The sequence below is a fragment of the Ruditapes philippinarum genome, unplaced genomic scaffold (assembly GCF_026571515.1).
Source record: "Ruditapes philippinarum isolate M1 unplaced genomic scaffold, ASM2657151v2 ctg2435_1_1_1_1, whole genome shotgun sequence".
Classification (NCBI taxonomy): domain Eukaryota; kingdom Metazoa; phylum Mollusca; class Bivalvia; order Venerida; family Veneridae; genus Ruditapes; species Ruditapes philippinarum.
The window spans coordinates 1-118,272 of record NW_026865603.1 but is presented as its reverse complement, the minus strand read 5'-3'; the positions used below and the strand labels follow the sequence as shown (position 1 = coordinate 118,272).

The 118,272-nt window shown below is 31.0% G+C and overlaps 3 protein-coding genes across 5 annotated transcripts; 1 reads left to right on the top strand and 2 right to left on the bottom strand.

The window, feature by feature from the left end:
• Positions 1 to 15,221: 15,221 nt before the first annotated feature.
• Positions 15,222 to 41,475, bottom strand: LOC132729706 (nicotinamidase-like). Of its 3 annotated transcripts, none has more exons than XM_060715529.1 (6): positions 41,310 to 41,475; positions 25,277 to 25,566; positions 22,212 to 22,369; positions 18,694 to 18,847; positions 16,743 to 16,829; positions 15,222 to 15,800 (listed from the first exon to the last, which is right to left on the bottom strand). In XM_060715529.1, the coding sequence occupies exons 2-6, from the start codon at positions 25,383 to 25,385 to the stop codon at positions 15,673 to 15,675; spliced, it is 636 nt and encodes a 211-aa protein (XP_060571512.1). In that variant the 5' UTR covers positions 25,386 to 25,566; positions 41,310 to 41,475; the 3' UTR covers positions 15,222 to 15,672. The 3 variants fall into 3 exon arrangements, with proteins under 3 accessions (XP_060571512.1, XP_060571511.1, XP_060571510.1); XM_060715528.1 differs by lacking the exon at positions 41,310 to 41,475 and adding an exon at positions 29,169 to 29,325 and having other exon boundaries at positions 15,223 to 15,800; XM_060715527.1 differs by lacking the exon at positions 41,310 to 41,475 and adding an exon at positions 30,164 to 30,332 and having other exon boundaries at positions 15,225 to 15,800.
• A 5,616-nt stretch (positions 41,476 to 47,091) lies between these two features.
• LOC132729705 (fibrinogen-like protein 1) lies at positions 47,092 to 51,311 on the top strand. The gene is made up of 4 exons (XM_060715526.1): positions 47,092 to 47,309; positions 48,986 to 49,222; positions 49,605 to 49,717; positions 50,196 to 51,311. The coding sequence occupies exons 2-4, from the start codon at positions 48,987 to 48,989 to the stop codon at positions 51,083 to 51,085; spliced, it is 1,239 nt and encodes a 412-aa protein (XP_060571509.1). The 5' UTR covers positions 47,092 to 47,309; position 48,986; the 3' UTR covers positions 51,086 to 51,311.
• Positions 51,312 to 53,328: 2,017 nt separating this feature from the next.
• On the bottom strand, positions 53,329 to 99,308 carry LOC132729708 (soluble guanylate cyclase gcy-33-like). The gene is made up of 13 exons (XM_060715530.1): positions 99,304 to 99,308; positions 97,852 to 98,173; positions 72,069 to 72,224; positions 71,542 to 71,732; positions 68,840 to 68,969; positions 67,910 to 68,056; positions 67,035 to 67,181; positions 66,213 to 66,375; positions 65,179 to 65,288; positions 64,386 to 64,475; positions 62,335 to 62,447; positions 61,394 to 61,444; positions 53,329 to 58,448 (listed from the first exon to the last, which is right to left on the bottom strand). Exons 1-13 carry the CDS (start codon positions 99,306 to 99,308, stop codon positions 56,681 to 56,683), a joined length of 3,393 nt encoding a protein of 1,130 aa, XP_060571513.1. The 3' UTR covers positions 53,329 to 56,680.
• Between the last annotated feature and the right edge of the window lie 18,964 nt (positions 99,309 to 118,272).

The following is a 118,272-nucleotide window of genomic DNA, read 5'->3' as shown; positions in this document are numbered from 1 at the left end:
GGTTATAAATGAAAAAGGGAGACAAAAGAAAAATACTTATCTAGTGTGACTTGAATTTCAATTGTATCTTTCTAGAATACGCTTTCTAGCGTCAATATTACATCATATAGCAGCTCAAATCCTCGATATTTAGGTTCATAAAAGAAAACAATTAAAACAAAGATACTTTTTGTTAAATGGCAATTACAGTAAAAATAACTATGAGAGCGTTGTAAATTAAAATACTACTACTTTTAATCATGATCTTAACATGAATTTATATCTTGCGACATTTAACGGTAGTGTTGCGACATTTAACGGTAGCGGAAATTCGTGCGACATTTAACGTTAACATTGCGACATTTAACGGCAAATGATTTTGCGACATTTAGCGGCAGTTGCGACATTAAGCGGTATTGGTGCGACATTTAGCGGTAAGTGCGACATTTAGCGGCGTTGCGACCACAACATTTGTGGTAATCGTCGTCTTCGTTATATTCCGTCGATTTCCGTCGCGCAGGTTACCAAAACGGTACAAGATTTGTATGTGTAACTTAACAATATTTCACATTTAATTGTTCATGATGATAAGCATGAATCTGGAGGCATGCTGCTTTAACGCATATTGACAAAATTTATAAACAGGATGCTTTCCATTTAGTTTGGTGTGTTTAACTGTATAATACAATTTGATTGCATCACTGTATTTCTTATTTTAATGTCTAGATGAAAAGTCAGATCAGTTCAATTAATTGGTTCTTAATTTGTGGAAAATTAATTGGTTCTTGATTTGTTGAAAAAATATTGTTTTGTTTGATTGTTTTTTGGTTGTTGTTTTTTTTTTTTTTTTTTTTTTTTTTGGGGGGGGGGGATCTGAGCATTACCGCATGCCATTCCACAGTTCTTCCTACAAATTATCCTTCCAAGATTAGACCGAATGGCTGAGATGACCTTTAAATGTACACTATTTTCTATAATACATAACGAATAAACCTTTGTACAGAGTGCATGTAATTAATTGATGTTCTTCTGAATGGCACTATATAGGTTAAAATAACATTTGTGTCACCATTTTATAGATATTTTAATTTATTTTTGACCTACATATTATCGCTTAGTGCATATATCATCTGCATAAGTTAAGTGATTCTGTGACATCATCTATAATGTAACAATCATTCGGTTAGTTGACACAGCTTTAGGCTAGACCACGCTACTTTCGTTCTATCGGGGAAAGGGGGGTCAAGAATATCTTCAATTCTATATGTCAATACTATTGTTTTCTTTACTACGACAACTAGACTACGATTACGAGTCGGATATTTTCGTTTGCTTTATTCGTTGCTCCATTTCGACAGCTACCTAAAAATAATATTATCTCGTTTAAACCTTTCCCACCTTAGTAATTAAAATGTCGTAATTATTGTCACAAAAGTTCAAAACTGGTTCCGACGATGGTTAACAGAATATCCAACCTTGGCGTAGAAGTTTAACAGAACAGAACGGAACAAAATCTTTATTTGTAGAAACAAAAATAAATATTCAACGAATATCAATACAGTTAGCAATTAATGTCTTAAACTTGAAAACTTTTTAAAAGCAAGAATGAAATCTAAAATTATTTTTACACAACCGCAAACAATATGGAACAAGTACCTGGCTTGCTGGTATTAATAGTTTTTTTTTTTTAAATCACGAAACAACAACAACAACAACAACAAACGAGAAGAAAACGTGCATTTGAAATTTGTTTTTTTTAAAAGATATTATATACTGTTTAAACGTATTTTATGTTTTTATTTTCTCCCCTTCCCAGCAGACAAATACAAATTTTCTCAAAACGTGTATATGCGCTGAATCTTGTGGTTACAGTATGAAAGCGTCGATGAAAATCGATTCTTTTTAAATTCTAATTTTGAATATGTGCTAAACATTATAAATAGAATATTATTTTCGTATAGCTTTATTACTTTTTTTTTGGACTCGTTGAATAAAACACTTCCATAACAAACGGAGTTTCGCATAATATAATTTCATTCAGCTTCAATCAATGAATGCATAATGGAATTCTACACTCATTAAATATGGGTAATATACCCAATCAATCATTTTGTTCTCGGGTTTTATGATCCCTTACAACATTTACCCGAACAAAATGATGCAATAAAGCATTTATTAAAGTAATTTTGTAAAATAAATATTACTTTCACGTTTACACGTTTCAAACTAAAAATATTTGAAAAGAAATTTGAATTTTTTGCATGTTTGTAAATTGCAGTAGAATTTAATTAACTTTATTTACGAGCTATTAAAACATCATCGTAAGATCGTGCATCGTTAACTTTCCTATCATCAAATTATTTTTTCACTACCTCACAAAACGTTGTTAGTAATAACTTATCAATTTTAATTAAACTACAACATAACTGAATAAAGCAAACTTTTGATTTATTTTACTTGAATGCAACATGTTGTTATTCAAGCACTAAACAGATATTACCATTTGTATAAAACGCAAAAGACTTTATGGAGCATTACCAAAATAACATATTTTTTTCATATCATAAATACCCTGAGACCTTAAAATTGCAAATCAGAATGCCCTCGTTTATTGTAAAGTATACTAATTAATAAATGTACTTGAAAAGAAACACCCACCCCTCATTTCATTGCAAATTCTCAAAAAAAGCAGATATTCAAAAGCTATATTTATAGTGAATATCCCTATATACTTTGTATTGGCGCCAAATGAACAAAAGTTAATGATGCTCTTTATTTTGATAATTTAAGAGTCGTCTGCAATTTGATAATCTAAGGCCACTAACATTTTCCCGGGCAATAGCATTATATTCTTCAAAATGATAACAAATTTAAATTTAGAACTTATTTACGATAAACAAAACAAATGGAACTATATTTATACTGTTATACGCAAATTTTTGAAGATACAATGTTGAAAACTTAAGTTCCCCACTCATGTCTACTACTGCAGCTTAATAAATGCAATTGCAAAATAAGCACATGTTGTAGTAATTATTACAGATGTAAATATAAAATTACAAGACGTATAAATTGCAGACAGGAGCAGATTATCAACACATTTTAACATTATAATATAATTTTATTACAATGCATTTTTATTACAATAGGGTGGCTTTAAAAATCCATTGTTATTTTTTTTAAATTTCATAAACTCTTTTTTATAAACCCGGGTGGCATTAGGGATCTGCATGGAAAGGGGGGAAAAAAACTGATACAGGTAAAAGGGGAACCCTAAATTTTTGAAATTACCTGCAAAGTAATAAACTTTAAACCATTACCCAGTTTAATTGATCCCCGGTGGCCGCGATAAAACTTTTTTTTGGGAAAAGACCCAAATAATTGCTGACCTATAAAAAGGAACTAGGGGTTAAATCCTGAAACCGTACCGGCCCAAAAACCGGGAAATTTAAGGGGGGGCCCTGGTTTTCGAAAAGGCCCAATTTAAAACCAATAAAAGAAATGGGGCTATTCGTTCCCCAAAAAACCCACCTTTAAAAATTTTGACAATGCATACTTCGGTTCTACTAAACAGATTAGTAAAAATCTAATTGTCGATCCGAGAGTTACATACTGCACTGGTATTATGCGTTTTGATTATCTCGATTTGATAAAATGGAAGCTGTTTACATGCAACTTAGCTAAGTTGCAAACTGTATTTAGAAATGTATTACTTCAAATTTGTGACATGTAGAAATGTTAACAATAGAACGTACACAACACGTTTATTGCTGTGCATCATGACGTTTCACCAGTTAACACTCTCAGGTTGACAACACCACACTTTCCTTTTACATTCTAACGCGATTAACATTTGTAAACGATTTTGCAACTTCCATATATGGAATTATCACGGAAATAGACGAAAATTAATAGTCAGAGCCAATTTTCACGAACGCAGAATATAAAGAGAGGTAACTCTTGCTGGTACAAAATATTACAAATGATATAAAACTGTTATAAATTTCACATACATCAACTGTATAACAATTGACTTTGATTGTTAAAACGTATTCTAGCACAGGATATTAAAGTTATGCGAAATTGGTTAATAATTATTGTAACAATGTAACAACGTTTATACTGATAATGAGCATAATAATATGCAAAAACTAAAGTTGGTGAATTAACATAAGGGAATGTTTCCCATATATAACGACACAAACCACATTCCCTTTTATCGACAGAATTTTGTGCCTTCAAACGTTATAACGGTAGTATTTGATAGCATGACTTTTACATTCAGTAAACATTACTAGAATGCGATACATGGAAGTCACTTTTGGCAACACGAATAAAGAGAAATGAACAGTAAACCTGTGCCATCTTTCTTTAAAGGACTATATTGGGTTGTAGAAAACGCCAAATGTTTTACCATGTGTATAGCTATGGAACTATTCAAAGGTTACTATCAATAATTCCGTTGTATAACCAAAAACTTTTGAAGTGTATCCTAGAATCTCGTTTTACCTCCATTGGGAGATATTTTGAGTCATATGATGTGAATTAGCCTTTTATTATTAAATATATGTAAGCTGATTGACGTAGGTTAAGGTCTTCTTTTATGCATTGTACTGAATCAATGACAGCTCTAAGATCTATGTATACATGCTGTCAATAGCTGTTACCTATAGACTTGCTGTCTCTCTGATCAAAAGCAAAGAACTATTCTTATGTACATGAAGTACTACACATAATATTTATTAAGTTTTGTAATTGATGGCTTTCTTAGAGATAAAATAAACAAGGTATACATAAATTGATAATCAACATACATACCTTTGAACTAATATTATTATTGAGAAAAAAATGGTAAAAATGGGAAAATATATCTATACAGTATGGTAAAAATAAAAAGTTATGTACGAAAGGGTATATACCAATTTGGTTTTAATTTTACTATTGTAAAAAGTTTTTTCTTGCGCAGCTATACGCTAGAATTAAGGTTACTAGTAAATGCTACTACTAAAAAAGACAACAGCCAGAATTTGGTCTGTATTAGTATTTATTTGTATCGAAATCTCTCTTGAAAATTTGAAAGTGGTAAGGTAGCAGCATAACTGTCAATGTTACTTATTCCTATTAAAATTGGAATCCCCTCAGTAAAATTTATTTCTCGTTGAATATAGTCTTATCAGGTATATATATTAACATAATACGTACCTGGTCTTATCAATAGTTATTACTTCCTTGAAAATATTTAACCTCAGACAGTAAGTAACCTGGTGAGGAGGTTTTTTTTTCTTCTTCTTTTTTCTAGGAAATGTGATATCTACAACGTTTCAAAACTTACATGCCTATAATCATTTAAAGTCCGCTGATGTTGATTGAATAAAGGCATGAAATGGCAATCATGCAAGTGAATTATGTTTGGTGAATAGCTAAACACCTAAAAGGTGTGTTAAACGGAAACTCCGCCGGTGCGTGTTTTTGTTTCCTTCTTGTCACTGACGGTAAATACCGAAAATGAGCGGATAAATACGTTTATTAACGATGATGTAGTGGGCGGGAAAATTGGCAGAGCTTCTTTGAACTCCTATTGAAAAACGTGTAAAGCTGGTTTATGCTGATCTGAACCATGATGGTTTGACAAAGTAAAGCTGAGAAAGTAACTTCTGTTTTGTCGGCGTTTACACAAACAATGAGTATTCCGCATGTTATGATGAACACTAGGTATTGCTACTTTAAAAAAAAAACAGTTAATGTTTTGTCGTTTAACAAAATGTATTTTGTTGAAATACATGTTTACAATGTTAAATCGTAGTTTACATGCAAAGAAATACAATTGTATTTTGTCCGTTAACAAACTGATCAACTCAGATCAACAAGGCTGGATTTTTGGCAACGAATAGCCTCCATAATCATGTACGGTTTCCAGATCACATGCTCCTCCATGTACCGAAAACAGGTCACGTGCTCCTCCTACCTCAAAAGTTAAACGCGTACCAATACCCTGCGGTCTCCAGACCGCAGGGAATGAATTAGATACATGATAAAGAAAACTAACAAGTAAAATGGTTTCCTGCGATAATGATTTAAATATATTTCATTTAACTATTTTCAACATTGTTTGGGGAAAAAAATTAACGTTTGTATCAGAAATATAGTTGACAATAATCGATCAAAAGAAGGTCTTGGTCGAAAATAAAACAATATTTCTGTTTAAGAAAATGATTAAATACCATTGAATGAATAATTCCGTGCAAAAAATAATAAAATAAAATAAAGTAAACACACAAGTTTACGCAGAAAATATCTCTATCTATTATGGCAGATGCCACAAACGAATGTTTTAATTCTGTGGATTTTCACTTGTTTGTAAAATTTCAGATAGATATGAAAGAAACATTGATAATTTTCAAACACATCATTCAAGTTTTTCTACCTTAAACGGTAAAATAATAATAGAAAATTAGAAATATCACGTAATAGTGTTATGTTCTTAATTAGGTGTAATTCGGACTAATTCCCTAGCATTGTGTACAGCGGTCATTTGAGAGACCGGTGTGTATACAATGATTCACTAGAGGTAAATCCGTAACGTACCGGGAAACGGTATTTAGCTAGGTCAATTAACCAATCGTGTACGGTTTACAGATCACATGCTCCTCCATGTACCGAAAACAGGTCACGTGCTCCTCCATGCCTCAAAAATTAAACGCGTACCAATACCCTGCGGGCTCCGGCCCGCAGGGAATAAAATATCTTTTTGTTAATATTTTATCGAACTGAAATGCAATTAAACGTTTACTATATCGTATGTAACGACTGGAATATTGATTTCATACGGTGTCCTTATCGTGCCAATGCGACAACGCGAAGTGACATCGCGACAACGCGAAGTGACATCGCGACAACGCGAAGCGACGCTCGACAATGCGAAGCGACACTCGACAACGCGAAGCGACATCTCTTAAATGTCGCCCTTTTTTACCGCGACATTTCTAGGCGACAGTGCGACATATCGTTTGACACTGTCGAGCGTCGCTTCGCATTGTCGCATATCGCTTCGCGTTGTCGAGCGTCGCTTCGCATTGTCGCGATGTCACTTCGCATTGTCGTGTGTCTACCCTTAGACGCGACGGACGACATTCTAAATGGCACGATAAGGACACCGTAATTTCAACTTAATAATTTATTTTTTCGATAGCGCAAAAAAAAAAAAAAAAAAAATAAAAAAAAAAAAAATATGCAGATACCACTTTTACGGTAAAATTGCATTGTTTCATGCAATAACTAAAAAACATATATATTTTCAAATATTCGATGACCGCTGATTATTTGGCGGTAATTATCGGATTCTGAACTATACAAAACGGATTTCGATGTCTGGTATAACGGTATATGTAAAAGATAGAATTACAAGTAGAATTACAAGAATATCACTCGCCTTACAAAATTAATCAAAATTATGAAATAAAAAAAATGCTAGAAATGAAACACGATTTATCAACTTATGTTTCATATAGTTAACAGATATAATAAAAAAGATAGTTTTATGAAAACTGCAAAAGGGATTTTCAAAGATTCGAACTTGGCCTACTAGGTCACAACTTCGTCCTACTTACCGCCTGTAGGCCATCGAGCAATATTAATTGATTTAATATCGAGATCTATACTATCAATAAAATCTTTAGCATAAATCATAATAAGTTACGTAAACTAACGAAACACCTCCCGAAAATTAATGAGTCTCAGGTCAATATTGCCAGACAATACTTGCTTATTTAACAATCATAGCAGTTCCTTGACAATATTGTTAAGCAAGTTTGCTTTATATATGATGTTTTATTGTGAATAAACAATTACTCAACATATTGTTCCTCTTTTCTTTATACTTGAACCATTAATTAAACTGATATTTTCTAATACAGTCATTTTCTATCCGGCGACTTGATGCTTTAGCATCAAAATCTCTACTTGTATTTATTTAAGCTATAAAATTGAGCTGGGTATATATATGTAAGTGAAAAGAATAAATATTACAAAATTCAATCATCAAAGACACACAAAAAGAAAAAAGGTCATAACTTATCTTTCGCATATAGTAATTTAAGACATGATTTAAAATTGTCTAGTAAAACACATCAAGTTCTAATAAAATGTTGCATTATTTTCATACAAAAAATACTAAGATTCTTTAGTTTATTTGTATTTTCCGATGTGACCAGGCTTACAAATTTAAACATACTTGGCCTATTTATGTAAAAATTATCTATGTATATTTTTCTATCATTTTCAAATTCTGGACATACAAAAAGATAATGAAATTCATCGCCAATATCGTTACATATACTAGTATTACATTTACGGTCCTGAATAGGTATATTCTGCCATCGTCCTATTTCAATTGGAAGGCGATGATTTCTTGTCAAAAATAGTAATAATTTCTTAGCTAAATTGCTTGGTAGTTTATCTATGTAACAGCTTCTCGAAAAATCCTTTTTGATATATTTGTAAACGTTTGTATCAGAAGTGTTATTTAGTTCAGAACGCCAATTTTGCGAGTAAATATCTTTTAACTTTTGAAATGTTGTTTTTATCAACCACTTACTATTGCTAAAACTTTCTATGTACCAAATCCCAGAAAAACCAGTTTCACATAAATATTGTTTTACATTTTCTATCCACAGTGATTTAACTTTATTATCTATATGTAATTTACGTAAGAAAATATATACCTTCGAAGATAATTTTGTTGGTTCATCACTATTGATATTTTCAATAAGTCTTGCCCAAAATGTAATTACTCTGTGTTTGATATGCACACTGAGTGGTAGGACACCTGTTTCACCATATATCATATAAGACGGGGTTGACTTTTTAAATTTAAATATATATTTGAGAAATTTCAGCTGAATTCTCTGTAAAACATATCCTCCTTATCAATTACAATAAGGAACCTATTTAGTTTTATTATCTTAACAGTTTTATTAAGTGTTACCATCTAAACAGTTTTATTACCTATGCAGTCTTATCAAATTTTAATTATCTCAACAGTTTTATTATCTAAAGAGTTTTCTTAAGTTTTATTATAACTAATCTTATTATCTAAACAGTTTAAGAAGTTTTGTACGACAATGTGCAATGCAGTTTCAGGGGTTTTAAAAACTTGCAATTTTCGCGAAAAAACAAAATCGTTATTTTATAATGTTTAAATGATAGATTAAGAACATTAACATGTTTAAAGGGATTCCACTGAGATTTTTTACATGACGGGACTGGAAATAATTTTTTGAGATTTTTACATCATTTGATGTCAATCTATACCAATAACTTATGTGCAAAATTTCAGAGCTCGATCCTTTTTTCCAGAATAATTATTATAATAGTGAAAAATAACCCAAATTGAAAAGCGTTTAAACGCTTTTCACACAAATCGGACTGAGAATATCACAAACAGATGATTTTCAATGTATTTCTTGTATAAATTTTCATTCATTTAATTTTATTTATATTTCTGCTCATGTTTATCTATGTGAAAAATTTGAATTTTATGTTTTTAGGCTTATAAACCTTTAATTCCTAAATAAGTAGCAGTATTGTGTAGCAAAATATAAAACAAAACAGTATTTTGACTTCCATACAAAGTACTTAGTCACTATGATTGTCAAGGAGCAAAAGGAAAAAAAAACAAAAAAAAAAAACAAAAAAAAAACAAAAAAAAAAAAACAAAAAAAACAACAACACAACAACAACATATTTCATCTCTATAACCCGAATGAGTAACTGTTGTAGAAACTGTAACAAGACACCCTTTGTTTTTTTTTTTGAAAAAAAAAATGATAGCATTACGGAAGCTTAATGGGCCTTTAACTAATTAACAAAATAAGTAAAACATTGGCATACTGGAACGGCGGAAGGGACATCAATCCCAACCACGGGCAAATTATGTAAAGGAAAGAAATCAACTGTTTTTCTTTTTCAGAATAAGAATGTTCTCTTGGCTTAGGGGATGCCTTAAACAGTTAGGGCCACCGTTTATCCATACTTGATCGTAAGAGGCGACTAAATGGGTTCGAACTACTGAAGTCTATGCATCTCTTAGCTCCAGTAGGTGGTGTGGTTTTGACCCCTAGTGTAAGCTTTAAGTTTGTAACACAACACCCGAGATAAGCCAAAATCATCTTTTCCTGTTTCGGCGCCATATGACCTAAATTGTGTCGGTGCGCCGTAAAAACAACCAACCAACCAACCACCAAACCAACCAACCAACAAACAAACAAACCAACCATCCAACCAAACAAACAAACAAACAAACAAACAAACAAAACAGAATTTTCCCGATATAACAAATGGGCGGGTACCCTCCAAACTGCAACACATGCCAGATCTTATCAATCCCATTCGTTACTGTATGATATGAGATAAATAATTATGATTATATTATAAAGATACCATATCTCACTGAGGGCGAAGTATATGTAAATTACACATAGGTTTGTAATAGGAAAAATATTATCCCAAGGAAAATACTGTTACTCGAGACAGTATTGTACGAATGTTGATATTTTTGCTGATACAAACCTATTTTTATCAGATATTAACTTTGAAATAGCAACAGTTCAAAATAGTTAGTCACATGGTACAATTGGATAATCAGTAAGAATAACTTTCATCCGCGAGAGGTAATGTGAACCGATGTGATGCCTTGACAAGGGTTAAATTGTGATTGTTTTTGTTGTTGTTTTTTTTAGCCTATACTCAGCGCTGGAATGAACCACGTGACCAAGACCTACGGCGTCCTTGCCGGTCCACTGTAGTCGTCGGGAACGTCTTTTAATGCTGCCTTGTTCGTTCGTTGATGGTTATGAATATAAATCGGCATAATTCCACTTGAATTGTTGCATTGTCTCAAACACCTTTTCAAAGGCTCGAACACATTAAAAAAATGTTAGTATTTTATTTTCAAGCAATCTATGTGAACATTTTTTGTTGAGGGTAAAGGGATAGTTGGGGCAATGTAACATGAATGGTTAAATAGGTCAACATTAACTTCAGGGTAGAAAAATTGCTCAACATATGCCTCCTCATTAAAGAAAAAACAAAAAGTGAATATTTGGTCTGAATATTTGGTAACTGAATCCAAAATGATGAGGAAAGTGTTCTTCGTGGTGTAGCATTCTTTGATTAAAAAACCAAACAAAACAACACCCCCAAAATAAATGAAGTAAAATTAAATAAATAAATAAATAAATAAATAAATAAATAAATAAATAAATAAATAAATAAATAAATAAATAAATAAATAAGTAGAATAATAAATAAATAAATAAATAAATAAGTAGAATAATAAATAAATAAATAAATAAAAAATAAATAAATAAATAAAATAATAAATAAATAAATAAATAAATAAAAAATGAATCAGATAATTTTTTTAAACGTTCTCTGACTTTTCTCAGCCTTTGTTTTGCAACAGACGTGTCGAACGCTCTTAATTAAATAGAAAACCTTAACTTGAAAGAGACAGGGTTTAGAAGCAGTAAGGGGTGAGATTAGATTGCATGAGGTCTGGTAAGGCTATATTGTAAATAAATCTAGTGACATAATATTATAATATGCGAAGATACATACCGGTATATCTTAGTAACTTTAAATTTCTATACCCACGGGAGAGGAACTGTTACACGAGGGATGGAGTTCTTATGATAACTTGTCAAGAGTTCTTGTGATAACTGTCATGGAGCTCGTCGGAAAATTTTTGTATATATACTACAAAAACACTCGTAAAAATGCTAAGTTTCATCTTTAAAAAGAGAGTTTTTGGTGCTAAATTAAACTTTAATGATTAAGCTGGCCTTGCATATTGTTTTATGTGTCAAAAACTATTTCATATGCCATTTTACATCGCCATTTGCTTAAAATCTGATAGTTTTGAGTAAAATTTCGGAATTATTTGCTAATTTGCACGTCTTGACCTGTTTATTTCTGGTCTTCATCTTTGTCATATATAATTGGCGTCCGCGCCAAAGCGCGGCGCCCTTATGGAATGAAATCAGATTTTGTAAAAGGGCGACAGCAACTTCTCGAGCCTTTTAGTCGGTCATAATAAAAGCCGATCATTCCGATCGGTATGAGGGGGCTTGATTAAAAAAATGTCTCGATATATACAATGAATTGCGAACTGGAGAATTTCGCAATGCATGAAATAACCTTTTCCGTCTCTTCGGGTTTTTTTATTTTATCATTTCGTAATACACAGTGGGTTATTATGGTATGTTAAAGTAGAATGATGAGTTGATGACCTAAACGTTCCGAAAATCTAATTCCCGGTCTCTCCCGGTCTATTTTGACCGGGATTTACTAGTGACAGGCGAATAGCGTTTATTGTCCGGTCTCTCCCGGTTTTGGAGTAGATGTTTGATATTTTTACAGATAAATAAGCTTTTTTTCCAAAATGAATGTTTGTCACTTAGCTTAGTTACAATAATTAATAAACATAGATCAACTCTCAAAGTTATTGATTATTATTATACATAAACATACACCTCGTAAAAAACCCCAACAACAACAATAACAACAATAGCATGTTTCATTTTATCTATAGGAGATAAAAACAATAGATATGTACAATAATTGAGGAAAAAGGTACATTTTTATGGTATTAATATGACACTAATAACTTTGAAACATTTTATTCAATTTGTTATTCGTGTTTAGTAAAGATGCCGAGGAATTATTCAAAGTTACAAATTAGATTTTATGAATTATTCAATTGATTGATAATTTAAAAAATAATAAAGAAAAATACAAATGTACATGTGCATGGTTTAAGAATAAACAATATTATATATTGAAAGATTTACCATAATTTACTGATTTTTTTCCAGTTAGGTTTTGACTTATAATCGTCGGTCAATATGACAATTGAATTCTTAAAATTTATTTTACAATTTTAATAAAAAAGAGTAGTAAACGTAGAAACTCAGTATTAAAATAGCACATAAAACACAAAAAAGATAGGAAAACAATATTCATAAAATCTGTACTTTTTATATTAAAATAGATATTACAATTATTGTATAATAAACAATTATGCTCAACATGATCAACATGGTAATATAACCAGTGTCATATTTTTACTAAGTGTGAACAGAAACCTTAAGAGGGGGTCTTCGCTAATAGCGATAACATAATAAGGGACAATTCCACAAGTGTGGTGTTGATCATACGTTACACATATGGATTATAAATGATTGTATACATGTATATCCGTTGCTATTAATAATCACGATCATAAAGAAATAACAAGTAATATTCTAATCTCTAGCATGCCAATCAAAGTTCATAATGAACAATGTCTTTCGTCCGTTCATTCTGGTAAAAACCAATTAACCATTGAAAAGTTTATAAGAATATCTTGTCATCATATGTCTACTAGTTCATCTTTACTTTCTGCATTTCTTGTTTGGACGTCCTTTGATGCTTTGCATCAATGCTTTTCTTGTTACCTAATTATAATGCAAAATTGCAAATATCTCCGATTTTAACAAGCTATCAGTAACTTCCGGTGATGTATGTATGTATGTATGTATGTATGTATGTATGTATGTATGTATGTATGTATGTATGTATGTATGTATGTATGCATGTATCTAGCTTTATTTGATCATGCTTCCATTTATACGATATATAAAAAAATTCCAGAAGGACTAACAACAGTAAATAAACTACTTATATATTTTCTCGTTTAACATTCCAATAATGTTAGTTCTACTGAAAAGGGAAGTAATCCTGTTTTAAAGACATTTTGAGAAAGACTGAGTTGTCATTCTTACAAACTTGGGTTGCCTGTTTTGTAATTTTTAACAAAGTGTAGACATAAGCTCGTGCTCGGTTCACCTTGCCAAATAGTTAACCGGTAATTACTAATTTCTTAAGTGATGCAAGTGACTCACATGATTTCTGGGATCATTTGTCACAAAGATATTTTCTCCGGACCCGAGGATCGAAACAGCGACCCCTGGAGTACAAATCTGGTGCTCTCCCTATTAACAGTATGTGACATTTGTTTACGGTAACATTGGGTCATCGCTAATGGCCGCACCCATTACTTAAAAAAAAAAAGAATTGTTATTTTTCGTTATATCTTCAATATTTATATAATTAACAGTTCAGGGCAAATATTTTCCGATTCCATTGGTCTATATTTTCCCATTGTAGCCATTGCAATATTCCTGATATGCTTGCAGACATTGTGACAAAGGAAAGCATATTTTCATGAAAATATTGCCTGCAAGCTCAACGGGGGAAGTAATAAGAGCTAAAATGGAACGTTTGATACATTCCTTTTTTTTTGTTTTTTTTTTGTTTTTTTGTTTTTTGTTTTTTGTTTTTTTTTTGTTTTTTGACGTATAGTGCTTTTTAAATAGTTCTCGCATTTAGTTAACATAAATTTTCTACAACCAATCGGTAAACGCTTACACAGGTGTTATGATTACATAATAACAGCACAGTTTTGTTTAAAATACCTTCTCCAAATCCCTCCAGAGGCGTGCACGTCGCGGAGAAGGCACACGGCAGGTCAAGGTCAAGTCATCTTAAGTACCAGAGGTGACTGGTTGACCTGTCGTGACTAACTCTGGAGGGTGGCGCTAACAAGAGCCGTTTTATGTCAACCGCCTGTTTGCAGCCGTCACGGAACTTGATGCTTTTCCGGTATTGTCTTTCCTCCACCGAACGAAGAACAGGACTTAGGAAGATCGGCATGAAAAAGACGTCCCCGATGAGACTACTAGAGTGGACCGGCATGGACGCTGAGATCTCGGACATATGGAATTTCCGGCGCCGAGCTAAAATAAACTTAAAAACACACACAAGTTTAAAAATATGTATAAGAGTATTGTTTGGTATGTATCATTCTTACAAGATGTTAAAAGATGTTTAAGAGTATCTGACACAGATATCGTACAGTTTTGAATTTCAGATTGCACTTAGACAGCCTTAAGCTGCTTTTTATGAAAATTTGAAACGTCTGCTGTATATATTTACTTTGCGACCTAATTTTAACGAGGCCAATGTTTAACTTATATATTCTACAATGTATGTGTTTACTTTACAACTACTCACGGATTTAATTCATACAATATAGACGCTAATAAGAAAAAGAAAGTAAACGTCTTAAAAAGACTAAATTCAGTTTATAAGAATATAAAAATAAGCGTATAAATTTTGAACAATATACTTTAATAGTCTTTTAAGTATATACACAAGTCCATTAGCACATTCTCGAGCTATTCTCTACTAGACTTAAAAAAAGATGTTTTTCATGGAATGGCACTACTGTATCACATTGACTGTCCCGTGATAACCGCCGTATGAACACATCTGTGGATGTTTCTAAATTCAAAATTCCTCCTTTTTTGTGTAAAAATGTTGAATTTTGCTTAAGCTGGTGCACGGTAACTTGCTCCACGAACAGGCTCAATGAAACCGAGCTTGCAAAATTTTTTAATTTTGTCGTGTTGGGCTTTCCTAAGGAATTCTGTTTTTTTCTCTATTTTAATACATGGCATTCAAAACTTACATAAACAACACTTTAAATTTAAGATATAGTGTGGAAAAGGATTTCAATATTTTCTTGTTTAACTTATAAAGTATATAATTATATATTCTACAATGCATTGTTTTCTGTATAAAATATTTTCCAATTCAATATATAAAATATAAAACAAACAAGGAACACAATAATAAAGTTTGATGAATCACTGGATCGAACACACAGGCTGTTGATGATGCTATCACTTTGTCCAGATCAATAGAATTTATCACGTGTACACCTGAAATGTAACATATATCTATTAATATTATTTGGACATTTTATACCGATTGCTGATTGGTGACCTTTTTGCTGTTTCCACGACAAAATGAAAGTGGCAGAACAGACCAGCAAAATAAACAATTAATCACGTGGACACCTGAAATGTAACATATATCTATTAATATTATTTGGACATTTTATACCGATTACTGATTGGTGACCTTTTTGCTGTTTCCACGACAACATGAAAGAGGCAGAACACATCAGAAAAATGAGCAAGTAAACGTTTTTATTTTTTTTGCAGACTACGTTCAAGATTAAATCTGCAAAAACAATTCTTACTTTTTGACTAATCACAAGGCAAAAATTGGAAAATGTCCTAAAACTGCCTTCAAATTTTTATCTTCCCATATATCATTTTAGTTATTGAAATTTTATATCGTTCTATTAAAATATATAAAAAAATCGGTTGTACATTAGAGTATTCAATTACATTAGCAAAAAATATCCGGTAAAATGAGCTATTTGTAGATATTTAAAACATATCTATTTCGGCAAAAAACACAGAGATGTATTACACTAAAGTTTGTTAAGTCAGCTTTAATTTCTCTTCATCTGTCACCCGGCTGCCCCATGCCAGGCAGATTTAATTTCAAGATATACTTTGCTCAATTTTGGTCTTTGAAAATATTGGTAATTGCTAAACAGTATCTTTGTAAATATGAAATAAACATGTTTTGACGTCAATCAAAGTACATATGTTATGTTTTGCACTATACACACTACAGGTCCATACTATGAATATATCGTGCCATTGAAAAATGGAAGTTTTTTTAAGACAGGACCTACTTTACTTGATTTGTAATAGGGAATGTAGCTTCCCAGGTAGCTGATCTTGTAAATTCAATGTGGCTTACTGTCGTGATCTGGAGTAAAAAACTACTAACACCATTATACTTACCGCGAGATTTAAGATCATTCAGAATACTGGGTACATTATTTGAATTAACAGGTCTACTGGCATCTAACACTGTATAAACTTCATATCCTGGAAATTTAAATACAGAATATATTCTACTATTAATTTTCTTTTTATTTTGAGTTTTGTTTTTCTAAAAATAGCATGTCTATATAATTATTTAAATTATATTACTATAATGTATTATGTTGGAAACGTTGTATAATGTTTAAAGCAAAAAGACTTGTATTGCATTGTAGCATTGTATTGTATAGTTTTGTATTGTATTGCATTGCATTGCATTGCATTGTCTATGGAATTGTATAAATTTCTTATCATAAATATTGGCTGTGATATTGTTTACTGATTTTAATGCTTCCTTAAAGGCCCATTAAGTCTAATAATTGTTACTATTTCTATTTTTCAAAACCTTTATGTTGTTGTGATTTTGCAGTTTCCAAAACGTTTCTTATTGGCCATATAGGCAGTAATCTTTGTGCTGTTTTACATTTTGGCATTCAATACAGTTATAATTAAGTAGTATTTTGTATATGGAAGTCAAGGTACTTATTTATTCACATATTGCTACATTTTATCACAGAATGATCCAGATTTATTGCCGTTTTCTTCTGATAATAAGCATCTTACATGTCCCAAATCCATCACTATAACATTTTAAAACATATGTTTTGCCCTTCCCACAGAAAAAAATATTTACTCATTTCTAAGGTTTAAATTGCTCACAATTTAATGTTGTATGCATTACTTATTGATATTATTAATTAATTAAATGTCAAAACTAGAAATGTGTCCATAGGATTCGGGTCCCCCCCCACTCCACCAATTTGTCAATCTTATGTCTCTAGGTCGAATATTTTTTTGGCTACATGTGCCCAAGTTGAAAACTAAAAATCTTTTATTGTGTAATCGGCAAATACTACAAATACTGAATAAATCCACAGGAAAATCCCAAGGTGCATAAGTACACATGCTGACCAACATTCTTGTAAACTTTCAGGCCTACAGGTCATAAACTTTTTGAGTTACGTGCAACACAAGTTAAATATTGTAAATTTTTACTAAGTCAAGGGCAATAACTCTAAAAATACTAAATATATCCACACGAAAATACCCAGGTGCACAACTACACATGCTGACCAACATTCTTGTAAACTTTCAGGCCTACAGGTCATAAACTTTTTGAGTTACGTGCGACACAAATTGAAAATTGCCATGTTTTACTAAGTCAAGGGCAATAACTCTAAAAATTCTAAATATATCCACACGAAAATACCCAGGTGCACAACTACACATGCTGAGCAACATTTTTGTAAGGTTTCATGACTCTATGTCAAATATTTTTTTAGTTACGTGCGGCACAAATTGAAAATTGTAATTTTTTACTAAGTCGAGGGCAATAACTCTAAAAATTCTAGATATATCCACACGAAAATACCCATACCCAGGTGCACAACTACACATGCTGATCAACATTCCAGTAAGGTTTTATGACTCTAGGACAAATATTTTTTGAGTTACGTGCGACACAAATTGAAAATTGCCATTTTTTACTAAGTCAAGGGAATAACTCTAAAGATACTAAATATATCCACACAAAAATACCCAGGTGCACAACTACACATGCTGATCAACATTCCAGTAAGGTTTCATGACTCTAGGACAAATATTTTTTTAGGTTACGTGCGACACAAGTTGAAAATTACAAATTTTTACTAAGTCAAGGGCAATAACTCTAAAAATACTAAATATATCCACTTGAAAATACCCAGGTTCACAACTTCACGTGCTGATCAACATTCCTTTAAGGTTTCATGACTCTTGGTCAATAACTTTTTTAGCTACGTGCGACACAAAAAGGGAACGGACGGACGGACTGAAGGGTAAATCTAAATGCCCCCACCCCCCGCTGTAGTGGGGGCACAATAATCGTTACCTATTTTCTTGGCATCTTTAGAGGTGTAGTAAACACAGAAGTCTAGGGCAAGTCCGGTAACAATCACCGTAGAAATATCATGTCTGCCCAATATGTTCTCAAGCTCGGTCTTGGAAAATCCACCATTGTCATAAAATGCAGAGTAGGAGTCCACCTTGAAAAAACAACAAAAAAAACTGAATTCATGTAAATGCGCATATAGAATAGTTTTTGATAGACATTAATGTACTCGACTTTTTTTGTTATTGTGTAAAATTTTAATTCTAACTTTATTTGTTTCGAGAGTAATAAAAACAAGTGGATCGTCAGAACTCCAATTCAAATTCTAGGATCATTAATAACTGGACCATTTCACATTTTATAATGACAGGACAAATCGATGTGGCTTATATAACACACCGTACAGTCAAATAGGTATACAACCGTTCAACGCGTCGACAGAAGTACAAGTAGTCGGTCTAGACGGTAAGAATTTATCTATTTTTAACGTATCCCAACTGTGTTTGAATAAATCAATGTTATGGATTATAATAAGTAGTCAACATCTAAAGGAATTATTTTATAGCATATCAACTGATTTAAAGTATGATTATAAGTTTGTTAATTAGTAAGTTAGTTTGCATGCGCTTCAGAGTAGGTAAAGGTAAAATTTAACATCTAATACTAATATTCAGTCTTATAAATAAAAGCATCGATTCAGTGTAATTATAATTTATGGCACATAATGTCGATGTGATCATTAAATAGAGGCAAATGATTGATGACGTTACTCAATTTTTTAAAGTATTCAAACTCAAATACACTTTATACCTTTAATAGAAAAGCATTTTTACTTTGTCTTTTTTGTATGAACATTTGAATATATTTTGTTCTTCTTAATTTCTATTTCTTTTTTTATTTCATTTTTTTTGTTCCTCTCTTTATTAAGAAACCAACGACATGTCGAGTGATCTTTTAAAAATTTTATTTCACATTTCAACAATCAAACTATTTTAAATACACTACGATCGCGAAATATTAAAAATTGAATATATGGATCAATATACATAACACACCCCATTTCATTGTATTTTTTTACATTTCTGATATTGCTGATGTTTGGCGTTTTTCCCAAACTTAACACAACTCCATATCAACCCGTGTACAAAATATTCTGTCTCGCATTTGTAACTATTTGAAACAAAACTGGTCAAATAAGAAAAAGATACAGAAAACACACTCAAATATAATGGTACCTACCCTAACCTTAGAACGAGCATTTTTATGCATGCAACAACACTGACACGGACACTCTGCCTACTGTGCTTTCAAGGCACATGAAAATATGACATTTTATAAGTTTGTGTTTTATTTATTAGCCTTCAATCTGCCTTACCTATTTTATCCCATTGTATATGCGAACAAAGGCTCAAGTTATCGTCCTGGGATAGTACTTTGGTAAAAATGCCCCCAGGTTAATATTTGAATACAAAGTGTGAAATATATCTCCAATATTTAACGTATATATCAGGGGAGGTCACTCTTACCGACTCTTTTTTGAGCACAAAAGTAACCTCCCTTTGAAATTTTACGCCATTTGCAATGTTATTAGGGGAGGTCACTTTTACCGACTTGATTTTTAGCGGAGCAGTAACCTACCTTTTGAGCCCTTACCCCATTTGCAATGCTATCAGGGGAGATCACTATAACTGACTCTATTTTCAACCCAACAGTAACCTCCCTTTGAACTCTTTCGCCATTTGCAATGTTATAAGGGGAGGTCACCCTTACCGATTCTATTTTGTGCGCAACAGTAACCTACCTTTGAACCTTTTCACCATTTGCAGTGTTATCAGGGGAGGTCAGTCTTGCCGACTCGATTTTCAGCGCAACAGTAACCTACCTTTTAAGCCTTTAGGTAGCGCACCACAGTAATGTAAGCCACAGCTTCGAATGGCCAGGGAGGATTTCTTGGATATAGTGAATATTCTGGATTTAAATGACTGGTTGTCTTTAAAATGCATTTTCAGCATAAAATTTGTTTTTGTGACATCTAATATGATCACTGGCAAATTCGAAAACATGGCCAGAAATCACATGCTGTTGATTATGAATGTCAAGGCCGCCATTTTTTGTAAACATTGCTTTTATACGGCATGCACGGTAAAAAGAAGTCATTTTACAGGGGGGGGGGGGGGGGGGTACAAACTTTTAGCAGTAGCAAAAAATCTACAAGGTTGAGGACTAGTTTCTTTGTGATATTTTGCATGTATAGGGAGTTGCTAAAGCAGAGACGGTGTTCCTTTAGCCTGTATATTTGCAGATATTTTTGCCAGAGGGTCGAAATGTGTTGTTTTGGGTCTCGGGCCACTGTAGATTTTGGGCTTCAACGGAATGAATTGCAAATTTTTTGACTGCCTGCCTATTGCAGATGGGATAATTTCTTTGTAGATTTGCAATCTTATGTCATATATGTTCTCAACAAAATGTGTTTTCTTTTTCCAGGTTGTGTAGTTTGGTATCAGAATTATTAGACGTATTGCTTGTAGGACATTGACGGCAGGAACTTGAAATTAACTGTGGAGTGCTACCTTATCACATTTGCAATATCATCAGGGGAAGAAACTCTCAATGACTTTTTTTGAGCACAATAGTAACCTCCCTATGAGCCCTGTTACAATTTGTTAAACTAGCACATTACATCAATATTTCATTAATGTACTAAAAGGCATTGTCGGTTACACAATAAAAAGTCTTATCTCATATGTGTGCATCATATATCAAAAGCTGGAAACGATTTTAATAGTGTTTGAATTAATTATTTAATTATTAATCTTCTTCAAACACAAAATAAATACTCACAAAAAGTTGTGTATTTTACAAATGACTAAATCTTATAATGAATCTATATAATAGAAGTCTTTCTCTTTTCTTTTTTTCATAAAAAATTTATTGGTGGTTTCAAAGTACTAAATTTCCTTATTCATTATGTACTTAAAAAGGCCCCAAGATGTCTGCAAACCTATATAATCCTGAAGACAAGAGGTTATAGTAGATTTATCTAGAGATTATTAATCAATTATCATATTTTGTCGAGTATAAAATTCGGACGGTGGGTAGATGTCATCAAAGACTTCAAATTCCTTACAGTGATAATCTCCCTTGGCAGATTGCAAAGATCACTTTACTGATCAGAGGAGATCACTGCGTAGAAGTGCAGATACTTTTAATACCGAATATGAATATATACATTTAGCTCTGTCATACACTATTTGATTGTACGATGTGTAGAATATTTTATTCAAGTTTTTATTCAAGGCCTAACTGTACATGTGAATATTTTATTCAAGTTTTTATTCAAGGCGAGAAAATAACAATATAACAAAACATCACAACTCTAAGTAAAGTTACAATAGTAAACTGAAACCACCATGGCAATACTATGTGAACACATGTGCACAAGAAAAAATAAAAATGATAGAAATAATACAATCGCAGTTTTAGAATGGGAGAATGAGATGATTATGTAAATGTTCTACCTGACAGTTATATCCTTTCCGCACAACAATATCTTCATCTTCTATTTTCAACTGAGAGCTGAACTTGGCGTCTGTACTATTTATTATACAATGATCCGGCCATAAGGTCTGGTTCACAGTTATGGGGCATTGATTGTCGTTACTCGTACATAATTTACCTTTAATAAATAATAAATGACATATGTTGTAACTACAGATATTTACTATGATCCAGGATACTTTCCTACTGATAACAGGAATTTATTTATCATTTTCTCTTTAACCTTTCTAAAACCGCTGCGCCGTTCTTGGCCAAATTATGTTTGTAAATGCTTTTTTATGAACACAATTAAAACAAGTCGAGAGAATTGTTCAACAAATCACACCGTATTACCGGCGCCAGTGATGGCAGAAAGCTGAAATTTACCGCTTGGTACAGGTAGGTTATAAATTTAGTTGGTATTATTATATTACACAAATACGGCCCATTTCATTACTATGAAACTATTGTCCATTGACTGGAGATACTATTAGGTAATTTTTTACTCGTTTTCCTGTTTATAGACTATTATGAGCAGGTTAAAAGTGACAGCTTCGGAAAAATCCGTGAAAATGTCTGTTTTTTGTTCAAAATATCTCAAGTTTTAACTAAATGGCAGGATTTCGTGTTAATAATATAGACATTCATCCATTGGGGTCACGCAAGCCAAATATATACCCCGTGAATCTTTTCTTGAAAGTTTTACAAACGTTCAATCTGGTCCGGTCGAAGAAAAAATTCTGTCGTTGTAGGCAGATACTTATTTTAAATGCTGCCGTCGATGGCAGAAATACCATGAAAGTGGCTAACATTCTTACAGAAAATCAAGGTCAATATTATATCAATTTCTCTATTCTTTGCGTCCTTTTAGTCGGAATTGAGACGTTAAACTATCATTTCTAATATTTTCTCAAGATAGAAAAAGTTATTAATGCGGTATGTGCATCGAAAAAGCTTTTAGCAACACGCAGTTACAATACAAAATGTGATGATTCAGTACGACCAAATTGCACTATAAATACATGTAGAGCAATTAACATGAAGAAATTCATTTTTCTATAATTATGCATGTGTGCTTGAACTGTTGTGTCTGTCAAGTACATGCATACAATACCATATGTATCTGAAGTTTAGCGGCGCAAAATTCACTCCCTTTTCAAGACATAACGCCATTTGCATATTACAGCTGTAACTTCAGAAAGTGGATATTCATTTGCTAACATATAACATTATTTTTTCGAGGTAATAATGTTCATCGCTTTATGACATAAAGGCTGAAATTTACTTAGTCGACGCTAATGCTGATGATTATAAGTTACTAAATCGATGTAATAAAGGGGAGACTATTAACCTTGCAACTGACAAGATCTGTGGACAACAGTGTATCATAAAACAATGTATGTTAATGTAATATGGAAATTAAGAGAATATTATCGACAGTTCAAATATTTTCCTATATTTCCACCTTACTGTTAGTACTGTTGTTAATATTTTAGCATAGTAAATGTAATTCAAAGACAAACTACAACGCGATTTCAAACATGAAAGTTTAAAGAAATGAATCCACGTTGTCGTGTTTTTTCAAAAACTTGATAATATAGGAAAATATTTGAACTGTCGATAATATTCTCTTAATTTCCATTTACTACATTTCCCTTTTGAAAAAATCACCACTCTAGTTTTGGCTGTATTTACTTGAAGTTTCCATAACTCGCAATAAGTAGACATAGCATCTAGTGCAAATGAATATCCACTTTCTGAAGTTACAGCTGTAATATGCAAATGGCGTTATGTCTTGAAAAGGGAGTGAATTTTGCGCCGCTAAACTTCAGATACATATAGTATTGTATGCATGTACTTGACAGACACAACAGTTCAAGCACACATGCATAATTATAGAAAAATGAATTTCTTCATGTTAATTGCTCTACATGTATTATTAGTGCAATTTGGTCGTACTGAATCATCACATTTTGTATTGTAACTGCGTGTTGCTAAAAAGCTTTTTCGATGCACATACCGCATTAATAACTTTTTCTATCTTCAGAAAATATTAGAAATGATAGTTTAACGTCTCAATTCCGACTAAAAAGACGCAAAGAATATATATATATAGAGGAATTGATAAAATATTGACCTTGATTTTCTGTCAGAATGTTAGCCACTTTCATGGTATTTCTGCCATCGACGGCAGCATTTAAAATAAGTATCTGCCTACAACGGCAGCTATTTTTCTTCGACCGGACCAGATTGAACGTCTGTAAAACTTTCAAGAAAAGGCTCACGGGGTAGATATTTGGCTTGCGTGACCCCAATGGATGAATGTCTATATTATTAACACGAAATCCTGACATTTATTTAAAACTTGAGATATTTTGAACAAAAAACAGACATTTTCACGGATTTTTCCGAAGCTGTCACTTTTAACCTGCTCAAAATAGTCTAAAAGCAGGAAAAACGAGTAAAAAATTACCTAATAGTATCTCCAGTCAATGGACAATAGTTTCATAGCAATGAAATGGGCCGTATTTGTGTAATATAATAATATCAACCAAATTTATAACCTACCTGTACCAAGCGGTAAATTTCAGCTATCTGCCATCACTGCAGTGATCTGCCATCACTGGCGCCGGTAATACGGTGTAAATGATCAAATTTATTTCTTATCAATCCTTCTTATACTATAGCTAGACAAGTACGAATTGTTGTTGCTGAAAAATGGAATGTGGAAAGCCACGTGGTCTGTGTGTTACTTTAGAAAACAAATCTAGGAATCATAGCCGTAATATGAATAACGATATAACTATCAATAACCTAACAGTGTAAAAAAGAGTCTACTTCCTGTTTCCCAAGAAAGGTACAGGTGTTAAGATATCTAGGCTCCAAAAAATGACAGTGATCGGAAGTAAGAGGTGCTTACATGACCTATAGATTAAATTGTATAGGCTTGCAAGACATCGTTTATCCACTTAGAACCTGAGTATATGATTCAACCTCTAAGTTCGTCTGCTTTAAATTTACCTCATTGCAAAAAAAAACAATTTACCGGTAGAAGTATAACTGAGTGGTATAACGTCATAGTTGTTATGGCCATCATGTTCTGACGCAAACGACACGTGATTATCACAGTGCCAATCCTGCGAGAAAACTGTCATATCAATTTGTTGCGCATACTTCCGGCGGATGTTGTTAATTATAGGAATTACGTCATCGCCATCTGTTACAGGAAGTGTCCCTCCCGGTAGGAAACAATTTTGGACATCAATGACGAGTAATGCTGTTTTTGACTGCGCAGGAATATATGTACTGTACAGAATGGCTATTGTAGTGAATAACCTGAAACATTTTTTTAAAAAATCAGCAAATGATGAATTCCCACATACAGATGAGTGTTCACGTGATATTTAATTACGGTATCATTGGGCCAATGCTAATGAGATCGCTAAGGACCTGAACTGTTTCTTGCTATTTTTTCGTTATATATATCAATATGTGATTAAACAACATATAACATCTTCTAGGCAGAAATATTATATTATATATATTATTATTAAATTTCCATTGTTGCTCATTTACTTGTCTTGTGTCTTGTTATGCTTGCACAATGTTTCTAAGAGTTAGCTTTTGATTGAAGTATGTGGTCACATTGAGTCACAAATTTCTGCAAGTATATCGATATTGGTAAAGTATATACCATTAGAATTGGCAAAGATTTACCTGGAAGATGGTACATTTCATTATTAAGCCATGGGCGCTGCCACTAGCGTTGACCCAATGTTACCGTAAACATAAAGCAATGTCTCCTGATCACCCACCTTGACGTATAGATATAATATTGAACTCAAGTTCTCTGTCGTATAGATATAATATTGAACTTTACGTTAATAACGCTTTACATTACATAATACTAGTAATTTGAGCATATCTTTGTATAACTTTTATGTAAGACCATTGATTCCTATTGAAACTTCCATTATTTCTTAATATTAAGAATTAGCTACACGTCATAATATTTCATACATTCGTACATACTTACTGTATTCCGCCAAACTTGATTTGTGAACCAACCATTCCAAATGTTTCAACTTAACATAGGTTAGATTTATACATCAAAGACCCACAACGGAGCCAAATAGAGGGTCATGACCATAGCTTCACTTATCACTTAGCTAAAAAAAGTATTTAATTTCAGTAGCCATTTAGTATTCTTTAGACAGATTAATTTAACTTTAGCTTTTGTTAAAGGACATTCTTAACAAATACAGACATATACACATACATATAAATTGCACAAAATTTCCATTTTTTCTCACAAAAACATGTTGTTCTTTCAGTTTTTAAACTTCATGGAATACAAAAAAAACAAAAAAACAAACAAAAACAAAACAAACTAAACAAAACAAACTAAACAAACTAAACAAACAAACAAACAAACAACAAATACCCCCTCTCCCAAGAAAAAAAAAGCAAAAAGCACCCAAAATAACAACGTGTAATTAAGTTTAAAGTTTTGAAACATATATACCCTGCGTTAACATGATTCTTCGTAGTTGACAAGGCTTTGTACAAATAGAGAAAAACGTATTCCCTAAACAGAACAAAATGTTGCTTCACGGCCTCCACACGGTACAAATAATGCCGCCGTGGCAACTGCGATGTTCAACTAATAAGAGGTATAAATATTCCGTTCTCTTCATTTTATTTCAATATGTTTTGATGAGGTGACTGATTTATCAGGCATGCACTTTTATCAACAGAAATCACTGTAATGACATGATGAAATAGAGAAAAACAAACTCACGTTACATCCTTATACGATACATTTGTTGAAAATGACATGTATGTGATGTTTTTGTATATGTTCAAAGTAACTGATAATATAAACAAATTAACTTGCGCTCATTTATTATTTGCAGCTTATCTTAACCTCAAACTTATTAACGCCATCTTTATCTAGATTTGAATACAGTGAATATATAGAATATATTAAAAGTCACACTATGACTCAGAAACTTTTATTCTTTCCTTCTTTAGAAAGGGCATACATTATTAGTTATAAAGATTGTTGACAGGTTATATGGCCCTATATAAACGGCTATTTGTAAATATGACCCGAGCCGCTAGGCGAGGGTTATATTGCAAACAGCCGATTATATACGGTCATATAACATGCCAATAATCTTTATAACGAGTTTATAATACAGCAAGTATCATTTTTTAGAGAAAAATGTAAGATTTCTTCATGAATGGACAGCAGCCGTGTATATAGAATTATATAAACGTCACAGTTGTCCAATGAAAAGCGACGTTACAAACGTGCAGTATTATAAGAGTTTAACAACGTGTAAATAATGCTTTTAAGAGAATGTTTGAAGAAAATAACATGTAATGTGAAATAATTTGTCATAAAAGTAGCAAAAATGTAAACAAAGAAGTATAATTTACACTTCCATACAAAGAACTAAATCACTATATCTGTACTAAGTGCCAGAATGCCACAGAAGCAAAAAGTGGTTCAGATAAATCACTAATTAGTTTTTTTTAACTTTAACAGGACACCAAAAACTTCCTAGATAGGAAAAAAATTGTGGGCATTGTAGCCATAATGGGCCTTTAAACAAGTTATGTTTATAGGTTATTTCGACCAAGGCCCATAAATGAATAAAATGTAATTATGTTGCTACTTTAATATCAACATCATTTCAAAGAGAATTCATTAACTTGGGCTTTTATCATTATTTAGTGACAAAGGTCAATGAAAGTTTTACAATAACAACAACACTTGACTCTATAATTGACTATAAACTAAAAGTGACATTATGCCCATCCATGGGTAGATATAGAGTGAAGAGACGAAAGTCAAAATAGGTTAACATTTTCTCATAATTCCTTTCAATTTTATAATTTACTTTACATGAGCGAGATAAATAACTCACTAGGCCCTGTGAAATGTGTGTAATTATCCGTCGCAATGTACCAATTTATAAAAAAAGTGGGGCAGTCTTTTTATATATTTAGGTAAATTTATTTTTTACTCTAAACATTTTCAAATATCATGTGTTGGTCAATCACTATTATAACGGCCAGTATATTGAAAAATATAGTCAATTAAAGACAATTTGACAATGAAAAAATGAGCATAGTGTCACTAATATAGAGTAATATAGAGTAACTGATATAATAATATAGAGTGGTAGATCAATATAAGAACATCAAACTCAAAACTTTGACTGTTTTAAATCAGTTAAAAATAAAAATGCCCGACATGTTTTTTTTCTACTGATACAAGTAATTAATATGAGAAATGCCGATGATAAAAGGCTACGAAACATCATCATCATCAACAACAACAACAACAACAACAACAACGACGACGACAACAACAACAACAACAACAAAAATAACATCAGTACCTCCATCATTACCACCAACACCTTACTAACAACAACAACAACAATTCTAGAGAAGTATTAATATACGATGACCTACATCACAATGTACCCATTATGTATTTCATCTCCTAAATGCTGATAACTGCCTATGCAGTTGTATAAGTTATAAAAAGAGCATCGAAACACGAGGCTATCTAAGGAAGGGACATAGCCCCCGAGTATTATCAGATTGCCGAGTGTTTTGTTGTTCTTTCTCTTTTGTATCATACACGTTCCCTGTTCTCATAATATGAAACCCCAGAGAAAAGGAACCAATGAACGAGCATCTGAATATTATATTTCTATCGCTTTATCCTTTCTCTACCGTCACAATAAGTAAACCCCAACAAAAATGAGCCAATCAATGGGCATGCTCTGAAGTGCGGGTCACTAATTAATACCTGCACTCCAGTTAACGTACTGTGCATGTATATGTATACGATTTAACTCTGACACATTTTCAACAGAAATGTCCCCAAACTATATGATACAAAGATATATACCTACATGTACAGCAAAGCAGTTTCGCCGGACGTCAGTATTATCATTGTCAAAAATCTTAGAGAAAAACGAGATCAAACGATATCCATCAATATTCATGTACACTATTTATTTCCCGTTGGCGCATATTTTGCACTATCAAGACATCAAAAAAAGTCACGTGCCAAATTGTTTATCTCCTTGTCACTGATTATTATACCATAAATTATACTGTTTGAACTGGATGAGTCACCATTGCTTTTGATTTTTTTCTTTTATGTAAATATGTAATTGTCTTAAAGGCTCCTAAAGCCTTAAAATTTTACTATTGCTATTTTTTTTAAAGCTAATTATTATTGTTGTTCTTGTTTTGTTTTGTTTTGTTTAGGTTTCCGAATCGTTACCAATTCACAATATATCTTTAATTGTCCATATTTTGCTTCTTTTGTGTATTGGCTATAAGTACAGTTATAGTGATTAAGATATTTTTTGTACGAATGTCAAAATAACATTTTGTTTACAATTTCCTACCTTATTGCAAATTACGTCGTATTCAGGTAATGGGCATCGCATATGGCATGAATCCAATAAATAACATTATGAAATACATTCTTGCCCGTTTTACATAAGGTAAATTTCAGTCCTATTTTAGCCTTCATGTGCCTTTAAAATCAAACCCATAACCAATTGAATTCCTTAAATGGACTTGTCCATCTTCCATTGTTTTGAACTGTCCATTATCAATTATAGGGATAACTATATAATTTTTAATGGTCAGCAAATAGTATAGACCCTGGTTAGTACAGGCTGGCCCTGCACTATACTGGTCACACACCTGTTCCTATCAGGCTAGTGTATAACAGATGAAGAGGCCAACACGTGGAGTTTATTTTCATTCTTATTTAAATACTTTTCTCAATCTTTAAAAAAGTTCTTTTAAAAATACAATACTTTCAAAATATTATTTGCACATAAAAAGATGTAGCCACCATTTAATTTTTTTAAATTAATTTAAATCTTACCATTTTTGTTGTACAAATCCACACTGATTAAACCTATTAATGTCCATACTTTTGTTCTACTTGTAGTGAAATAAAAGTTACATTGTTCTGTTGACATTTAAATGCTTGGGGTGCGTAGATTTATCTCGTACTTTAAAGCGAATTGCCCTTACATTTCAGTATCTCGTCACTGTTCAAACATTTAACGCTATATTAACAACGTGCCTTGACATAAAATAAATATCACCAAATTCTATATAAATATCACCAGTGTTTGCTTAAAATAGGTGCATCGTTGCAGTATGCATTTGAAATGTAAAGATGAATTACTCGTTCACTAGTTTTGCTCTCTGTCCGTTTTTCCGTCTGTCCGCAAGTCCTCAATGTGACATGAGTTGAATGTATTTATTGTTATTATGATGTTTCAAAACGTGTTTATTGCGCAGCATGGATTTTTCACCTTTTATCATACACAATAATTCAGAATACGGCAACAATACTTATCTACGGAACATTTCTCCATTCCGGTGGCATGTCCCATACAGGCTTCCGTACCTATCGTTGTGCACAATGCCAGTTAAATTATAAATATGCTTTATGGCTTGCCAGCAGACGGAACACTGATATAATGAATACTGTGAGTTTAAAGGCCAATTTTTCCACATAGTAATACTTTTATTTTTATTCCTCAAAAGCTTTCCTTTTTTTTGCTGTTCTATTATAGTTCCAAGAAAATTAGAAAAAATAACTCACTTTGGCTATTACTTGAACTTTCTTTTGCTTCTGCAGCAATTATAATAGTGACTTAGTATTTTGTATGGAAGTCAAAATACTACTTTGTTTACATTTTGCCACTTTTATGATAAAAGTTTTCACATTTAGTGCTACTTTCTTCAAGTGTTGAGCATCTAATATGATCTATAATCATTATTTAAACCATATAAAACTCAAGTCTGCCCTTCTAAAGATAAAGAAAGAAAAGTACGTTTATAAGGCATAATGTGGCTTTATTATTTGTCAATTGAAAAACTCGTTTTGATCAATGTGTAATGTAAATACTTAAAGCATGCATTCCTGTTTTGTAATTTCTAACTAAATAAATGATTGTAGACGAAAATGTAATTAGTTTATGCACTTTAAAGGCCCATTATGATTCAGAAATGCATTCATTTTTATTTCTCTAAAACTGTTTATTTTTTGGTATCTTGTTACAGTTTCCAAAAACATACTCATTTGCTTTATACATGAACTTCTTTTTGCATCTGTACATTAAATGGATTAATTATAGTGAATAAGTATTTTGTATGGAAGTCCAAATACTACTTTGTTTAAATTTTGCTAACTTTAAGACACATAACTGCATATTCAGCGCTACTTTTTTAGTTGTAAAACGTCAAACATGCACTTAATCCATTATCTTAACATTATTAAACACATGGTTGACCCTTCAAAAGAATTAGATAATATAGATTTCTGAGGCATAATGTGCCTTTAACATAATTTTGTAACAAAAGACATACTACAATATTGAATCCATTTTTACATAGACATTTTGTTCGTATCAGAATTTCACTGTAAGCAATTGTAAACACTTAAAATTATCAGATAACCCAAATCTGACTAAAGTGCAGGCCTACTTAAGTTATTTCTTGCATAATGCGTAGTATTAATTAGGAGCTGATTTTAAACAGATTGCTGATACCTTTTTATGAAATTAACAACATCCACTCTAGAAGGGCATTGTTGATGTTTTTTTTTCAAGTGGGTTCCTGACATATTTTATATACACAATTATAACAACATTTATAGATGCTGGTTTACACGGAACTACTTTCATGTTGTAAACTCGGCATGACTTTAAAGGTACATGCCTCCAGATCAGCCAAAATATTTCAAGAAAATTAAACTTGAGGAAATTGTAAAAAGATTTTAAGAAATGTAAAACGATTCAAGATTCAAGTAATTATTTAAGTGTTATTATTTACGTGCGATAATTGAGTGATTTGGATTTTTTTTCCTGCGTTACTAACGCAGTAAGGGCTCTTTTTTTACATATTTTGATCTCCTTTTGATAATAAACGTGGATTGTAAGTGTTGTTTGCAATGTGTTATTTACATTCTTTGTTCATTTCACAAAAGTTTACTGTTAAATACATTTTCAAAATATTTATGAAAATTAGCATGAATTAGCCATGCTACTTTAAAAGTATTTGAAATGAGAATTGTCAAGTTTATTTGTACATGTGCAATAGACAAAATAAAAGTAAAATTGTTTCATGTGATATGATATCATATAACTGGTATACACATAGCCTTGTTAAATAATTTCGTTTTATTTTTTATTATATTCTTTATAAGTATACTGTTTTGTTACTGCGTTGACCATTGTCATGTCCGCGTTGACATAATCTGGATACACGCTCAAACGCGCAAATGACAGAGTTATTTGCTTTTTTTGTGTGTGACATGTAATAGAAAGAGCATCGAAACACGAGGCTATCTGATTTGTACGAGGGTTGTAGCCCCCGAGTATTAATCAGATTGCCGAGAGTTTTGATGTTCTTTCGCTTTTGTATCATAGTCAAATCCCTGTTGTCACAATATGAAACCCGGGAAAAAGTAACCAATGAACGAACATCTGAATATGATATTTCTGTCGCTTTCCCTTTCTCTTCCGTCACAATAAGTAAACCCCAATCAATGGGCATGCTCTTGAGTGCGGGTAACTAATACCTGCACTCCAGTTAACGCACTGTGCATGTATATGTTTACGATTTAACAATGACACATTTTAAACAGAAAGGTCCCCAAACTATGATACAACAATGTCAAACCCTTTTTTTTGTCATCTGACAAATGTCAAGTCTTTTTTGTCTTTTTCATCATGACTATGTCTAGTCATACCCCTATGTTAAACCTTTTTTCATTCAATATAAATCTTTTTATTATATTTTTCGTATGTCAATGTCAACCTTTTTTGCATTATGACAATGACAAGAACCTTATGCATACTGACAATGTCAAACCTTTTTTCTTTATTCAGTATGACAATGTAAAGCTTTTATGTTGCTTTTTTAACGGCAATGTCAACCTTCATATATTTCATGATGACAATATGCCAAGCTTTTTTTCTTTACCTTAATGTCAATTTCAACCTTTTTTCTTTTTCATACTGACAATGTAAATCTATTATAACAATGCAAAGCCTTTTTTCTTTTTTTATAACGACAATGTTGACCTTTCTTCTTTTTCATAATGACAATGCCAAGATTTTCATTTCTTTTTCTTAATGTCAATGTCAACCTTTTATCTTTTTTTAATGCCAATTTCAACTTTTTCACTTTTCTTAATGACATTTTCAACCCTTTTCATAATGGCTGTGTCATACCTTTTTTCGTAGTCATATGACAAGGTCAAGTCTGTTTCATATGACAATGTCAAACCTTTTCATAATGACAGTGTCAACCATGACATAGAAGAAACCAACTGTTATATATCAGCTACTCGTCAAAGTTTTACATGAATATACTTGCCACAATTGCAAATCGAGGAGTTATTGGAATGCAATTGATTTTTGACGCATGAACGGGCACGTGACAACATGGATGGACACGTGATAAGTAAACGTACATGATAAGTATATGAATCTTGTATCATTCATTATGCTGTGTTCTCACCGCCGATCAGATCAACATGTCAAAAAATTCGAGTAGCGATCGAGTAGATAAGCGGTCGAGAAGCGATCGTACAGTGATCGAGTGGAAGATCTAATTGATCGAGAATAAATCGTGAAACGATCTAGTCTGGTCGGGTATACATCTCTTACCCGACCTGTACACGATCATCTCGACTTCTACCGGAGCATTATTCACGACTCGATTACGATCATTACGATCTGGTCGGGTGAAAATATGGCAACGATCGAGCAGAGGTCCAGTTAGTCTAGTTGAGATCGTGTATGACTCGCGTATAGGTCTGGGTGATCGAGAAAAAGACTGGATGTTGGTCGGGTTGTCGTCGAGAAGAAGTCGTTAAACATCGTGTAGTGTCGACTTGAGGTCGTGTAGGAGTCGTGAATGTGCATTTAATCCAGCTTGGTCTGGCTTCATCGGGGAATTAATATGATCGGGACGATCGAGTTGATCTGATCGGCGGTGAGAACATAGCATAAAAAATATTAACAACTTTAAGCAAGGAATGTGAACACATTTATCTTAAAAATATAAATAAATAAATAAATAAAAAAATAACAAGATGTAAAACTATGAAACATAAAAAAAGCATGCACGCGATTAAAAATATAACAAAATGTATTTAAGTGATATTTTGGTGCAAAGGAGAAACTGTAACAAATTACAAAATTTTAATATCCATTATAATCAAACTGTTGTATCATAAAGTCTAGATGTAATTATTATTTTTGTACAACTTTATATCTTTTATTGGCACTGTTTTAAGTGTGTCTTAGGTGTGCTTTTCTTGATTCTTTGAAAAGGGGAGCATATTTTATACGCATGTGTTAATAATAAATGTCATATTGACAGGGGGTATAATTTTAAGATAAATAAATAAGAGAAAAGGTGAAAAGCTGATTCCTACAAATATCCTCTAAGTTTTAAAAATTTCGCTTAACTTGCTATGAATACATAACAATTTATGCAGAAGTATGAAGACATACGCTTAGTTTGTATAATATTCAAACGTCTCCTAAAATTTTACGTAACATACAAAAACACAAATTAAGGCACATTTTTGATGAATATAATGTTTCAATTTAATTACTCTTCACGAAAATGTATAATGAAATGCGGATATATGGCGTATTTGAACTAATGCACAATGTAACTCGGTTATAGCGAACTCAGCGGAATTTTGACATTTTTTGTACGCCATATCCGAGGTTTTTTTTAAACAAACATAAGGAATGGGTGTATTACAACCATCAAAAGTGTATAGCGATCACAACTACATGTATATATGAAACCTGCACTGTTATTTGAAAAAAAAAGCAATTTGTTATCTATTTTTAAACTACAGACATGTGTATTATTATACTACTATTATATGATACATGTATGTGATATTATATGATAGTCCTACACGAAGAATTATTTCAAGTGCAATACCAACCCGTGTCTTTATATAAGCTTGCTTTACACGAAGTTTGATGACAATATCTCATTCCCAACTCTAGTAATTGTCCGGAAACAATTTTTCTATTTTTAGTAACGATGACTTTGACCTTATTCCCAGGGGGGTCTAAATGCAATGTCAACCGGGGTCTTCATATAAACTTGCTATACACGGAGTTTGATTACAATATCTCATTCCTAACTCTTGTTATTATCCGGAAACCATTTTTTCTATTTTTAAAAACAGAGACCTTGACCTTGTCCCCAGGTGGTCAAAATGCATACCAACCAGGGTCTTTATATAAATTTTGATTAAAAAATTGATTGAAAATTTGATTACAATATCTCATTCCTAACTCTAGTTTCGGTGTATTTGTTCACCATATCGATGTATATGTTCATCATATCGGTGTACGTGTTCATCATATCGACGTATATGTTCATCATATCGGTGAACGTGTTCATCATATCGATGTATATGTTCATCATATCGGTATACATGTTCATCATATCGGTGTATATATATATTCATCATATCGGTGTACATGTTCACCATATCGGTATATATGGTCATCATATCGATATACATGTTCATCATATCGATGTTTACGTTCATCATCATCGCCTAACCTAACACTTGTCCTTGTAATTTTACAGTTAATGGTTGTACATATATACGAGGGGTGTTCAAGTATGAATGCAACTAGGGAAATATTTCGCTTTTAACCACGTTTTGCACGAACTATGTACATGTAGCGCATTGTTGATTGGGTAGCTCTCAATTGATACAATACATGTGTATATCATTTCAGTCTAGCTTAGACAATAGCTCGACTAACGCTATCTATGTATACTTAAGGTAAATTGGTTGAGAAAAAGTCTCATTTCAATGACCAAATACGGCCAAGAACTGTGATATTCTTGGTAAACAGGCGAAATACATATTTAATGGAATATGTCGTGTTTATTGGATCAATGAACTTTCTTTTTCATCTGTCACACAGTTGTGTGAAAAATTTAAAAGTGGTGTGGATTCAGTAAAAGATGCACCTCATGCACGCCGTCCGGAAACTGCAATGGTCGAAAAAGTAAAGGATTTGATTTCTAATGATGCAAGCTTTACAACTAGGTTTATAGATAATTGCGTTGGTATCTCTGTAGGAGCAGCTCATACAATTCTCAGACGGGATTCAAAAATGTGAAAGATAAGTACCAGATGGATACCCCGAGCAAAAACTTGCTCGGGAAAGAATCTCCAAACAATTGTTGAAACAGTTCCCTAAATACAACACAACAATCGATCTTTCCCAAATAACATCACTGGCCATGAGACGTGGGTTCACTTTTATGAGCCCAAGCGAAAGATACATTACAAAATATTGGCAACCAAAGGAAGTCAAAGACCTTGTATACCAAAACGCACCATGAGCGTCAAAATGTCATGTCTGTAATTTTCTTTACATATCAAGGTCTTGCTATTCAAATTGCCATACCCAAAGGTAAATCTGTAAATTCCAAGTTTTACAAAGGCAATGTCCTTCATAAATAAATATTTCGAAACCCGTCGGCAAGCAACTGATCTCCGTGGTGTCAGGTTGGTGCATGACAATGTTTCATCACACAAAGCGGTCATTGTAAGAGAAAATCATCTTGAACAGGAAAAGGTTGTCGAGCTTCCTTACTCTCCTTATTCGACAGATCTTGCCCCTTGGTGGCTTTTTTCCTATTAACGAGGATGAAAAAACACCACCTTGCTTGAAGAAAATATCAAACGCGAAAAAATCTCGGTTCGGCTATTTTCGTGTGTCTGGACAGTATACCTCTAAAATATTATGAAAACGTATTTAAAAATTGGATTAAAAGACTAAACTTTGTATATCACATGGTGGTGAGCATATTGAAGGATTGAGATAATTATTTTTGCACTGTTTGTTAAGCACTACTGACCCAGTTGTATTCATATAATGAACACCTCTCGTATATGCATCAGCTAAAGAATACATTTTATTGTAATTAATCAGCTTGCATACACAATTACTTCGACGTGACCTTGACCCATGTAAACTGATTCCGCTGAACTACATTCGTCACGAATAAATATGTAACTAGGACGCATTTGTTACCGAGGAGTAACATGATATTCACTTGTACTTTAAGTTAATTTCTGCATGTCATGAAAGTATAAAAGCGTACTTGTATCATAGTTTGGGGACCTTTCTGTCTGTTGAAAATGTGTCAGCGTTAAATCGTATACATATAAATGCACAGTGCGTTAACTGAAGTGCAGGTATTAGTTACCTGCACTCCAGAGCAAGCCCATTGATTAGCTCATTTTTGCTGGGGTTTACTTATTGTGACGGAAGAGAAGGGGAAGCGACAGAAATATCATATTCAGATACTTGCTCATTGATTACTTTTTCCCGGGGTTTCATACTGTGACAACAGGGAACGTTTTTTTATGTTTGACTATGATACAAAAGAGAAAGAACATCAAAAAACTCGGCAATCTGATTAATATTCGGGGGCTACGCCCCCTCGTACAAATCAGATAGCCTCGTGTTTCGATGCTCTTTCTATTACTTTACGCTGTACTTAATGTTTTGCAAAATTGACATACTTTAAAAAAAATATTGATATAAATTGTAATTTAAATGTCCTTTGTCTAGTAATGTCATAAACCATCTATAGTCCTAGGAAAACAACAACAACAAAATAAAAAAAAGAACAATTTGAACAACAACAACAACAACAACAACAACAACAAACGATAACATCAACAAATGACCACAAATGACAACAACAACAAACGATAACAACAAGAACAAAAACAACAACAACAACAACAACAAATGTCAAACAAACAGAGATCAAACAGATGTAAATCATTTACTAGTTATGTACAAGAGTAAAGTTTGTGTTCATATCATTATTGTTAATGCTTATGTCAACCCTCCCAAAATGTTCTGGTTTTTCATACCAGACAGCTATATAAAAAATATTTGGAAAACATCTTTAACCAAATATTTGCTTAAAACATAACTCGAGCTCTTTCCCCATACAATTGGGTGGAAATCGATTATAGGAAAGTCTATTTATGGATATGTAGATTCAGATTACAAGAACAAACAAATGTGCGATGAACATTTTAAAGAATTTGTGCAAAGTACACTATGCGTACACAATGCGTTTGTTCCCGGTTATTGTGCCGTGGCGTAAATTGCATATTCTAACACTATCGGAAATTTTTCTATATAAACAAAGAAGGTCCGAAGCGTGCATTATTCTACAACAATGCACTCGCCGCTCTTATTACCTCCCTGTGTATTTTCACATTGAGGACGCCATTTTGTTTGAAAAATGTGATAAATAAAAACAATTTTTTGCCGAATTTTGTTGTGAAAACTATCTAGAATGAAAGGAAATGGTCTAACTAAGAAAATGAATCCGAACACTTATATCTTTAATTCAGTCGTTAACGCTGTACAGACGTTTAAAGTGCTGTTTACGTGACGTCACAATGTAGCGCCAAACATCACGTGCAAAACAATCAAATCAAGTACGCTATTTTAATGTCGCAAACGAGTTAAGTTTTACATTTATTTCACTTTAATAATTTGTATTTCGCTTGAAAAGTTATAGGGTAAAATAAAATAAAGAAACAAGGTTTTATCAACGTTTTCAAAATTCGTTATTCTGAAAATGTTTCTACACACGGTAGATTTAACGACAGTTTTGTTTCAACCCACTTGAACAGCCTTTAAAGAACGTTTCTATTGGAAACTCTGAGGTTAAAACAAATTCAACCACCAAACATAAAGTCCAACTTTATAATAATAATTATATTTGTTCTTGACGTGTTAGAATGGAAATAGATATTAATTCTTCGTGCATTATTGTATAATAATGCACGTTTTTCGTTCCAATGCTTTGTAATTAATCACTCAGGCCTATCGGCCTTCGTGATTACATTACTACGCATTTGAACTCAAACCGTGCATTATTCTACAACAATGCACTCAGAATTGATATCTATTTCCTAAATATACTTGGCGATGAATTCAACGTTTTATGTAATTTAAAACCCAAATGTTAAACTTATTGAATTACTGAGGTCTCAAAGAGCGCAAATCGTCTAGACACCGAAAATTAATATAAATATATTACACAAAAAAGTTGAATTCAAATATCATTTTTATGAGAATTTTATTTCGTTTCGCTTAGAATCTTAAACTAAATACATAATTCATATTTGAAGACACTTATTTATTCATTCGCAATAACCGTTTTTTTTAACATGTGCGTGTATTATTTTGTTTGTTATACCATTATTAACTTATTTGAATATTCGAAATAAGCATTTTTTCACATGTGCATGAGTTATTTTGCTTGTTAAACCGTTATTTACTTATCTAAAACTTCGAAATTAGTATTTTTTCATTTTGTTTGTTAAACCATTACTTACTTAATTAGCATTTCGAAATAAGCATTTTATTTCACATGTGCGTATGTTATTTTGTTTGCTTAACCTTTTTGTACTTATTTCAACATTCGAAATGAACATTTTTTTTCACATGTGCGTATGTTGTTTTGTTTATTAAACAATTTTGTATTTATTTAAACATTCAAAATAAGCATATTTTTTCACATGTGCACTTGTTATTTTGTTTATTAAATCACTATTTACATAATTAAAATTTCGAAATTAGCATTTTTTTCACATGTGCACTTGTTATTTTGTTTATTAAACCATTACTTACTTAATTAAAACTTCGAAATTAGCATTTTTTTCACATGTGCGTATATTATTTTAGGGACTCCAATGAGATTTTTTATTGACATGATGGGACTGAAAATATTTTTTCCTGATAAATGGGCCATTTGATGTAGGTTTAGACCACTAATCTTTGTGCAAAAGTTTAGATTATTCGCGCACTTCGTTTCTCCAGAATAATTAAAAAATGACTTAATGTTTAAACGCTTCTCACTCAAACGGGCTAAGAAAAGAAAAAAAATACGATTTTCAATTTATTTCAAAGTATTTCTTAACTATCTTTGCATTTATTTCTGTTTAACGTGCCCCAGCTCATTTATGTAAGAAATTCAAATGTAATGTTTTTAGGCTTTTAAACCTCAGTGAAGTCCCTTTAAGCCATAATTTACTGATTTAAAACTTCGAAATTATCTTTTTTTTCCACATGTGCGTATATTATTTTTATTTGTTCAACTGTTATTCCATAACCTACACATTATATTAATCTTTTTGTCATGCCTTAAAATCAATTTTCGTTTAAAGTGTTAAAAGCTATATCTCTGTTGCGTGCAGTTTACATTTTTTGTTTGAAATTTGAAAAAAGATTTATTCCCAAATTCCTGTTTGACAGAACCGTGTTGTATATTTCCTTTTGAGCGAATGGCATCTGCACGAAATCATTGCTAATCGGTTAGACACCTACTTAAAATAGCAACATAATATTTTGTTCCATAACATTATATTCTAGATGAACAAAGTTTTCACGAGTCTTATGTAACAGACAATTCATGGTTGCAACTCTTTCGAGAATCGAACAGATTATGAAAACAACATTATTCTACTGTATTTTAAATCTTACAGAAATAATATCTTCGTAGATATAGTTTTGCATTGTGCATGCATTTGTATAAATTTCATCAAAATCTTCAATAGCAAAGCCCCTCTACAAAAATCGGATTCCTAATTATCTAAGTGGGTTTAAACCGCACCAGGGCAAACCGTTTCCATGACTAACAGACTAATCACTTATTGCTCAGTCAGTACTGATAGGTTCCAGGAACGGATTCGAACTTGTGTCTGTAAGTATTTAGCCTATTACACAAATCCTTTATAAACTAAACATTGTGCGTGCTTAATTATACTTCTTAATGTACCAAAAAAAAAAAAAAAAAAAAAAAAAAAAAAAATGCATAGAAAATTTAATTCACATTTTCTTTCAAACATTCAACTCTCTCAAAGTTTTATCTATATATTATTATTTTTTAATTTTTTTTTTAAATCTTACCATTTTTGTCGTGCGAATCCACTCTCATAAAACCACTTAATATCCAAACTTTTGTTCTAATGAAATATAGTTAAATTGCTCTGTTGACATTTAAATGCTAAGTGTTCGTAGATTTATTTCGTACTTTAAAGCAAATAGACCTTATATTTCAGTACTTCGCCACTGGTAAAACATTAAAAGCTGTCTTGATAAATAAATATCACAAAATTTAATATCCATATCATCATTTTTTGTACAAGCAATTTATGCAGACAACTGTTTATTTTACGTGTCATACCCTTTATTTTAATATCTTTTATTTATTTAAATATACTTGCATATCAAGGATTAATCATTATAATGTGATTGTTTTGGCAAAACTAACTTTTTCGGGATTCCGTTGCCGAGTAGTTAAGGTCGTTGACTACAAACCACTTGTCCCTAACCGCTGCTGGTTCGAATCACCTCAGGGACTAAGAATTCCTTCATGTGAAGAAGCTATTCAGCTAGCTTACATAACAGCGGTGATTATACTTAGGGGACTGTTCATGCACCTCAGGGGCACCTGAGGTGTGGGAAGTCGTCATATCACCATTAGAGTGTTAAAACGCAACCAAAAAAAATAATGTATCATTTTAAAGGGACATTATGCACATCCAAGAGTATATAGTGAGTGAACGGGTGGAGATCAAAATAAGTTTTTCATTTTGCCAAAATTCCATTTAATTTTATAATTAAGTTCACATATACAATAGATAACTCACAGATCCAAACAAACTTTCTGTAAATACCCATTGGAATTTACCTATAACGCTTAGTTTATAAAAAGAGTGGGGCAGTCTTTTTTAATTTTAGGCATATTTATAATTTTATCCTAAACATTTTCCAATATCAGCTGTTGGTCAGTCAGTCTTTTGAAATATAAAGTCAATTCAGCTCAACTTGACTATGAAAATATGAGCATAACAAAACTGATTTTAAGCCTTTACCAGGTATATATTAAATACTCGTATTGTGTTATGAAATTTAAGCTTCGACTGAAAAGTAAGACATAAACCAATCAAAAAGTTCGTAACAAAAATTGGTAATGGCTCTATTGAAATTCTTATATGCTTTAAACAACAAAAGAACCCAACAACAATCAAAACAAAACAAAATAAAGTTCGTTAACGTTTATCTAAAAATTTATTCACATAAAGATACCTCAGTTGTTACAATATATGAACTATTTAATGCTATATATTGCAGTGTTAACGATTATATCATTTTTATCATCAAATTGAATTCAATGACAAGTTTCTCATGGAACGTAAAACGTTTCATTATAAAAAATAGCCCATTTATTTGCTTTAAATGTCTGAAAACGGAAAAAAATAGTACGTGTGCTTGCGATACCATAGCAGCTCTTGGAAATTTAGGAATTTAGTCAAATTCTACAAGAGGATTATCATACCATCTGGTATACCTAAAATATCCGGGTACCATTTTCTAAATTTCCATGGTATCTTAAAGTAAAAGCAAAGTTACAAACATACAGATACAGACTAAACTGACGTAAATTAAAATCAAAACACCTAACCGAAAAGAAGAAGACAGACAGCAAAAGACATACAAAAAGGACGTCAACCGGCAGATAACAACAAATACTTAACGAAGCAATCTACAATGCACTAAATGAACCATACAACAAGACACGAAACGGCACAAACTTAATGGAACAAGACACAGGAACATCACCGGCACAGAGAATAGAACGGAGACTTAAACGGAAACGAGGATTGATGACAGAATGTAAACAATGTTAACAACAATGTTTACAGACAGCAAAAAACTTACTGGAAAACACAAAAACAGTACATAACAAGACACTTTACGGAACATACAACAACAAATCACTGTAAACGGACAAAAAAACTAACAAAAACAAACGGAACAGCCAATAATAGGGTGGAAAAGACAGTGCGGCAGTTCGATACCCTACCACAAGATTGACCAAGACGGAGAAATACAGATGTAACTGAACATACGTGGCAGACAGCAAAGAGTTAACGAATGTTCAACTGAATGGAACATACGGCAAGACACGGAACGGAAAATCAGCAGACAAAATCAGAAATAGACAAAAAGATGCTAGATACATCAGTAACACGTCACGACAAAAAAGACTTAAACGATACAGAAAAGAGTTAACAGAACAGACAAGATCAGGCGATTCGAGAACAATTCCCAAACGGTTCAGGTCACTTTCGTTGCGATTTAACTACGACTATTTGCACTGTACCTCTGCTCTGGCATGTACGGAAGTTTCAATTCTTTGCTAAAGTGAAGGCATGTAGCTTGACAGCTTACACAGGTGGGGTGGCTGAGCTGTGCTCTGGAAAATTCAATGTGGATTACTGCCGGAGTAAAAACTACCAATGCCACCACAAAAACTTAAGACAACAAGACACATACAACAGAAAAATAGAAAAGAATGACTAATGGAACATTTCAGGATAGGCAACAACGGAAAAGACAACACGAAATTAACAGAACATTTTGTTCACAGAACGCAGCCCCGACACAATCCAGTCACACTAGTAGGGCATCCAGATAGCATCGAACAAAATAGTGGTCGGGAGCGGATGGCTCAAGTGTGATGAAAGGACGGGAGGGATATGTAGTAATTGTTTGTTTCAAAACGCCTTTTCTCAACAGTATTTCGGTCATATCGGCGGGTAGTTTCATAACCATCGTTCCTGAAGAGTTACACCAGTACTACACTACCTTCCTCCGTGCTTTATGTAGTTATTAAAATGGAAATAACTGAAAGAGGTCGATATGGGAATTAAAGGGACAAGGGATGTCAGAATGGGGGGGGGGGGGGGGTTGGAGAAGGGGACAAACGTGTGAATGGAAGGAAAATACTTACCGTTTGACAATTAAACAAGATCGGACACCACAAAACGTGCTACAAGCGGTGGAACTAAAAAAAATGAATTATAGAATTGCGTTCCGCTTTAGTCGAACTTCTTTCGCTCCAACCCGTAGGCCACGTGCAAATTTGTTGAGGAGATCTTTAGTGAGAGCCACACGCGGTTGATTTTGTTTTCTTGTATAAAAAGAACATACATTTCGGGCGAATAGATGTGAAGGTTATTCTGGTGATATATTTGTGTATTATGGTATAAATGATAAAAATACATAGCAGCTACTTGAGGGAAGCCCAACTATATATTATCTGCTTAAGAAAGGCGATTGCTTAAAACATATGTAACTGAAAAAAAGTTTAAGCTTTTATTTCATTTACACAACAACCTACCGCATATTTAATTAACACTGTCTTCATAGTAAAAATGTTCATGTCTTTTAAGAGAAGAAATAATGCCTTTATATTCCTGTCTTCACAAGAACAATGTAGTTGCGGTACATTCAGAAGGAAACTTAAAACATAAAACTATAGTTAACGAAGAGTATACACAGAAACGACATTTAACATTAAGTACATTCGTTCGGTTTTATAATGGCAATATGAATTCGCATAAATTTAATTAGAAAAAATATATCTTTTGAACTTTAATACGCTCAAAACAAACATTATATTTCCAATTTTTGTGCTAAGGATGAGCGTATTACGTTTAATAATGATTTACACGCGTATTGAATAATAAAATACGCTAAAACGTGCCGTAACCTAGCACAAGAAGCACCTCGGCAATAACAAGTTATTATTAGAACTCTAGGACATCTTCAGGGTTATCTCAAGAACTCTGTGACATTTGAAAAATAAGGTATAAATTTGTTAGCCGGGGCTTTATGTTTGCAACTTTCAATTATAATTAGATGATTAAGTATAGCAATGAAGAAGATCACAAATGGATCTTTCAATGTGTACGAACGAGCAAATAATTTGGAATTTTTACTCAAAACTACCAGATTTTAATCGATGTACGTGACATCGCCTGCAACGCGCATGACTCGTCCATGAGCTTAACAATTATTGATGCATCATTCAATCTTCTTTTTTTAAATCTTATGTCATAAATATTTCTGCTGTTGCACTCACCATGACGTTAAACATGCCTCACATACAAACTATTCAATGTTCAGACAGAACAGATGACCCTCACAAAACAACGGTAGACGTTTTAGAAAGTAAAGGCGAGCAAATTCTCAAGAATCAAAAGCAAGCTCAAGGATATAGAACATTCAGTTATTGTAGGAGGTAAAACAGTAACTGGGTTGTTTGTTGTTGAATATATCAAAAGCATGTTGACAATCAAAAGACTTGAAAATAATCCACGGATCATAAGAATAAATAATATCTGAAAAGCCAAGCCAATCTGGTATAATATCAAAGGTGTAAAAATAAAATGTGTAAAAAGGAATCAGCGTACAGATGATTTAAAAAGTGGCTGTGAAAACAAACTGAATCTGAGTCAGAAAATTGCATTGTATGAAATCTAAACAAAGTCTTTTCTATACAGAGTTAAGAGAGAATGTTGAAATCACGTTGAAATCGTGATGTTGAAATCGTAAACAAGTTGAAAACGTAAATTTATGATGTTATTTAAACGATCAATAAAATAATATTTTGTTCTATAACAATTTATTATCTGCTGAATATAGATATTTAATATGTGATCATGTATCTCACACTTGCATCCAACATAATTCATTTGCATGTATAATTCATTCATGTCTTATTACGTTTGATGAAAGTAATCTTTTATGGTAATACCTTCAGTTATGAACCAATTCACAATTCAGATTATTTTATTAACGCTATCGACGTAATCGGGTCAACGTTCAGAGAAAAGACTTTTTATTTTATTTTAATTTCTCAAATTTTTATTATTTTGCACCAATGCTAAGAATTAACACATTTCGTGCTGTGCACTTGAAGAATTATAGCGTAATATACGATTGCAAAAGTAATAAATACTTCTGCAAGAAGCTATTTTGACATAGAAAAATGTGGGAAAATTGCATGATATAAATGAGGGTCGGTAAAAATTGCTCGATTTAACAAAAATGTAACGAGAAAATCAGTATACTATACATTTAATTTATCACTCTATAGAATACTAGAATACTATACATGTGCATTCTTATAAAGTGAATTAGTCCTTAAAGAAAGGTATGTAATACCATGAATAATTATGTTGATACCATTTAGTATCATATGAAATAATTAAATTTGGCTGTTTGAAATACATGATCTGATAAAACACATCTATATATAGCAGATATAAGAAAATAACCTGGACTCATCATCTAAATGTTCATACTAATATCACTCACTTCCTTATCATCCTTTTTTCGAGAGATATTTTTAAAGATATATCCAAAAGATACAATACTACTGTTTCTTTCTCAATATTTGAAATGATTAGCAAATGTAGCTTTTTTAAAGCAATCCCTAAACAGAATCCCTAAAGAAAGCACAAGGCAAAACTTGGCTAGCATACCTTTGGCGCCTCGTCAAATAGGATCCAGTATGATTACCTTATATCATAATATTATTTAAAGGCATTATTTATATCAATTCATTGTATATTAAAATTACATTATCATAATTATTTAAATTTCAATTGTAATGAGCTTTCTAACTTTCGAGACAATGGTATTCTGTTTTAGAGGTTAGAAGTGTTTTCTTTTTAGATACACTCTTTACAGTTTTTTTCTTGAACAACCTGTGTAGGCATGCGTTTCTTTTATCATTTATTATAATCTAATTTTAACTTGCATAATTTGCTTTTTTATATAAATAGGTCATACATGTCTAGGGGAAAGTACATACATTTTTTTTTGTAGCTCAAGGCTTCTATTCCAGCTGCGTTTAATTTTCTAACAAATGCTGCGGTTATCTTAGAAAACAGGCATGTGGCAAATTAATTCACTTTATTTGAATACAGTTCACATGAAACTGATATTATAATCATAAAAAATGAATGTGCAGCTAAAATGATGGAGTTAAAAATGGTGACTTAGGAAAATATCTTATGAATAGTTACTAGGCGTTCTAACACATATACCAAGGTAAGTGTTTTGAAACTTATTATTTTCAAAGCGTTAATGCTATTTCAAAAACTCAAAAGCTAAATCTTTTATGCTGTTCCACAATCTTAAGGTCGATTTGCCAAAGAGTAAGTATAATTGAATTTCCCTGCTAGTTAACATACACTAATAGTGTACATAAACAAAATGAAATAGTCTGAAAATTAAAAATTATTATTATATAATTTTTTATACTTCAAGAAATGTCATACCGTTCAGCAATTATGTAGTGCTCGTGTTATTCGCACATTAGATATTAAACAAATTTCTGCAACATAAATTCCCAGGTTACTGCAGGATTTTAAAGATTTTATTTAAATAGTAATAAGTTTAATAGTCATATGTTTTAAGAAAAAAAAATATCACAATAAAACATTGGTTTATATTCATTTAACACAAAAATGCTGAAAGATAAAACACACACATAGTGCATGATCTAAAATGAAAATGTTCCTATTTTAAAATTAGATACTTAACACGCCAGGTTGAGATTGTTTCTCTAAAATAAGATAAAACGCTGATAAACGCCGGCGAAAGTAAGCTCATTCAGGAAATAGAAATACGTCCTGTAAAATATTTAATTCGTATTAATAATTTTTCAAATTGTATTCTGTACAGAGGAAATGATTAGCTTATTTATATATAAGAGTTACGTAAATTTGCAAAATGAAGAGAAATTGGTCCGAATATAATAACAACTGTTGTGTTTATATCAAATCTTTAATTTAGACTGTCGCACTTATTTCAAGATATATCATGCGCAACTTTGATATTTGAAAAATATTGGGAATTGCTGCACTGTCTTTTTGTAAAAATAAAATCAACGTGTTTCGACTACACACACAGTAGATTTGTTATGTTTTGAATTCTACACACTATAGGTGGTCAAATTATGAGTATGTAGTGTCATTAAAAACTAGCAGTTTTTCAAGGAAATAAAACTTTACTGGGTCTGTAATAGGGCATGCAGCTTCCCATACATAGTGTTTACATATACAGTAAGAATAAAATAGATTTCAATAGATTTCAATAAATTTCTGTGAAAAAATTATTTTAATCAAAGATGAGCATAGATCTTTCAGTTTGAAAATCTCTTTGCGCTTATAAAAACGTTTCAAAAATACGTACAGAAAAGTGACCATAAATCATTTGAATAATTTGCAATGACCATCTGAAGTACATAAAACCAACTAACAAAAAAGAAGTTTGTTATAATGTTATTATTGTTATATTCCAGTTGGGTGAACACCCATCGCGTTGAAAAGAATTTGACATTTTAATTCAACTTAACTCTTTTTACTTGCTGGAGCCGGACCTGATAAGCATTCACACCAGCACAAGGCTCTGTACTGGTGTCTAACCCACCTCAAAAACATATTTCGAAAATTGTTAAGGGAAACTTTTTTTTATTACAATAATGCATCTTTAGATAATATAATAATTGATAACAGCGTGTAACGTCTTTTACACATTCTTCAGTACGAAATTGTTTTAACGGTCATTCAGTGATTTGAATTTTATACAATGTGTCAAAGCTATATAAATATGGTTCGATAAATATATAGTTTGAAACTTTACAAATATATCATTAAAAATAGCAGATAATATTTCAAAAATAGTTATTTCTGTTTTCCTATGTTCTCTCTGTCTCTGGATAGGATGCAGGCGTCACGGTGTAGATGTAGAAGTGTTGCTCTTCTGATGATCATCGTATATTGTTCAATAATTACACAAGGCCAATTACAAGATACAGCAAGTATATGCCAAACCTTGCAGTACAGAGCATTGAGCTTGCGACATCAGAATGAACATCAATGTTTGATGTTGGAAAAACTGAATATTGATCTTGACAAAGAAAAAAGCATGATCAGAGTTCAATATCAGGATTTATACACGTATGGCGGTTTCTTCCTCACTTAAATTCAATTTGCCACATTTTAAACGTCCGGTGAAGAAAGATAATTCCTGATTCTGTTTACGGTGTATTCATTACGTATTAACTCCCCTTAATTTCATTTAGAATTAAATTTTGCTCTGTTAAATATATCAATTACTGATAACTCGATTTAGTATAAATTGATCTTATATTTTATATTTATAGGATTTAGGTGAAACATTATGTACTTTAACTAATAATTTACATGTACAAACAACAAATTTATATAGTATTTAAAAATTGAACAATTAGGTCGTTTTGTTAAGACATAAAACAAAATTGTGTCGTCAAATCAAAGACATCAAACAAATATGATGCTTGTATCTTTAATCAATTTACAGAATGATCAGCAAATTCCGTACGGATATGTTCAGAAATGTAGCTTCACTTTCTACACCAAGGAGGGACAGTCCTAAGTCCATACCAAATTTTAGAGATATTCCTTTAGTCAGAGGTATGATATTTCTTATTTGCCTTTTAAACGGTAAAACGTGGAGCATATCTTTGTTATAAACCTTTATTTAGACAGGTGCTTCAGTGTATAGAATTTGTTTCTGTTGCTCATAGTTTAACAGTTATATTTTTATATGTTTTTATTAGGAACGCTTATATTGCTATTATGGTACCCATCAAATTAAGCCTAACAGTTTTCCTTTGTAAGATGATTATACATTTTATTTTTCTTTCCGGTTCCGGTTCGAAAAAATGTTTTGAAATTATCGGAAAGAAATACCAGTTTGTTCTGTTACATGGATTGTTAATTGCTGGTACAATTTGTGAAATTGATAATAAAAGTATAACGGATATATTTGTTAGTATCAGGACATTTCTGTAAGATGATTTTACATTGAAGTTAAATATTGTTTCGAATTCCCTGATTATGATCATCAGCATTTGATAACTTAAGAAAGTGAACATTTCTTTCTTTTCAGACTGCAGTGAACTTCAAATGAATGGAATATCACTAAGTGGTGTATATCCAATCCGCCTTCCGAACAGAAAGATAGTAAATATATGGTGTGATATGGAGGACAAGGAAGATAGTGGTTGGACAATCATCCAGAAACGCATTGATGGCAAAATCAACTTTACAAGACGTTGGGACGATTATTCCTTTGGTTTTGGAAACGTCAATTCGGAGTATTGGTTTGGAAATGACAATTTATACTGGATGACACACTACAAGAACTATAGTATAAGGTTTGATATGTGGGATTGGGAAGATAATTATGCTTATGCGTTATACGATTATTTTCGTGTTGAAAATGAGCAGATGGATTTTCAGCTAACAATTCAGGGATACTCAGGTACAGCGGGCGATGCAATGTTTCCTTATCATAATGGAATGAGGTTTAGTACTATCGATAAGGACAATGATGAATGGCATTTAAGTTGTGCTAAAAAAGATCAGTCTGGTTGGTGGTTTAAAGCATGTGGATACGCCTCCTTGAATGGTATCTTCATTGAAAATGGAATAAGTGAACCATCACCGGATGGTGTTATAAAAGGAATTATTTGGTCTAAATGGAGAAAGGAATACGGTTATTCTTTGAAAAGGACAGAAATAAAGATAAAACCTCGAACAAAACAAAAATTAGATGACGCCATAAGTCGACAAGAAACCACTAAGGCTGGGACAGAAGTGACAGAAGCTGTTCCTGTTGACAATGAAAAAACCGAGACTCTGCCGAAAGAGAATATTAAAAGCAATGGAAATGGGGTTACTGTGCCTGTTATCGATAAAGATAAAATAGCGGCACCTGAAACACCTACAGATTCAACTCCGGATTATTACACCGACGAACCCGATTATTATTACTAGACAATTATTGATATATGAGGTTTCTATATTGACAAGCCAAACTTACTTGATTGAATAAAAGATGATTGTGTGTGTGATATAAAACTGTATGCACTTCGACTTTGTTTGTGTCTGAGTATTAAGCGTTACATTCTGAGTTTGTGAAAGAAAATGCATGTGTGACGTTTTGACAATATTACAATTTCATATATTTTATTTTTTTACATAAAGGCTTATTTTTAATTCACATAGATCATTGTGTATTATCTCCCTTAGGCTGGGTTATGCCAGGGGCTGCGTTCTTTAAAGTTGTCATACCGTATAGATCTTTGCTCTGATATTTTAGCGTTCATTTGAGGTAATGTATATGTGTTACATGTGGTCTCACATAAAGCTAATGCTTATATTTTGGGGTTAATTTATGCCACTCTTAAATGTGCTATTCTTTACTTTACGCGCATCATATATTTATTTCAGCTAAAACAAAAGATACCTGGCTAAAATACTTTGTATTCTGTTTTCGTTAGTTTTGCGTTATTTCATATGCTTGAACTTTTATTTTGTTTTTAATTTTATCTATGTGAATATATAATTAAACCTACCTTTTGAAAAATGAAGAAAATAAAATGTTCATGTGGTTATTTCTTTCTTAAAGTAGAAGGTAGAACACCCCTAATGGGCACTATAAGGAACTGTAAAATTGACAACATAGGACAGTAATATGCCTTAAATGTCACCTGTATGCAAAATTTAAACACAATTGATCGTGTGGTTTATGAGTAATGGACATTTTATGAACTAAAACTTTGTCATTAGAAGGGCTTTTATCAGAAATGAGGAAACTAAATAATCTTGGGTTTGAACCCTCGCCTCTCAGTTTCAATACACTTTACAGTGATTCTAGCCTATTTGAATACTCTTCAAAATGGAGATAGTGCATTAGGGGTGTACTACCTTAATCCAGGAATTAATAGTATTTATATTGCTTCTTTATTAATTTGCTTATTAGTTCAAGAAGAAATGATATTATTGACGCTAAAAGACATTGGTCATCATCACAATCTTTGTCACTTTCAAATGAAAACACCATAACATTATAAACCTCAATCAAAACTTAAAGATTTTGAAATATCCTTTGGAATACCGCTAATAATACTGTAACGCTAAAAGAATATACTGGTCAGAAAATTGCCTTTAATTTGGTATGAACATATCAAGTAATGAAAACCGATTTGTACAGATGCGCTTGTATCGGGCATGTAAACCGCAGGAAACAGGGAATCCTATGTAATCGAGTGAACTTACTACAATGTGTCTTCAATTATTATTTGTAACAGTTGACAATTGAAATCCGGACGGATACAATCTCTCTGTATGTAAGAGCTTAATGAATTTTGACCTGCGAGTCATGACCATTTGCAGGAAGAAAAGTGTATAAACAAACAGTAATCGACTAACGATTGGTTCTCTTTAAAAGACCTGTTTTTCTTAGAGTATTAAGCTCAGTTTGTCCCTGAAAATACTTTCGCCAAACGTGCTAACATCGTCGTTTTCTCCGAATTTTCTTTTTTTCCTAGGAACTGTACGTTCTGTGTGTGACTTATTAGATTTGACCTTATTTAACTTCTTCAAATTAGCGCTTGACAAGATTTTTACACCCGTCCGTATGTTTTCCATTGGTTCTATGCCCAAGTCCTTGTCATTTTTTTTAAACCGTTTCTGTCATGCCCTTAACTCATTTAATTGTTCAAAATCTTATAGTCATTACTTCTTTATTTCTTCTCGATTGCCTTTTAGATTTCATTCTGCAAGTATTCGTTTTGTTTGCAACCTTTTGTACTACTGTTTATTTACATATAATCTATCGTAAAGTTCTTTTCTCCTCGTCGAAATAATTCATCGCTTCCAATAAATTTTTGACGATCACTGTTAAAATCGCCGAAAAATGTTCTGTTAAATAGGGGACAACTTTGGAAACTCGTCTAGAATGGTTTCTAGGCTTATGTACTCGTTAAGATAAACTAACTGTTGGACAAATATTACACACGTTATATGTAGATATTGCTTGTGAATGGGAGCCATTACTTGTCATATTTCGGTATTTTTGCAATGGAATATCATATGATAAAAACATTTGTCGTCATTTCATAAATACTACGAGTAGTGTGTATAAGTTGATTGTCTAACACCCTTTTTAAAAGCGAAAAAAACAGGGAAAATGAGCGCTGAATGTCAATTGTCTATATACAATAAAAAAATCTGAAATTAGTTATTGATTTTATTTCTAGATATAATAACGTTAACAGTCAAAATATTTCTCAATATAATTGCACAACAATGAAGACACTGTTTTATCATGCCATGTTTATACATAATTGTTTTATTACTAAACATATTGTACAATGATAAACCAAATTATCTACACCTCATGTAAGTTATGGAATAGTTTTGCAAGAAACATCTTTACAAACGTGTCTAGAAAATGTATCTTCAACTATATAAAGATTCCAACCATTATGCTGTCATTGTCATATAAAGTGACTTATGTTTGAATCTTTTTATAAAGCAACATATTATTAATGTTAACAAAAATAAAAGACCATCAAAACTTATAAAAGTACAAAGTTTAAAGCATATAACATAAAATGTTAAACGAAAAATGATTGTCGCTGATGTATGAGACAAAATCAATACCATTATAATGTGTGAAAATATATGTAAGAAATAAAATCTACATTTTATAGTACAAACTCTTCTTTATGGAAATACTTCGCATATACCTAATGTCAAACCTTAAGAATTAATAACCATTGACCACGAAAATACAATGTATATGATGACATTCTAAGAAAGTAAATTGCGAGCCTTCCCCTCTTATCATGGTGGTTATACCACGTGGTATATCACGTTCACATTCAGCATAATTGCCAAGTTTTTAGAACATTGCTGTTGGGGAATAGCACACAACTTGTAACCGTTTTCCCGAATGTTAGAAAATACTTCACATGTCAAACAAGAATAATAAAAATTAATAAGTAGGGAATAGTTCTCCGCTTTACAGAGGCTATTTTTCTATGGTGACTGATTTGTGCCAATTTGTATTTTTGATATCCTGGCGCCTGACAAAATACGAAAATGTCACTACTTCCTCGTTTTCTCGTGTCTTCGCGGAGCGAAAATACGACATGACACAAATCAGTCGCCATTATTTTCCATTGATAAGGTATTGCCGGCAGTTTTCTTCCCTAAACTAAGTCATTAATGCCGCATGTGATATTTTAAATATGAGTAATATACCACGTGGTACAGGCACTCTACATTCCAAACACAGAAAAATACCAAATGCTTAGACCTATCGTATTACGAGTGTATTACTATAATTATAACCTGTTTATATATGCACCAAACGTACAGGGTTTAATCATACGCAATTTTCTAAATGTCCACACTGGCTGCAAGTTTTGGTATCGAAAAAAGCATTTATATTTAATCTCATGTATTGCATATATAAATATAAAACAACAACACGCAGGGACATTGTTAGGAAGGAGGCTACGCAATATACAGTCTTTGAAATATTGATACAGGATCATGTTCACGAAAACAAAATATAAATGTCTATGATTTTATAAAATATTACACAAACTGTCATGTTCTTATTTTGCATATCACGTGGACATGGACCGGTCCTTTAAGAGTAATATAATAATATTCTCTCAGAATGATCATCTCTGTTATCGCTTTTATCAGCATACATTACTTAAGACTAATAAAATAACCTATAAGTAACTTTTAAATTTTATCAACAAACATATCAATCTTAAACTGCTTTTTATTCGAGGTTAACGTACACTAGGCTTTTTCAAGGTGACATTTTTAATTTTGCAATACTGATGAAATGACCTTTTTTTGCCATACCCGTTTTTGTTCTATCAAAAATAACAATATGATTGTCGTATAAACGATTTTGATATTAAACTATGCATTCAAAAATGTTGATGTTAGCTTGACGCATTGGTATATATGTATGTAGACATTAGATTTGCATGGATCACAGCTAATCTCAAAGGTTATCATAATAAAAGGCACACAAAGTCTTAGAAATTAATATCACTAATTTTGCCTAGGAGGGAAAAACCTGTGTTTGAAAAATGTTAAAAGTATTAGACGTGCAGCATGTTAGATGCTTATCATGTGAAACTCGAGACAAACTTAGAATTGAATGTTAAATTATTTGTCATAAATGTAGCAATACTTTAATACTTTAACAAAAGTAATTTGTTATCCATACAAACTAACAAGTGAAAAGATGGTTTAAATTGAACAACGAAAAACCTTTTAGAAAAAAAATGAAAGCATAGATGGGGCCTTATAAGCCTTTACATAGTAATGATTTATTTAATGTTATTAACAACAATAAAACATAGGGAAAATATGAACCTTGTAACAACAATGTAAAGAAGTAACAATAATGGATTCAATTAGTACAGGTATCAATAAGATCAGGTAACAAAAATGGATTTAATTTAATCTAAGTACCGGTGGATAAGAATGTTTTGTATCATTCCATGGGACCTTTCCGGGTTTTCGTAGCGGAACATTTAGCCACACCTTTTCCATTCATTGCTAGGTCAACTGCTCACAAACAGTATCACAAACAAAACCATGTGTTCTTTTGTGCAAACCAGGTCAACCAGTGACTATGTATTATCTCAGTGTAGCTATTGGACAACAAGTTAGCCAATTTACATAAATCTTTAAACACTGGAAAGGTCCAACCTTAACTTGGTAATAATCTTAACATTTATCGGTGCCATTACATTTATTGCCAAATTGCGACGGTACGTATCAAGAAAATCTTTTATTAGCTGCCACTGCACTTTTTACGTCAATATCATGTAAAGGTAAAAAATTTTATACATTAACATTTGAATATCAAAAGTTTTTCCCAACAACGTATGCATCGTTATTTGCCAATATATAATACGTGGCCTCAATGAACAAAGAACAATACAAAATGCCATATATTTATATTCATAACTTGAAAGATAATTCAACCCTGAAACACGCGCTTATAGATACATGCCATTAAGTAATTGTAAAAAATGCCAAAAAAATGCATTTTTTATTATCCAAACAATTCTGAAAAAAATAAAATTCTGGCAGTTTCAAAGTTTCAATACTTATGATAATAATCTAATGCTGACATTCTTTACAAAACATACTATATCGTTCTTTCAAGATAACACTGATTAAAAAATCAAATCAAAGGTCACACAGTGGTTCTGTACAACTTTCATTCTTGGAAAATTTATAATTTTGTCTTTATTTTGGTCCCAAATATAGTTACAAGAAACAACAAAAAAATAATAATAATAATAAACCAAATATAATAATTAAATTGTTTGGACGGCAATTTGAAAGTAACGGCATAATTGTAAACAAAAATAAAGTAGCAGCAACCACGATTGTGGATTTCAACAATAAACGTCAAAAATAACGCAAATATAACAGCAGTTAGTTTGACGGCGTGTAAGGGAAATAACAAAATGTCGCAGCTGGTCATGTTCTCTATGACTTGTCACTCATGCAATATATTGCAACTGTTTGTCATTCTTATGAACTAGTTTCGTCATCTGAAAGATGAAAAACGACTCTATTGTCTGGTTCGTTTTCACTTTTCTTTGCTTTACATAACAACACCGACTGATTATGTATCATATTATTTTTCTTAAAATTAGCATCTATCTGTCCATTAATGCTACATGTACCATTATTATTTTCCCAACATTCACCACTCTTTCCCTGATTAACTACATGTTGTACATTGTCATTTTCCAACCCCCATGCATATTTCACACCTTTTTCCAATAGTTTTAATTTGTCCTCTGGACAATCAATCACTAAACTATCGCATACATTTTTATGTTCCTGTATAGATTCTTTTTGACTTTCATACATATCAGTGCTTTGAAAATGACTATCTCCTTTACTTTGATCTTTGTTGCACCGTGAACTACGATTACTGTTTTGATCTTTGAAGGATGTTTCTCGATTGTCGTTTATACAACCCTGATCACTTTTGCATTTTCGAATATTTTCAGAATTCAATTCTCTCCTTGCAGCGGCATCACTATTTGCTATGCATGAGAAAAATGGACAACTTAATATTTCGAGCTTTACATTTTCGTCACTCTCAGGTGTATTTTCAGAATTATTAACAGACAATAAACGAGTAAATGACTCTGGTTTAGTTAGAAAGCCATTTCTAATTGTTTCTCCTGAAACTGAAGCATAAGAACTCCTTAAATTGTTCAAACTCCTATCAGATTTCTCTGAAACTGTTTCCTTCTGTGTTTTTTTCTGCAATTCATTAGAATCATAATATCGAGAATGCGGAACAAGTTCGTTTTCTGCATAGTGAAAGGATTCAGAACTAATATTGTTTTTGTGAGTATTGTCATCGTATTGCATTGATTTGCATTTGAAAGACGATATAATATTTGAAAACTGCGGGCATTCAGCAGATTTGTCAAACAATAAAGTATCACCCTCTAGAGAATTTTCATTAAAACTTCGGTTCTCGGATGCAGAATCATTATTATTGTTATTCAAAGAACCAATGCGTTTTTTAATATCTTTCTCATGTGTTTGTTCAACAGTATCACTATCATATTTATCAAGACTTGCATCACTTCCAATTACTACATTTATTTTAAACGTCTCTTCTAAAGGACCTTTTGTGACATCTACCTCTTCGTTGTCCTCTTTCTTTACATCTTTATAACAGCTTTTATCGTGCATTTCTTTATCTTTCGTCCGGTCTTTAGGTGTAATATATTGGAAAAGGTCCGACATTTTAGGTAAACTTAATTTAAACTTGCCTAACGTCAGGCGATTCTCCTTCTCATGATGTGAGTTATCCTTATCACCTGAATTTTCTTTTGAAGATTGTTTATCGAGCTCAGTTATTTCAGGAATGTCGTACTTTGTTTGTAGACCTGGCTCAGACTTTTCCCCTTTCAGTTCCGCATTAACGCCAGTTGGTGCCGTAATGTTATCAGTATCTCCTTCGTCTAATTCAAAATGTATGTCTAATTTGTCTGACCCGTTGTATTCTTGTTCAGTAGGAGAAAGTTGCTCTGAAATCTCTTGAGTCGCTTTCCTGTACTCATTTAATCTGCTAAAGCTTGAGCGTGGACTGCCCTTCACAATCAGTCTATCACCTGTCTTAACTTCACCTGTACTCTCGTCATCTGTTTGTTGTAACAACGAAACGCTGCTTGCTGATCTGTTCGATTTCATACCTCCGAAATATGCAGGCATTTGTGCATAGCTTGTAGAGGCGTGCATAGCGTGTAAATCCATGGCGTTATCATAAGAACTGAAAAGAGCAACACAAAAATATGAGTTATCTTATAACATAATGATATTTATAAAAACCGATATACTAATATAAATGTTACAAAAAGCACTGTATTTGTTTAGCAAAATTAAAACTGATTTGATGAAAAATCACCAACTAATTCCTTATAATGACAGACACACTGGCTAAAATAATTATGAAATCAACTTTAAAATGTAACAAAAAGCAAAATGTAAAAATGGCGCGAAAATGTATTTCATGAATATTTGTTTTAATTCAAATATCTGCAATAGCCAAAGTATAAAATATAAACAAATGCATGCAAGCTTATAATTGGCTTTCTGGAATAACTTCATGTCTTTTTTTAAACAAAAGATAGAAAAGATAGAAAAGCGTTGTGTCCGGTTTTATATTCATATCTAGTTTGTTTTAGGATATATAGATGGAAGGAAAGAAACAGTAGTAACTTTGGTTACCATGTCTTTGTACAGATTTATCTTAATTATAATGTACTAAATATGTAATGATAGTCAACTGTTGATCAAAATTTACTATATCATTTGTACAAGTCTGTTAGTAGCAACCTCCTTATATAAATCAAACAGAAATGCTTTTTGCTGCTTTTCCTTTTAACATGTACTGTTTAATGTAATTTGTAATCTCCTTTTCGAATATGGGGGTAAGTAATATACAGTCATTCAAACTTGCCTATAAATCAGTAATTTGTCTGCTTTTCTTACCATTGAATGATTTTATTCAAGATTTCCATAATATTTTAATCGGCTGAATTTATGTAATGGATTTGCCCTGCTTTTAATTTTAGTAAAAGTCTATCCAAATTGTAAGAACTTTCAATTACAATTAGAATTACAAAAACCGTTTCAAACATTATAGAACCTTGTATAACAAAACGAATATGCAGACTGGCCTGGCTCTATACTTGTGGCAAAGTCTAGCCAATTGTGGTTCAAGGAGGTCATATGTTATTAACAATCTTTATAAAAGTAATGTGGCTTAAAATGATCATCTCATATAAACTATCAAATTATTTGCTAAATGCCGTTATGTCACAATTTTACTGACTGTCTCAATGAAAGTTAGTTATTTTTTTAAATAAAAATACTATAAACTATACTGCAAACGAATGCAAACTTACGAAATAAAGTAAAAATAAAAAATGTTACTTTTAAGATGTCGTCTAAATACAAAACTTCGCATGTGCAAGTTTAAAAAAACGTTTCTATATTAATGGTGCTAGTTTTAATGAACATTCTTGTACTTTGTTCCTGAAAATGTGGTAAAAGGACGATTTGCTAAGGACCGTTTCAACATTTCTCGATTTATTTACAACAAAAAATAATGATATATTATATTATTTTGGCTCCATGGAAAATGTATTTCCCTTTTTTTTATTTTGATACACTTGTATAAATAAAATATTTGATATACGTAATCAAAGCACTGAAAGCACTGGAAGAGTCTGTGACTTACCAGGTCTTGTTATGCAGACTATTCTTGTTAATGTCAAATACCTTACACATATCTGCACATAAGTAACATGACGAGGACACAATGACTACAAATTGATTAAATTAAATTGTATCTTTAAACATCGGTGAATATGTTTTTAATAACTTTTTACTTTTAGAATATGCATATTTTAAAATCCTCACAATTTGCATATATGTGTACCATTTCCAATGTCCATTTAATAAATGCAAGAATTGCAGAAAAGTACCCTAAAATTATAGCTGTGTTGTAGAAACTTTACTTATATATTCGCCAATAATGATCAATTGACTTGTCATATGTGCTTTAACGTGTATTAATATCAACAAACATTGTATTGGTAAAAATTAGATTTAAATATGATAGTACTCAAACAAATGAATGGGTATGAGTAGCGGGGTTGGCGTGGGAGAAGAGGGTTGGTCAAAATGGTTAATATACTTAAATTTCTTGCAGTAAGAAATCTCTTATCTCTCACATTGTTACTACTAAAAGAGCTTTTGTTGAATATGAAATGCTTAAAATGGAAATAGAATCATTTACTATGTATCAGCAATAGCCTAAACCTCCTGAATGACAACCCTTATATTTTATTATTTTTGCTTTACAATGAGGTCAATAAAAGACTTATTTCTAAACAGTATAAGCAATGACTGCTATAAAAACATGTCACCTTTGGATTTATGAAGTGATATATATGAATATGTGTGAACATGCCTCCTAAGTGAAGACTGTATAGCCTTAACTGATTGAAATTTAACATCCGTGCAATGTACATCATTTGTTTTCTTCCCATTTAAATTATTAAAAGATCATACTTAGCACTGCTTCCATTCGATCAAGAAATAAATCTATCGCAAAGATTATAGTTCCAATGAAAGTATCACATGCAAATGTATGAAAATTGAAAGTCTCAAATCTTAAGAAATCATAATGTTCATGATCGAATCAATAATAGAAAGGTACTGGTAAAGAAATTATTTTTACAATAAAAGATATATTTGTCCCAGAGTAATTATATTTGACCGGGTAACTAAAAGGTTTTTGTTTTTCAGTTTGAACCAACTAAATTTTGCGAAATGTATTACTTATAAACATTGAAACGAATGTAGAGAAAGTTGTATAAAATAGAGAAAAACAGAATCCATAAAGAAAGCCCAACATGGCAATATTGAAAGTGTTGCAGGGTCGGTTTGGTTGAGCCTATTCATGAACGGTAGTGGTAATTGCTATCTACGTCCACGCCCCCTTTCACCGTTTATCCCCCCTTTTTATGGATAAGTGGCTAAGAAAACTCCGCTCATTCGTTGGTACAAAAATCAAGTAACAATTATTGATTTGTGAACATTATGAAATCTTTGAGTGCAAACATGTATCTTGATTAAATGACAGTGTTGTAGGAGAAATGTAATATGCACAACACAATTTTCTGAATATTATACAAGGAATTGTACCCCCGCGTAGTAGGTCTGGATCGGAAATATAGTTTCATCTCCTTTGTCAAGCTGAAAGTGTTTTCAAATAAAAAACAATTATTGTACAGTTGAGGTTCACATGTCATTCTACCTAAACAGATATTCAAATGTGATTAAAATGAACATGAAATATCATTTATGTTTAATTGGTATATATGTTTATAACACATATGTTTAGTGATTTATTTTCACCAATTGCATATGGTCATAAGTTACATTATTGTTGTAGATACAAAATCTATACACATAGAGAAGTGAATAAAAAATGATATCATTTCAAAGTAAAACCAAAAATAGGTTTAAGCCGATGCTAAACATAAGAAGAATTTTGATGCGGATGACATATAAAAGAATTTATATATGTTCGATGACATTGGTGATTATTTAGAATGCAAATGTATAAATCAACCAATCATAGTTAATAAGAGAAAATCATTTAGTGAACAACTGACACGAGAAGAGTCAAGGAAACTCCTAAATGAATCTTGTGTTAAAATACAATAATGATTAACATATAGATAATTTAAATAAACATAACTGTATCTTATACTTGCATTCTAAATATATTTGTCTTTTGAGTCCAATTTCAATTCAATGAAACAAAAAATAAGGAAGTTCAAACCAGGCGCTACATACTGTTAGCATTTTCAAATCACTTTAAATGACAAATGGGCAGGCCTAAATTAAAACCGGTGTCAGTTCATTTTTCATATAATGAGCACCAAGTTTACTTCATACTATAAATTTACCTTGAACAATATGTAATATTTCATTCTATAAATTCAAACATGATTTTTTCATAGCCTTATAAATCAACAACAATGATTCACGCTTGAATGAATTACAGTTGGTTACTCCTGAAAACAAAGGTGATAATTTCAATGTATAGTAATAATTAAATGCTATCTTAATTAATATACCTGTATTTTCGGACGGACTGGCTTCGTTCTTGTTTAATTTCTTCGCAGAACTGTTTTGTGCTTTCTTCTCCTTCCTTGCCAGCTAACCAAAATGTTCGCATTTCACCTTTCCCCTGTAATTAGTATAAGAGGAAGTTAATCTAAGCTATATACTAACTTGATTTTGGTATGAGGATATTTTTAAAAAACATTAGTTACATCTTTTTGAACTAATTTGGCAAAAATAAGAAAAGCATAAGTCCAATAGATCTAGTCCACTTTTTATCATGTATCTAAAATTCGTTTTAATCTAAACTATAAAATGAATTGATCTTTAGATTAAGCTTTTTAACTAATTTAAAATAAGAACAACAAAGAAAGAAGAAAAAACAAAACAACAGAGATACTTTAGTCAACTGCTAAACATGTATCTATGAAAATAGACCCTTATGATGTTTTACCAGATCTGATCACGAAAAATGTAATTTATATGCTCTAGCTTCATACAACTTATACATTAATAATAAAATATGATTCAAAACCATTATGTTGGCAACATGTTTCAATTTTCTATTTTTTACATTGGACTCTTGTATCATTCACGATAAAAACATTCTAACTACTTTTCAAAAAGCAAGGAAATGCCTTTGATGTGTATTTTTCTTGCATTTTTGACCTATTTGATTTCCGTTTTCAGAAAAGCAAACGGTAATTGAACTCTCATATATCTGGTCAGATACCAATACTTGCAGACGACATCTTGCATGTATTCTCGTAATTGCTGTACTGCATGCAACTGCTAAATTAGTAGCCTGATAGGAACATGACAAATGTACATTTATTTTGCTGACGAAATTGTGATTTTCTTTAATCAGCAAATGTCTAAGTACAGAATTTGATACACGAACTCAATTAAACTTAACATAAACAAGAAGTATCTCAGCTATAAACAAATTCTTTAGAAGCCGTGCCATAACTAGACTTTAGTTTTAAAATTTGACATGAATTTTGTTTTGCCACTTTTGCTAAAACGAAATCGTTTTTGATCTATATATACATTTAGCTTAAACAAGATCTTTTCGAGGCCGTGCCATAACTAAACTAAGTTTAAATATTTCGCATTATTTTTGTTTAAAAACTTTTGCTAAAACGATACTTTCTTGATCTTCAATGCAAAAAAATCCAAGAAATACGTTCAAAAAACATAAAGGTGTTTCAAAACAAATCAAATAAGCTAAAGGTTTGTAATAGTATTTGAAAATTGATGGTAAAATAAACTTTTGTGAAGAAATGGCTGGGACAAGGTACTCTTTATTCTGCAGCAAGGATAGATTTACTGTAATATAGGTCCAAGAACTTTCTTTTTACTTATTTCATATGATGTTACCACAAAATAAAGCGAGGTATTTTGTACTGTATCTTTTGTACTGACGAGGTAACATTGAACAAACTGAAAAACGTGATTAATTATAAGACGAACGGCTATGTCTCGTTTACAATTTAACACAAAATGGAATGGTAATGAAAATATACGCCATAAAGTCGTATTCACAAATGATCGGAAATCATTATCGCGTCCCGATCCATTAGAGTGATGGTGGCAGTCTTCAATAGTCATAAATAACGATGCAAATTAGAACATAAGGTCATGAATAAAAGATATTATACCGATATAGTATAAACGGGGTCAGTATCACACAATATGCAATGCCTGAAAAGTGCTTATTGAAATCTCCTGTTATAATCTTGTTGATCAAATATATTATGTAATTCAAATTTTATTGTTCATCGCTCATACATAGGTTGACATGTTTCTGTACGTTGGTTGGCACATCTGATTTTCTCTTTGAGATTGTTATGTTACAAAACGTACAAAAGCGTTTTTCTTATATAAAATGTTTAAAGAGAAACGTTCATTTCTATAACAAAAGATATCCAATAATAGTTAATACTGAAGCAGTAGTTTGTAATTCACCTTGTTATTCTTATAAAATAGGCTTTAAGGCGTTAGCTGAATAATCTGCAACTAGAGAATATTTGAAATAATTATATATATTAAAGTATGTACTAACCTTGACATTGACAGTCCCTCTCACTATGGTAACAAAGGAAGACTCTTTAAGGCATTCTTGGCATGGCTCACTGATATGGATTCTTCCAGGCTGTAAGAGATAATTCAAATTCTACCTCAATGATTATCTCGCAAAAATGAAACAAAATGAGATCATATATATTTCACAGCGACCATTTCTGGTAACCGAAACTTACTGATATTAAAATATACGCACAGTTTTAAGCATTTGGGTATTTCGACATTTTTTTAAAGGGATTCCACTGAGATTTTTTGATATTACGGGAATAAATTTGTTTTTGAAAATTTTATCCCATTTGATAAAGGTCTAGACCAATGATATGGGTACAAAACTTCAGATCATTGGATCAATCCATCATACAGATCATTTGTATTGTGAAAAAAAAATCCATAACGAAAAGCGACGGTTTAGCTCCATTGGGCTAGGAAACCCACAAGTTTTTTTTTACTGATTAAATTTTAACATACATAATTTCTTTTATTTATATCTTAAGTGCCCTAGTGCAAGCTTATCTGTATAAGAATTTAAAATGTATGTTTTCAAGAACTCGATTGATCTCCTTTAAAACAATATCATACAAAACAAAAACAAACAAAAAAGGCCAAAAACAAAACAAAAACAAACAAAAAACGCCAGAAAAAGAGATATATTTTCGTCCAGCTCCGTCAAATGGAGACTTACAAACTACAAAATTTAATATGGCTGTGTATATTATATATTTACACATCAATACATAAGTTAAGATGAGACTATTTTTTTCTTGTATTCTTACCAAACTGTATGTCTGCATTCTGGAGGCTGTGTTAACTGTGTCACCAAACAGGCAATACTGAGGCATTCTACGTCCAACAACCCCTCCAACAACACTGCCTGTATGCATGCCTGTAATAACATAATAGTAAACAGTTACTATGTATTTTAAAACTATCTCTGTATGCCACAATACATACATATTCTCGTCAAAAATGACTTTCTCATATAAAGGATTCGGGCATAAATCATGTATTAAATTGTTCATTACTTATGACATACGATAAGTAAATACCACGTTGATAAAAATGGTTTGCATTAATAATATAATCGTTGTTTTCAGGGGATATTTTCTTTTCAAGTTTTTATATATCACAAGAGCAGGTGTCAAGTGCCGTTTGGCATCTGTAAATAGTTGCCCCGTATTTCATTTCAGCGTTTGTTATATTTTTTCTGGTCCTTCGGGATTACTAAATCCAGCACGTAAGTGTAGATTGGACACTTCTTGAGCCGGTGCTAGGGGGCATGGAATATGCTGCCCATTACGTTATCTCTAATGAATAGAATCAATCCAACCGGGGACTTAATATAATTAATATACAATGTCCCAGAGTCTGCAGTTTCCATATCATATTGTTGTTTGCAATTGCTTCCGGCGGATCACTTCTCTCACAGATTTTCTTTGAATTTATGACGTAATTTCTAGTAAAGGCGCCATACTACTTGAATATCAAGCAGACGACCAGTTTACGATATATAATACACACTGTATCTAATAAAAAAGTATTTGAATAATTCTAAAAAATATATTTGGATACAATAAAGCGCCTCATAACGTATTAATTTGTATCTTATTTACATATTATGTAAACTATATACGACATTGATTGTCTTGCGTACTTGGGACCAAAGCTAACTTATATGCATTGAATTCTTTGTTATATTTGCGTCGACTATATATTTTTAGAAGTACATGCATTCATATTGTAGCTCTGGTAACTAGATGATTACATAGTAGTTTTTTTTTCGGAACAAAATCTATTTTTTATAACAAACCTATTCTTGTATTAAGCTTATATTTGTTGCTCCATGGCTCAGTTAAAGTTTTAGCTTTCAGTTGTAGCTCTAACGCCAGACCAGCAACATTGATAGCATGGTTGGGGTTCCTGTCCGGAACACCACCCGCTACCATATATACAGCGTCCCCAAGCGTTTCTACCTGTAAAGAATATTCAATGTAATTGTTACTGATCAGTGATCACACAAAGAACAGCAGGCTATTCTATACAATTAAAGATAAAAGTACGATGTACTCAAAACCAGAAACATCTTGTCAACAAGTTAAAGGAACAAGTTTTTAACCAATATTTAGGCTATAAATATCATTTTAAATAAAATCTTAAAACGCGTTGTAGAATATCGTGTTTGAATGCATTGCGGCTGCAATTGAATTTGCTGTTACAGAGATGTCTTCAAAAGGTTGATATTTTCACGACAACCTTGAAAAGCAGGTTTCAAAAGATTTTAATAACTGCTTTCTGTTGGATGATGGATTTAAAGATAAAGCTTTCAAACGTGACAAGGCGAGAATCACGCTATACTGTTAATCACTTTATACTCGCGTGATCTTTCTTTCGATTTCGCGAAAACCCCATTCACGAATTATCTCGCAGATTCATGAATTCGCGACGGCAGGGTCACAAATTTATCTTTTTATTTCCGCAATATAACAGGGTAGGATGTCCAAATTACGTTAATTTCTATACTGTACCGAACTTATTCACGGTAAATACATGTATACCTTTAATGCTACCCCATTAAGTGACAATTTTTGAGTTCATTTACCCACATATTTGATAAATTATGAAAGATTAGTACCTTAAATACGTCATAGCTGTCGATGATCTGGTCAAACAAACTGAACACATTGTTAATAATCTCTACAATCTCCATCGGTGTAGCAGACGAACACACTTCACCAAAACCCACCATGTAATTAAACATGATTGTGACGTTATCAAATATCTGGAATAGTTGATAGAGAGGCATGTATAACCACGTATGTACTTATGCCGCCATTTTGTAAGAGGAAAATACAAATAGTTTAACGATAGAATAAGTTTTCTTATAAGATATTTCTTTGCTGTAAAATCCTTCATTCTTTACAAATCTTTAAAGATACTTGCATTCAGATGAGCCAAACAATTTCAAGAAAATCAAAAATGTATTTGGATAACAAGAAGGTAAAAAGATGAAAGATTCAAGTAATAATTTGCATGTTTTATGCGATAAAGAACTAATTATGTAGTATTTATCACCATATTTCTACTGCGTGATTAACGCAGTAACGCCTTTCTTTGGCATATTTTGACCTTTATAGTAATTTGCGTGCATTGTAAGTGTTTATTGAAATGTGTAAATAACTTTCTTTAGTCACAATATTTTACTTTTAGATAAATTTTCATAATTTTCATAAAAAATTATCAGCATCTGGACGCATTTTGATTTAATAGAAATTGAAAACATTTTTTTTATGTTTATTACCATACAAAAAATATGCCGGTTCAATGTTATATTATATTTAATCCATTTTTCGATTCATAGCATACGAACGCAAAGGTAAGGTTTAGAAGTACTCTAAAGTAAGCTAAGTACTCTTGTTACTGGATCGTGTGGGGGTTGCGTGCGTTGAACGCCGCCTTTCCTTGTTGATCTTGTTTATCATATTTTAGAAGTAAAGAAGTGTCTTTTACCTCACATGTTGATACCGGATCCTCACCAGATTTTAACTTGCCGGCAACAGATTTTGGTATCATGCTATATAACAAACTGTCGCTTTTAGTCATCAATGTCTCCAAAGTAGACATGTTCTCTGTTATTTTCTCTGTCTTTTCTCTTTGCTTTATAAAAAATAGAGTAATATATACAAGTCGTAAAACAACAACAACACCAACATAAAAATGTAAATTTGCTTTCTTTCTTATCAATTACTAAACATTAATGCAGGACGAATTGTCAAAGGATGTATGTTTGTAGATTGATTTTAGTGTTTCATTCTCTAAGAATGGTCAACATTTACATTTCTACTGTCCCGTAAGCTATATCTGAACATCACTTGTTTAGTTAAACAAGTTTGTTCTATCTCTTTGGATATAATAGTATAAGCTTACTTAAATTACTTTCGAATCCGCTTTCTAGGCTATGCAGTACAAGTCTTCAACTGACATCATATAGCTCTATATATTAATTATAATCTACAATAATCACCGGCACCGGCACTTGGTATCGCTTAACAACGCGCAAGCTTTTTTCGGATTTCTTTTTATGTACGAGAGCTACAAAGCTAGCTTTCACATCGTCGTTTGTGCCTGAAATAAGGCACATGAGGTCTTTCTTCGCTTGTAAAGCTGTAATGTCGCCCTATGACCTATATTATGTTGGTGCGACATAAAACAACCCCCCCCCAAAAAAAAAACTACAAAGACCCTTAGCATTAGATAATAACTATTATTTTTAGTTGAAACGTGTTGTACGAAATGTTTTAAGTGTATCATATACATGTAATAGATAAGTACACCGATTACCTCAATAAAAAGATCAGTGAAATGTAACGGATATAAAGACGTTAAAATGGGTTAAATTAAAGGTTCATTTATGCTCGTCAACGTATACAAGACTCCTACCTCTTCTATGGATCTTTCTAACTGAGAAGCATGTTGCCACCCTGCCATCACCATATCTCGGCTCATGTCAAACAAATTCAGATCGTTGATATACAGACCAGCCTGTTGTAAGTCTCGAAGATCACATAACCTATAAGATAAGTGAAGTAAATGTAAACATAGTCTATAAAATGGATTGGTGTCCCCTCTTCGTGCATTATTCTTCGGCACAAGCGGACTCCTAAGTACATTGTAGAACCTCAAAAGTTCTTAGTGCCCATCCGTGCATTACTTCCGGCATAAGTGGTCACCTCAAAACATTGTTGAACCACAAACGTTCTTGGTGCTCATTCATGCATTATTTCAGGCACAAGCGGGCACCTCAGTACATTGTAGAACCACAACGTTCTTGGTGCCTATCCGTGCATTATTCCAGGCTCAAGCGGACACCTAAAAATACATTGTAGAACCTCAAAAGTTCTTGGTGCCCATCCGTTTATTACTTCAGACACAAGTGGTCACCTCAGTACATTGTAGAACCACAAACGTTTTGGTGCCCATTCATGCATTATTCCAGGCACAAGTGGTCACCTCAGTACATTGTAGAACCACAAACTTCTTGGTGCCCATTCATGCAATATTCCAGGCTCAAGCGGACACCTGAGTATATTGTAGAACCACAACGTTCTTGGTTTCCATCCGTGCATTACTTCAGGCACAAGTGGTCACCTCTGTACATTGTAGAGCAACAACGGACTGTAAATTAGTACATGAAAGGCATGTGTACAGTCATATGACTGTAATATGTTTTCGCAAAATCTGACACGTAAACCTTTTAAATGTAACAAAATTTACGTGTATGGAAAAAAATGTCACAAACGTCTACATCGATGTGAATGATGTGTTACTATCCTAACCCTGAAACTAAAAACATAATTGAATAACAAATTCATTATCTGACACCTTTTCTAGCAATTACAGACAAAAAAGCAGCCACGAAAATGAAATACTTCTGATATACTCGTTCTAAACAACGGTCATTCCTGCCTTATTTTTGCATAACGAAGGCACATTTAAATCTAAAAGTCATAAAAATACATTTGTTTCAATTTATTTCAAAGTTTCCTGCCATAACTCATAATAATTACAAACGACGTCATAACAGCGCATAGTCTGTTTCCCTGAAACCCAATCCTTCATTACATCTTAATAGGCTAGAACATTCTAATATTGTTCCACGTTCGTCTGCAGCATATTTTACGCAATTTAGATCGGTATCATTCATTTATTTTGAAACGCGAGATACTACGTGGTGCATACTTTCTCTTTTAATTGAAGAAGAAGAAAAAAACACCACGATGCAGTCAAGTGCAGTGCAGATTTCCAGTGAAGGGCCTATTATACCGGATCGTGACAAATCGCTATTTGAGATACTGTAATGATTTTTTCCTGAAAGCACTCATCGCAGACGCTAATACAAGGTTTTAACTGTCATTTGATATAAAAATATGGATGGGTGATTGGTACCAAAGGTCATAAAAGATATTACAACAAACATAAATATAAAAATAAATTATGTCAATGGATATGAGTTCTGCTATAAAGAAAACAGTACGTGACAAATATGATATTCAAGCCAAATGACGTAGAATATGTATCTGTGGATCTAAATGTGATATCTAAGTTATTGCAGCTGTGGTTATGAGAAATACCAAAGATTATCAAATATAAACTTTACTCCCTTTATTACGAAGTAAAATAAACAGGGTTTTCCAGATGGGGCCCAAAAAAGATGTAAATATGATGTTCTGTAAAAGAACCAACACATTGTTAATCGCAGTATAATTATTGCAATATAAGAACATAAAAACTACAATATGGAAACTTATGGTAATGCATCACCATTTTAGAGGAAATTTTGGTGCCTAAATGTTTAGTGCTTCGAAAGAACGTGTCAAATATTGAAAATAGATATATAACATTGAAGAGTAAGCATTGGCCATCAGGAAGGTAATATTGACTTTTGCGTTGATTAATTCTACTATTAAATAACTCCTGCAAAAGCCAAAAAGTCTGCTCACAAAATGAACATTAGCATTGTACATAAATCACTTTCAAAAATTTATCTTCTGAATCACTTTAACAGCGTCCCAAGTATGTTTAGTTTCGGCTTTACGGCGAACTTACATAAAATATGTCATATGGCAACAATCTACACCGCATCAACACAGTGTAAGTCATACGGCAGCATTCTTTCTGGTGGAGAAAGACCGTGCATCATTTCAGGCACGAACAGGCACCTGAGTAGAACCACCGACGTATGCTAGATTGAATATATTTCTCACATGAAAGAATCCAAATTCTTTGTTAGGATTGGAACCCACCACGGTGAGCGGCAAGTCATTTGAAGTCAACGACCTTAATCACTCGGCCACGGACGCTCTTTGTCCAATGTATAACAAATATTATCATATAAAGCTTTTAAAACCAAAAAATAAAAATCTATTCGAACTTAAAACACGTTGCATTAAGCTCCTGAAAACCTGAGTACATTGAGATTACCGGAAAAGCTCTGTTTTATAGTAAATGTTTACTAAATTTTTTTTCTCAGCCTTTCTGATAAAACAAAGATAAGTTATGACAAAGAACAGCACAGTTTATGTTGTAAAATAAAACCTTTTATTTTAACTCACATAGGACTGCCTATACCTTAAACTACGTACAGTGGGGTGCATAGGAACGCGATCATATTCCAGTCTTGCAAATATTTCATTTGTCCGCGGAGTAATATCCGGTGATCAGCTGCCTTTTCTGGCTCGGAATTGTCGTGCTCCATCAGTCGTGCGTCTAGTTCATCAGGATCGTTGTTAAAGAGGTATTCTACTTCAAATATTACACGCCCAAATTGTAGAATCTGGAAAATAAAATGTGAGGAACAATCAACCAATCAATCAATCAATCAATCAACAAGTAATACAAGAAACTTAAAATGAGTCCATAATTATCAAAGACAATATAATCCCTTTCAAAAGTAAATACACATTCGACATTTTATATTATGTGAGATACCTTTCGAAAATACTAACAAACGATATACAGATATGGCATAATAAACTTTACATGAGCACGCTTTCGAAAGTATACGCATAAAATATTTTTACATGTTTACTCCCATAAGCACTCTACAAAACGTATCAATGTAAAGATTTTCGGGTGTTAATCGAACATATTACACTTTACATATACTCACTTTAGTCCATATACATGGAATCAAAGGCCTTCGTATATGGAACTTTTCCCGGAGTGTTGAACCTATTAATGTATTATCTTTGAGCAGGGCGGACATGCTGTCTCCTACCATTCGAATCACAAGTTGACTGTTGAATACTATACAAAATGGAAAGACCTGAAAAAATAAAGAAAAAATAAGAAATAAGTTTTCGAGAATTTTTTAAATTTGCATATTTACTTTTTCTAGATTTAACTTTAAACATGCAGTAATACAACACCAAGGCACAGCATTTACAATGTAGCAGTTTAGGTAAGGTGTCTGGTTCACAATTATTGTTATAACGTGTGAAAAACGACTAGAGAAGTCTGGAAATGGGGATATTCATCGGAAACAATGAAAAGAATAATATTTTATGAAAATTGCAGACTCGGTTGAATTGAGTATGTGCATGATCTCGAGATAATGTAAAAGTACAATATCTCTCACGCCCCTAGCACCGGCTTAAGCGGTATTCAATCTCTCAACACTAATGTGCTAGAATCAATGATCCCGAAAAATACGTAACAAGTACGGGACAACGTTTAACAGCTGCGGCACATTACTTGACAACTACTGTTCTGAAGTATATAGATTTATTGAAATAGGAAATCCTCTGGAAGCAATAGGCCTACGTTTGACCTAAAATACTACATATCGTTATGTTTGAAAACTCGGACGTCACTGAAGTTGAAATAAAACAAATATTAGTGGGCTTATAAAACCACATCAGCCACTGGGTCATTACTCTCTTGGTTTGAATACGAAATGGGTAGTGTAAATATGGGCATGGCTATCTTAATCAAGGTAATAGATCTAAATTAATGTACAAAATAGTTACAATACAAATCGGTAAAGTATGGATTCTCTAGGACCTCGGAGAACATATCCACCTATGATTTTAAAATGTGAAATATTTGTAATGTCATAAACCTGAATCACTAAGTTTGATTAAAATAAATGTCGACCTTTTATTCATTATAGAATATAACTTGCAAAAATGCGTGAGATGAGTAACATGTCAAATCGTTCAATGCAGGATATAAGAAATATAAATATTTTTTTGAATATCGATGTAGAATATAGAGAATTTGATCCTTGGCCTACCCTGTTTAATAGCATTTTTAACTTATATAATGGAGTAGAAATTTTGAAAATATCATTAGTTATTAAAGTAATGATGTTTCAATTTACATCTATAATCAGGTTATCTACAATTAATGCAGCAATTCTATTATCAATGCAAATTAAATAGCTTAAAGCCTTTTACATCAGAATATTTATAAATAAACCGAATAAACCACCTGCAGTGTTAAACCTGTAATTATTTTAAGAGATAACTCCTGCTCTCAAAATAACACTACATGCCACAATTACTCACTGTAACTATTATAAAATGATGCTTGTGTTTTTAACTTGATATAAACTAAGATAGAAATAAAAAGTTTGAAGTTTTCAATCCCTAGAACTAATGTCATAACAGTGTTTAATCGCAAAAGTGTGTAAGTATTTAAGCAGTAAAGTGTTTAATTATTATAGTGTTTAATCATACGAATGTTTATTGTAGGTAGTTTAAAAAAAATATTGTTTAATCATTAAAGTGTTCTATGACCAGCACGTGTTAATTATTTCGTATAGATCTTATCAACGTTCAGTAATGTTATATGTGGTTTATCAAATTATCAGGAACATATAAAATTATTTAAATTGCATTTGCACACACAACACATGACGGAAAGAATATAACCATTTTTTCTGGATTGAACGTCGTGATTATCAAATGCATTAAAATTTCAGGCAAATTGTCCCTGTACAATGATGGCTGACTATTGAGACAAAGGGGTATTCATACTTATCACTTACTTAAAATTTGATCATTAATTACTAATGGTCCTATTATTTAAACACCATGCAGTTTAACATTGAAAACATTGAAAAATGAATACCAGTATAACGTCCAGTCAACGGAATGCTTATTATTTTAAACATGATGGGTTCTATATATGATTTATTATGTCTCATTAATCAAAGGGATAATTATGTATACTATTTGTTAAATTCATTTAAACTTATTAATACTTGAATTTGACAATTCAGTGTCAAAACAGAAAAATGATGCTCCTAATTATAAAAAAGACCAACTCGTCGATACTGACGAATTTTATATTCATTGACACGAACGGAATTTATGGAACAAATTTAATTGACTAGAAAAAAACACTGCTGAAAAGCATATTATGCCTCAGAAATCCATATTGTTTTTTTAGTTCTTTAGAAATGTTATACATGTGTGAAATAATGTCTAAATAGTTGATTTAGAGCATGTTAGATGTTTAACAGATAATAAAAGTAGCGCAGAATGTGCAGTAATGTGTTGTAAAGGTAGCAAATTGTAAACAGAGTAGTGTTTGAATAACAAATTTACCAGATTTCAAATATATTATTGTTAGTACATCTAACGTATATTGTTGTTTTTTTATTTCCAAAACTAAAATTTCATTTTCGTAAAGATCAAGTATAATAGTGCATGAGGTGCTGCTTTTTCTGATTCATACATACTAAATTAGATATACAAAATTAATGTTTTTTTGTTGTCTCACATTAGAAATTAATCATATAATGAACCACAGGGGATCATAAAACTCGCATTACATCTTTACCTAATAAACTCAAACATAATTATCATTTTGCATCTCTGTATAAACTCCATCTGATTCCATGATCTAACATGCTGATTCGACAAGTTTATCACAGTTTTTTAAGATTTTAATATTCGTAGCTCCCTTTGTGGTTGAGGGGTTGCCGTCAATGATTGAGGCATCAGAATTGCAACCAGCATTTATCCCTGTATGATCTTAACAGGCGACTTAATGGGTTCAAATTACTGGAGTCTGCATCTCTTAGCTCAAGCAGGTGAGGTGGTTTTGACCCCTGGCGGATGCTTTGAAGATTGTAACAACCGAATTTAGCCAAAATCATCTTTCCTGTTGTAGCGCCATATGATCTAAACTGTGTTGGTGTGCCATCAAATTAACCAAGTAGCCTTTCTCGAATAATGATCTTGAGCACTTTGATAAGCATTTTATGTCAATTATTAATGAAAACCATGCATAAGATTAAAGAAATTCAATTTCAAACAGTTGCAGCCATTCTCGAATGTGCTATATTACTGAATTCGTTCTTTATTAAGCATTTCATGTTAATTATTAATTAATACCATAATTAAGATTGAATGATTAGTTTTAGAATATTAACCTTTTCTTATATATTTGTTGTGAATAGCTTTGAGTGCTATTGCCATCACCATGTTGCCAATTTCCCTTAAATATTTAAACCTAAGTTTCATCTTAATAACATGAATCAAACTTTATATCAAGGAAAATGTATGACTATGATATGAATCTTGGGTAACGTTCTATATAGAATAGCAATCATATACGAATGTCAATGATAGCCATATAATAAATACTCATAAATAATTAATTTTCAAATTTTTTGTTTGATTCATGAACACGAAACATACAAAAAACCTTGCTTTATTTTACATAACATAATTATGCATAACAGTGTCCTTGTTGTTAAAATTAATTATGTATCATTGTGAATAAAAATCTGGAAAATGGAAAATCCCTCGGAAGCAATAAAACGACAACATAATAGCAAATTGCAGACCCGTTTGATTGAAAGACAATGAAAAAGTGCAACATCACCCGCGTCCCCTAGCACCGGCTTTAGACTACACATTTAAAATATTTATGCTAATAATATCCGTATTCACAATATCAATTTCATAATGATATGATATATGAATTTGCCAGACTATTTCATAGCCTTTAAGGAGTAATGAATATTACTGTCTCAAGGGATCGGACATTTTAATTAGATACATTGTACTCCGTCACGAGACGATCATTTCTATTTACTGATAATGAATCGAAGATAGATACTGGCAAGTGTGATGAATATTAGACCTTAGCTTTAGAATAAAGTGATGAATTACCGGATAACAAAAGACCGATTGGCATTGATATGCGAGCCATATCAGCTATGCTATAAGGAATATTCAAATTAAAACATTTTGAGTTGCGAATCGTTTCTTCTGTTACACGCAAAGACGCATAATTATATCATACAATATATTATTAAACTAAACAACTATAGACTTATTAGGAGGTCCATGACCTGAAGAATGCGATATTGACTAGAAAACTAGGTATTGGTCGAACATTCTTCATGAAGTATCGAGCTATCAAACAATAATTATACCTTTAAAGTGCAACTTTTTAAGGTAGCTGAATTGTAGATAATCTTACAGAAAAACTATCTGCTGTTGTCATCTAAAGCAAAGGATCATTACCCTGCAATTCATAATAATGTTCTAGTTGCACTTCTGTAATAAGAAGTATTTTACCGGGCGATATGTCAATACAAACCAACTGTTAAAACTCAGCAAAACCGATTTATTTGATAAAGTCTTTAAATTGTATACTGCTATTAAACTTAAAACATTTTGAGATACTAGACTAGAAAATTGAGATATATCATTCACTTCAGCCGATGATTAGAATGCTATAACTCTGAATTATTGAGAATAAATCACTGATCTTGTTTTCAATCCAGATATTTATTGTGAAGTAACTCTGCATGAAGCATGCGCATTCCTGATGTAAATCTGCTTATAACAAATGAGCTATTTTTTATGTTCAAATGTAATTGAAAAAGCTTTCATTAAATGTCATACAGGACTGTTAATTTAATTGGAATTCATAACGTTGACATCTAAAAGGGAAACCGAAATAAAATTATGTGAAAAATAATTGGTGATTTTCTTTTACATCAGACTTCATGAATTGACACTAACGTGTCACATTGAAGGTTCCATGATAACCGCCGTATGAACATATCTGCGGATGTTTCTAAATTCAAAATTTCACCATTTTCGTGTTTAAATGTTAAATTCTGATTAAGCCGGTGCTAGGGGGCGTGGACGGTAACTTGCACTTTCGAGTACCGTCCATGAACAGGCTCATTAAAGCCGAGCCTGCAACATTTACATTGTTGTCGTTTTGGACGTTCTTTAGGAATTCAGCTTTTCTCTAATCAAAGTATTACTAGATACGATGCCGTGTTAACAGAAACAACTAAATTTGCATCTTGTAAAAATATACAGAATAATGCATGACCCAGCTGCTAGAAAGATCAAAGCGGTAAATATGTGATTATCGTTAATCGTTGTATTAACAGGTATGCGAGTTTACCTATAGGTTAACGCCAATTATTCATAAGATATTAAAACATTATAAGAGATTACGAAGAAGGTCTTAAGTAGGCAATTCAGTTTATGTTTTATCTGGCGTCAAATGACGTTATTTACAAATTCACAAATATTAAGCTGGTGACGCATAATTATTCTTTGATGTCGTAAATCATATCATTGCCCATCCCGCCCTCACACACACACACTTTTAAAACCAAATTTCATCACACAACTAGTACAGTATTTCATTTTTTGTATAGACTATTATTTTGAGATGCTATGTTTTATTTGTTCATTATTTCTGTTAAACGATCACAACAAATAATTTGTTCAACATAATAATTAGTTTATTGCACATCGTAATTGCTTTCACTTCAAATTGTTTGTTTTATAAATAAGATGAGCTGATAGAATAGATTAGTATAAACAAATTAAATATTGGTTTAGTATAAATCATGTTCAAAATAAGGAAAAGGAAAAGCATGTATTCATAATTATTATTTCTAACAACACTGAAAGAGGCATGTTGTTGATGTTGTACATCTCCAACGATAAAATATAATTTTTAAAAAGTAAAGTCATAACATATATATAATTATGTATTTTTATGTGGATTTTTAATTTAGGTTGATACAAAATAGAGAATGAGTGTTTATATAATATTATGTAACGCTTATTTTCAACAGAAAGCATCAATGTAAAACTATGGCAAGTCGCAGCTGTCAAAAATGTCTCATTTCAGTCTTTTGACACACATTACATACATGGGTTATATTTTTCAGTGTTGTTCAATTTTTCTGGTTCAATGAGTACCGCTCAAGTCGGTGATTGGGGGCGTGAGGGATGTTGAATGTTTTCATTATCCCTCATGTACAGACTCAATTAAACCGAGTCTGCAATCTTCATGTAGTTTTATTGTAGTTAAGGCTTCCGAGGGATCACATTTTCTCCAGATTTATATTGTGTTGTAATACCTATAAATGTATACTAGTAATCGGGTTGAACATATTTTATATCGCCTGGCACGGAAAAATCTAAACATGTGTCTGGATTGAGCCTCGTGATTATAAAAATGCATTTAATTATCAGACATACAATGTATTATCCTTGTACAATTATTGCTGACTATTGAGACAAAGGGATATTCATACTACATTAAAATTTGATCATTAATTACAAATTGTCCTATTTTTAAACACCATATAGTCTAATACAAACAGTGAAAAATAAACACAAGTGCAGCGTCCTGTCAACGCAATGCCTATTATTTTCATTATTATTATTATTTCTATTCATGATTAACGATGTCTCATTAATCAAGGGGATAATAATGCATAGTATTAATTAAAATCATTTAAACGTACGATTATTAATACTTGAATATGACCATTCAGTGTCAAAACAGAAAAATCATGATCTTAACTCGTCGATACTGAGTCTAATAAATTCATTGAAACGAACGAAATTTACGAACGGAATTTACGGAACAAATTTAATTCAATGTCATGAAAAAATACTGCTGAAAGGCTGAAAATCCATATTCATTTAATTCTTTAGAAATGACAAACATGTGTGAAATAATGTCTTAATAGTTGTTTTAGAGCATGTTAGATGTTTAACAGATAAAGAAAGTAGCCCTGAATGAGCTGTAAAGGTAGCAAAATGTATACAAAGTAGTACTTTAATAATACATTTGCCTGATTTCAAATGTACGACTTGTTAGCTTATTGTTTTTTTTATAAATAAAAACTCATTTTCGTAAGTTCTAGTATAATGGTGCATGCGGTGCTACTTTTTCTGATTCATACAGTTTACAGTACAGACACTATGTTAATGTTCTTTTTGTTACCTTACATTAGAAATTAATCTTAATAATGAACCACAGGGGATCATAAAACTCTCATTACATCTTTACTTAATAATCTCAAACATTATTAGCATTTTGCATCTCTGTAATAAACCCCATCTGACTCCACGTTCTAACATACTGATTCGACAAGTTTATCACAGTTTTTAAGTTATTAATATTCGTAGCTCCCCTTGTGGTTGAGGGGTTGCGGCATCAGAACTGCAACCAGCATTTATCCCTATGTGATCTTAACAGGCGACTAAATGGGTTCAAAATTACTTGAGTCTGCATCTCTAAGCTCAAGCAAGTGAGGTGGTTTTGACCCCTGGCGGATGCTTAGAAGATTGTAACAACTGAAATTAGCCAAAATCATATTTCCTGTTTAGGCGCCATATGATCTATAAACTGTATTGGTATGCCGTAAAACTTGCCAAACAAACAAATATTCGAAGCCTTTCTCGAATAATGATAGAACATTGAACTCTTCAGCACTTTGCTAAGCATTTTATGTCAATTATTGATAAAAACCACGCAACAGATTAAAGAAATTCAATTTCAAACAGTTGCAGCCATTCTCGAATGTGGTATATTACTGAATTTGCTCTTTATTAAGCATTTCATGTTAATCATCAATTAATACCATACTTAAGATTGAATGATTAGTTTTAGAATATTAACCTTTTCTTATATATTTGTTGTGAATAGCTTTGAGTGCTATTGCCATCACCATGTTGCCAATGTCCCTTAAATATTTAAACCTAAATTTCATCTAAATAACATGAATCAAACTTTGTATCAAGGAAAATGTATGACCAGGATATGAATTTTGGGAAATGTTCTATATAGAATAGCAATCATATACGAATGTCAATGAAAGCCATATAATAAATACTCGTAAATAATTAATTTTCAAATTTATTGTTTGATTTATAAACACGAAACATACATAAAAACGCTGCCTTATTTTACATAACATAATTATGCATAACAGTGTCCTTGTCGTTAACATTAATTATGTATTATTTTGAACAAAAATCTGGGAAATGGAAAATCTCTAGGAAGCAAAAAAAAGACAACATAATAGAAAATTGCAGACCCGTTTGATTGAAAGACAATGAAAAAGTGCAACATCACCCGCGCCCCCTAGCACCGGCTTTATACTACTCATTTAAAATATTTATGCTAATAATATCCGTATTCACAATATCAATTTCATAATGATATGATATATGAATTTGCCAGACTATTTCATAGCCTTTAAGGAGTAAATGAATATTACTGTCTCAAGGGATCGGACATTTTAATTAGATACATTGTACTCCGTCACGAGACGATCATTTTCTTTTTACTGATAATGAATCGAAGATAGATACTGGCAAGTGTGATGAATATCAGACCTTACTTCAGAATCAAGTGATGAATTTCCGGATAACAAAAGACCGATTGGCATTGATATGCGAGCCATATCAGCTATGCTATAAGGAATATTCAAATTAAAACATTTTGAGTTGCGAATAGTTTCTTCTGTTACACGCAAAGACGCATAATTGTATCATACAATATATTATTAAACTAAACAACTATAGACGTATTAGGAGGTCCATGACCTGAAGTATCGATATTGACTAGAAAACTAGGTATTGGTCGAACATTCTTCATGAAGTATCGAGCTATCAAACAATAATTATACCTTTAAAGTGCAACTTTTTAAGGTAGTTGAATTGTAGATAATCTTACAGAAAAACTATCTGCTGTTGTCATCTAAAGCAAAGGATCATTTCCCTGCTAATCAATTCATAATAGGCCTTTCTCAAATTATATGCATACTTTACATTCCATCACCAGAGAGAGGCTAACAGGGCATGAATGTTAACAAGTAATGTCTGACCTGATAAGCCCAAGTGTGTTAAACTTACCGGTGAAAATATAATTTTTAATGTTGTGTTCCACTCTGTTATTCCAATTCTAGATATGATTATACGGTTAATTTTCTTTTAAAATACGTAAGGATGTGAGTTAAATATAAGGAAGGATTGTGGAAATAAGATGGGATGAAACGAGAACATTTCGAGGTAAAATTTCATTGTTCTTTTCTTTTTTAAAACTAAGCTACTTTAGATGTATTACTACTTACATTAATTAATCTGATTTCTCATTGTTTTAAATGTTTCATTTAATTATTAAATAATAAAATGTTTTGTTCATTAATTTCATTTAAATATCACACTTATGATTAATCTAAATCAATACCGTTTTTATACTAAAAAAACAATAACAGTTATTTTGTTTTACCATTTCAGATCAATATATGACAAGACAATATTGCTTGTTTTGAAGCATTTCACACAATAAGATTAACAATCATGGACACAAATTCATATATGTCTGAAGAGAATAGATGTACCCTCTTGGTTCGAATGGAGAAGTAATGAACAGACCAGTAAGATGGATACTAAAGAAGATTTTGCCAGATGAAAGGTAGATCACAAGACTTAATTTTCATTTTTACACATAAATAAAGTTTAGCTACAGTAAAAAATACTATAAATGCAATTACAATATAATTGATATATTCTAGAAATGTCATAATTCTTGTTACCACTTCATAATATAAATGTATATATATTATTTTTCAGGAATTCCATTGGTAACAGTAATGAACACAAATTGACAACTGGTATCGCCTTAAGTTGTAATATCTCTTCATGGCAGTTGCAGAACAGATGAAAAAAGAAATATCAAACAGTTCAAAGAAGAATTACAGAAAACTGAGGAAGAAAATAAAATGTGATATTGAACTTTTGATACAAACAAATTTTTAAGTGATAACAGTTGCATATCTTGTTTATTTTGGATTTTCAACATATATATATTCATTACAGTTTTCAATGTTTAAAACATCAGCAAAAACATTAAGAGCTTTTATTATGAAGCAAGCAAAACAAACAGCTTGACTGATAGAAAGAGATAGATGTTGCAAGCTGACAAAATGTATTTTTAGCATATTTTAAAGGACCATTTGTTTAGTCTTTTGTGTCTTAATTCAAATAAAATAATTAAAAAGAAATCATCGCATTACTTTGTTTTTTAACATTACTTTGTTTTTAACATTGTGCTTTGTTACATATATGGTACAGCTGCAGGGAATATGTCAACACGGTAATAACATTTAATATTTGTCCTCTTATTGCATTATATACTGTTGAGTGAATATTTCTTGGAATGCTTAAAGAAGTGCTGAAGCTAGATGCTGTCTTTCCTAATACCCTCCGACTGCAAGGTCCTGCACATGTATTCTGCAAATGTTTAGTCCCCTAAGTAAATGAAATGTCTGGGGTTGTTAAGTCCAGGCAACATCTTCTGGAAGTGCTGTGTACCCCAATGATTTGTTATATATCAGCTAGTACAGGCTTCCAACAATATGACCACATTATCAAGTCAGACCAACTGGACAAGTGCAATAAGCTAATGGTACCTCAGATTTGACTGATATTTGCAATTAAATGATTGGGTAATTTGTTTAATACTAAGTATTTAATACTGTAAATTAGTTAAAACAGTTGATAATTATAGGTTTTTACATCTGTTACTTAGCATGAAATGTATGTTCCAATGCTGTAAACAACATCATATGTTAAGATACTAAAAATCCATTGAAATGTATAAGACGGGGGTGTGGGGTCATGTCTAAACAAAATTGTTATTTTGATTTGGTAAGGTTGTCTGTAAAGTTAACCAGTTACTAGACAGTCATCCAGAATTTTTTTGATTTTCAAAATACAAAATGAATAAAACTTATTTTTTTTTTTAATTTTTTTTTTATTTCAATAACTTAATTTAGGGGAAGTATGGTACAGAATTCAGCATCCAATTGTTTACATCTATTATCAGTTAATTGCCTTATACATTCTTGACCAAACATGTGTTTAGGTAAGCAATAAAATAGTGATAACACAGATAATGTCTGTATAAGTTGCAAAGAGTTAACCTGATATATTTATTACTTGTCACGGAATATTAAGGAATTAATTGGAATTATCATAAAACATTAATTCACTTTTCAGGTCTTGAATACATGTATATCCTTCACTGTATATAGCGTAAAATAAACCATTTATCTCCAGAAGAGATTTTGTAATGTTAAATATAACATTCAACAAGTATGTAGTACTATTAGTACTATATCAAGATATCTAAATCTTTCGGCCATATATTCATGATATGTTTACATAGAGCAGACACTGGAGCTTGCCCTGTTAGCCTCGTTCTGAGAAATCTATGAATATGTATGAGGTAATATTAAGAAGGGTCTATAATGTTCTAGTTGCACTTTTGTAATAAAAAGTATTTTACCGGGCGATATGTTAATACAAACCAACTGTAAAAACTCAGCAAACCGATTTATCTGATAAAGTCTTTAAATTGCATACTGCTAATAACCTTGAAACATTTTGAGATATTAGGCTAGAAAATTGAGATATATCATTCACTACAGCTGATGATTAGAATGCTAAGAGAGTAAAACACTGATCTTGGTTTTTCTCCAGATATTTATTGTGAAGTAACTCTGCATGTAGCATGCGCAGTCCTGATATTAAAAATTGCTTATAACACATGAGCTATTTTTATGTTCAAATGTATTTGAAAAAGCTTTCATTAAATACTATACAGGACTGTTAAGCAAATTGGATTCATAAACATGGGAAACCGAAATAAAATTATGTGAAAAAATTGGTGATTTTCTTTTGCATCAGACTTCATCAAATGGCGCTTACGTGCCACATTGAAGGTTCCATGATAACCGCCGTATGAACACATCTGCGGAGTTTTCTAAATTCAAAATTTCACCCATTTCGTGTATAAATGTTGAATTCTGTTTAAGCCGGTGCTAGGGGGCGTGGACGGTAACTTGCACTTTCCAGTACCGTCGATGAACAGGCTTACTAAAGCCGAGTCTGCAACATTAACACTTTTGTCGTTTTGGGCGTTCTTCATACGATGCTGTGTTAACAGAAACAACTAAATTTGCATCTTGTAAAAATATACAGAATAATGCATGACCCAGCCGCTAGAAAGATCAAAGCGGTAAATATGTGATTATCGTTAATCGTTGTATTAACAGGTATGTGAGTTTACCTATAGGTTAACGCCAATTATTCATAAGATATTAAAACATTATAAGAGATAACGAAGAAGGTCTTAAGTAGGCAATTCAGTTTATGTTTTATCTGGCGTTAAATGACGTTATTTACAAATTCACAAATATTAAGCTGGTGACGCATAATTATTCTTTGATGTCGTAAATCATATCATTGCCCATCCCGCTCTCTCACACACACACTTTTAAAACCAAATTTCATCACACAACTAGTACAGTATTTCATTTTTTGTATAGACTATTATTTTGAGATGCTATGTTTTATTTGTTCATTATTTCTGCTAAACGATCACAACAAATAATTTGTTCAACATAATAATTAGTATATTGCACATCGTAATTGCTTTCACTTCAAAGTGTTTGTTTTATAAATAAGATGAGCTGATAGAATAGATTAGTATAAACAAATTAAATATTGGTTTAGTATAAAATCATGTTCAAAATAAGGAAAAGGAAAAGCATGTATTCATAATTATCATTTCTAACAACACTGAAAGAGGCATGTTGTTGATGTTGTACATCTCCAACGATAAAATATAATTTTTAAAAAAGTAAAGTCAATAGCATATATATAATTATGTATTTTTATGTGGATTTTTAACTTAGGTTGATACAAAATAGAGAATGAGTGTTTATATAATATTATGTAACGCTTATTTCAAACAGAAAGCATCAATGTAAAACTATGGCAAGTCGCAGCTGTCAAAAATGTCTCATTTCAGTCTTTTGACACACATTACATACATGGGTTATATTTTTCAGTGTTGTTCAATTTTTCTGTTCAATGAGTACCGCTCAAGTCGGTGATTGGGGCGTGAGGGATGTTGAATGTTTTCATTATCCTAATGTACAGACTTCAATAAAACCGAGTCTGCAATCTTCATGTAGTTTTATTGTAAGTAAAGGCTTCCGAGGTATCACATTTTCTCCAAATGTTTTATTGTGTTGTAATACCTATAAATGTATACTAGTAATCTTTAAATAACAGGTTCGAGCAACTATCTCAGCTACATTTATTTATTAAGTCAATACGCACATGAATTAACTATCATTGTAAAAAGTGATTAAAAAAACCATTAATAATCAACTGCTTTAACGAAATTTATAGCTAAAATGGATTTTGATATTTTTTGGCAAAACATAATATAAGCTTCATAAAAAGTTATTTAAACCCAACGCATTGCAAACTTTACATATAAATCAGCAATGAAACTGTATCAAGATAGGACTCCATTGGTTTTATGGACATTGAAATAAACATTACGTTTTTGTTTATAAAGTCTTCACAGAAATATTCAATATGTCTTCTTTCTGATAGATATCTACATTACATTGATAGTGATATCACGATAGAGGCTCATAGGGAAGACTGGGCTTGCCTTACTATGTTGCCTCTTAAAATAAAGTCTTTATAATAATAATAATAATAATAATTATTATTATAGATATCACGATATATAGATATGAAGAGCAATAGTTAAAACATAAACAACATCGTACACATTTTAATAACGTATTATTTTATTTTTCATATTTGCTTAAAGATTGAGACATTCAAATTAAAAAGTAAATTAAAGTAAGTTTAGCATTTAAGTTGTTTGTCAAGAAAATAATATTGAACATTATATTTAAGTGATATGTGCATGAACATGAGACATGGAATTCTCGTCAAACACAAATAATCTAATTACAATATACATTGACTTTTGTTTTAAAAAGAACATGATAAGATTCATTCTAAATATCATTTTGAATGTTTTTTTTTAAAATGTTGATAAGAAAACGTCAAAATTCCAATTCCAAATGTAAATATTTTTGGCAAATCTGAACAAAAAAGAAGTAATTTATTGCCATTATCACAGACCGTGACCAGTTGTTACGTAGTAGCCAGATTACGTCACTCATCTTGTCTAGATCAGTGCAATATTGATTTTTTTAGTAAATGGCGCCAAATCTTACAAAAAAAACAACACAACAAATAAAAAGCTCCAAAGATTACATACAAAAACAAGTCAATATTTCAAAGAGAACTAACATATCTAATGTTTTATGAGCAGCAAACAGTTGAAATTATTTACCAGCTGGCTGTATGATTCCCCTATCAATCGTTTTATTATATTTATCGCAGTTTTTATGCACAATGAAAATAGTTTTTGTTTGATTTCACGGCGAACTAACACAGTTTAGGGCATATGGAGCCAGAACCAGGAAAGATGATTTTGCCTAACCCCAGCTGTTACAAACTTAAGCAACTCTAGGGGTCAACACCACCTTACTTGCTGCAGTTAAGAGATGCATATAAACCAATAATTTGAAACTAAGATCGCCTCTTACGATCACGCAGGGATACACGTCGGCTATAATTCTAATGTCTCTTTTCGTTGAGACAACCCCTCTGCCACAAGGGTGATAAACAATTGAAAAGCATTGAATAAAGGACTGCACAAGTAATCAAAGTATAAAGACAAATCGATACTGCTGTTTAAAGTAGCCTTTGTACAACATTTTATTTGTCGAGATAAAGGTTTGCTAAACGCAACAGCGTCTGAGTGTATTACTGTGATTCTAGAAAACAATTTTACCATGGACTTTTGGGTTATTCAAACATATTTGAAATAAAAGAAAAATCATGCTTGCAAATTAAACCTTTGACTATATGTGTTAAAACTTAGCGTCAGACAGTAATATAGTAAACGAAATTAATATACCAAGAGAATTGGTGAATTATGCCAGAATAAATTTATTACGAGTTTTAAAGATGTACAAATCGCACCGCACGAGATTTTCTTATGTGTATGTAACATTAAAAAGTAATATTTTCTTAGCATTTTATGGGTTCAAAAAATAATGTATACAAGAAAACATTAATCAAAATTTTAGCTTTGAATTAATGTGTTTTAATTACTACTGCAAATTTGATTTTATATTTTACATAAATATTATCCCTCATAACAGTAAATTAACGTGTACAAGAAAACAAAAATGCAATTATTTTAGATTAAATTATGCTTCGATAATTTTACACTTTGTAAATGTATTAAGAAAGACCTACCAAAACCTTAGGCTAGTAACTCTCTCAAGTACTGGAACATAATATAATGATGGTATTATGGAAAAAATATCAACAACAGCAACAAAAACAAAACCCAAAACCCTAAACTCAGAAAATAGCAAGATTAGGCTAGATATAAAAAGAGCGGCGTCCGTGACCGAGTGTTGAAGATAGATGACTTCAAACCACTAGCCCCTTTTTGCTGTTTGTCCGAATCCCGCAAGGGACTTCAAAATCTTTAAAGTGAGGAAGCTATCCAATTAGCTTACTGGGCGTCGGTGGTTCTACTCAGGCGTCCACTAGTACTTGATTTAATGCAAGGAGCAGAACCTGAGGGGTCTTCATCCACCAGTTCAGGTGGAAAACCGACATATGACCTTACAGTGTTGGTGCGAAGTAAAACCAAACCAACTAACCAACTAACCAAACAAACAAAAGATGTAAACAGATTGCTGTATAAATTTGTTATGAAACCTCACAGTCATGGTCTCTCGACATTGGTCGATCATGTGCTAGATTTTCAATTCACCGACTAACACATACTTCCGTAGGCTAGATTGTTTAGTTTTCTTTAAACACAACATGATAACCATCAAATTATTTTCATTGTTAAACTTAACGAATTCTAATTATTTGTATGATTTTTGCCGGCGTTATCTTCCTTAAATTATCCAGCTAGTTTATGGAACGTCAGTGGTTTTAATTCAGGGGCACATTTGTGCCTGAAATGATGCTCGGAGGGCACCAGTTAATCTTGAAAGTCGCCATATGACCTATACTCTGTTGGCGCGACGTAAAGCCAAATAAAATAAATCTTTAAAAATCAATTAGTAGATATCTCATCGAAACACGTACACAATTGTGATATTTTCAACTAACAAAACATAATAAATATTTTTATCTTAAAATGTTAGGATCTCAGAAAAAGACAATGATATATACATGTATATAGCATTTTTTTCCAAAGTATTTCCGGAGTCTGGCAACTTGTATCGTAAACAGCAGCATACGGTGTCTGCTTCTAAACAAAAAGCTTGTGAGCTCAGGCATTAAGAGCACGACGACCATGTTCTCTTATACACCTAAATATGTTTTGGTTTGCAAATGCAACAAAGCCAGGATATCAGATTAGACCAAAATATCTTAACATTAAAGAATACATAGCTGTGTTTACAATATGAAAATTATTTTGTTTATACAAAATGTTCAAGTTTAAAGGATACAGACACATTTTTGGAGTGTATATACTATTCGCAATACAAAAAGTAGACATAAACTAGAAGTGCAGATTTTCAGCAAAGATAGGAATAGAAATCCTGTGGTTTTATGAACATTGAAATAAACATTATGTTTTTACATACAGTCTTAACAGAAAGAGTTGATAGCGTTTATTGCTGATGGCGATTAATTTCAATATTAATTCTTTGAAGATACAAAACTTGGAGTAAGAAATTCAAACAAAATAAAATGTATTTATTCAATCAAATAATTCTATATCACTACTGGTGTATTTATGGTATATCTAGGAGTTTTTATTTCCTTTAATTTTAGATATTTCAAGAAATTTACGTAGAAAAGTCTGATTCTGCAAAATTAACGCTGAATCATACAATATGTGGATAAGTCTGATGTTGTTAAAATACTATTTGGTGTATACTTTTTAATAAGGTACGAATTGGCAAATACCACAAACGCCATATTTTAGTTATCACGAAAATGGAATCACATTTTTACATAGTTAATAATAATCTGAAACCTTTGCATTTCAGTTGATTGGGTAATTAAGAACATTTTTATATCAACTAAATGACGAACTGGTTCAATTTAATGCATAATATTTTGACGATAGTGTTGATAAAACAAAGTGAACAAAATGTCCCGATTTTATTTAAAGGCATACTAAGGAAATGAATATTATTTTTTATTTTGTTCTATAGAAAATGGCCCATATTTATTTTATAATGTTGTAATAATAGATTTAGGAACATGTGAACTGCAAATTCACCTGAAGAAAATTTTAGAAACTGTAACAATGCTCCATCACACAGATTATGCAAATAACTTTGCTGTCATAGCTCGTGGTCGGATTATCTTTTACACGGAATGACTTTAACTTTTCAATTATCCAACTTTTTTGAACATTGCATGATAGTTCTATTCTATTTCTGAATTTCGTTGTAGGACCCTAAGATATATCGTAGTAAAGGTGGTTGTTTCTCGAAATTACAATAACCGTCCATGAATAGGCTCTATCAACCTGAGCCTGCAACATTTTCAAATTTGCCATTACGGGCGTTATTTTTCTGTATTTGATTTAATTTTAGGCTCAGCAACAACTGATTTTATTGTTACAAGAATTCATACATCTAGTAGTTCTTAACCAGAACAACAAATATTTGATTTATTACCTATATTATAAACCATAACCTGTTTCAGAAGAGATAGGACACATACTTTTTGTTAAGTCAGTACTTGATTGATTTTTCTTGTAAATCACAACACATCTTGCAAAACAGAAACACATTAAAGAATTAAAGATAAGATAAACAAAAATCATCACGACAATATATTATAAAACAATGCTGCACAAGAAGGTTTAAAATGTTTTATTAAAAGGTTTGTAGCAGAAGAATGTTTAGTGCTGCAAATCAGCCCATTTTACTAGCCTATTTAGTGGGGTAACTGGTCTATGTCAGCCAACAGCAAGTTTCATGTACCAAAATGTTCGTCTGGATCTGTAGTTTCTGGAATCGATATTCATTTGGCCCAACCCCGATGCGAAGCTAAGATATCCAAGATGGCGTCAAAGATGGCCGCCAAATCCCTAAATATTCTAGTATATTTACGTTGGCTTATTTCCTTTTTCAGTTTCGTAAATCAATTGAAATTTTGAATAAAATTTCTTATTTTCAACTTACTCATGCTATAAATTTTGACTTTATTGATTTTTTTTCTAGTTTTCATCGCCTAATTTAAACGAAAGAAGAAAAAATATGTTGCAAACTGGGTGTGCTTTCTGAATATGTGTAACTTATTAGTTTTATTCTTGTTTAAACTGAATAACATTCATGATTTCGTTTAATACAGCTTTAAAACTATATCTACACATATTTAGAATAAGTTAGAATAAGCGAACTATGCCATAAATGTGTTTTATTGATCTAAATTCATTTACAAAGTGGGTGGGGTATTACGAACGGGGAGTCAACTTTAAATTAAATACTTTCTTGTTTTATATTATAATAGTGGTATTAAAAAGATTAACAATTTTATTTAATTGGTTAGTGATGAGAACCGAGCCTGCAACATTTTCAATTTTGCCGTGTTGGGCTTTCTTTAGGGATTCTATATTCATCTATTTTATGATCACATCCGTGTTGTTTGTGCCGTTTGGCGGCTGTAAAAAGTCTCCCCGTACATTTAATCAATGATGTTATATTTTCGATCCTTGAAGATCGTTCAGTACGACATTATTGATGTGCTTGTGGTATTTTTGGTTTCAAGTTTTCGGCATTTTCTAGTTGGGTCGTTCCAATATTCCTACTTGAATAATGTTGAATCACCCTTAGGATATGTTGCCTGCTTTTTAAATTTGTCTTTTGACGTCTTATCTGTGATACGCAGGCTTCATAACCTCCGATCCCCTTTCAAAATTCCATTTTATTTAGTTCCGCCCATTGTTTTCTCGTTTAGGGCACACGTTTTTATTACTTGGGGGACCATACGCCGCTTTTCATGGAATGGCACGGAAGTGTCACATTGAAGGTTCCATGATAACCGCCGTATGAACACATCTGCGGATGTTTCTAAATTCAAAATTTTACTATTTCACGTTTAAATGTTGAATTCTGCTTAAGCCGGTGCTAGGGGGCGTGGACGGTAACTTGCACTTTCCAGTACCGTCCATGAACAGGCTCAATCAAACCGAGCCTGCAACATTTTCAATTTTGCCGTGTTGGGCTTTCTTTAGGGATTCTATATTCATCTATTTTACCTTTCATAGAAAATGCCCTGCATGTGTGTCTAAATGTTGAAATATCTCTTTTATTTGTTTTATGCACACAATAAGGAACTAATTTACTGACCTGCAATTCGGTATTTGCGTTGACCTTGTGCTTGCCTTTTGTTAAGGATTTGTTTGCAAGTTTGTTTCTCCTTAGCCATAAACATCCATTGTTAGTCTTCAAATGTGATTTTGATTATACTTGTACGTCACTGTTCAAGACCCATAAGCTAAGCATTTAGTAGGAAATAATAATATCTATTTATTAACTTACAGATTGTTTCGTACAAGATTAATCTCCACAACCATCATTATTGTAGGTTACTTCCCTCTAACATGTTTTATTTCAAAGAGTTATACAACTTTATGAATAAGATAATTTCTTTATTATGCAGGCTGTTGATTGTAAATATTCGAGCGTCTGACATGCAGCTCTTGTTTTAAGGCATTGGCTTAACATATGATAATCTACAATTGAACCATATTTGGAGTTTTGTCATTATTGATGACGGATATAATATATACATTAAAATGTAAAATGTAATTTGCTAGAACATTTAAAATGGGTAAGTTATTCAGTTTACAGTAAGAGACTTTTCTGCTAGACTGGATCTGAATTATGAATAAAATATCATATAAATATGAATATATATATATATATAATATATATATATATATATATATATATATATATATATATATATATGTATATATATATATTGAGTGAATTAAAAATATATATTATGAGGGGATTTTCTTTTTAGCTCAACTATTCGACGATTAAGGACAACTATCCTAGTCGCCCGAGCGTCGGCGTTAAAGTTTGCGTACCATCTCAAAGTCCATTGACATATGACATTGAAACTTGCACACTTGTTTATCATCATGCCCTCCACGAGGTTTATCAAGCATTTTGACAGAATTATGCCCCTTTTTTCAACTTTGAATTTACAGTACCACGTACTCGGATAATTTCAAAATTCCATCGACATATCGCTTAGAGACCTTGCACACTTGTTCACCATCATAATCTCAACCTGTGTAAAGAGGGGGTCACTGTATCAAGCTTTTTTTACAATATTATATCCCATTTTTTTACTATCAAGCACTGAGAATAGTCGAGCACGCTGTCCTTCTGACAGCTCCTGTGTATGATTTTGAGCATTTTGTTTCAAGTTTGTTGTTAACTTCATGGGAGGAATTAAGAAGAGCTTTCACTTGGACGAAAATAGCTAATCTTTTCCCTGGCGGGTACTTGATAGTAATACTATGTGCTAGGGGGCACAGAGTAACATGCACTTTCCAGTACCGTCCATGAACAGGCTCAATCAAACCGAGTCTGCAACAGCAGGTTAAACAGTGTTATATTTATAGGTCCTTCGGGATGGTGATGTTTGTGTCGGTAGTTTCAATCCGGATCACGGCAGTAACCACATTGAATTTACCAGAGCACAGTTCAGCCACCGAATCGTTCCTGGGCAGGCTGTCAAGCAGTTTACCAGTTCTAGTTGCCCTCACTTTCGCAAGGAACTGAAACTTTAGTACATAGCAGAGCAGTGGTACAGTGCGAATAATCGTAGAAACTATTTCATGATCAATCACAACAAAAGTGACCTGCCCCGTCCGGGAATCAAACACGTGTTGCCCGATTCACAGTCCAACGCTCTACCTATTGAGCTAACCGGAAGACTTTGTCTTTCGGGATCATTGATTGCAAAACTTTTATAGTTGAGGATTGGATACTACTTAATCGGTACTAAGAGACTTGAGATATGGTGTCTCATGAACAGACCCCATCAAACTGAGTTTGAATTATCAACTTTGCCATGTTTAATTGCTCTCAAAGGATCTTCTCTTTTCCTGATTTTTACAATCATAATGTCAATGACATGTTAGTTTACTTTATTTACTTTTATATTGTTACTAGAGGGATTTTATGTTAAGTCTCTCTCCTATTCCACAACCGGAAGCTATACGTTGCATTAAATAGCACTTACCGCTACCTAGATGATATCCTTAACATGAATAATCAAATTTGATCAAGTGAAATCTTAAATATATCTAAGTGAACGTAAACAAGGCTATCGCTATCATAAATTACGTAAATATTTTACAAAGTCCTGTCGTCGTAATTCAGATATATTTAAAATTTAATTGTACTTTAAAAACTCTTTTACGTCTAGGTATAAGCAGGCCTGATTTATGTGGAAATGACAGCTTATCTGTGGCATGCAGGCTTCATACCCTCTGATCCCCTTTCAAAGTTCCATGTTATTTAGTTCCGCTCATTGTTTTCTTGTTTAGGGCACACACATTCTTGTACTTGGGGACCATACGCTGTTTTTTATGGAAAGACACTTACGTGTTCCATATGATAACCACTTTATAAGCGCGTCTGCGGTTGTTTCTAAATCAAAAAACTCACCGTAACGATGATTAAATGTTGAATTCTGCTTAATTCGGTGCTAGGGGCGTGTACTGTAGTTTGCACTTGACAGTGCCGTTCGTGAACAGGCTCAATCAAACCGAGCCTGCATTATTTTCGTTTTTGACGTTTTGTGCGTTCTTAATTGTTTTAATTTCGTCTTCTGTCTTGGTAAGTGATGTTCTTGTTGCTCTGCCTTCCTTTAAGGCATCGAGTACTTTGGTTATGGTAATTAGGCTGTACCTTAATTGTACATATTTACACGATCATGTATGTATTTTTTTATTTATTTCATCTAATGTAACCATAACAATTGTTAGAATTTTACTTGGCGGGGTTTTATTTTATTTACACTGTTTCGTCATATAGGAACATACCGGTAGTGGTAATTGCAAGTTACCTACCATCCACACCCTCTAGCACCGGCTTAAGCAGAATTCTCAATTTTACATAAACTGGTACACTTTTAAAAGAAGTGAAGACATATCCACAGTTGTGACATGTCCACAGATGTATTCATACGAAAGTGATCATGGTATCTTCAATGTAAAATGTTCGTGCAATTTCACGACATACAACATATTGTCCACAAGAAATAGAGAACAATGGGCGAAACTAAATAAAATGGATTTATATAACGGGATCATAGGTCAAAATATAATCTTTAAAAGCAGGTAACATATCCAAAGGCTTATTATACACTATTTATCCAAAGGGTTATTATACATTATTTAAAGCAGCACACCTCCAGATTCAGCCTTATTTTCATGAAAATTTTAAAAATGTATTTAAAGGTAAAATATTGTGAAATGGACAAAGAAAGTACTTGACGAATTAAAAATAGGCACTTAATTCCATATGCATAAATAGCCCCTATTGCGTTAGTAACGCAGTAGAAGTATAGTGATAAATACTATAAAATACAAAATAAATTGCACATAAGATATAAATTATCACTTGAATCTTTAATTTGTTTACTTTTCTTAAAGTTTTATCATGGTTTTTCCAAGTTTAATTTTCTTGAAATATTTTGGGTCATCTGGAGGCATGCAGCTTTTAAAAGAAATACTAGAACCACACAACTCGAAAAAGGTCAAATAGAAAAGATTAAAATAGCACAAACACAATTTTAATGCCAATTTAAGAACGATTTTCATATAAACAATATGTTTTATCCGACTACTATGCATGTTCATGAAACCGAAGGTCAACAGAGTAATGATCTATGTAGATAAAATATCAAACTTTTTAAATGACTATTTTGTCAATTTAAGAAACTTTAAAAAAATAAATTACATTTCATTTGACATAAAAAGGTGTGTAACATATAAATAAATGAGCAGAGGTTGTTTTGCATACATAATATTGTACTTTTCAATTCCTTAGGTGAACTTACAACAAAATCATGCTTATTAAATTAGTAACACATTTTTGAACAGATTTTTAGATCTGACAGGATACCTGTAATAGTATCACACTTTGAAAATCACTTTATGTTTATTAACTTACGTAAATATTGTCATTCCATATAATCAGTATAATCGAGGGGTAACATATAAATAAATGAGCAGAGGTTGTTTTGCATACATAATATTGTACTTTTCAATTCCTTAGGTGAACTTACAACAAAATCATGCTTATTAAATTAGTAACACATTTTTGAACAGATTTTTAGATCTGACAGGATACCTGTAATAGTATCACACTTTGAAAATCACTTTATGTTTATTAACTTACGTAAATATTGTCATTCCATATAATCAGTATAATCGAGGGGTCAGAGTTTCTTTAGAGTTTTATTCATAGTGGGTGGGGTACGATTTGAACAATAATTCATTAAATAACCAGAAGAAACTTGTCATATTCCTGGTTTATTATGTTAATCAGTTACATGGACTGCACTAAAGAAGCTATAATTTGACAGAAACACAAAATTTGGGGAAATAATTGATGTAGAACAAATAAGTACCAGTTACAACCTTACATTGAAAAACTATTTTAATGTACCGCCTCTCATTTTATATGTCTTACTGCATAATTACAAAGAAAGATTTCTTAAGATATGATATGAATGCATTAAAGCATTACTCTCATGAATACATTACAATAGTGGAATAACACAATAAGTAATAAATATTTCTCTGTTTAAGCTAAGACAAGAGTATCATAGCAAAAACCCATATGTTTAGCATTATTTTGCTAAATTACGTATAAAAAAAGCAAAAAGCAATCTGTTTTCTCAAATAAAATTAAATCTCTTCGTATAAAACGCTTTAAATAATATCTTCCTTTCAAAAATTTCACTTGAAATACAAAAGCGGAAACAAATATGAGCAAATATTAATATTCTAGATTATTTAAGGATTTGGCGGCCATCTTTGACGCCATCTTGGATTTTTAAGCTACGCATCGGACTTGGACCAAATGAATATTCATTCCGGAAACTACAAACCAAGACGAACAATTTGGTATATAAAACTTGCTGTTGGCTGACATAGACCACTTCGGTGTCATTTTACCCTATGAATTTGCAGCACTAGTTAGAAGCATCTTCCAGATGATCCGGCCATAAATCATTTCATTTTACGATCTTGGAATAAATTCACTGCTGTACAGGCCATTGAAATTAGACAGGTATGAAAGAAGCATTTTGATCCTCACATATCGCTCAATTAAAACAAATGCTAAACAAAGCCAACTTGAAAATGGAAATATTTTTGCCGTCCAGTGGCCAATTAATCAAATGACGTTAAGATTCATTTTAAGATTTATTTAAACTATAAATAAGGATAGCTGATTTTGCAAACCTTAAAACATTAGCTGTCAATCAAACCTCAAAAACTACTCAAACGTTATTTTTTGGACATCTTTGCAATTTTTTTATTGAACCATGATTACAATCAAATATTCATCAGTCGTACATGTATACAATGTCTTTGCCAAATTCGTCAGGTTTTACTTAAATTTTAACGATGCCAACAAAACGGAACATAATTGTCCTTCAAATATTTGTATTTAAAGTTACTGAACTGACCAAACATTGTGTTGAAGAAGGCATTGACTTTAAACAATTATTTTAATTCACGAAATTACACCTTTTAACATGCTGTTTAGAACCAGCTTTACGCAACAGATCCCAATAGTTGTAGATGCCGTCATATCTTATCAAGCAAGAGATATAGATATGACAGGATGTCTCGCCCTTGTACGATTATATGCACATTTTCAAAGCATTTCCTTAATTCTTACAACACAGGTGGATAAACAGATAAGATACCTTTAATTTATTTCAACATATCAAGTCAATCAGCAATTTTTATTTGCTTATCATCACAAAGCTGAACAATTTTTTGTAAAGAAAAAACTTTTGATATGACTTTTGACTGACGTGATCTATATGAAAATCAATTTGAAGTCAATTTGTTGATAAAAATATTTCAAATGGTGCCTTAAAATTAACAATATTTAGATATATGAGGGAGAGTCAGTGATAAATTCAGATAATAAATTTCGGTATTAAAATGTAGTTTGCTCAAATTTGATATTTGAATATACTGATAATTGCTATACAATCTTTTGTTTTCATATGAATGTACACAGAGAAGATATGTTATGTTTTATACTCTACACGGCATATGATAACACAGTATGAATGCATAGTCTTATTAAAAAACTGGCAGTTTTGCTTTTAATATTTTGAAAGTATTTTACCCAAAAAATGAGCATAATTTATGTTTAACTGTGGAATTAAACGATCCTAAATATTTTAATAATTATTAGGTAGATCAGATGTTTATAAGATAAAGGGTACTTATATTGAGTAAATACTGACTTATTAAATAAGCACACATCTTTCAACACAATCGAGCTATAATAAGGAAAAATTGATGATCTCCACAAAAAATATTCCCTTATATATAAATATATGCCATTTTATATTTCGTTTATCTAAAAACTAAGCGGACCAATCAAAATGGCCTTTCACATTTAATTTAAATAGAACTGAAAAATGATTACTTACTTTTAGGAATGTATCACCCGTAATACTTGAGAAGTTTTGATTCCCTGAGTGTAGTTTTGGCGCATACTTCGGAACATATGGTGAATTGTCAAAATCCAGTCTGAATTTCACATGAGTTTTTCTGTCAATTAATTCCTCTTCTATAACAGTTATAGTTACATGAATATCATAAAACCGTTTGGCTACTTGTTGCAATTGACCTATCACATAATGCTTAAATCCCCGCCGTTTCGTCTGATATAACATAACACACCCCTCCTTGTCCTCACTCAACACTAAAAAGGCGGGACTTTGTAACCTTGGATAGCTAAACCTTATATCACTTCATGTATATATATCTATTCCGTGTAGAAACCCCTGTGTTTCTCCCCTCACACGAGAATTTTTCTAACGAATTTCGAAAACGACAAAGCAGGTTCCCAAAGAGTCATCACGTTGAGCCTTCTTTCCTGTCACGTGGCAACAATTTTGGGCTAGTATGTATACTCACCCGGAATGTTTTTATAGTTGTGAAAAAAATTTTTTTTTAACACGAAAATTAAAAAAAAAAAATAAAAATTTTTCCAAAAAAAAGGGGAAGCTCAAACAAATCAAAGGAAAAAAATGAATTCCAAAATAGAAAAAAGAGGGGATAAACCATATGGTGCTAAAAAAAACAACAAATAAAAAAAAGACAGATTAAACGAATTCTGTACGCCAAAAGTTGTTGCAAAACATGGGTTTTGTCCCACTTTTCGTCTCGTTGATGCCTAGATTTAAAAAGTAAAACACTATAAAATAGATTTTTTTAACCTATATGTTTTTTTGTAAAAAGGGCACTGATTTGTTCGGCATGAAAACAGGGCATGCAGAGTCTTTTTAACGTAAATTTTATTTAAAACTGTTTAAAAAGGACATGGGAGAACGAGGGAACGGAAATTAATGGAAAAAATAAATAAAATAAAATATGATAAAATTTAAGAGCCCGCAGTTGGGAGTTTTTTTCTTCTTCCCCCCCCACGTCTGTCACATAAAACGTCCCCTTCCCAGTAGCAACCCGTAATTTTACCTTCCCCCTTATCTCGACCCTGGACCAAAACCGGACACTGAAAAACAATAAAATTTTTAAACATTGACAAAATAAATTTTAAAAAAAACCAAATTTCCGACAAAAAAAATTTCAAGGGGAAATGAAAAAAAACCCCCCAAAAAAAAACAACCCCAAAAAGCACGGATCCCCACGCCCAAATAAAAGGGTTATAGTAAAAAAAAAAAAAAGGCCCAAATTTTTCTTTTAAATTGGTCGCCAAAAATCCTTTTTTTTACTGCCATTAACATTAAGGTCTTCACCCGGGTTTTTAAAGGGGAAAAATCGCAATCGGAAGAAAATTGCGTTCTCAAAATTCTACATAGTTTGGAAAAATAAACAAAGGCCAAAATTTTGTTTTTTTCGCAGCGAAATTCCCTTCTTACTCCATCTCACTTAAAGGGTTTTTCTTTCCCGGAAGTTTAGGAAAAAATCTGCCCCCCTTTTAAGAGGAGTTGCGTTCAAAGTTGGGACGTAGGGCTCTAGGGCGGACAGACGAGGGAGGGACGACAATGCAACGCATATGCCCCTTTTTGTGGGGCAAAAAATTTAAAAAAAACAATAAAAAACCCCAAAAAAAAAAAAAAAAGACATACAAATGAAAAAAACGTTCGTAAATTTTTAATTATTCCCATGTGAATTAAGTTTTACTTAATTTAACCCCTTTTTTTTTACTTTAAAATTTTTAACTTCCTTTGGGGGGTTTACTAACCCCGAACGTTTGCAAAAAAGACGATAAATTAATACAAAAAAAAATTGTTTAAACTTTTTTTAAACCATTTTTTGAAAACGAACCAAAAAACCCAAATAAAAAAAACATTTTATTTTTAACACTTTGGTATAACAATACGTTTTAACTTTAAATCACTTTTTTAAATTTCTATCATTTAATTTATTTTTCTTAAGTTTTTAAACCCCGGTGTTTTTTGTAAAAAGATCCCCTTTTTCCTTAAAAATCATTGCACCAAAGCTAAATCTTTTGGTTCAAAGAACGTTTTCAGCTTTCAGAAACAACACAACAAAAAGAAAAATTCGTAAAAAAATTTTTTTTTTCAGAATAGTTCTCGAAAAAAAATGCTTCCTCAAACCCAAAAAAAAAAATAAAATGAATTTTATGTAAAACTCTCAAAAAAAACAGAAAATTACTTTTGGCAATTTAAAAAGTTTTTAAAATACTTAGTTTATCAAAATAAATTTCGCAAATTAGGGTAGAGGGTTTTATTTGGTGAATTTATAAAACATTTTAAAACATTTTTAAAAATGCCCTTTTTTGGTCGAAATTTTTAAAAACCCAAATACAGCCATTAACAGAAATTTTCATCAAAATTTAAATATCACAATTTTTCACAAAACCCCGTTTGCCTGGAGCAGATTGATCAGATGACCATTGGGTAACTACCATAACTAAGGTCTACGAAGTTTTAAAATATCTTGCGGTAAAACGTTTAAGTTCGTAATGAAAATTTGAATATTTTACTAAAGCTTTTATTCCTTTTTTAATATTTTTTTAATTTAAATTTTAACTTATTAAACAGACCGAAAACCCGCACGAAATACCCGTTCTTTTTTACATGTACCTATGTGTTCCCCTCGTTTTTAATTCATTTTATTCCTTTTCCCGTGTTTTTTTGTAGACCGAAATAACAAAAAAATAGGCTTTTTTCTAGATAAAAATTTTTTGGAAAATTTTTTTTAGCAGTCTTTTTTTATAGTTTTTTTCACATTTTTTTTGTCTGTTTTTTTAAAAAACAAGGTTAAAAAGGTCACAACAGCCTTTAAAAAACCCAAAAATAAAACCCCAAATGTTAAATTTAGCAAACCAATTTTAAAATCGGGGTTTAAGGGTAAATTTTAAATATTCCAAATTTAAAAGTTTGTGGTTTAAAAAATTTAAAGGGTTACGGATAAAACATTTTGGAAAACCCAAAAAAGCAAGTAAAAAACGGTTAAATTTTCCAAATTTTTAAACCTTTAAAAAATTGATAAAAAAGAACCAAAACATTTTTTATATCAAAGAAAAACAATTTACTTTACACCAAAAAAAATTTAAAAAATTTTTTTTTATTAAAGGTTTAAAAACTTATATTAAAAAATAACATATTTATGTTTTTTTTAGGTGGTGGTTTTTGAACCCCGTCAGAAAAAAACATTATGTTATTAAAATAGAAAATTTGAAAAAACCTTTTTTGCCACCCAAAAATTTTATTTGAAGGCAAATGAAAATTATTAAAACCCATAGCACTTTGGCGGATATAATTATTTTAAATGATTGTGCAGGCGAATCAATAGTTTAATTACAAAATTTACAAAAAAAAAAACAATACGATTGCATACCTTTGTAAGATCTTTTATATTTAGAATATAACCAAACTATTTTTTTTTAAAAAGTTAGTTAAAATATATAAAAATGCGGTTACCTTATAAAGGTTTTTGTTTTCTAAAAGGTCATTAAACCAATAAAAATGACACTAAATATAATCACAGGAAAATTTTTTCAACTTTAAAGATTGATTTTTATTGATAAACAAAAGTGGAAAAAAAAAAAAAGAAAGTAATTTAACTAAAGGTATTTTTTCTAAATGCCCATGTATTGTGCAAACGGGGAAAAAGAATAATCTATCATTATAATGTTTAACTTACAAAAAAAAAGGTTTTATCTTTAAAAAGATTAGATTTTTTAGAGACTGCTGTTGAAAGGGTGTTTTTATTAAAGGGGACTCCGGGGTAAGACAGAAGGCTAAAAAAACGGTAAAATGTTAATTTGATGTGGGTGTAAATAAATTTTTTGTGGAAAAATTTAAATGAAACACTCACCCGGTTTTGACCATAACTTAAAAAAACGTAGCAACGCTTTTAAATAAAAGGGTCTAAAAAATGCACGAAAATCGATTCCAGTTTGATTTTTGTTACTATTTTCTTTTTAAAGGGCCCCGGATAATATAAGAAATTTTTTTATGTTTTGGTTAGCCCCTTAGTGGAGTTTTTTTAATTCTTTTCTCTAGACATTTTCAAACGTTTTGTGAATTTGTCCATTTTTAAAGATGTTTTGACGATACCTACAATGGTCGATTCCTAAAAATATTCTGATAATTTAAATGCATGGATACGTTTGCTGGAGAGGGTGGGACTTTTAGTACAACACGACTGATCAAGTTCATGACTGTGTTGGGGGTTTTTGAAATTGCAATTATGAAAACTATTTTCTAAACGTTTTGTTTGTAGAATTGTTAAAAATATAAAAAAACAACAAAATAGGTTTTTATACTTTTCAGCATTTATTATTTTAATTTTTGGTACATTCGAAATAACAAGAAGAAGACATAATAGAAGAAAATGATGGAAGAACGAAAAAAGAAGAAGAAGAAGAAGAAAAAAAGAAGGAAAAAAAATAAGAAAAAGAAGAGAAAAAGAAAAAAGATATGAAAAAAGATTGATTTTTTTTTGGGGTCCTGACTTCCCTAGCATTTCGGCCCAACATTCTTATCATTCATGCAAAAGAACATTTTAATTTCAGATTTTTAAATTTTCAGTTTTTAAATTTTGGGAAGCCTAAAAAACAAAAAATAAAATTATCGCCGGGGTGTATTTTAAACCCATTTTACCCGTTGTTTATTTGAACTTTTAAAACTTATAGTTTTCCAAAATGATCAAAGCCCTTTTAATCTTTAACTTGGGAAAGGCAAACCATTTTTTTGTCAGGGCCGTACATTATATATAAACCCCTTTTTAAACATATAACACGTAAATTTGGCATGGAAGCACGAATTTTTCCTTAAAAAACATTATATTTTTTCCTTTCATTCGCTTTTTTAACTTTTATAAATTTTAAGAAATTTCATACAAAACCCCAGTAATTATAAATTTTTTGCAATTTTAGTTAATTTTCCTTTATCAATTGCCGGGGATATTAACACAAATTTAAAGGGAAGAATTTTTGGATAATTTGTTTATAGTAACGATAATGTTTAGTCGGGGCAGACTGACCCAATTTTTTACCTCGATTAATTTCCAATCGGGAAATTTTAATTGTATGAAACAAATGTTTAAGAATGTACTGAGTGTTTACTTTCAAAAGACCCCACCTTTAACAAATTAAAAATAATCGTAAAAAAATAAAAGGAAAAAAACAAAAAAATCTAAAATAAAAAACAATTGTCACATGTTCAAACGATAATCTTAAACACTAAAAAATCAAAACGATTTTTCACAAGTAAAAAGCGAGATATTTTCGTTAGCTGGCTTTACAAAAAACGAACTAAAACCTGTTCCCGGGGAGATTTTTGATAGAAAAACGTCCACATCCAAATTGAAAAGAATTTTTTTCAACATAAACAAACGTTTTTGCAAAAAAATTCCCCAATTTTTTTGTGCCACTTTTCCCGTCTTTATTCCGGGGGCATGTTCCGCAATTTTTTACACACGTTTTTCGTTTGGGTGCCTTTCAAAAGTTTTAAAAAATTAACACACTGAAAAAAATAAATTTTCCCAAAAGGGGTAATAAGAAATGAAGAATCTTTTATAATCTCACGATGCCAAATAATTTATTTGACACGTTGTTTTTATAGGCCATTTTTCTAAAAAATCCTAACGTTTTAAATTTTTTTTTATGTGAAAAATTTCCCCTTTAATTACCATATTTTGGAAAATAAAATATTATTAAAATATAATAATATATTATTTTAAAATTTTTAAATAATAAAATAATATTATATTTTAAATAATATTTAAATATATGGATTTTTAAATTTAAACAACACATTTAAAAACAATTTTCCTTACTAATTAGTTTATGCGAAAAGCAATCTTTGAAGTGTAAATGGGAGTTCCATAAAGGACTAACAGAATTAAATGGTGGTTTTTCAAAAAAGGGGTAACTATATTAATACGATTTTTTTAAAATTCTTTAAAGATTTCCGGAAAGTCGCAGGTGAAAAAGCTTTCTTTTGTTAGTTTAACTTTTTTTGTTTTCAGAATGTAGAATTTTCTTCCCCCTAGGCACAAGTTGCATCGGGGGCGGCTGGGTTTAGGGTAGGCTTGTTTTAAAATATTTTCCATGTTATGTTTAAATCGATGTTTTCTTCTTTTTAGTTCCCAATATATTTTTCTTAATTTAATGCGTTTTTAAGTAGGGTTTTTAAGATGCTTGTGGGTTTGTAAATCGGGTTTTTAAAAGGGTTTTTTTGTTAAAAATAAGGGGTTTTGCTTGTCTCGTTTTTTCCCCCTGTGCTTCTAATTAAACCATTTCCCAAACCCCCAAAGCTCATTTAAAATCCTAGCTTTAAAAAAAAGCACTGAAAAAGGGAAATATAGGGAAACCCCAAAAGAAGAAAAACCGACTTTAAAATAAAGGAAATCTAAAAAAAGCCTCCCTCAAACCCCGCCCCGACCGAGCAACTTTGCCTATGGGAAAATTTACATTACTGCAAACAAGGGGAAACGCAAACTTAACAAAAGAAACGAATTGTCAACCCGCAGGAACCAAAATATTTTTAAATTTAAAAATGAACAGAAAAATTACGCCCCAGGAAACCACCCTTTTCACTTCATGTTTTGTCCCTTTTTGAGAACTACCATTTTCACCGAAGATTTCGTTTTTGCATGAAAAAATTATAAAGGAAAATGTTTTTCAAGTGTTGAGAATTTTTAAAAAACAACAGCTCTGGGGAAACCCCGGCCTCTGTCTAGGGTGTATGACTTTTAGTGTTTTGGGTTTTAATTTTATTTTTATAATATTATATATAATAAATATTTATATTGCGAATTAAGATGCGTTGTTAATAAAATCAAAAGCTTTTTACACTAAACCTTTTTCCCTGTTTTCCAAAATAAAAAAAGTGATTTTGACTAGCCCTTTATTTGTATGGATTGAAATTTTCAGACACAGTATCCCTTGACTATAATATGATTCTCCAGTATTTAAAACACAGATATATTATATTACATATAGAAATCTTATCATATCATCCCTCTTTGCATGTGATATAACAATGGTTTATCATAAATACAATCATATTACATACTGCAGGATTTCCGCATTACTATACATTTTATGACAGTAGCTGTATCATATTATATTCTTTAAGCTCATGAATTAAGAATGAACAATTCATGTGTAATGATAACATCCTTTTCCACGTATTATTGTACACATATTTTCAGATTTCTTGTGCAAATTTAAAATTTATGTAAATAAGTTGATAAATGACATAATCTAGACGTATGAAACCTTAAAAAGTTGAATTCAGAAAACTTTTTCAACTCGCTCCCTTTTCCATGTAGATGAGAGATCATATTATTTAAATTATTTAACAAAATTACAAATACAAACTATAGATATACACATAATAACAATGGTTCAACAGAACACATTCTCTTTCTATAATAAGAAATAATTACAATATTTTTAAAATAAGCTTGTATATATTAATGTTTTCTTTTGCAACTGATAGTGGTAATTGAAAAGAAGTTTATTACTGATATGTCAAAACAACAACTACAACCCCAACAAAATACCCCCCCCCCCCCAAAAAAAAAAAAAAAAAAAAAAAAAAAAAAAAACAAAAAAAAAAACAAAACAAAAAAAACAAACATTAAATGATTAAAAATGAATATTGAAGAGAGACTGGTCTCTGCGCTATGCACGATTAGGTTCTTAAAGTAGCATTCAAAATTATCCTAACAAAGTAGCATTGGTATACAGATGTTGATTTCGTTATAAAACCAAGTATATTTTTTCCAATATTATCTTAATCCGGCTGATACATAAACATGCAATCATCAATCATTTTGAAAAAGAAAACCCAAACAAAAACACACAACAATTCGTTTCATTACGCTTAAATACTTAATTTAAAATTAGTACAACGACACATGCAATTACAATACCTTTTCTTTCGCCATTAAAATCCACTATTATAACATTCACCGTTACACTGACAAATGTTATACCATTAAAAAAATCCCAGCTGATTCTTTAACCCTGATCTCTTATTTTATCGAAATGTTTCAGACTCTTAATTCAAGACGTAAAAGAATTTTGATGAAAGCTGTTTCATTTTTTTTTATCTCGTATAATCATCAAGCCTAAGTATATATGTAACTAAATCACGTTAACTCTTCTATATTAATTTTAAACTCTCTTTTAACAACTTATGTTTTATTCGGCGTAAGTGTATCCTGCTTGTTTTTCACCAGCATTATATTATCATGCATTCTTTTAATATATGCCAATAGGATGCACGACCAATAAAGACAACATTCCACGCTCGAGTAAAATTTCAAGTTTGCTATTTTCAAAATTATTATTGACAAACTTGAAAGAGAAAAAAAAGTAAAATTCTTTTTTTAAACCTAAGTGACTTTCTTTTCTTTTTCAATAATTCATTGACTGATTGTTATCAGCATGTATTCTTTTTTACACAGGAAGGGGTAGCTCCAATTTCTTAAATACCGTATCTTCATACCCGAATGTATATCACTTTATTAGATTAAGTATATCACTTTTTTTGAAAAAATATAGCACTTTATGTAATACACGTTTACTTGTATAAATTGTATCACAATGAATCTTAGGTCTTCCATTCTGTAAATGAATAAACTAAGATGATTCGGCTAAAAGTCAAACCGATATTTATTCACAATTGGCATTGATAAAAATTTTTCAGATGTATTTTACTTCACACCAAATTTCTAAGCTATACACTGTCAGTTGAGTAAGTCATATTCCAATAACATACCGTCCCCTTAGTAGGGTAAAAAAAGGAATTTCGCGGCCATTTTGATCCGCCAGATCCGACGGATCAACATGGCGGACGTTAGTAACGTGAGACGATGACTCAATGTTCCAAGATGGCGGTGTAGCAGACGACGTGGTAGATGACAGGGTTTAGCGCCATTTTTTAAACTATATCGATTTAAACTAGTAGAGCGGGGTTTTTCTTAAATGATAACAATCAGTTTGAAATCAGTTTTTGAAATGCAAACGATCAATATCACCTTTCAGCTTTTGGTGGAGAGCTATTGTATTGACAACGGTCTAGGGGTATTAATTAGCCATCAGTGGTGTTGGATAAAGTTTAACTTTTAAGAATGGATTTGAGAAGTTATGATATAGACGGTAGCATTTTTGAATCCTTTTGGGTGAATGATTACGAGAGACACTCATGGGCTGATGACGAAGTGTTCAGTGTTAATTATCATGTTGGATGGACACGTTCTTATATGATTGGTCTTCTTAGACATTATCCCTCAGAATTTAATGAAGTAGCTTATAGATATGAAGAGGGTGAGCATTGGTGGCACGAGTTATGTTATTTTACTTCAAATTTAATGAAAAATCAAGCTTATGATGTAGAAGACTTTATACCTAGACAATAAATCGTTCCACTTCTAAAATGACTATCGAAACAAGTTTTTTAGTAAAACACTTAAATCTTTCAAGTACTGTTGTAATTGTTCATTGAAAACTATGCATTATCTTGTGTATAGAACCTATTTTTCATCACAACTTTTGATTGTGGCTAGACGTGTATGTATTCCAAACAGTTGGCGGTCAAATATGGCGGGAAATAACTAGCGATCTTATTTTAAATGTAAACAATCAGTTTTGAAATTGAGCGAGAGGTATAAACTACGGTTGTTGAATGCTTTACGTTAAAGATTACTTAATGATTGTCGTTTTAACATCAGAATGGATTTGAGACGTTATGCTGTAAACAGTGATTCATTTTGGTTAAATGAAGATGAAAGATATCCTTGGGTAGATGCAGAAGTACAAGATGTTTTTCATAGCCTTCGTTGGTCGCATTATTATATGATTGGTTTATTACAAGCTTATCCATCACGCTTTACTTTTGCGGCAAATAGGTATTTAGAAAACGGACATTGGTGGCACGAGTTGTGTAATTTTACTTCAAATTTAATGGCAGACGAATCATTAGAAGAAGGAATGCTTCGTAATATTTAAAGACGATTGTTTATTTGTTTCTTAAAGCATGGCTCAAGCACAATTGATGTTTAGTGAGGAATCTTTATCTTATTTGAAAACTTGTGGCTTTGAAACTGTTAATTGGTGTCCAATAACAAAAGACGTTCGTTGTAGCTTAGATGATAAACATTTATTAACTATTAAGAAAAACGAAGTAAAACGGTGATTATTTTACAAAAAGGAAAATCTCCACATTATCCATAGATATGAAACATTTTGAATCTTTGTGGGGCGATTTAAAGGAAAGCATAGTTGTTAGGTTCATTTTTACAGGACAGTCATAATGGAATGTACGGGTTTAGGTATAGAGTGAGCTTAAACTGTATTAGACTGCAAACGGTTCGAGGTCTCAACAAATTCAACCAATAATATGAACTGGCAACTGCTGGAACTTATACGGGGAGAGGAGATATTGTTAATGTTTTTCCGTGTGTATTAGATCATCCCAGTGGAAAAAGACAGACGATCCAATGAAAGAGAACACGGAGTATTAAATTCAAAAAAATTGTTTTTTTTCTAAAAAAGGGTTGGACAATAAAAAATCGCCCCGGGAAAATTTTTTCTTTTCTAAAAATGAGGATCAAAAAAATGGAACCCCGGGGGAGGAGCACCTCATTTTTTTTGGGGGGGTTTTAAAAAAAAAAAATTTTTGGAAAAAAATATAAATTTTAAAAATAACCGTTTTTTGGGAAAAATTTTAAAAGCGGGCCCTAGAGGGTACGTAAAAAATATAAGTTTAAACCAAAACTGAAAAATTTTAAAAAACCTTTTTTTGCCCTTTTACTACGGGTAAAAAAACAGGGGCAAATCTGAGAAAAAAAAAATTGAAAAAAGGGAATTTATTGGAAAAGTAAACAATAAAAGGGAAAATTGCCCTCTATGATAACCCCAATTCAAAGGGAGGGGGAGCTAAAATGAAATAAACCCAAATTTCATGTTACATTTAATCATTGAAACCCCTTTCCTTTGAAAATACCCTTTGATTTTTAATGAATTTCATTTTTTTGACTTTTTATATGCAAAAACCCTTTTGTTTAAAAGGGGAAAAAAGTTTGATAGTAAAGAAACATTGTTTAGGGATTTTTTTTAAAAAATAAACCCTTCACGGGACAAAAACATAAATTTGTATAAATTAAAAGCGATCTTTAAATGTTTGTTTGGCAAAGCAAGCCAAATAAAACTTTTACTTTAAGAAAAGGTTATTTGGGGAAAGTGATAAACCCAAAATTTTTTTTGCAAGCGGGGAAATTTCTTAGTACATGGCCCTTTAACCCCTTTCACCCCCAAAGGGTGATTTATTTTACAAAAAAACAGGTACTCCCCAAACAAAAGTTTTTTCTTTTAAAGTGATGAAAACCAAACTGGGGGAAAATAAAAAATGAAGAAAAAACTATCCCAAAAAAAATTTTTAAAATTCCCTGAAAATACGACTTGTTTTCCGGAAAAAAACATTTTTTTGTTTGTAAAAATTTAAAGAAAAATTAATTTTATTTATTTAAAAAGAAAACTCCCCATTTTCTTTTTTTTAAAGTATCGAAATTTGGGCCCTTGTGGGTAAAATCGAAAAGAAAAATATAGTTTTTGTTTTTATTTGAAAAAAATAACCATTTTAACGAACTTTGGTTTTTTTTATTTTTAGAAAATTTTTTGTAAAAAAAATTTTTTTGCCCTTTGTTTATTTTTTTAATAGTTAAAAAATAAAAAAAAATGGGGTTTAAAGTCTTTGTCTTACCCCGGTTCAAAAAATTTAAAGGCAAAATTTTTTTCTGTCCCAAGTTAAAAAAAAATGGAATAAAAACACAGAAGGAAAAACATTCTCCCCGGAAAGTACTTTTTTGAAAAAAAATCCTGGAAAGTTATTTTGGGTTTGCAAAACAAAGTTTTTTAAAATTTTAAAATTTTTGAAAAATACCCCTGGGAGTATTTAGTTTAAAACTTAAATAAAAAAAATTTAAAAATCGAAAAATCCCCATATCCCAGTAAAAAAAAACAAAATAAACATAGAAAATAATTTCCCCCCCAAATGTAAAAGGGTAGCGGGGTTTTAAAACGATCAAGCCTAAATATGGAAATCTTATTTTAAGTTGAAAAATTTTTTCAAAAATATAAATAAATGGAATAAAAAACAAATTTAAAGTTTTTAAAAAGTTTATTTTTTTTCCTTCTTTTTTCTTTTAGTTCAACCACTTTTTTTAATAAAAAAAACACCCCCTTGGTTTTTTATAAAGTTTTTTTAAAAAAGGGTTTACTAAAAATTACCCTTTAAATTTTTAAAAAAAAAATACAAAAACTAAACAAGGGTTCAAAAATTTATAAAAAAGGGCCCATAAAAAAAATAAATTAAAAATAAAAAGGGCATTTACTTATTTAACAACTTTAACCCCCAACAATTAAAGCAACAAATGCAAAAACAAATTTTAAAACGCAAAATTAAGAAGTATAAAATTTTAAAAAATTTTTTTGAAAAAATTAATCGTTACTTATAGATAAAAATTTGAAAATCTTAAAAAGGGGAATTGGAAAAAAAAAAACAGATTACAAAAAATTCACCCACTTTAAAAGTTTTAAAAGGTTTTTTTCCCCCAAACCCAAAAAAATTAAAAAAAAGGAAAAAAAAAAAAGTAAAATTTTTGGGGAAATTTATTTTATTCAAAAAACCTTTAAAAAAATTTTCCCAAAAAAAAAATAAAAACCAAACCCTTAAAAAATTCAAATTTAAGGTACCCCTATTTTCGTTTTAAGTTATAAAAAAAAAACCCCCCCCTTTTTAGAAGAGAAATATAAACAAATACCCCAAACAGAAAATTTTTTAAAAATAAAAGAGTAAATTTTTAAAAAAACGGTTTATTTCCTTTTTTTAAAAAAGTTTTTTAAATCTAAATAGTGGAACCTATAACGGGTTTAAACATGAAAGAAAAAAAGAAATGTTTTATCTAAAAGAAAAAAAAGGGGAAGAAAGTCTAGGGAAATATTAAAAAAAAATTTAAAAAAAAGGAAAGAAAAGTAAAGGGAAAAAAATTACAGAAATTTTTAAAGAAGGGGGATGGTTTCCCCCAAAATCTTTTGATGGGTTTTGGTTTTTTGATTTTTAAAACCCAATTTTAAATTTAAAAAAAATAAAAAGGGAAAATCAAATATGAAATATAAAAGATGTTTGAAAGAAATTTTTTTTTCCTTTTTTTTATTTTAAAAATTTAAACCGAAAATTATTTTAAAGGGGAAAATTAAAAATTTCCCAAATTAAAAATTTTAAAATGGTCTTTGGAAGGAAAAGTTTTAAATTGTGAAATTCTTTTTAAATTAGAGATACAAAAATTTCCCCGGGAAAAATTTAAAATTTTTAAGCCCAAAATCGGGTTTCATCTAGCCCCAAAAAAATATGAAAAGGGAAATTTTAATTGTACCGGGGTTTGGAGAATTTTTTAAATTTTTTTAAAGGAAAAAAAAGGGGCGGGAAAAAAGTCTAAAAAAAGAAAGGAAGAAAACATTTTTTTTTACACCATTTTTTTTTAAACCTTAACAAAAAAATAAAATTTCCCAAAAAAATAAGATTTTTGGTTATAAAAAAGGGCCCAGCGGTGAACTGGTTTTAAAAATTTAAAAAATTCAAAAAAGTGCTATCAAAAATTTTCCCCTTTAAAAAACGCTATCCTTTTTATTCAAAGCTTTTGAATCGATCCAAAAATTTATTTTGGGCCAAAAAATCCAAAAAAAATGAAATCAAATTTTTTTTAAAAGAAAAAAAAAAATTTAAATCTAAAAGTGGGGGAAAAAAAGTTTTTAAACGCACCAAAAAAACGGGGATTTTTCCCCCAAGAAAAACTTTTTCAAAAGGATGGGCTTTTCCCTTCCCCTTAAGCCTTATAAAAACATTTAAAATTTAAAAAACAGAAAATTGGGTTTAACGAAATTTTTTCCCCTATCAGCCAAATTTAACAGTCCCCAGCAAAAAAAAAATTTAAAATTTCCCTTTCCCTTTTTGTTCTTATAAAATTATATATATCATTATTAATATTGATGTGTATTTTATCAATGTTTTTTTTTTCCTATCAATATGAAATATGTTAGGGTGAAATGCCCTTTTTTTTTGTTTTTAAGAAAAAAAAAAAATTATTTTAAAAAATATATTTTTTTCTTATTTTTAATTATTTTAAAAATTTTTTTAATCATTAATTTAAAATTTTAAAAAAAAAGGGTTTTTTTTTTTTTAAAAGGGAAAAACCTTACGGGAAACTAGGGGTTTTAAAAAACCATCCCCATCATAAACCTTAAAAAATTTTCATCATTAGATGGCCCCCAGGGTCCCAATGGGATAGAAAACTTTTAAATTTTTATGATCAAAATTAAAACTTTTTCCACTAAAAGCTTTTAAAAAACTGAATTTAATTCACTTTTTTTGGTTCTAAAAAAAATTTACTTTTAATTTTTTTATCTTTTTAAACATAACAGTTATTATTATAAAGAAAACAATAAAAAATGGAGGAGTTTCCCTTTGGGATTTATCTGGTTTGGCTTTTAAATTTACCCTGGAAATTTTAAATAAAAAAAGGGGTGTGAAATCAATTTTCCCATAAATAATCTTTTAAAAACTTAAAAATATGGGAAAAAACTTTGTTTTTTTAAAAAAAAAACTTAAAAATTTAATAAAAAAAAATATATGGGGGCTCTAATAAAAAAAAATATGCAAAACATTACTATTCAAAAAAATTTTAAATTTAAAATGCATCTTTTTATCCCCCCTTGTTTGGGTTTGGTTTCATTGCTTTTTTTTCAAATTGGCCCAATTTTTTAAAAAAAAAAAAACCCCATCTTAAAAAATGAATTCCCCTTCTGTTTGGGTTTTCAAAATTTTTTTTAAAATAAATTTTAAATTTAGTTTTTTTTTTAAAGGGTTTTGACAATTTTGGGTTTGGTTTCCCCTTTTTGTTTTTATTTTTTTTTGTAGTACCCCCCTAAAAAACAAAAACCCCACCCCTTCCCCTCATTTTTAAATTAAAATTAAATTTAGGTTTTTAAATGTTTTTTTTTTCGTTTTTTTTTTCCCCCAATCTTTAAAAAGTTTTTAAAAAAATTAAATTAATATTCATTTTTTTTAAAAGGGGGGCCCCAAAAAATTTTAAAAAAAACTTTGGGTAACCTTTAAAAATTTTTTCCCGCTACTTTTTAAATTTTTTTTTTTGATTTATTTTTTATAATAAAAATTAGGGACCTTAAAAACTTTAATAAAAAATTTTTCCGGGCATAAAAACAAAAAAATTTTAAAAAAAACATGCCCTTTTTCCCTCATTTTTTCTTGCTCGAAACCAAAGAAAAAATAGAACCGAAAAGACGACATCCATTGAGGGAAAAAAAGAGGGGCCAGAATAGACAAAAAATTTTAAATTATTTTTTTTTTAACCCTTGTCATTTATTTTTGTTTTGTTTTTTGGGGCCAATGAGGGATACTTAAATTTAAAATTTAATATTGTTTAAATCTTTTTAAAAATTTTATATATCTAGTAAATTTTTTTAAAATGCTTGTAATACTAAAAAATTATTTATATTGTTTAAACCCTTGTTTTTTAAAAATTTTAAACCCCAGGAAAAAATTTTCCCCAAAATCATGATTATTTTTTTTTTTGGGTTTTTAAACCAAATGTTTAATGTTATACTTTTAAATTAAAATTTTTATATTGTTTAAATTTGTTTTTTTTAATATTTTATAACCCGGGAAAAAGATTTTCCCCAAAATGCTTTTGAAAAACTGAAATTTTAAATTTTTTTTTTTTTTTATTTTTATAATTTTGTTAAATTTTTTATTACCCGTTTTTTTGTTATATTTTGGTTTTTTTTCTTTTAAAAAAAAAATAATAAAAGGAAAATTTTATAGTGGGTGTTTTTATTTTGGTCTTATTCTCACTTTAAAAAATCAGGGAAGTTTTATTTTTTATTTTTTTGATTTTCCCATAGTATTAAATCATTTGTTCAATTATTTGTAAAAAATTTAAATTTTTTTATTAAATTTAAAAGTCAAATTAAAAGTTTTTAGAAATATATTTTAAAAAGGTAAAAAAAAGAATTAAAAAACCCCTTTTTTTTAAATTTTAAAAAATTATAATAAAAAAGGAAACTTTTTAAAAATTATTTTTATAAAAAAAAACCCTTTTGGTTTTAAATTTTTTTTTCCATTTAGATTGAAAGTCCCCTTACTTTCTCCCATTTTATAATTTAATAACTTGTTTAACTTTTTTAAAGGGGAAAATTACCTCATCTTGTTTTAGGGGGCATTTTTTTTTTAAAAAATTTTTTTTAATAAAAACCTTTTAAAAAAAACCCCCAACATTATAAAAATTTTTTTTTTAAAAATTTTTTAAATGGGTTTTGTTTTTTGTTTTAAATGAAAATATAAATCCTTTTTGTTTAAATTAAAATGAAAATTTAAAATTTTTTAATTAAATTTAAATGGTTTAAAAACAAAAAGTTATGATTTTTTTCTAAAATTTGTTATTTTTTTTTTATAAAAATTGTACCATATTTTAAACCCTTCATTTTTATAAAACAAAAAATAATGACTTCTTTTTTAAACCCAATAAAAGGGGTGGGGGTATAATACAAAAAACCAAAAACAGTGTTTTGATTCTTCTGTTCAAAAAAAATTTTTTTTGAAAAAACATAAATAATCCCTTTAAGAGCCCAAATTTTTCCCCTTTTTTTTTTTGGTAAAAATTTTTTAAAAATTCCTTTTTAAAGGGTTTAAAATAATAAAAATAAAAAGTTTTTTAAAAGGTTTTTAAATTGTTTAAAAGAAAAAAACAAGTTCCCAATTATCAAAAAAAAATAAATAAAACACCTTTTTTCCAAACCCTTTGTTAATAATTTTGTAAAAGGAAAAAAAATTTAAAATTTTTTCCCAATAAAAAATGAGAAAAAAAGGGTTTTTTAAAAACAAAAAAAAAATTTTTCTTTTTTTTTTTTTTCTTTTTTTTTTAAAATTTAAAATTTTTTTTCCCCTATGAAATTTTTGGGGAACCCCAAATTTAAAACCCAGAAAATATAAAAGGGGAAATATGTTTAAAGGGCTTGTTTTATTTTTGGGTATTTTTTTGTTCCCCCCCCAACCCCTTAAATTAAAAAACTGGTAGCGGGGTTTTCAAAAACAGCCCATTAATTTTGAAAAAATTCCAATAATAAAAGATGTTTGCTTTTAAACTCAAAGAGGGAAACAAAATGATAAAAAAAATTTAACCTTTAGGGCCCTTAAGTTTTGTAAAGGGTGTATAATTTTACTTGAAAGGGCCCGAAATCCCTTAACTTGAAAGGCGACGTTTTAAAATACAGAAACCCCGAGGAATATTTTTTCCCTTTGCGAGAAAAAAGAAAAGGGGAAAAAAACAATTTTATAATTGTTTTTAACACAAATAGTAAAGTGAACCCCCTAAAAGGGAGTAAAAAAATATTTTAAAAAAATATAAAAGGTTCCATGTTTTTAAAATTTTGGGAACTTAATTTTTATAAAGTAATTAAAAAAGAAACAAAAAATTTGGAAAGGGGGTTTTAAAAATACATGTTTTTTTAAAAATTTTAAAAATTTGGGTTTTTAAATCTTTATTGGCTTTTAAAATTTTTCTTTTAAATAATTTATTTCCAAAAAATTTGTCAAATTTAGGGGATATTTTGAATTAACCCTTCACATCAACAAAAAGTAAAAAATAAAAAAATTTTTTTTTCCTAAAAGGTTTTAAAAAATTAATTTAATGATCTTGTTAATTTTAAGTTTAAGGAAAAAACCCCTTTTTAAAAGTTTAAAACTTTTAAACCACTTTTTTAAATTAAAAAAAATTCACTTTAATAGAGAATACTAAAATTTCTTTAATTTTTTTAAAATACATGGGTTTTAATTTGGGGAAAAATTGTTACAAAATTTTGAAAGGGGTTTAAATTCCCTGGGGAATTCTTTTAAAAAATTTCCCAAATTTTAAAAAATTTGTTTTATACAGCAGATCAGGGACAAAATTTTTGTTTTATTTTTTAAAAACCAATCTTTGGTTTTTTTTTTGGGTAAATTCTTGTTTTTAAAAATTTTTTAAAATTTTTTTTAAATTAAAATTTTAAAAGTTTTCTTAATAGTTTTTTTTAATTCCCTTTTGTTTTTAAAAAAAAAGTAAAAAATTATTTGCCCCCAATTCATGAAAATTATTCGGGTTGTTTTTTTTTTAAATTTATTATTTAAAAGATTTTAAAATAAAATTTTTTTAAAAAATTTTTAACTTTTATTGCCTGTTTCAAACAAATATAAAACTTAAATAAAAATTTTAAAAGGGGTTGTGAATAAATTTCATTTGCCCGGGGCATTACAAAAGTTTTTTTTGGTAAACTAAAGTATTTTAAGGGGTTTTCAAAATCTTTTTTTAATTTTAACTTAAAAAAACAAAAAAAATTTTTTAAGGAGAAAAGGAAAATTCTTATTTTTCTCTGGGGGTGGGTTCATAAACACAAATTCCCGGGTTTTACTCATTAAAATTAAATGAAATAAAAATTCCCAAAAGAGAAAAACCCCTCTATTTTTTTAAAAGTAAAAATGTGGAATTTTCCCCTGAAAAATTTTCATGACCCCAAAAATTTTTTTTTCCCCACACACACCAAAAAAATTTTAATGGTTTATGTTTTTTTTACTTTTATTAAAAATCTTTAAAGTTAATAAAAACAAAAAAGAAAGAAAACCCTTTTTTTTTTTTAAATTTTTTTTTTTTTTTTTAAAAACTTTATTTTAATGACAAATATTCAAGGCTATTTCGTAGGAAAAAATGAGCCCCTTTTTCCTCCCAATTTTTCAACTTTCCCTTTTGGGGGGCCCCTTTTGGGTTACCATTTCAGGGGTTTTTTAGATGACCTTTTTTTTTACTTTTTCCAAAATAACTCTGGAAAAACCCAAACCTTTTTTAAATAAGAAATTTTAAAATGTTTAGCCTTTTTAAAAAAAATAAAAAAGTAGGAAAGGGGAAAAGGGGCTCAAAAGGTTTTTAAAAGGATTTTTAAAACAAATAATTTTGGCTGACCAGTCATTGAATTTTTGGAAAAGTTGTTTTTAAAAAGTTTAAAACAAAAAAATTTGCTACTTGTAGAAAAAAATAAGCAGTTACTAACCCTTACCTTATTTTTTACTTGTTAATAAAAGTTTTAAAACAACATTTTCCTGAAATTTTTTAACCAAAACTTAAAAAAATAGGGGGAAAGGGAAATGGTAAATAAAAACTTTTTTTTTTTAACTTCAAAAAAAAAAAGGGTTTTGTAGGATATAAAAAAAAAAATTTCCAAAAAAATTTTTAATCAAAATTTTTTGGAATTTTTTAATTGGGGTTTTTTTTTTTTCCCTTTCCTAAATATCCCCCGTCCGGGGGCTGTTTTTTAAAGGGCTTTTTGGGAAAAAGGGGGTTCTTAATTCCAGTTCCCATTTAGGGTAAGAGTTTAATAAAAAATTGGGCAGAAAGAAAAATTATCCCTTAAAACTCTTTTAAAAATTTTTACAAATTCTTTTTAAAAGGGTAAAAATAAAAAATGAAATCAAAAATTGTATTTCCCTAAAGGGTTTATTAATATTTTTTTTTTGTAATGTCATTATGGATAAAAGGGACTCCCTTTTTAAATACAATTTTTTTAACCCCTTTTTAATTTACGAATGGTTATAAAACCCGACAGTTTTAATTTTTTTAATACTAAAATCCTTGCCAAATTTTCCGGGGAAAAAACGGGGAAAAAATAAATTTTTTTTAAAAAACCTGAAAAAAAAAATTGTCCCCTTTTTAAATCCCCCGTCAAAATATTTTTTTGGGAAAAAAAATCGGGGAAAAAAAAATTTAAAAAACTTTTTAAGTTTTTTCAATGGGGTTTAACACCCCCCGGACAGTTTAAAATGACCCTTTTTTTAAATTTGGGTTTAATTTAAATATTTAAAATTTTTTTAAAGGGGTTTAAAAATAAAATTTGGTTTTTCCACAAAAGGTTGAAAAAGGTGATTTTGATCTTTTTTTGGAAATTTTAAAAAAACCTAAATTTTCAAACTGTTTTTAAAAAATTAAACGCTTTTTAAAAAAAAAGACCGTTTTAATTTTTCCCCGCCCCCCTTGTTTTTCGTCTTTGGGTTGGGTTTTCCTGCTTTAGGGGAAAGGGGCCCAAACCCTTGGGGGCCGGGGGCCCCTTTTTGTTTTTATTAAAAAAAAGGGTTTTTTTTAAAAAATTTAAAAAAATTTAACCCAAATTACATTTTTTTGTGTGTGGTTAAAAAGGAAATTTTTTTGGAAAGTCATAAAAATTTTTAAAAGGGGTTAATTTTCCAAACATTTTTTATTCCCCCAAACAATAGAGCTTTACTTCTTTTGAATATTATTTCATT

What these genes read in the sequence shown, in the direction of transcription:
- LOC132729706 (XM_060715527.1), bottom strand. Translation starts at nt 30,210, where the DNA reads ATGGACATTAATAGGTTTAATCAGTGTGGATTTGTACAACAAAAATG. An exon ending in GGATTTGTACAACAAAAATG is followed by an intron (nt 25,567 to 30,163) that starts GTAAGATTTAAA and finishes AAAATGTTTCAG; the next exon opens with GTTATTCACTACAATAGCCA. An exon ending in TAAAGATGCCAAGAAAATAG is followed by an intron (nt 16,830 to 18,693) that starts GTAACGATTATT and finishes TTAAATTTCCAG; the next exon opens with GATATGAAGTTTATACAGTG.
- LOC132729705 (XM_060715526.1), top strand. Translation starts at nt 48,987, where the DNA reads ATGCAGGCGTCACGGTGTAGATGTAGAAGTGTTGCTCTTCTGATGATC. An exon ending in CAATATCAGGATTTATACAC is followed by an intron (nt 49,223 to 49,604) that starts GTATGGCGGTTT and finishes ATCAATTTACAG; the next exon opens with AATGATCAGCAAATTCCGTA. An exon ending in AGATATTCCTTTAGTCAGAG is followed by an intron (nt 49,718 to 50,195) that starts GTATGATATTTC and finishes CTTTCTTTTCAG; the next exon opens with ACTGCAGTGAACTTCAAATG.
- LOC132729708 (XM_060715530.1), bottom strand. An exon ending in TTCCATGTATATGGACTAAA is followed by an intron (nt 71,733 to 72,068) that starts GTGAGTATATGT and finishes TTTATTTTCCAG; the next exon opens with ATTCTACAATTTGGGCGTGT. An exon ending in ATCCGGTATCAACATGTGAG is followed by an intron (nt 67,182 to 67,909) that starts GTAAAAGACACT and finishes CAACTATTCCAG; the next exon opens with ATATTTGATAACGTCACAAT.